Source organism: Centroberyx gerrardi, chromosome 21 (assembly GCF_048128805.1).
Source record: "Centroberyx gerrardi isolate f3 chromosome 21, fCenGer3.hap1.cur.20231027, whole genome shotgun sequence".
Taxonomy (NCBI): domain Eukaryota; kingdom Metazoa; phylum Chordata; class Actinopteri; order Beryciformes; family Berycidae; genus Centroberyx; species Centroberyx gerrardi.
The window spans coordinates 17,954,796-18,098,974 of NC_136017.1; the positions used below are offsets into that span (position 1 = coordinate 17,954,796).

At 41.1% G+C, this 144,179-nt stretch overlaps 3 protein-coding genes across 5 annotated transcripts in view; 2 read left to right on the plus strand and 1 right to left on the minus strand.

The window, feature by feature from the left end:
* The window catches only part of atg13 (ATG13 autophagy related 13 homolog (S. cerevisiae)), a 12,479-nt gene extending 12,239 nt beyond the window's left edge, over positions 1 to 240 (plus strand). For all 3 annotated transcript variants that reach the window (XM_078291164.1, XM_078291163.1, XM_071916751.2), the window contains one exon: positions 1 to 240. This exon is cut by the window's left edge and continues 1,318 nt beyond it. The gene's annotated coding sequence lies outside the window, so the exon portion shown is untranslated.
* Positions 241 to 5,441: 5,201 nt separating this feature from the next.
* Positions 5,442 to 31,315, minus strand: kpnb3 (karyopherin (importin) beta 3). The gene is made up of 26 exons (XM_071916734.2): positions 31,182 to 31,315; positions 28,977 to 29,057; positions 26,919 to 27,111; positions 26,259 to 26,361; positions 23,657 to 23,753; positions 23,465 to 23,569; positions 23,204 to 23,326; positions 22,846 to 22,966; positions 22,554 to 22,641; positions 19,687 to 19,793; positions 19,093 to 19,217; positions 17,260 to 17,349; positions 16,663 to 16,836; positions 15,735 to 15,953; positions 15,284 to 15,367; positions 14,913 to 15,045; positions 14,241 to 14,362; positions 13,396 to 13,492; positions 12,856 to 13,028; positions 10,818 to 10,929; positions 10,295 to 10,350; positions 9,683 to 9,805; positions 8,460 to 8,679; positions 7,596 to 7,824; positions 7,021 to 7,162; positions 5,442 to 6,613 (listed from the first exon to the last, which is right to left on the minus strand). The coding sequence occupies exons 1-26, from the start codon at positions 31,257 to 31,259 to the stop codon at positions 6,527 to 6,529; spliced, it is 3,282 nt and encodes a 1,093-aa protein (XP_071772835.2). The 5' UTR covers positions 31,260 to 31,315; the 3' UTR covers positions 5,442 to 6,526.
* Positions 31,316 to 36,719: 5,404 nt separating this feature from the next.
* LOC139925399 (semaphorin-5B-like) lies at positions 36,720 to 116,211 on the plus strand. The gene is made up of 22 exons (XM_071916750.2): positions 36,720 to 36,776; positions 68,068 to 68,256; positions 74,725 to 74,824; positions 75,944 to 75,989; positions 80,096 to 80,158; positions 80,619 to 80,717; positions 81,808 to 82,021; positions 82,771 to 83,056; positions 88,117 to 88,252; positions 88,440 to 88,647; positions 89,305 to 89,512; positions 96,707 to 96,824; positions 97,729 to 97,913; positions 100,543 to 100,686; positions 101,917 to 102,064; positions 103,426 to 103,651; positions 106,445 to 106,666; positions 107,568 to 107,738; positions 109,369 to 109,518; positions 110,753 to 110,788; positions 111,215 to 111,426; positions 116,031 to 116,211. Exons 2-22 carry the CDS (start codon positions 68,112 to 68,114, stop codon positions 116,190 to 116,192), a joined length of 3,279 nt encoding a protein of 1,092 aa, XP_071772851.1. The 5' UTR covers positions 36,720 to 36,776; positions 68,068 to 68,111; the 3' UTR covers positions 116,193 to 116,211.
* The last annotated feature ends 27,968 nt before the right edge of the window (positions 116,212 to 144,179 follow it).

Consider the following 144,179-nt stretch of genomic DNA (forward strand, 5'->3'; position numbering starts at 1 on the left):
TGTAATGTTGTGGATTCCCTTCACCATACATATGTATATTTTGGGATATTTTGAGTGTGAGATTTGGTAACGGTAGGCTAATGCATACACACCTCTAGTTGTCGACAGAAGGCACCGCATCACCATTTCAGTCTGCGTCTGGATGAAAACTTTAATTTGCACTTTTATCTGCTGTTGGTCTAGGTGTCCTAATAAAGCATGGCTGCCCTGCTCTGTTCAAATAAAACTGGTTTAATTCAACATATGTCTGGTGTCTTGTTGAAGGGAGAAGGACAATGTTTACCATGAGTCAGGAACATGAGGAACTTTTGTTTACTCGCAATGCACAGATTTCATTGCAAAGGTCTGAGTGGTCATATAGCATCTTAAGAGTTTCAGGCAAGCAGCACGAGACAAATCATCAGCATGACTTAATGACTGACAATCACGGTCTTCCTCCTTTACCAACATGTAGGAGGTCTAAGGCAGTAGGGATAAATGAGTCCTTGTGCCTGTTTTTCTTGGCAGTAGCGAGACTGAACCGATTGGCAGAGGGTTGTACCTTAAAGACAGAACATAAGAGATGGACACAGTCTGACATAATGGGATTGGCTAAGGCAGAAACTCATCGAACACAAGAAGATGTCAAGTTTCATCAAACTGAAGTAGGGTAATTATTGTCAGCAAACTACAATGTTTGCCCTCATGCTGGCTACAACAGTTGTCTGTATACGGAATATACAAGGTAAGTGAGAGGACACAAACATGAAGAGAGCCAGTAGGTGAGGTCATGGTACTAAAAAAACAGAAATGAACAAAAGCAGCCTGGTGTGGTTCACTGCCCTCCCAGGGCCTCGTGTATAAAACCTTGCGTGGATTCCACACTAAAAGGCTACGTAAGCAGGGGCCTCATTCATAAAACATTGCGTGCGCACAAAATTGTCCTGAAAAGTATGTGCCACTTTTCTGCGCCACGCAGATTTTCGGATTTATAAAAACAAACTTGGCGTGAAAATGTGCGCACCGCCATGGAAACTTTGACCCATGCGTGCGCACATTTTGGAGACAGTGGGAAATGGCGACTTAGATGACAAAGTAGTGAAATAAAGCAAAACATGGCCTTTACACTCAGTTCATTTCCAGGGTTTTGTCTTGCGTTACGACTTCGCCATTTTCTCATACAAAGAGAATGGAATGACAAGTACAATTAGATGCATATCAATATTCATGGATGGCGTTTCATTAACCATTTATGGCTAATTGTAACCCTAACCCTAACCCTGTTTTATAAATCTGCACACAAGAATCTGTACCTAATGCCCACTCCCACAATTTAGCCATAACTGGATGTCAACACACCCATTTCACTTGGTTTGGACATAAACCCCAATCATCACGATGGGCCAGAAAAATCAGACTCGATAATAATAATAGCCGGTTGCTTTATGATCCGATATGTGCGATATTCTTATATCCACTTGTTGGAGCTTTCACAGCACTCAGGAACAGGAAGGTGAAGTTGTTCCCGACAGGACGATGGATTAGTAAAATGGTCTTTGAACAAATTTTCTATCAGAAATTAAGTTTACTATTATTAATACTGAATCAAGCAGTGCCTCCCTCTTTCTCCCTCTCTGTCTCTCTCTCTCCTTTCCGCTCCTGGTGCTGAAAGATGCACAGCAGCGGCTTCTCAGTCAAAATGGGCTTTTTTGTTATTGTTTTCTTGCTATTTTATTTTCTGTTTTACAAAGGATCTAATTACAAAATCGAAATAAATCAGATTCTCAGTGTGGGTTTACAAAATAAATGGCTTTCAGACCAGGAATTTAACTATCTCTCTGTAAACCACCCTAACGTAGCTACCTGTACTATAATCTCTTGAAGATCCCCCTTGAGACCTATAGTATCGGGCAATGGATCTCTCACTTCAGAGACTTCCATATCTACCCTCTAGTTAAACAGTTACCATCATATTTGAAAGACGCCACAGATTTCTTACTGAACTTACAATCACTCTAACATTAATGAAGAGAACCTTTTAGTCACATTAGATGTTGGCTCTCTATATACATCCATACCTGCTAACATAGGTCTGGAGGCTCTGAAATTCTTCCTTTCCAATCATGAGGGCAGCGTACCCACTGAGTACATCATTAGTCTTACTAAACTAGTGCTTACAAAAAATTACTTTCTCTTTGATAAAGTTTACTTCTTACAAATACACGGTACGGCTATGGGGACTCCATTAGCAACTACACTAATCTATTCATGGGGAAATTTGAACTAGATTATATTTATGAAGATAACCGGTATAGAAGCTCTATCAAATATTGGACAAGAAACATTGATGATTGTTTTATGATATGGAATGATTCAGAGACTAAACTGTGGGAATTGATAAATTCTATCAACTCTAAATTACCATATCTTTTACAGTTGAGAAGAGCCCAAGCTATTCATTTCTTGGATGTCCTAGTCACAAAGAAAGGCAATTTTATGCTCAGCACCACTGTATATAGAAAACCTACTAACAAAAACACTATTCTGCCAGTTAACAGCTACCACCCACTGTCATTAAAGAGGGGGGTTACCTGTTGTTGTAGTGATGCCAAACAAAAAGTCAAAGGTCTTAATAGAAATGATCTGCTAAATAAAACTCATGACTGTTCTAGAAATATTAGATCTATCGTAAATAAGTACTGGTATATTCTGTCTTCTGATACCTCTCTAAATTCAGTCTTCCTGAATCCTCCTCGATTTACCTATGAAAGAGGAATTTGGCTGACATGCTAGTAAGAGATGTAGATGTAGTCAAAGAGAAAAAACAGGCTTTCATAAATGGTTGCTTCCCCTGCAGGAGCTGCACATCTTGTAGCTTTATGGTAATAGGAAATAACTTTGTTTGTCCCCAAACTTCAAGAACTTACGAAATGAGGTCCTGTATAACCTGCAACACAAAAGGTGTAATTTACATACAAGATGTCCCTGCTCTAAGGTGTTAGGGTGTCTGATGTTTTCTATAGTGGCTGCTGTGACCATCCATGGACTTGTTCATCAATTCTTTATCTGTAGGATTTCCATTCTGCATTTATAAAAATTGAAAAACATAAAAGGTCTTGGAAAACTTATTTCTTCTTTGAGTGCGAACCACTTTCTCCACTATTTTACAAAAGAGAAAAGGAAAATCAAGTCCTTAATAAATGTTAATAAGTGCCGTTTCTGACCAGGAAAAATGAAAAATGCCTTCTATTTCCGTGTTTCAGTTGTGGATTTTGAAATGAAAATCAAATAATTCCATTTTTTTTTTCATTTTTTCTGTTTCTGAAAAGAAAATAGAATGACCAAAAAATACACGGGTTGTATTTGTGCCGTTAATGTTACTGCATCATTCACACATGGTCAATACGGAACTTTACTAGTAACGCTACAACTTCTTGAGCAGTGAAATTGGCAGAACTGATTTACTGGCATTTCCACACCGGTTCCTGTTCACCATGCCGGTAAATTTACGTAACAGGCTGAATGCGTGAAAGGGGCTTCTGTCTCTGTCTCTCTCTGTAGTTGTATACTTCCAGGTTGTCATACCAGCCTACAGCTCTTGCGGGAGCTGCTGAGCTTTGTCACCCTGCTGCCAATCCACACCAGGTAACACATAAGAGCCAGCCAATAGGAAGCAGACTCCACTCAATACATTCCAGGAGTTATTTTGTGATGGAGTGTTCTTTCCCTCAGCCTGACTTGTCTACTTCAGTTTGATTTCCTACATTTCCCAGAATGCCTTTCAGCAACCCCTCTGTGCTATATACATGTGGGTGGATAGGTGTTAGGGTCTCTAGGGATGTGTTTATAAATTTCATGACAGAGTTGGAGATATTGTTAAAAACCTTTATGATGTTTTCATATTGGTTTGGAGGACAGTACTTCCAGATGCTTCTAGTTGATCCGCTGTAACTCAGTCCTTTTCGTTCTACCTGTTCAGGTGTTGCATGCTGGGAAGGAGGGCGGTGTTGCGTTGGTTCCTGTCCAACCTCCCCATGGAGCTGACGCTCATCTGACAGCAGACCACGCCCCCAACACACCTGGCAGCAGGTAACCCTTTCCCTCAAATTTTTAAATGTATGACATGGTTGTCATACAGGTCCTGGAAAAGTCTTCAATTAGAAAAATTTGAGGTATTAAAGAAGTCTTCAATACAGTTAAGAGGAAAGTTGGAGCCTTTGTCAATAAACCCAGCACAGTTTAGTTTTAAATCCCATTTTGCTTTTATGGGTTTATATTTTTTACTATCGTCTTACCCTCCATTATTTGTTTTATACAGTGCTGTCCTCTTTATTTTACTTTTGTATTTGTAAATTTAGTGTTATTCTATTATTTTATATTCCCATGGATTCTTGAAGGATTTGACCTGCAGTTTACAAGCTGAAATGGGTCAAGGAAATGGGCCAGGAGCACTTCCTTAACCAGTCTGTAAAATGACTTAATCACTGACCTGGACTCTTCCTAGGTCTGCAGTGTCTAAAGGAGTTCACCTGGACTCTTCCTTACTGCAATGACTATGAATACTTAGTGCAGGGATGAAGACAAATCTTACAGAAAATATTCTTCCAACTAACATAGTAGTTTGGCTCAGAAAATCCAGGCTATTGTTTTCTTGAAATAATCATATATTTCCTAAAGGTACTGTGGCCTTCAACTTAGAACATCATAGAGTTGGTTGAGATCATGGATTTAAACAAAAAAAAAAAGAAAAAAAAAAGAAGTACTGTAAATTGTGGTCTGCACTCATTACTTCTTTGCCTTGATAGGCTCAACCCATTACTTTGCACATCCCAATAATGCTATCATCCCACCTCCGCCCTCCCAATACTTCCCATTCACACATTCTGCTTAACATGTGCTGGAATAGTCAGTTGAATACGGTTACATAACCCCACTTTGCTATATTACTGTGATTGGCAAATGGCCAATCAATCCAAAAAAATCCCACAAGAAACAGTGTAAAAGAGCATTTGTTAGTAGCATGGTTGCTGGTATAATGATTCTTTTGAATGCTGATATGTCGGCTTCTTAGGTTAACTGTCAGCTAGCATGCTACAGTCAACCAAAGCTAACAGATTTCCCACCTGTGACCATAATGACACCAGAATTTAATTTAGGTAAACGGGGTGAATTTACAGCATCTTAATTAGCGGGGACAGGAAGCTCTTCTGTTGCAGCCCCTCTTTGATTTAGGCCTATAAAATGGATTGATTTTTACATAAAAATCTAGTGCAGCTTTAACTTTCAAATATTTGTCTTGCAATTGTCAGAACGTTGTGACACTCCAAGAACAATTCAGCTCATACTATTCAGCTCAAGTCTGCCATTCACAGATGTACACTTTAACAGAATAGCAATAATGGTGCGTGACCTTCCAGAACTCCCATAAAAAAAAAAAAAAATACAAAACTTGTTCTTCAGAATTCTCAACTGGAATTTTATTGTTGGTAATTTCTGGAATTCCATCACATACCTGCAGGACTGCAAAGGGTCAAAACCGAAACGTTAGAGGATGGTAGCGCGCATTTTACAAATACTCTACAATCTGTGTTCCTTCAACTCGTCAAACACATTGCGGCCAAGACCCACTAAAGATTATTGCGCTGCCTACGAGTGCCCCCTTACCAAAACTGCTATCCAAACCGCAAACCGTTCTGAACACATTTCATTATCAGCAGTCTGGAAGGCTATGAAGGAAGCCTTGCTTAGGTCGATGTCAAACTCTCCCAGACGACGACGATGATGTGGATTCCCTAACTATTTCATATTTTCTAGAGTTAGCCACTTACACGCATGCCGTTAGTTTTCGAGACGCACCCTCTGAGCTGTGGCGAACAGAGGCCATTTCCCCCCCCAGATAACACTGGGGATAGAGAACGAGAAAAAAACCAAATAAAAATATAAGAAAACAAAATAAAAATAAATTCACAGGAGACAGGCAGTGATCGCCCCGCGTGCATTTCCGCCATTCGATTCCTCAGTCCGCTCTAACGTCCGGTCCTGTCCCCGTTTGCCGACTCTGGCCCTTCTGAGCCCGACAGTCCAATGACTTTTCCACTGGGCGACATGGAGAATGGAGTTCCTCAGAGCAAAATATTTTTGTTAAAGTCCAGATATAAGACACATAACTAACGAGAAGGGGGGGGGGGGGGGGGGAGATAATGGAGAGATGTGTTACTTTGGTTCCCTTTAGACAGGCGAGAACCGGCGACACTTCTGCTGGGGAAGAGCGTTAAAGTCTTTTTTTTGGTGGGTGGGCCATGTCGCTCCATTGTAATTAATACCCAGCCCGCTCCCTCCAGTCGGTTGAATGTGGGTAGAGGTTGGAGACTGGTAGGGTGGTGGTGGTGGGGTGAAGCCGGCGTCCATACACACTACAGATCAGAGCGGGAGGAAGAGGAGGGATTGTATGGAGCAGATCCGGGAGCTCGATGTTTCTTCGTGGTCTGGTTAAAAGGAGGAGGCGGGGGGGGGAGGGCGGAGGGGAGGTGACGGGGGTTACGGAGGCTCAAGCGGTAGTGAGGAGGTCCTGTATGGCTTTCTGCTGCGGCTCCGTCAGCGTCGTTACACACCGCGTCCATAGTCCTCCAGACCCCTAGGGGACAAACCAGACGGTCAAACCTTCTAATAGCTTAGGACATTATTGAAAACTTAAAGTGAAATTAATTTTAAAATGTGGGAAAAGGGATCCAAGGTAACCTTTATGCCGTTTGTCTAGTCATAATTCTAAGACTACCCGGCCCAACAATATTTAACTTTAGAAGCTAAGAAGCATTCCAACCATCTATCTAGTAGGCTTGGGCCGATATTCAATATTATTGAAACTGCGATATCGAATACTCCTGGGATATTATCACGATATAAAATTTTGAATGTTGCCCAAGCCTACTATCTAGCTTTAATACTTCAACTCAACATCTCACAATGACTAATCAAACCGTTAAAACAGATGGTTTGTGAAACCAAACAGATTTCTTGGTGCATTGAGCAGCGGCGGCTCACCTGTACTTGGCGGATGACGTGTGCCAACCGTTTGCTGCACGCGTCCTCGCTCTTGACCGATTCGTTGACTACTCCCTCTGCGATGATGAGGAATATTTTGGGGAGATTGGAGTTGTCTGGTCCAAGGATAATGGGATTGTTGCTATAGAAGGGGGGGGGGGGGGGGGGGGGGTTTGGAGGAAAGGTTACATCAATCAGCAGGGATATAGGGATATATGGGTTTGCTGATAATCAGGATAACAGTTTTTTATTGAAAATCAGACAGTCGGGGTTGTCCACCTCTTATGATGCAGTTTGTTTGATTAATAGAATTGATCAATACTACACTGGTTGTCTAAGGGAAGCACTTAACCTGAATTGATTGTCAGCAGCTTCAATCCAAAACAATATTGGGGCATCTGCCAACCCATACCGGTCAAGCCCTGGTACTTGTACACAATTACTTCTCAGTTCATTGAAGCACAACTGCCTATTGTTGGTGTTCAAAGTCATGAGTGGGTTAGTGGATGAGAGCACGCCACAGGGAACAGTGATTAGACGTGAACTGTGAGGGTGGTGAACCAATGGCCTCCTACCTTTCAATAAGGTCACACAGGAAGTCGAATGTGTGGACCGCCTCCTCCTTGTCCTCATTGAGTGGCAGCCAGCTAAGCCAGTGGGGGAGGATCTCGTTAACGTTGGCACACTCTGGCCTAAACCTCATCACCTTGCCGACGGCGGAGATGCAGTTCTCTGTGGCGTTGACGTTCTCCTTGGCGCGCGAGTTGGCCGCCTGGATCACGCCCACGAGCATGGGGATGGCCTCTGGATGGACAAGGCAGAGAGAATGGGCACAAAATCATCACCTAATATCAACTACTAGGGATTACCTGTGTGTCCGCAATGGCAACATGATCAATTAGTCACTGGATCCATTCATTTTCTATTGAGCTGCACGACCAGGGAAACTCTGCCAACATGGACAGTGAAGGTTGTCAGCCAAGAAAAGTTGGCCATGGCTGAACTTTTCTCGCTCATCAGCTTTGCGCGCTTCTGCGTTTCCCTACAGATGTTAGTTTCATAAACAGTACTTCAGCCTAACAAGTGCAAATTGGACGAGAAGTTGATTATTGCCAGTCATCCCAGTTCTCTACAACTCATTTGAAAGACTACAGGAATGAACGTCTCAAAAACGATGCTTGGAAGCTTTCCATCAACCCAATGACGGATGCAACCGTTCCCCAAGTAAGACTTTAAGGTTCACTTTCGAGTAATGCTACCCAATTGCTGCTTGCTAGCCAATTATGTTAACTTGTCAAAAAAGCTGCAAATATACAGGACATGCCTGCTCATAACTTTGTGGCTGCAGACTACATGCATGCCTTTGATCAGAGCCTCTTTCACCGCCCACAATCTGACAAGACTTTTTCAAACTGTAAGGGCCAATGGATAGCCTGTACCTGTACAGAATGGCCGGTAGCTCTCTCCTCCATATTGAGCCATGACACCGACACCGTAGGCGGCCGCCTGCCGAACCTCTGGGCTCGAGTCACATAGTGACTGCAGCATCGGTCGCAGGAAATACTCTGCATATTTGAAAGAGGAGGGGCTGCAGTGCTCCACCACGTCGTCAAAGATGCACAAACCCCACTGTCTGTCGGCCCACGGCCTGTTGGGACACTGGAGGGAAAGTAAGAGTTTAAGTCACTACTCAGCAATTCCATGACTTTTCCACAACTTTCAATAACCAAGTTGGAGACCATTCTTTCTTCCTGGTTTATTTAATTCTAAAAAGGGGTGAGCAGTCTGGTTTCTAGTACAGACAGTTGAGCTGAAAACCATCTAATGTAATCAATGTGCTGGAAAATACATTCTGCTATATTCCTGAAAAGTGACCATTTGTAAAAATCCTTGATATTCCAGAAATTCCATGTCTTGAGTGTAAATGTCTACAGAAATAGGTCTGTTGTACAAAATCTAGTGAGTCAAAGGCAAATCTACCTTCTGTTTACATACTACTAATGAATCACACATCTACTGTCAATAGGCCATGTTAAAGTCAGTTTGACACCATAGCCTGACTTCAAAGGTTTTTCAGTCCTAACTTTTTTTTCCTTAGCATGTTTCAGGGAGGATAAAGAAAATAAATTGTGAATAACCAGTGAGGTGGACATGCCATCAACCCAGCATGTGGCAAATATTATTGCAGACAGTGTTCCATGCCGATATATAGGGCTGGGTATCAGTACTCAATACCTTTAAGGTATCGACCGAAATAACCCAGTACGAAGTAGTATCGAAACTTCTCCAGTCAAATGATACCTGCATTCGATACTTTTTGTACACAGATCTAGAAAAAATGACTATTTGTATGGTTTTGCTCACAGCCAATCACCGCAAGCGTTCTTTGATTTAATGCGACGTGTGATTGGCCCACTACCGCAGCAGCTACAACCCATACAGTCTGTGGTGTTGAAGTCGAGCGCGGTGTATGTGACGGAGTTGGCAGTTCAGCGTGCCGAGATGCCACCAAAACGTAAAAAAAAGGTATCGAATGAAGTACTCTATTGGTATCGGTATCACTTTAAGGGTACTGGTATCGTAATTTTTTAAACAATACCCAGCCCTACCGATATATCACCGATTCATTAATTCACTACTGATCCAAACAGACAGTACTTACTATTAGCTGGACGATGAGCTGCAGGAGCTGTTCAAACCAAGGCAGCACCTTCTCCTTGTAGCTACTGAAGACTGAGTGCAAGATGTCTGACACTTTGGTCAGGATGTACACATCATTTTCATCCTGCCAAAAGAAAAAAAAAAAAAAAAACCTCTACATAAGGCCCAGTATAGTCTTTTCTCATTACCAATTTTTACAGGACTGGATCTTGTGTAGCATTTATTTGGTCACAAACCTTCAAAAAAAGCAACTGTATCAATCAATTCTCTAGAGATCTGGTCTGTTTCCATTTAGCCCGTTGTCAACAGAGTGGGAAATTACTATTAACCAGCAGCCAAATGCTGGTGAAGTTCAGCTGTAGCTAGTAAGCTACTTTAACCAGTCACATTGGCAGCTAACCCAACAATCATTTGGAGGTCCTACTGCAAATTTCTAGTTGGCTGGCAGGCAGTCAATTTAGTTATTTACTAGCCACTGACCTGTGACAAATAATTGTCCAGTTTGTCATAATCAAAGACAATGCATTTGGCACGTCCAAATGGGTTTTATCCAACTCCTAGCATAAAAACCTGAGGACAGCCCAGGCTCCTTCACTGACGTGAAAATATTTACCTCATCTTGTAATGTTTCCTCCACTTGCTCATCATAGTCTTCATCCTGTCTTTTGGCTGTGGAAGACAGGACAATGTTATTGTGAGACTCACTTATACTGTGTCTTTTCCTGGATTCACTCAATCTGAACTCAGTCCCATTAAAACCCGCTTGTGTACCCGGTGGCCATTTCTGTTGTGATCCAACACTTTACGAAGCACTGGGTAAAGTAGCAAAGACACTGCAATAATTACAGAAATTAATTTGTCCAAACCAATTTGTCTACCAAATGGGCATGATCTACTGCAAATATATTTTAAAATAGTTTGCAATCATTCAAATTTCTATGTTCAGTACATCCATTGTTCCTGGCATTCCATTCTCCTTAATTTCCTCTCTGACTCAGGTTAAACAAGATCCTACTGGATTTGTACAGCACTTTTCAGAAAGTTGGCAACTAGAAGTAATGGACCAGATGGGGAGGGTTGGAGATGACCCACTACTGACTGAAGTGGGGAACAGAAGTACAGACTGACAGCCTCACCCTGTCTGAGCTCCTGGTTCTTGAAATGCTCGTCCAGCTTCCCTTTCAAAATGCCGCCCAGCTCCTCAAAATGCTCATTGTTCAGGCAGCCGTCTCCCATCAACTCTATGCACTTCAAGAGAAAGAAAAAAAAAGTCCATCGGTCAAGTCTGAATACGTGCTGAGCTCCACAACATTGTATTAGATAAATTCCACAACTTCCTATGACATATATATGACTCATAAAAATATTATATATGAAATTATATATTTCTTTGTCTAAGTCAAGTTTGACATTAAAACACTTCACTGAAAAACAAGACAATTATGAACCATGCCTTCTCCAGGTTTTTCCTATAGCTTTCCATAAGCTTTGCCATTTTTATTTTTTATTTTTGTAAAGCTGCACTAGGCAATTTCACACAGCGGCTCCAAATGACAGCAAGAGGTACCCATTTGAAAACTTTGGACTTCAATACTAAGGGTGCTCCGATCAGGATTTTTGGGGCCGATCACTGGAAGCAGTATCGGCCGATACCGATCACCGATCACAGGATCTATTTGAAGCCTTCTATTCATCGTGTAGCATTATTTATTTATTTAACTATTCTTAACAACATTGTATATTAAGTATTAAAATTAAGAGATGAGAAAGTATCATGAATTGACAGGCAAGGTGCAACATATTCCACTCTCTCTCTTAGAGACACAACTTAAACCCTACGCTTGGTTATTGGGAGCAGCTTAGAGCTTAACAAATATAGCTTTCCTGTGGAATAAAATAAATACAATTTTATAAAATAAAAATTAGAATAAAAGCTAAATGTGCACAACACACCAAGTTAGAACAATAAATTATAGGCCTACTGAGGCAACAAAAATCAATTCCAATAGACGGAAAACACAGGGCCTTTATCAATTTACTCCAACTTTAGAGACTATAAAAACTGCAACATAACAAAATATTTTTCAATATTATCTGGATTGAGGGAGCAAACATTCAGAGTCAGAGTTAAAAAGTAAATATTAACGTTTTCAGTCCACTCAGTGGATACTGACTAGCACCTACAGTAGCCTATATACAGCTAATCTGCTAGTCCCGGAAACCCAGCTGTATTCCCAATAACGTTAATAACCCTTAGTTCTTCTTTTTGGGAATTCAGCCGGTCGTCTTCTTGGCATGGAAAAAAAACAAATATCCCTCACGCCCGCGTGTGCAATGGGAGGCGAACAGACGGGTCCGGCGAGAGAGAGAGTGAGCGAGCGAGACTGAGTGAGTGAGTGCCACACACACACACAGAGTGAGATAGAGAGAGAGAGCGCGAGAGACAGAGAGAGAGAGCGAGAGACAGACCGCACAAAGAGACTACTTCTGTTTGGATCTCTTCCCAACTCGTCTCTCCCTAACATTTTTGCAAATTTATTGTCTTTTTCAGACACCTGGTAGAACTGCCAGACCGGTGAAGCCATTTTAGCGGCGCATAGAGAAATTGTGTCGCGTCTTTTGCGTCATCTGATCGGCGCTTCTGATCGGCCTTTATAGAGACCACTGATCAAACTATTTAGAACGAATATCGTCCGATAATGATCGGTGGCCGATCGATCGGAGCACCCTTATTCAATACCCAGAAATCAGTGAAAGCTCCGCAGGCCGAGGCCGAAACTGTGTGCAAAGGAGGAGAGCAAAGGGACGACAGAGCTAATGAATCTAACTGAGCGTGGCTTTCTCTGTAGGGGAGCACTCGTTCGCCGCAGCCCCACTTTGTGATTTACGCTGATAAGATGGTTGTCTTTTCACATAAATTTTGCTTAATGCAGCTTTAAACGTATATCACAGGTTGGGAAAAGTTCTAGATTTGTCCTTCGATTGCCTAAAATTTCTGGCTGTGCCACTTTGTTTCAATGAGGAATGGCAACAATGATAAGCAATTTTAAAGAAATAGACTAAATGTCAACCTATCCCTTTAAACTTGACATCTTTCGCTGTGCTCAACCATATTTGACTGGGCAAACTTTACCAATACAAAAAGACATTTACTCCAAATTTTAAATGTGTTACCTTGGCAAATGAATGCATGATTTCCGACAGGACGTCTGAGTCGGGCTCTGTGCCGATGGCCTTGATGAGGGCATCGCACATGAAGTGCCACATCTGGGTGAGGTACTCTGGTCCTCGAACCCGCGCACACTCCAGCAGCAGGGGCATGGACTCGGCCGCTGCCACCCGGACACGTAGGACAGTCAAGGGCCACACTAACAACACAATGAAGCCAAAGCCCAACATCCCTCCACATACCCAAAACACATTGATCACATACTGATGTGCTCATTAAGGAGGTGCACAATCACCTTTTCTCATGGTCCCGTGGTCTAAACCAATACTTGAATATTAATGTTAACTGCCATAACAGTTGACGATCCCTGAAGAAATAGTTGGGTTTTATGACCCATCGTTGACAGTCATACCCAATGAAATGAAAGCACACCTGAAACTTGAGGTGTGTGGATGTGTCGTTTTAGAACACTGCTATCTAGTTAGCTCTGACCACCATTTATGGGTCAAAGGTCGGAAGTCAGAACATCTCCAACAGAAGGATATCATCATGGAAGTAGAACTTGAGTAGAGGCACCATCAGCTTCACCACCTGCTCTGTGTATTCCACAAAACCCTCCTTCAGCTCTTTGGCATAGCACACCTGGAAAATAAAAAACACATCTTATTAGTTGGACTGGATATTGTTCAGGACGACACCATAGTTTGATTTATATTTTGCAATACATCATGATGTGTCATTATCAAAAAAGGGAACGGGAAATTGATAAATCAACCTAATATACTGCCTGGTGGCAGTCAGATTGGTCTGTATAATATCCTTGACAGGGAATAGTGGTGCTAGAGTTTGGTGGTTGGAGAGGTGGGGAAAGGTGAGTGAGTCTGTATACTGCTTTCCCAGCCAAAAAAAACCAATTTGCTTCTCAGTAGCCACTAGTCACGCTTTTCTACCAGATTGGATGTGCCAGGAGAATTTATAAAAAACTAAGATGAAAATGCTGCAAGAAATGCATCCTAAAAAGATGAGGGGAAAAAAAGAAACAAGGGCTTCATAGCAGAAGTCCATCACAAGAAAGTGTATTTACACTGCACAGTTCTAAAAGGCCCTTTGCACTGCACTTGAGGTGAAAAGGGAAACACAGAAAATCATCAAAAAGGCAAATACAATAAATCAAAAAAATCATGCGCCTCCTGGAAAAATAAACAAAGTAACATCCTGATACACTTCAGTCTCTAAGTTTGAAAAGAAGACCATGCTGTTCTGCCATTTCCTGCGGTTGACATTTTAGCTTGGGAACAGAATCCAAAACATGATGCCCACTCTACCATCCTGACAACTTGGCAGGAAATTCACGGGTCCCATTGCTCTTCTGTTAGAGTGCCTTGCTCACCAGCATCTGGCAGGCGGTGGCCTTCTCCTCCAGGCCGGCAGTCTTGATGCCGAAGCTCTGCTGGTCTCCTAGGTTGACAAACTCCCAGCCATCATCCTCCGATATGTTCTCCATGTCCTGGGCTGGAAAAGGGAAACAGACATATTTTCACATAACCTTCATTGTACTTTTAGCACTCTTCATTTTATCTTGCATACAGCTCACCCACTGCAATGCATTTAATTTGATAAAGGAAAGCACTTTGTGTTCCGGGCTGGAGGAGTACTATATAAAGACGACTATAACTACAAAGGACTACTGCTATTATGTGGTTTATACAAAGAATAATTAAAACCACATTTCATTGGACAGACTCAGTCGTGTTGCATTAAAAAAAAAAAAAAAGTAATGGTGTCCAAATTTAAAATAAAAACTCAAGAGAATCATTAGATTCCAAGAGTGGCATTAGTCAATCTACTTTCCTCCAACTACAGTAGGGGTAGGGAAACATGGTCCATGGAGGGCTAAGAGTCTGCAGGTTTTCATTCCAGCCAAAAAAGCGAGTTTACCGATTGGCACACCTTGGAACAAATAAGTGAAGTCACATGGTGTAGTGTTTTGCTAGAATGAAAAAACTGCAGAGTGTTGGGGCCTCCGTGGCACATGGTTGAGAAGCACTGTGTTGTTACTTACTGTCGAGGAGGGCCACCTCAGGCTTGATGGAGGCGGTCTTCATCAAGGGGCCCATCACCACAGGCAGGTACTGCTGAAACTCTTTCCCCAGGATTTTACACATCCTCGCCCAGGCTGAGATCATGTATGAGATCTAAGACACAAACACGGTGCCAGATTGGACTAATGCCGCATTCTCATCGTATGAAAACTTGACGGTTTAAAGCAACAAAGGAATTTCAAACCACAAGTTCCAACCCCACATTTACCAGCTGAAAGCTGAGGTGAATAGCAGTATTTCTGAATCGAGAAATAACGAGATGGCTGTGTTGAGAATCTAGACAAGTGACCGAGAATGAGAGCGTGCGGGGTGTTCATGTCCCAATTCCTACCTGAGGATCGTCATCTTCCAGATCATTGAAGTCTGTCTGGGTCTTGAGGAGCAGCTGCATCACGGCGGAGGCATCTGGCATGAACTATTGAACAGAACGGGACGGACAGACGTCAAGACATCGGAAACGTTACATTGTGGATGGACAGATGTACATGTATGTAGTATGGTAATCCTCAGAATGAGTCCCAAAATGAGTTTGTATTTGCAAATAGTCTTTGACCCAGACACAGTTTATGCTTTGTTTTAGTCTAAGGTTGGTATTAGAAGGCTAGGTGTTTGCCACATGGGTGGGGTGGTTCTGGGATGCCTGAATTTACTATTGAGCCTTCTTGACAAGTCTATGACATAACCACTTTCCAGCCAACCGCCTTTCCTCCAACATCCAACCCAGGTGTCCTTGTAGGCACTTAAGGGTGGGGATAGTTGCATCAAATCACGTGCAGACCTACCTTCTCCTTGCCCACAGCCAGGCCGATGAGGCTGATGCACTCGATGGTCTTGCCGCGAAGCAGTCGCAGCTCCTTCTGCACAGCGTTTTCTACGATGTGTTTCAGCGAGGGCATGAACAGGTCGTAGTACGGCACAAACTTCTCCTCGGCCGTGTCGGCCACCGAGGCGATGGACGTCACTACCTGCTCCAGCACGAGTTTGGTGCCCTTCTGGATCAGCTGGGCCAAAACAAGAAAAATGCACATTGAGGGCTTGACATTCAGGCCTTTCAAAAATCACTAGCCCCCAACATTGTAACCAATGCCCAGTGACATATTAGTTAATTCTGACTCAACAAAATGGATAGAAGAATTGATATGCTGACCATGACAGAAGAAAATGATCAGATGTGAGATGGGGGTTTAAAAAAAAATATTCTCTACTCTTCTCTCTCCAACTAGCTAGATAACTCGGACCAATATTGTTCTTATTGCAGGCAGACCATTTCGAAATTCGCACTTTGAAACATTTCTCCAGTCTCAGGAACATAACGTTCAACTACCTATGCACATGCATTCATTCAAAAGGAGCGTTTGTGAAGTGTTATCACATTGTAACAACCGCATTTTATATTTTGAAACAAATGGTTGTATGAATTATTAAAACTTGCAATAACTGTCAATGGTGTTAGCAAGCAAATTTAACCAAACGTCTCCAAATGCATGTTCCATTTTTGAAAATGATGTCATCAATTTCATAGTCTATTACAAGAAATGTCAGACTTGGTAGACCACAGTAGCACTGTTCTGCTTTTTTCCCCCAAACTGCCAGCATCTTTGTTTTACATGAAAATTGACATGAGAGGCTGCAAAGCAGATGGAAACTGGTCGCTTTGGAGTCTTGTCTAATCCCAACTCACGCTCCCTCTCACACACAGTTCCTTGGTACCTCTTGGAGCTTGGCCACCATGATGACGTGTAGATGCTGCACCAGGCTGTCCAGATAGGGGATGAGCAGTGATTTGGGACAGTCCTCGGTGAAGTTGATAAGTGCAGCAGCGGCGTGCGCCTGCACCCGAGGGTTAGTCTGGTCCTCCATGGTCTGAAGCAGGGCCGAGATTACCTGGAGCAGACAAGGATGCGGGATCAACGGGTTTGTTCAACAAGCTCTGTTAACCGAGACCAGTGTTGGGCTTGTGACTCAAAGTGGTACTAAAAAAGTACTTTTGGGTACTTGAGTAATTTATTACCATCTATAAATTACTTTTCTGTTGTACCTCCAAAATTGCCAATTGCACCCCCTTTCCTTAAAAAAAATAAATAAATAGCAACTTTGATAACTAATCTTATTACTGAAGTTGTAGTAATATGTTGCACTATTTATTATTGCTGGGAAAAGAAATGTAATTGCAGCACATTACTGGCATTACCATGCAACAGTGTTGACACTGAACGGAGCTCAGATTCAGACTTCTAACAACCAAATCAGCTAAAGAACATCTAGCCAACAGGCAATAAACCCATTTTCCACAGCTATGTCAGTTACCTTATCGTGGAATTTCTTTTGGAAGGTGGGGGCGAAGTCTGTGGCCATCTGTCCAATAGCGTTACAAGCAGCATAGCGCACTCTAGGGTGCTGAGGAGGGAGAGGAAAGGCAGAGTCAAAACCAACATACAACATTGTAATTGCTGTGGACAGAATTCCTGAAACATTAACAACCACACATGTATCAAATTTAAGAGAAAAAGAAAATGGCCAAAATGATTAAATGTCAATTACCTATCCATCCATCAGCCAATTGCTCTGTTACCATATGTCAACTGACTTGTTACAAATTTCCCAGGCCAATTAAATTTATCAAATAAAAATGTAAGGGTGGATAGTCTACCAACACTACAGGCAGGGCAGAAAACCTGAATATCTACACACATGAAAAGAGATACTCTGAAGGGAAGCTAAACAAGATTCAAGATGTCAGTCACTTGAAGGAAACTGATCTACTAAAAATACAAAACAAAGTTTTTTAAGTATACAAACAAGTATTCCTTAAAAGTATCCATGGCTGATTACATTCCATTATCCAAAATCCATGAACATTTACTACCAACACTAGCACTAGTGTTAAATAAAGACGGTAAACAATGACCTCCGATCAAAAACAACCACCAAGACTAAGATAAATCAATTTCATTTTCAGAACAGGGTTAGTTTGTGCCTTTTCCCTTCAAGAGACCACGTCCTAACATAACTTATTTTAGTTTGATATACTTACTACAATGCACACTATAAATTTATGCAACCCTAAAAAGTGGGCTTAAGGGAATTTACCCTAGCCTACACTAGGGCTGGGCGATTAATCAAATTTTATTTTCGATTACGATTTTGGCTTCCCACGATTATGAAAACAAGAAAATCGAGCTAAAACGATTTTTGTGCCTCATTCCGTTTAGCAATGTTGCTCTCGTTTTGTCTTGTGTTGTAAATCCAGCGCACCCCTTTCCTCCGCAACTGTGCGCTCTGCTCCGCCCCTCCTCCAAAGCCCAAACATGCTGTGGTGCGTGTAGTTTCAGCTCGAGTCGGTAACAGAGAGCCGGCCGGCGCGTTTCTCCGTTTATTTTTAAACCTTCCTTGGTAGAAGATGACAGAAAGAGAGCCGTTGGTCGACAGGAAAGGTAAAAGAAATCATTGGTGTGGAAACACTGTACAGACCCATGGTGCGTGTTCAATTGCACTGAAGCACTGCGACACGGTTAAATTACCTAATTCCACTAACGTTACTTAAATACCACAAGGTAACGTTAAAGTCACCTACCGTTAAAGTCTGTAGGGCAGCGAAGACAAGTTACTGCCTGCAAATCCCCGTTACTGACTGTGGAATGTTAAGTTTCACTTTTGTTTTCACACCGCGAGACCCCAAATTACAGACGTGATGTGATGCGACATCAGTCAGGTGCCTCTGTTACCTGACTGACTAAGTGACTGACTGAAAGAATATAGAGATATAGTTTACCAATATGTTGAATATTTTGCAGTAGGTTGTGACAGTGCACTACAACATAGTCGGTGTTATTTTTTATATATTATTTATTTTAGTTATTTATCTCATTTTTTTACTTTTATTTATTTCTTTGTTTTTCCCAGTTCAATTATATTTAAAGTTCAAAGAAATCCAGTGTTTTTTAAAAAAAAAAGTTCAATAAATGCATGATGTTCCCAAAGTCAATGAGTAATCGTGTTAAATAATCGTGATCTCAATATCAATCAAAATAATCATGATTATGATTTTTGCCATAATCGTGCAGCCCTAGCCTACACCAAATCCCTACATACAACACAAAAAGTTTGAAGAGCCTGACAGTGAATGTGTGCGTTTCTTACAGGGTCGGAGCAGAAGAGGAGGACGAAGCTGACGATCTCGTTGAGGATGGCCTCCATCTGCTGGTGGCAGCCCTCGCCGATGGCCGACAGCGCCATCAGCCCGGCATGGCGGTACTTCCAGTCAGCTGGCAACAAACACACTGGGGTTGATCTCAATGTTCAATGAGCTTTCAATTCCTTGTAGAGATCGAGATGGTTGTCAGACGGATGCTCTGCTAAATTAGATGCGTTGCCTCCCTCAGCAACACACTTTTAAAATCATCTTTTGCAAACGCCCTGCCTCTCTACAAGTTGGAAATGGCAGCGATTGGTCACACTACCATCCCCAACCCTTTCTCTCGTTCTTCGCAAGAATACTGAGTAACGCAGATAGCTCCCTCACTTCGACACAGGCCACTAGTCACAGCCATCACATCAACATTCCCTTGAATCCTTAAAAAAGGCAGTCTTTATTTTCCGACTGATGGCATGCAGAAAGTATCACATTTTGCAAAATGCATTTTTAAAATCTTGGTACCGCGGTACACATAATACGGTATACCCTGCAACCCTATTGTGCAGTAGCAAAACATGCACAGACAGACGTTTACTTACGGTTCTGTAGCATCTGCATGATGTGCTGTTTGATCATTGGCAGTACGATCTTTCCTCCCAGACCACAGGCAATTCTGTCCAGGGCACTCTCCCCAGCCACAGCATTACTGGTAGGTTACAAGGAACAACACTCAGTCTCATAGGAAACAGACAAAGGAACTCTACATGCAAAGGTTTATGAACCTTTGCACATATGGTGCAAGCCATTTGAACATTTAATCACTGAGGCTACTATGAATTAAACATCTGTAATTTAGTTTTGACTAGTTATAATTCCAAAACTTCATATGCATTATGTACTTTTATAATTATGATTAAAGATATCTGCAATTTGCTTCTAACTGGTCATTCGATATCATAACTTTCATAACTCAGGTTTTTTTTTTTAAAAAGTGAAAGTTAATTCCAGATATCTTGATATGTATATATCCGCAATTGTAACTAGTAAAAATGAATTGAATTCTCACTTATCAAAATGTTAATTCTTGATATCAATAATTTGATTGTCAATTGATTGATTCAATCTTGATGTCTATAATTAATTCATAACTAGTTGCAATGTTAATTGTAGAGATCTATTAATTAATTATAACTATAATCATTCCAATTCAAGATATCATTAATGACTCTTACTAAAAGACATCTAAAATGCAATTGTAGATATCTGAAATACAGTTACATGCGAAATCACATTCTGGATGCGTTGACTTATAACTAGTAAGAATGACACCTTTCACTGAATATTTACTTGTTATAAAATGTTTTATATCTGAAAGGAAATTACTCGTGATTCAATGACCAACTAGTTACACTTAATAAAGCTACAATCTAAAATTGCTTTTGTAAGTAGTTGGAATTCAATTTTAGATATCTGGAATGGAATTGCGACTAGTCAGAATGTCATTGTAGATATCTATAGAATACAGCGGTTGATATGTACATATCTATAATTATAGTTTGGACTAGTAAAGTCATTTGTGGATGTCCTTAACTGAATATGGCAATTTGACTCATTTGATGCATTTCCATTCTCATCAATATTTATTTTGGGCCTAATGTTTTCCTATAACACCACACTCTTACTTTTGCCACCCTCTTCAAGAAGGTTTTATAGTCCCCCTCTAAGAAATGTCACCAATAAGTAAAAATGAGTCTTCAAATAATGCAGAAACGCTAGTTTCTACCTTTGACAGGATTTTAATCGTACAAGGCGGGAACTGATGCAGAGTTCCAACAACGACATCCTTGTTTCTACACAAAACCTGTTTTGTTGATCCCAACATCGAATTTCAAGTAACATTAGCTTAAACATTAGCTTGCTACCTAGCTTAATGTTAGTCATGAGCAAGGTAGCTAAAGCTAAACTAAGCCAGCTTGTCAACAGTTGAGAAACCAAACTGACTGCAGTATTAGAGTTTGTGTATGAGTGCGCATTGTAACTGAATCTGAATCACTTTGTTGGCAGAGTATGTTTGCACACACAAGGATTCTGGCCTGGATCTTTGCTCTCAGTACACAATACAACAGACAACGATGGATCATAAAGCTCAGGGAAACCGGAGACAGCAACAATCAGTTTCTCCTCCTTGTCAATATGGAAAAAATATCTGATATGAACTTGATGAGCGAGATGTTACAGTGGGGAGAAAATCAAATTCCTATCGGCAATTGGTTGCTGCTTCAGCGCAGCGCCACTAATTTGCACAAAGTTAACCTCAGCTCAACTTCACCTCGTCTCTGGCATCATGCCGCTCGCTGCTGCCACGGCGACCCCTCATCGCCAGCTCTCATTGAAAATGAATGACTGCCAGTTGCTATTGTTTTAAGTACCATTTTTGATTTTGGGAACTTGAGGGTAGCATGGTCAGGTCAATTCAGGAAGCGAGCTTCTTTGAAATTAAAATACTGATAGACATTTTGGCATGAGCAGCACTAGTGCTCCTGATTTTGAAAAAATAAGCAGCACACAGCAAAACCTGAGAGCACAAACTAGATATGCAATCCCCCCCCCCCCTTATAACAAAGAGGTGTTCCAGACTGCCAATCAGAGAAATTGGGAAGTTTTATTCAGTAAACAAAACAATTTCCATTTGGTTGTCAACGATGTTATCTCAGGTGCTGAAATAAATAATGATAAAGGACTACATATAACTGTCCTGACAGTTATACAGTTAGTTATAGTTACAACTTGTGCCCTGGTCCCAGCAGATCATATAAAGCCTGCATTTCTACTCTTGATATGTTTTAATACTGTAAGACTGTACTGCAACAATGAAGCCAATTACATTAACCATTAGCCTAAAGACATGGGAATGCTGCAGTTTCTACTGTCAAACCAAACAGAGGGACGTAAACAATCTCACACTCCTCATTCGTGATGTCTGTATCCCCGTCAATGAGAACAGAGAGGTATCGTGTCATCAAGGCACAACAGACATTTTCAGTACAAGTTGGATTTATGTCTAAGCCATTGTTCTACATCAAGGTAAGTAGTTGTCTGAACTTTGTGAAGGGGAATTCCTCGGCCGCGATGCCGTATGTGAAAAACTAGCTTATCAACAACAAGAGCGCGTATGAGTATATGGCAAGTTCAAAAGACAATTCTGGTGACATGCGCAGTCATCACTCAAAGTAACCTTTACGTCACGTCTCAAATAGTTGCGTTTGATTTCTTCGTTGGCATGCGCCGGAGCAAGCTTATAGTACCATTTGACTAGATTGTGTTATGAAAAGGCCTACTTTAAGTTCACGCAAGTTTATAGATCAAACACCCAAAGTTAAAGTGCTATTCAGAGGTCAAAGTCTCAGGGTGATGATTGTATTGTGTGTTTAGGTCTTGTCGGGTGATGATATAAAAAAGGTATTACCTGTCAAAGTCGTCGTCCTCCAGCTCATCAGCCATGGCCCACTCCTCGTCCTCCTCCAGGTCCACCATCATAGCCAGCATTTGGGGCACTGCGCATACAACACACAGATAATCTTGTTTTCCTTCACAACAAGTGCAAGATCAAACATAATAAGTTGGGTTCCTCCCCAAAAGTGTAAATTTCAACTACAAGCCGACTACATAATAAAAAAATTAAATCAAACACTTGGCTGTAGTTCGCCAGTAGCCAGATGGCCTAAAACTAGGTAAGTGATGGTGAACCAGATCCTCACCACTCTGAGCCACAATGGCGGTATGTTTCCTCAGCATGGCTGCTGCCGTCTCTGACAGGGTGACGATGACCTCCAAAGCCAACTGCCTCTGCATGTTTGTCAGGTTGGTGTCGGCACACAGCTGGAAAAGACAGGGAAACGGTTGATAATAGAGCTTACACTCATCGAAACGGATTTTCACTCGCCATGAATGATTGTCATCCACATTGTAAAAATAGAACTACTACGCATGTCCAAGAAGCCAATTAAATTTGTGTTTCCCAAAACGCATTCTTTGAGAAGTTTCTGCTTTCTGTTTCTACAGCTACTCACTGGGATGTTTTCCATGAAATTATATTAGGGATGCTGTCTGACTCACCTTCAGACTGAGCTGCAGGGTGGCCTCCAGGTTGGGTCTCAGGTATTTAGGTGCTGTGTCGGCGATTTCCACTAGAGACTTGAGCACCGAGTCGTCTCCCTGGTAGCAGGACTCGTTCACTGCCTGAACCAAAAGGACATATGCTGTGGTCAAGTAAACCATTGGAAAAGCCAATACTGGAACACAGTATTGCACTAGAGATCATGCATGGGATCCTGAACTGAGACAAAGAATAAGATGTGGAGGATTTGGGCGTCTGACCTGCAGGATGCCTGGCAACAGGTCGGAGAAGTGTTTCAGCAGCGCCGTGTTGCTCTCATTGGACAGAACGAAGGAGGCTGCAGCCCGAGCTGCCAGGGTACGAATCTGAAGGATTATAGGAGAGATCAAATGTACCAACACACATAAAATCAGGAAATTAACTGTCCCGCAATTGTCTTAAGAAGATCTTACCTGTGGGTTCTCCTGGTCCTGCATGCATTGGACCAGCATGCGCTTGATAACCTCCATATAATGCTGCTGCTGGTTGCCAAAGATCCCTGGGAAGTTCCTACAAAAACGCCAGGGCACACACAAGTGTCAGTCGCCAATACTATTGCCTGAACATAAGCAATTATATTCAAATTAGTCATGTAATGGATTTCAACATTAAAGAGCTCAAACTGCACTGGTCATAGTAATAGGAAAGAATGGGCCACTAAACCAAATAGGGATTAATGTTGAGTTTTGAAATCATAAAAAAATTTAACAATGTGGTGAGGTATATTGTTAAAGATATGCTACCGATTAGTAGCGTAGACTAAAGAAAGTGACGCAAAAGATGCTTTTTGTCCATAATCTGCTTGAGGCTTTCTAAATTTTAGCATGCACTAAATTTCAACCACACACTTAGTTGACCATGAGAAAATGGACTTGTGCTAGGGGTGTAACGGTTCGGTTCTTTGCTATAAACACCCCAAATAGTGATGCGCGGGTAAACCCGAAACCCGCGGGTCCTGCAAGTGGGGTGGGTTGGGTCGATTGAAGATAATATTGAGAACGAACGGGCGGGTTCGGATGGTGACGTGTCGGATCGGGCGGTCGCGGGTTTAAAAAAAAACAAAAAAAAAACCTGACCCTCACATCACTAACCCCAATGTTTTAGTTATTGCTCTGTGCCCGTCTGAACTCGCACTGAGAGATCGCTACTGCGGGAACAAAAAGATGTTTTGGTCCTACCAGCTCTTCTCCTCCTCTCCTCCTGCTGCGTGTGTCACGCGAGTGACGTCGGGCTCTTCTGCGGCGCACTGCCGCAATCTCGACATGGAAGCCACAAAATCAAAAGTTGGTCAGATTGATCCAAATCGATCTCTAATGCGCCGATGTGCGCATCACGTCATGTTTGTCATTTGGCGATTCACAGACCAGCAGAGCAGCAGAGTCTTAAAGTGAAACTTAAAATTCCACAATTTGCTCCATTGGCTACTCCTGTTTTAGTAGGCTAATCCAGCTGTGATGTCATCTTAGATTGAGATGTAATTCTGAACAAAACTGATTGGACAGATACTCTCCAGGGAGATCAGACTAGGGCTGAAAGGATTCCTCGAGAAACTCGAGTAACTCGATTACTAAAAATCATCGATGCAAATTCTTTGCATCGAAGCTTCGTTTAATCCATATAACTATATACACACTCAGTGTTTCGCACGGATGATTATTACTGTTGCACAACGCGCTGGAGAAAGAGAGAAAATAGCGAGGGGCGAAGAGAAGAGACAGGCCAGAGAAAACGACAGAAAGTGTCCGGAAGTTTCGGCTCCAGTGTTGCCAACTTGGCGACTTTGTCGCTAGACTTAGCGACTTTTCAGACCCCCCTGGCGACTTTATTTCTCAAAAGCGACTAGCGACAAATCTGCCGACTTTTTCTGACCATGGGAAGCAATGTTAAAGTGTTGAATCCCAAAGTATTTGGCAATAAATTGGTTCGGCTGATGCCGGTTTTCTCTACTTGCTTGTCTAATCCAGAGAGGTCTGACGGTCACAGCGTAGCTCCCTCCCTCCGCTGAGAGCAGGGACTGTAGGATAGGGTCCACTTGTAATTGCTACCGGCGTACGCCGAAACTGGCCCGGGTGGGCGGAGTCAGCACTTAATATTAAAACGGGATGAGCTGAAGGCTAGTAAAGAATGCACGTTAATTATGGCTATATGTAATGGCTAGTTAAGAACGTAAATCAATATGGTGGCTAGTTATGATGTCCCTAAGTTAGCTAAGTTTTGCTCAAGAAAATAACCACAGAAAATAAAATGCTGCAGTCAATTTGTGAAAGCCTGAGCTTCATTCATGTTATTATTATGATAGTCACACACACACACACACACACCTACTCCCCTCACAGTGATGCATAAAATACCCCAGAAAGCAAAATATCAGGTGGTGTAAGTAGCAATTGGAGCCTAAAATGCACTAGTCCAATACAGCAGGTATATTCAGTTTAGTTTGATTGCAGTGAGTAGGGTCAGCAGGTGTAGGGCAACCCTTCAACATAGCAAATAAATGTACATTAGCCAGTCTTATGAACTTGTATGATATTTAGGCCTAGTAATAAATATCAATAATAATTATTTCACCTCGTTTTCAGTAAATCACAGTGTCGTATGGACAGCTTCGTGCGGACAGCTTTTCTCTTTTGTATATTTACTATTGCTCTTTAATAAAGCAAAAGTATTTCTTATCCGATTACTCGATTAATCGATGGAATAATCGGTAGAATACTCGATTACTAAAATAATCGATAGCTGCAGCCCTAGATCAGACCCACATGGGGAGTGGGAGGACACAGAACCGAATGAACCGCGGCACGCATGCGCGCATCAAACCGTGGGTGGCAAACCGAACGGTTCAGATTTTTTTCGGTATCCGTTACACCCCTAACTTGTGCACATTCCTATTACAGGCAGATAAGTGGTCCAAATGTCTTTAAAATTCTGTCTTGTTTTGAATGTGATGATGTTTAATATGTGCCTGTCTTGTGGGATAAATCAAGTTGTATTGAATTGAAGTGCATCGGAGCTCACCAGAATATGTGCAGGGCAGCTTCTCGCAGACCTACATTCTGAGAGTTGACTGAATCAAACAGAAACTTGAGCAACTCTGGCCACTGGTTGTTCCCATCATCATCTAGAGCCAAGACATCAAATGCAAACAGCAAAATCAGCGTCATGTCAAAGAAAAAAAAATTGAGGGCGCCAGATTATTAATGTTCATCTTTAAAGTAATGATTCACAACATCTTTCATGCTAGCCTTGCAACAAGTCTAACTGAACTCCATTTCTTATAAGGCATCACACCTCCTTGGCTATAACACTTTCTAAAATATCATTTCTAGCCCAAAGGGTCACGAAAATAGACTTCACTTTACATTTAGGCTTATCACCTGCATATTTCCCAGTATGGCTACTTGCATTGTATGTTGCGCGATCAGATTTTACAACCACAAATCTTTGCAACTTTGCAACAAAAAAAAGAACTCAAACAAATCACAAGAATGACCCATTTCTGACTCAAAACAGCAAATTTCGCCAAAATGCGACATGTTTGTAGTTCTGATACTACTTTAATGTGTCCATTATCTATTTGTTTTCAACCAACACCCATACATGAATTACTGCAAACGTTCACAATTTTTTTTTCTGACCAAAATCAAAACCTTTTTCAAAATCTCAGAGGAGCCTTACCAATGAGATTGCGTGAGAGCTCAGCGGCGATGTCGCAGACTTTCTTGCGGATGTTGGGTGAAGTATCCTGCTGGATGCTGCTGAGCAGCTCTGTCTTGATGGCCGTCTGCATCTCCAGCGTTAGGCCCGGGTAGATCTCTTCGAAGGACGACGACAGCAGCCGCCGCAGCAGCACTGCTGCCATCTGTTTGACCTGGTGGGTGAAGACACAGGTTTCAACATTATGGGGTTTCCCCCGTGGCCCTAATTTAAAACTCCACGACTTTTCCCTAACCAAGTCGCCGCACTTCATTTTCAATTACCAATCGATTGTGACCAAAATCTTGACAGCTGCTTCACCTTAGAGCTACATAGGTCTTGCTTGCCTGGGTGTGGCTCTCACTACAGTCCTATAGAGCCAATGGACGCTACCAAAGTCAACCCCAAAAGCACCCAAGGCATGTCTTTTTCAACACATTGACTGCTCACTTTGTGATTTGACATGTTTGTAACAGATGTAATGAAAATAAGCTAAACCATGCGTCTGCCATCGCTTTAGTGCTTCCTTGTTCCCTTTGCCAGCTGGCTGCAGATGCCCGTCTACATGCTCTACTGTGTAAGGTAGTGCACAATAAATAGGGAAAGTTGTCAGGTCATTCGTAACCTGAAAATTAAATGTATGTCTAACTACAGATTAACTGTCACCATGTTGGAAAAAGACACGCTTTAGGGGCTGATTGTTGGGAGCGTCGATTGGTACCTCTTCAACCATACTGCATGTCATAATATGACATGTACTTTTTGTTGTCAGTGTCCTATGTAGAATGCAAACTATCAAAACGAGCCTACAGGAAATTTGGTAGAATAAAATGTCTGATTTGAATCACAGGTAACTAGAGCAAATAGATGACTGCCTTCTTGAGATGCTGCAACTTTGTTCAAAGCACTAAAGGCAGTTACCTTAATTAATTTTCTCCAATTAGATACCTGTGATTTCAGTTTACACCACCAAATTTCCTGACAATTTATTTTGGCAGTTTGCCTACATTGTCTACATTGACAACAAAAAGTGCCAAATGACATTCAGTATGGATGCTGCTGCCAAAATAAACCTGAAGGCAATCTGGTGGAATTAATTCAAATGTCTGATTCAAATCAAAAGGTAGCTATTTAGAGAAAATAAAGACTGCCCTAACAAAAATTGCAGCATCTCAGAGAGGCAGAGTCACTCTCCCTGGGCCGAGCAGCTCCTCGCCTGCTCCCATTTCAAGACTCTAAAAATATCAGCCTTGAGGTAAAGAAAAGGAGAGGAGGCACGAAGGACCAAGCAGCTGGTGGACGCTGAGTAAACATGACCCGCCAAAATGCCAAAACTATGACTCGCATCAAGCCTTCGCGTCTGGAAGTGGCGATGGGCCAAAACGTGACGACTGGGCAGCTAATAAATTACATGCTTAAAATGCCGTCTGTTGGCTTACCTTTTCAAAAGCAAAGCTACTGTGCTAGTGCAGGTAGTGTTCAGGGTTCCCACTCCGGCCTGATGTAAAATTCCATTACTTTTCCACGACTTTCCAAAACTAAGTCAGAGTGCTTTCAAGACCTTCTTCCTTCCTGATTTGATGATTTTTTAAAGGGGTATAGAGTCTGGTTTTCATTCCAGATGTTTAGATGAAAACCATCTAATGCAATGAATGTGTGAAATGAGTTGGGAAAATACACTCCGCTATATTGCTGGAAAATCACCCATTTGTAAAGTTCCCCAACTTCCACAGAAGTTATTAAATTCCCTGACTTGCCTGGAACACACCACCAAGATTCCATGATAATCCAGAAAATGCCATGACCAGTTGGAACCGTGAGTGTTGCAACACCTTAAGTGTGATGAAATGGTTTCTCACAACACACACTTTCTTCACACTTCCCTCAAACACACCCATAGGCAGGAAACAGGTGCAACAACAAGGATCTCCAACTCCACACAGTTTCTTTAATTCTAGATTTTCTTTTCGATTCAGGTTGTTTGGCTAAACACCACTGTTGTGAGGGGGAAAAAACAGTCATGCTGTTGAGCGTACCAACCTCCTCAGTGGCAGATGCATCTCTGATGGCCTGCAGCAAGAATGTGATCTTGTTCTGGCCAGGGATAGTATCATAGGTCTCCTGCAAAGGCAATCAATAGACAGTGGTAAGGAATACAGCAACTAGGATTCTCATCATACAACATATGCCATTTGGTCCACGCGTATACCTTAAAGTATGGGTGCATACATTTTAGCTGCAGTGAAAATTTGACTCCCTAGCCTGAGCAGCGTGACTGCCATGCTGAATATGCTGAAGTCACAAAGAACAGGCATTTTGATGGCGTCTTGCTTTTGTAGTTTGCTGTATTTCCAGTTCAAATAGGATGCTGGACACAACCGTGGTGTCAAATGAAACAGGGTTTTTGGGGGCAAACGCATAAAAGGGGGGCGGGGCAACGACTAAAAATACTACATTTTCTAGGAAGTAAAAGTAATGGGATTTTGACTAGAAAATTTAATTTGTTTTGGCATGTATTGTTTAATAGGCATATGTTGTGATACGGAGAATTGGCAACAAGGTAAAGGTCAGTTTTCAATTTGCTGCGACTGTAGGACGTGTAGCATGTAGGACACCAAGAAACTCAATTATTGGTCTTCAGGAGCGTGGTCAAAAGAGCCACTGATGTTGTCAGTGCCCTTGGGTGAGTCTTGTGTAACACACATGCTTTACATTCAGCTGGTTCAAAGCTATGCAAGAAATGCGAGAACAGGATGCTTGATGACATGGTGGGGATAGAGAGGAACCTCAGGGTTTTTGCTAGCAGGGGGCAACACTTAATGAATGGACTCAATGCTGCATTCAACCATTACAGTGGCTGGAATCTGAAGGCGCTGCATTGGTTTTTACTTTGATCTCTGTATTGTCCAAGTTACACAACTGATGACTTAAAGTACTGTTGCAAATTTGATGCATATCACAGCTTACTAACCATCACCATATCTTGACCGCAGTAAAGTGACAATCCAAAGTGCTGTCAATATTTGGTTAAAACTTCAACCACAAAAAGGGGTAGTTAACATCTTTGCAGTCAAAAACAAATGTCTGAAGTTGCAGTCCTAAATTGTTAAACCAGGCTGCCAGCATGGCTTTCATGTCCTGTACAGCTGGATCCATTTCTAGTAGCTGTGTGTGTGTTTCTCTAAAGGATGGATTCCAATGAGCTTAGCCATCGAGACAGACAGTCGGTGTGTTTTGTAAAGGAAAGTGCTGACTGCTAGTGAGGGAGGAGGGTGATAAGATTCAACTACCGCATCCAAAAGTGGGGTGCTGAAGAGGAAACTGTGGCAACAATGCTCTGCCGCGGACAAGAGGCTAATCATGGTGGGAAAAAGTGAATAGGCCAGCTATACTCCGGCCATACAAATCCTCTGGGAGTGACTAATCCAGTGAGAGGGGATGACCAGAGACGAGGCTTTGCAATGACGTGTGTGAAATTGAGCTAATTCGCTAGATGGGTTACATTATTAAGAGCGATGAATACAACAGCATCTTGTTTGGCTAGTCGATGATGTTTAACAGACTTAAAATCAAGCAAAGGCCATTGCAGGAGTATAGATAACTTAGCTTGCGCTCCGAATAAACTGGCTCCCAAACTCCTCATCTCCTACTTACGCTAGTCGGTCAACCTTACAAAACGTGACATACAAGTCTGAAATGAATTTATGAACTCATGTCTTATTTACCAGGAAATGCTAGCCTAACAAGTCATATCCTCCACGGTCATTCTGGGAAACATTAGCTTGCTAGCTTGTACAACTAGCTACAGGGCAATAGCTACCTAGCTTTATGCTACTTCCTCTACTCTGCTAGCTAAATGACTAGCTACCCAGTCAGCTGGACAGTTTTGATTAGGCAACGAAGAAGCGGGGCATTTTACTTTGAATCCGAACGACTGAGTGTAACACACACATACACACACACACACACAACTAGCTACTACTGTGGCTCGGTTCGTGACTTTAAGAAGGATGTCGAGCTAACTACGCAACATGGTGAATGTAGTTAGCATTAGCTAGCGGTAGTTAGCTGACTAGTTCTCAGTGTCTGCTTCACCTCGCACGTGGGCTACCGAGCTTGACGTTCAAGCGCACTGCGCGCGCGGCTAGGCTGGATAGCTAGCAAGCTAACTTGGCTAACCGGATCAGACCGCTTCCTACCTTCATACGGCTTGTCATCCATGAAAACAGCTACATTTTAGCCTACCTCTGCTTGTTTCCTGACGGTGTTGTCAGGGCTCATCAGGTTGCTCAGCAAGAGGTAGAACTGCTGCTGTTCCGCCATTGCAGTGAGATACAGAAAAAGACCAGCCCGGTGGAGAAGCGGCGAGATGAGCCCGGCAGACCCCACTCCGGTCACACAATGCTGCTGCGATCCCATTGGCTTCTATTATCAAGTCTACTCGCCATTCACTGGTCCAATGATCTGCAGCGAACCCAAGCCATTGGCTCACACAGTCACTCGGTCTCTATTGGATGGAATCGACACGGGAAAGTGAATACGTTGTTCTTATTAGTTAGTAGTAAATTGCCAAAGCGCGGGAAATGAGCACGTTGATGCTAGAGGAATAGAAACATACAGTGTATTGTTACTGTAGATATACACGGTATATAGGGGTGTATAGACAGTGTTATGGCAGTTACTTTGAAAGTGTAGTTTTACATTGGAATTAGTTGAGCTACAGGAGAAATATAGTTTTGTTAACTAAAGTTACTTAGTAAAAGTAGTTCAGACTACTTTGTAAAAATAAATATCATATGTACATCTGTAATGTCATAAAATCTTTTCTTAATTTTGCTGTTGATGTTCCATGCTTTGGATCTTTTACTTCACATTGGGAAAGTTACCAAAAGGCTTAGATAAGGTTTAATTTTACCATTATTTCATTCACTATGGACAATATGAGAATGTACAAGGAATGGGTATTTTGCTAATTGGTTTCCCTCTCCCTACTGTTGTTATCACTCCACCTACAGTAGACATATAACTCTATATCGAGTCATGCAACAAGAATATCATCTTGTATTAGATTCCTTGGGTTTGTGGTCTAATGTGTGTCTATTTGGCTGACTTTGCATTGAAAAAGTTTGTGAACCTCTGACTGAGATGATAAAAATAAGATGCCTTTATTAGGAATATTGCTTTTGATAGAAATGATTACCGTCTCCTGGCTATAGCCATAGCCTCCGACCTTAAATCAATGGCAAGAAAGGGTTAAAATTGATTACCATATGGAGAGAATAGCAGCAAGACTTCAGTTAAAAACAAATACCTTATTGTAAAATGGATCCCAGTTATACCCCACCTTCCAAGACTCTTTATCTAGAAGGAAAAATATTTTTTTCCCCTCTCAAAAATGTATTGTGTTTGAGTAATCCAATAAGTAATATTGCATGTATTGTATGTGTACTGCATCTGCTTCCTGAACACAACTCATAATAAAATCTACCTCTGCCTATAGTGCAGTGTGAACAATCTGCCAGTAGATGGCAGCCAAGCTCTGATCAATGAGTCTGTTTTCAATGAATTCAACAGTATTGTTATCTCAGCCAAAGAAGTTGTCTGTTTGATATCTCATGCTGCGTTCATGTGCTGGTGGCAAAGTCCGACATCCAGGACCTCCAAGTCCGTTGCTAAACAGCATTGCATTCACGTGCTATTTTGTCAGAAAATGAACAGACAAACGGTAAACAAACATAAACCGTTATGGAGGCTGCAGCTTTGCAAGTTGCAGAATTATTTCTTTGTAGTTCTCTTCTTTGCCTGGATTTCAACTTCAAGACAAAACCTACAGTTACAAAGACACACACACACACCCACACACACACACAAACTCTTTTGCAGTTTCCTGTCTCACCACCGAGCATCCCTCTTCATCCAAGAATGGTAGGCTTACTATAAGAATGCTGTAACACTCATTTTAGGCAGTCAGTCTATATATACACATGCAATAACAGAGCTGCCACATAATGTTCCTGGGCCTTTCTTACAACCATTGCTTCATCTAAAGCAAATAGCCTGAATCTTGAATACTTTCAGCGTTTGTTTTAACTCCCTTGCCAGAGAGGGGTGGGATTCACCAAATCAGCACAATTCAGGAGGTATCAGTTAAGTTAACTTTCAAAACCCCACCCATTTGGTACTGCAGGCTGGTGAAGCTATTGTTTGACCCAGGTTTGAATTCCACAGACGTGAAAAGCTGCGATGAGAGGGGCAATGATATCTTATCAGGCTGGGTGAGCTGAGGAATTCTGGCTCAGCGCCCCGCAAGGTCAATGCCAAGCTCCTGTCAACACGCCAACCCTCCTCCTCCTCTTGGTCCAACTCGCCATTCTACTCTCTCTGTCTTTCCATTCATCCCTTTTGCATGGAAAGTGAACCGGAGAGGAACTGTGGTGTCATTTGTTTAAATGTAAACCCGAGTTTTCTTGAAACGTCTTAGTTCTAGCATCAACTTCCCTTCTCAGCACCTTTAAAATCAGCTTCATTACTTACTATGATGTACATTACGAATTTCATATCATAAAGATTCATGTCAGGCCTAAAATGGTGGTAAACTTTATTCAAATAAGAAGGTGGGTAACGTGAGTTTTGGTGGGTTTACCGTCCGTGAATAATTCTGTCTGTCTTGTGCTTTAGTCTTCCAAGTTATCCTACTGGGTCAAGACTAGAAACACTCTCAGCATCTTAGCTAGCTTGCGTACCCTCTTTCCTTTGAGGAGAAGAATGTTAAAGGATAAGTTTGGTGATTTTGGACCCATATAATTTGTCTCTTCTATACCTGTAGTACTTGGACCCACAGACAATATTGACTCCCAAGTCAGCTGTCGGTTGAAACTATCGAGCGAGCTCCGTTTCCTAATGTTAAACAATGCTTCCAAACGGGGTTTGTCAAAATATATAGCCAGTCTGTGAAAACGATATAGCGACTAACCAATGTATTTATATCCACAGTTCATTTCCACTTGTAACAGTCAGAAATAAACCTACTATGCTTTTGGAACATTGTTTAGTTGCAGTAACAGATTATGTAACTGGGTGACGCTCCCTGTTTTCTTCTGAGACTAAGTTACAGCAACAGTATTGAGTTCTACGCCCAGTCTATCTCCGGACAAGTAGCTTTAAGTCTCTTCAGTAACGACTTGGTAGGTGTTACACTATATTAATCTACACTCGTATGTTTAGAGAATATAGTGCCGTAGAGACCAGGCATTGTATGGTTAACAAGTATAGTTGAATAAAGCGGTACATGTGAGAATCCCAATCATGTCGTCCGGCTCTGTCAAGCTATCCAGGAGCATTTCACTAAAGCTAATATAAGCTAAGACACGACCAAACGCACTACACACTCAGTGGTTAGTCTTCTACCAAAGCAGTCTGTGCTGCAGCAGAGAAAAATAGTTCTGTGATTTCTTTGATTAGTGAAAGTGTGTGTAATGGAGGAACTGTGTCATGTTTCCTCTCAACTCCGCTGTGGAGCCTACAAATGGCTTTTTTGGAGATATTTTGACAAACCACATTTGGACTCATTGTTAGCAGCAAGAGGCAATGGAGCTCGCCATTTCAACCAACAGCTGACTCTGGAGACAATATCCTCTTGCGGGTCCAAGTACTACAGGTATGTTAGAGACAAATTATATATAGGTCCAAAATCACTCAACTTATCCTTTAACATTCTTCTCCTCAATGAAACAGGGTAAGCAAGCTAGCTAAGATGCTAGGATTCTAGTCCTGAACCTAACAGAGACAACAACACTTACCCTGAAAGAGAATATATATCATCCTGACTACTTGTAAGAGTACTCTAGTCCGTGTCAAGATATTATATGATAGACTTCATGTCTGATCAAAGAAAGACTAGCTTAGAATGGACTAGAATGGACTGCCAGGGTCGAACAAAACAAGGCAATTTGAAGCTGTTTTGGAGTCACTATTTTCTGGATATAGTGATATAGTGGAGGGTAAACTTTCATCAACTGCTTTTGCTGGGAAGTTATATGAAGATATGGTCTATTAAGGAAAGAAATGATATTCCAATCATCCAATTATATCTGGAAAATATAATGGATTTTTGTTCATATTCATGGTTGTTCTTACAGTGATCATCGACTGGAAGTCAGTTTATCCTTTATTTACCCCTACGTCACTGGTTTCAACACATAATCGCATATATTATTATGTAAGTAGATTCCTATTGATTGAGCATGATTTGCATATTAAAGCCTAAGAAGGCCAAATCCTGAGCTCCCGGTAATTAAAAAGATTTTCAATTAGCTGGAACAAGTGAGGCGGCCAGTACTGGAGCAGTGTTGACTGTCACCGGGATGAAGTGTTTGGGCCACTGTGCTGAGTCAGCAGAGCGACGATCAGAAAAAAGCTGCATATTCACCAGTAGTGATGCTGTCACTGAGTCATGCACAACTGAGAGCTGGGAACAATCTGGCTGCTCTTCAAAAAGGCTTTACCCAAAAAGTTGATGTTGTCACCTAAAAATTACAATGTACAAATGTAAAAAAAAATACATATTGGATAAATAGAATAAACAGCAACAATACCCACAATACCCCATGTCTTTAACCACATCCTATGCTAATATTGACTATTTTTGCTTTCAGGAGTTCCTCTATTTCGCATTTCTTTATTTGTTAAGGTGGATTCTGATTGGTTTTGTTGCAATGAAAAAAAAAAAGGCTAGCCATACGCCAGCATTTCATGGTTTTGTGACACAGGGATAACACAACAAAAATGGCAAATTTTGTTTTGGGTTAATATTGTTTTTAAAAATTCAGTAATATGTTATGTAATAACTGTGTCATATGTAATTTCTACGCACATTATTTCACCCATTTTAAGAACAGAGCGATTGGCAAACGGGATACAAAAATCCCATTCATTTAGTTTTTGACTCCTTACTTTCTAATTCAATGTAAAATTCAGGGAGATTTTCCATTAATAACTCATTTCTAACCCTGTGAACCATGCATAAAAGGCATGAAAAATCCCTTAATTACTAGTGTCTCCACGAATCAACCCATGAATAAATCCCTTAAAAACCCATGATACTAACCTTACTTTTTTAAAGCTATGTTATCTTTAATGGATAATAAATGTTTATGTAATGCGAAATTAAGGACATTTTAGGGATTAAAGTGTCAAAATATGACGATTTGTGTCAATTACAGGCCACCATAGACGTCAATTGTTGTTGCAATTCCTACTGGTCGCCTGTAGAGGTCAGTAGAGGCCATAGATTACTTAATGCCCCTTTAAATCAATATAGCCTACTAAGAATTTAGCTCATAACGTTTTATGTCAGGGAAAAAGATGCGTAAAAAGGTTTAGGTCTCCATTAAACCCCCAAGTATGTTTGGGTAGGAGCTGCTATTTCTCACATGGACCCCCTATACAGCCACTATTTCATTATACTGGGGGTGCAGGTTGTGTGAGCAGAACAATTATCCATGCACACACACGAGTCTCATGTGAAATCCTGCATGTTTTTGATATTGTGAGTACTTATGTTAAAGAAGGAAGACATGCATTGGGAATTTGAGAGTTTATGCAGGTTCAGTACATTCTTTGGTCAACTTTGGGTTTGTTAGCACCCCTCCCAGCCGGAGTTAAGCCTGCCCAGTAACTTCCTACCCTGCACAGCTGGAGCACTGTCCAGAGCATTGGATAACAGGCTGCTGCATACTGAACTATACTGATTACTGTGCATCTCCCTGCGCGAGCCCCGTCTCTGCAACTTTACAGCTATAACCTGACTAAGCGGGAATCTCAATGAACCGCAAGTGAAAGGTAAGATATATCCATTTGTGTTTGGTGCATTATTTTCTGAACTGAGTGCATAAAGTTTGACCACTTCAATAAAACAGGCTTTTGCAGGATATTACTAGCCGACACCATGCATGCACGACTATATCTCTTTCCTAAATAGTGTAGCCTATTTGTTCCTATTATGTGAAGATATTGAGAGATTTCTGATCTAATCGACGGTCTAACTGCTAAATTTCAAGGGGCGGTCAGCCAACATTTTACAGAAGATATAAGCCAATTTGCACACTGGCAGTAGCCTACTGTAATTCAGTATTTTCTAAATATATATCAGGACGTTGAATGTATTGTTTTTTGTTAAGACAGTAGGCTACCTATAAGTTGCTTTTATGATTTGGACTGGTGGAGATTCAGTGTCGGACAGCACCTCCTTCTCTCCTCTCCCCAGTTCATCTTGTCATTTACGTTCCTATCACTCCTAATATCTTCCCACTGTGCCTTTTCTTTAGAGCTTGTATGATGACATTACACCAAACTCCATTCATAATTCTGATATTTTAATGTTGCCGTGCTCTTCGGCAAGCGTACACGCCTGGTAGAACAGAACTTACGACATGAAGGCATCTATAGCATGCACTCTCCGATGCGGCATACACCAAATACACCAAATTATTTCAATAAGATTTCAACTTTAAGAAGTAGGCTACTTCGCCTGCTATCCCCACAGGCTTCTTCCATCGAATACACGGTGGAGGGCGGCATAGGGAGCAGGACAGCGAGCAGTGTGAACCAATTCTAAAAGTTGAGATTTTATTCAAATAAAATGCTGCTAGGTGGGTCACTTGTATTCCAAATTTTCCAGTGTCTGTTAACGTTTAGTAAATCATGTTGTACGAGGTGTGTGTAGTCTACATTTTCTGCTAAGTAAGGCACCATTAAATTGCCATATTTTTAAAGCCCCGACACGTTTCCAATCCCGTATGCTGAGTGTCGCGCCAAACTTTATTTAAAAATGTGTCAATTTAATGCGTCCTTGCTCACCGTTACCGGTACACCTCATATAAATACATACATAGAAAACATAAAACCTTGAAGTTAGAGCCTTCTGGTAAATTCGACACATATACCTACATATAAGCCACCAAGCAGCACGTAATTTAATTTTCATTAAAATATCAATTTTTACAACCGATTCACACTGCTCGCTAGCCTACCGCCCACCACGGTGTATTTTGGAGGAAGAAGATTGTGGGAATATAGGGCGAACCATTTCCAAAAGTTGATATTTTATTGAAATAAGTGTTGCTTGGTGTATTGGACGCACGCCGAATTGTGGACCGGATCCTAATAAGTTGTTGGCAGTCAAAATCATTTTCTACGATTTGTGTACGTTTGCTGATAAGCCAGTCAACATTAAACTGTCAAATGTTTGAAAGGCTACTGCGAATGGAATGGAAGATATCGAGGGCTTGTGTTGTGTGCGTGCGCATGCACGTGCGGTGCAGGCGTGTAATAACTTTTGATTGATAAGATTATGAACAGTAGGGGTTTAAATTATCCAAGCCACCCAGTTATTATCCAATTATTCACCGAAGAGCATCAAGAGTATAATGTGAGAATAGGAGAGCTGATAACAGTGAAGCTCATGTGGTTATGTGATGTCATGTTTTATGCACATGTAGGCTACACTACAGTATTCACTTCTTAATTCTATGTGTATAGAAGGTACTGAAGGCTTTTCTCAGGTTCTGTCTCTGTCCAGTCTCACTTTATGAGTTGTATTTCCATTACAATGTCATCACTTCTTCTAGGGTTTGACCGATATATTAGGCCAATGTTGTTCTTTTATTAAATATTGGATATCGGCCAGTCAGAATCGTCCATGTCTAATATGATGGAGGTTAAAAGAATTTCGTTAGTCTGGGTTTCAGTGGAGAGTTTTAGTATCCCATGGTCTAAATGCTGTTTCAGAAGCTTTTCCACCTTGAAGAGAATAAATCTCTGGGAGAAACACTGAATACTTGGACTTTTTGGCATGAAAATGATCAAATTTAAACATGTCGAATATCTCCAAAAAATATCAGTGTTGACAGATGACAGATCTGCAAAGATACAAGCTGTGGCTGCATTGCATTCCGGTCTGTTGAGGCTACTGTGGGTGGATAAATTGACTGTTTGCCTCTTCTGTGATGGATGTCTCCCTGTATGATTGATGATCATGGAGAATATACACTATTTATTATTTTAAGACAAAGAAGTTGCATATTGCTGCTTTAATTTGTTGTTTTTTTTTCATTTTCTGACACATTTTAAAAGTTGGAGAGGAAGGAAACAGAGCTACTGACACCCTCTCATTACATACAAGGACTTACTGCAACTATACACCCCTCCACCCACCCCACCCCCCAAAATAGAAGTGGCATTAAATCGTTAAACTGGACACCTGAAGCTGTCACCCACAGACCTCAGCTTCACCTTGCGCCCTCCACAGCTGCATATGAGGTCAGATCGAAGTGGAAAAGAGAGAGTGAGAGATGGATGAAGAGAGAAAGAGAAAGTGTAGTATGTGGAGGGGCTGATGGATGGGTGGCTTACACAGCCCAGCATTTAGAAGACAGACCCTGTGTGTGTGTGTGTGTGTGTGTGTGTGTGTGTGTGTGTGTGTTTAACCTTTATTTATCTAGGGAAAGTCAACTGAGCCCCATGTGTTTTTTTCGAGCAAAACTCTGCTTCACATTCACACAGTTCTACACATTCTCAGTGGGAGTTGCCCAGTACAACCACACTTCTACTCGTGGCCACTGAGCAGCTCGGGCTTCAGTGCCTTGCTCAGCGGCACCTCTGAAAGTAGTTTTTCATATCAAGGACCCCTAATTTAGTCCACATTAGGGCCACGGACCTCCATTTGATGAGATTTTGACTCAAATCTGAGAATATTTTTATTGTTCGATATGATTTTGTCCAGAATTCCATGACTACCTGTATTGTAGTTAGAAAGATAACAGTGAAACTATGATCTAAAGAGTCATTCTTCTCCATTCTCTAATTGTGTTAATTTCTTGTGAATTAAATAATGGTGAAGTTTAATAATTCATCAATTTGCTGGGGACCCCCTGGAACCCCCTCAAGGACCCCTGGTGGTCCCCGGACCCCACGTTGAGAACCACTGCTCTAGGCTACCGCCGCCCCTCTGTGTTTATGAGCACACCCCTCTACCTATGCATGTGTGTGTGTGTGTGTGCGACCCCTGTAAGCATGACTTTATTGCTCCAGTCGAAAGGTAAACCTCTGTGCCTGTGGGGTTTTTCAAAAAGCAACACAGCCAGGCTTGTTTAGAAACGGGGCAAGCTGAAGGTTTGAAGTATTAAAAGTCAATATTTCTGTGTAGCTCCCAGTCCGCTGGCTCACAGTGGAGTGCTATGTGGTGGACAAGGCGTCTATTGATGACGGTGTGGGGCGCGGGGGCGGGTGGTAGTTAACCAGTCCAGAGCCCTGGTCAACTGGTTGTGGATTATGGACGTTCACTGGAGACGAATCCATCATGATCCGCTGGTAGGACGAGGGGCGTGAATCGTTATCTATGAAAATATCTGAAAAGCAATGTAAAAAGCTGATTGTGACATCAAGATGTTCTTTTTCAATAACTACAACTTTTGCCTGGATTTGGTTGTACATTCTTTACAAAAAGGGTTCTATATAGTACCAGAAAATGGTTCTTTAGGTTTGTACCATACAGAACCCTTTATGGTGCTGTAAAGAACCGTAATGACTCAAAGAACCCTTTGATTTGTTAAGACAAAAAACTGGTAAATCAGTATAAAGACCCAGTGTGGTTTTTAAAAATGCCTTTTAATACTGCTGGTTTCTAACATTTCATACAACCTTAAATAGTTATTTACAGCACCATAAAGGGTTCTGTATAGTACAAACCTAAAGAACCATTCTGCTACTATATATACCCCTTTTTGTAAAGAGTGGACACCCAAATCCAGGCAAGAGTTGTAACCATTGATATAATCAAGCCAAAACAAGAGCTCAGTTGATGTTTCCTGGAAAAATAATAGGTCCTGAAGGCACACATGTATCATAGTTAGCTACATGTCAACGTTCAATTAAGGCAGCTAATTACTGGCAGAGGCATGTAGCTACCTGGAATGCATCAGGGGAAACAGGCTTTCATGTCCGGGCCAAGCGCTGACAGGATGAACATAGGTTTGGCATCAGCCTCTGGATTGCTCACTGTATGATCATGCATCGCTCCATTAGTAGAGCATGGTATCGGTAGGGCTGGGGGTTTGATTCCCTCTGGGGCCACCTACAGGCAAAATGTATTTACTCATGGTGCTGTAAGATGGTTTGGATGTCGAAGGGCCCACCGAATTTGTTTCCATCCCAGTCTGATGCTGTGTGTTCATGCCGAAGAGGGCTACACCCAGAAAAAGAAGAGTTCTATTAGGGTTCCTTGGTTAGGGTAGTGGCTCTATATAGAACTATAAGATTCAAGATTCAAGATTACTTTATTTGTCCCTAGGGAAATTTGTCTTGGACATAAAGGCTGCCACATAAAAATACATACAATAGTGCAGTAACAGACACAAAGTGCATAGCACAAAACAAGTGCAGACATAAGTGCATTCAAGTACATGCAACACAGCCCCTCATTTCACACCCTCCTTATGTCCTGAGTTTAGGAGATTCACTGATAGAGGGATGAAAGAATTTTTATATCTATTCAGGTATCTTTTCCTGTATTTAATTGGGACCCTGTAGCGTCTACCTGATGGGAGCAGTTCGTATTCTGAATACAGGACATGGGAGGGGTCAGCGATTATTTTCCTAGCCTGTTTAACTATAGTCTTCTCAAAGAGCATTTAGAGGGAGGGATGCTCCCTCACCCCCATCACTTTCATTGCTGTGTGGACCAGTCTATTTATTTGTGATTTTAACTTAACTGATATGTTACCAAACCAAGCTAAGATTCCGTAGCGTAATATACTCTCTATCACAGCATGATAAAATAACATCAATACCCTCTGTCCAACCCCAAACACCCTGAGTCTTCACAAGAAGTAGAGTCGCTTTTGGATCCTAGTGCATACAGAATTAACATGGACATTGCAAGACAGATTACAGTCAATATGTACACCCAAGTATTTGTAAAAATGAACCTGGGTAATACAAGCGTTATGGACCAGTAGTGGAGAATGATCCCGCAGATGTCCTGGATCAAAAATAATTTCTTCTGTTTTCTTAGTGTTTACAATGAGATGATGGTCATCATACCATTGTACAAACTTTTGAACCTCCAAACTATAGCCAGAAATGTCAGTGTCTGTATCCATGAGTCCCAAGATGGCAGTGTCATCAGAAAACTTGACAATAAAAGTGCTGGGATGAACTCACACATCCTTGAGGAACACCTGTGTTGATGACTTTAGACTCAGATAATGTCTGGTTCACTCGGACCTGCTGGGTCCTGTTGGTCAAAAATGAGTGATACCACCTGATGATATATGGGTTAACAGACATCTGTCTGAGTTTACTGAGAAGGATGTGTGGCTGCAGAGTATTAAAAGCAGAGCTGAAGTCTACAAACAGCAGTCTGGCGTAGGCCTTGGGGCTTTCAAGGTGTTGCAAAATATATGTGTATATATATATAATACACATATATATATGTGTATTATGGTTAGTATTGCATCATCAGTGCCATGATTGTCTTTATAGGCAAACTGATAAGAATCTAACTGTCCATTTATGTTTGACTTAAGCTTCCACACCATCAACTTTTCCAGACACTTCATTACAACAGAGGTTAGGGCTACTGGTCTATAGTCATTATTTTCTTGAGGAACAGGTTTTTTTGGAAGAGGAGTAATGATTGCCGTTTTCCAGAGAGATGGAACTGTATGTGAATCAACAGACCTTTGAAAGACAGAGACCCAGGCTGGTGTAAGTTCCTCTGCACATGTCTTCAAAAGGAAAGCTGAGACACCATCAGGGCCTGTTGCCTTATTGGTGTTTGCTTTTCTAAAAAGTCTTGTGACTTCCCTGGGACTAATGTCTATCCTTGGAACACAATCATCAATTGTTATGGTGCTAATGACACTGTCACATTCTAAAGAGAAATCATGTGAATCAAACCTAATGTAGAAGTTGTTAAAATCATTTGCCATGGTATTGTCATCTGTTGTGTGCAGTGGTTTCCTGGTGGGAGTCATATTTGTAATGGATTTCATAGTGGCCCACAGTTCCTTCGTATTATTTGCACAGAAGTCCTTCTCAATCGATTCCTTGTATTGTCTTTTAGCTGTGTTGAGTTTCTAGTTCAGCTCCCTCTGTGCTGATCTTAGTTGCACTTGGTCCTTATTCCTGAAGGCAAGCCTCTTGCGTTTGATACAATCCTTGACGTCCTTAGTGATGTAGGACTTGTTGTTGGGATACAGTTTTATTGTCTTTTGGGGTATCACAGCATCCACACAGAAGTTAATATAAGCTGTGATGACTTCTGTGGATTTGTTCAAATCAGACTCATAGAAGATGTCCCAGTCTGTGCTCAAGTAACACCCCTTCAGAGTTTCAATACTCTCGGTGGACCAGACTTTAACAGTTTTTACAAGAGGTTTGCTCCTCTTAAGGACTGAACGGTAGATGGGAATGAGCTGAAGAGTGTTGTGATCAGAATTGGACAGCGGTGGTTTGGCTCTAGCTGCGTTCTGGGTATTTCCATAGCATTTGTCAAGAATTTTACTGTTTCTAGTGTCACATTTAATATACTGTTCAAACCCAGGTAAAGACATTTCAAGGTTGCAATGGTTGAAATCCCCCAAAATGAGCATGGGAGCATCTGGTGTACGTTGCAGCTGTCTATGTACACAGTCCGCCACTTGGGCCACAGCTCTCCCTGCATTTCCACTTGGGGGCACATAAACAGCACATATCACAATGTTCCCAAACTCCCTCGGAAGGAAGAACGGCCTGAGACTCAAGCATAATAGCTCAACGTCTGGGTTACAGATAGTCTCTCGTGTGGTGTATTGCCTACACCACTTATCATTGATATAAACACATAGTCCGCCCCCCCTTGTCTTACCCGACTCAAGACTCCTATCAGAACGTACCAGGGAAAAGCCATCCAACTCAATGAGTGAGCTAGAAATATCCGGATGCAGCCAAGTTTCTGTAAAAACCATGACACATGACTCGCGGTACTCGTAGCAGGTTCTGGTGTAAAGTTTGAGTTCGTCCATCTTATTCCTCAAGGAGCGCGCATTACACAGGATCAATGATGGCAAGGGTGGCATCTGTCTTAGTCCCCCTCGTTTGCCCCTCCGCGGTTGTCTCCGCGGCCTTTCCCCGTTCTCGGACTGGTTGTCTCGCCATCGGTACCTCCGTGGTCTTTGTAGTTCCTCGGGCAGGTCAGCCAAAAGCTGTATTCTTGCCCCGCTGGAGGTTCGCAGTGACAGCAGCGCTTCCCTGTCGTAAATGTGCGTTTCCTGGTTGTTTCCGTGAAATGTTGTTGTTTGACAGTGGCCTACTGCGAAAAGCAGCAAAAACAGTCCTGTGTAGAGAAATCTTCAAAAACTCGGCATTTCGCAGTGTTACATAATATTAACACAAAACCGAAACAAAAACAAGGACGTATTAATCGCTCAATCACGATTAAAACACAAATTATGCAGCAGCACAGTTGGCCGGGTCGCCTACAGAGCAGCGCCGCCGGAACTACCAGATATATATATATATAGTTACTCAAAGAAAAATGAAAACTTGTAAATCAGAAAGAAGGACCCAGTGTGGTTCTTGAAATGTTCTGTTAGGGTTAAGGTTAGGGTTCGTTCTTCTTAAATGTTTTCTAACCCTAACCCTCTCGTTTGGAACATTTCATACACTCCTATGGTTCTCCATCCAGTCCCACCAGGATTTCGCGGAGGAGCGATACAATTTGCAAGGTTTTATGTGCTCTTTTTGCGGTAAAATTGCGGGAATTGGGAAAAATTGCAAGCAAAAAAAAAAAAAGTTTTTTCTCTCTCTCTCTCTCTCTCTCTCTCTCTCTCACACACACACGCACGCACGCACACACACACACACACACACACACACAGCCTCCCCCTATTCTCTCCCACTCTCCGTTTAAGCTATTAACTCTTCCAAGAGCTTGAATTTTGCACTCACCTCGATTCTTGCTGCTTCTCTTTTGTTTTGCACGGTCTATGGCAGTAATTTTTGTTGGCAGGTGAGTTTTGTTCATTTTCCACCTGAATGCGCGCTGCGATGACGTAAGTTACCACGACACCGAATGCGACAATTGGTCCAAATCACAAGCGGTCTGTTGATTTGGCCATTTCATGCGGAAAAGTTACGGCAATTTTGCAAAACTGCAAGCTCTCGCAAATATTGCGGAGATTTCTTGAATTTGCGTTAATTATTGCGATCGCAAAATCGCAAGTTCCTGGAGGGACTGTCCATCTCATCTCCATAAAGGGTCAATGTAGAACCATTTGGGCATGGTGCTATAGAGAACCTTTTTAAAAGGATTCTTTACAGCACCATAAGGGGTATTACTATGGTACAAGTCAAGAGAAGCATTTTCTGGTACTAAGACGAACTCTTCTTTGTTAAGACAGTAGGTAGTAGTTCTCTAGTTATCTTATTAGTCATTACGTTTCAAAATGTCCCTCCTGGACCCACTTTAAGTACAAACCAGTGCTGTTAGATTTTCAAAATCATGCAAGAAAAATATTAGTTCTACTCATATTTACTCCTTTCAATTGACAGCTAGTTGCCCTTCTCTCAGCCCCCCAAATCCACTGTCCCTTTCTAGTGTTAAAACATGACTCATTGGTCCCAGTTTGGCTCCGCTGCGCCCATCTCTGCCTGTAATCTTTCAGCCTTAGCAGTGACAGGGTTGAGGGTGGGGAGGAGGGGCAGGGGGGTCATCCTGAAGTTTGCACAGGCAAGGGCCCTCCGTCCTCTCGGGGCTTTGGTACTCCGTTGTGGTGAGAGGCTGAGAAAGATGAATGTCCCGGTCTGTAAAGGTTAGGGACGAGGCAGGGAAGCGTTATTTGTCTCCTACGCTCCGCTGGGCACACAGGGGGCTAAATGATACTCTATTTTTTCACTGGATATGATTTATGGCCACCATTAATTGCCATTATGTGGCGCTGAGCGGGAGGTCACCCCTTTGCCTTCTCCGAATTCCTTTTGGATTGGCAGCCAATTCCACAGCCGTGCCTGACGGGTACGAAGAACGTGCTTCCATCTACAGTGCAAGGACCAATCACATTTAGTGCTTGTTCACATTGTAAGTAACTTGGTTGATGAGTTGCTCTATTCTGACCAATTGTGGGTGGGGCCAGAAGCTTTGATTGGATCTATCTAATGGTATGCAACTACAAAGTTTTGAAAAGGCAAATCATGTATTTTTTGCTGCTCTGGTATAACCTTTCATAACATTTTGATGAGTTAAAATACCTAGCTAAGTATTATGTAGCATTAATTCAAAATAAACAAAATATTCTTTCAAGCTTACCTTACCTTGAGACGTTTATTCCTGTAGTCTTTCAAATAAAAGTTGTGGAGAACTGGGAAGCTTTGAATGGCTGGAGTCAACTTCTCGTGCATCTTGCACTTGACAAGCGGAATTACTGCTGATGAAACAAAATCACATCTGTATGGAAACAAGGAAGCACAGAAATCTGATTTGGTGTTGAGGGCTAATGACTGTTAGAAGTTCAGCAGTTTTCTCGAATGCCAAGCTTGTTGCCCATCCACACATCAGCCGAGTTTACCTGGTCACTCAGCTCTGTAGGAAATGAATGGGCCTCTGGTGACTTGTTGGTGTGAACGCAAAGTTAGTCTTCCATTTGGCAAGGTGATGTAAAATTCCTTGACTTTTTCATGACTTTCTATAACTAAGTCCTTTGTGGTTTGTTAAGTGATATTTTGGGATGAGCAGTCAGTTGGGCAACACTCAGCCAGTCTTCTTACATTACTGATACCATGTATTTTGGAAATGAGGCAGTGGGTCCAAGGGCCCAAGGGTCAACACATAAATGACCATGTAAGCTTCAGGGTTCCCACTGTGGCCTTGATGTAAAATTCCATGACTTTCCGTAACTAAGCCATAGCACTTCCATGAGCTAAAACTGTTCTTCCTTCGTGGCTTGTTCATGTTGTTTTTCAGTCTGGTTTCCACTCCAGTTGGGCCGAAATACATCTAATGTAATGAATGTGTGAAACAAGTTGGAAAACACATTCTGCTATATTCCTGGAAAGTGACCCATTTGTAAAATTCCCTGACTTCCCCAGTGGATTTATCACATTCTCTGATTTTCCCTGGCTGGAATACATCTCAAAATTCCATAAATGCCATGACCACTGGGAACCCTTGTATTTAGGCTTCCTGTCATTGGCCGCTCACATTGTCAGTCAAGCTGTCCAGTGAATGATTTGACCTCATCTGCTGGCCGGGAAGCTAGGAAGTTCTGGAGGCCAGATTGGAGTTGTTTGGATAGGTAAACTAATGTTTGTCAGAGCTAATGGCGTTTGCTATTGACTTTGTCTCCTGATTCATTTGCACGTTAATGATGGTAACTCTGTTCAGCCAACAGGGGATGCCAGGCTCATTTTGTATCCAAATTAATTTGAGGTCCAACTCTGGCCTGACTTTATGCACAGTGATCAAGTTAGCCAAACAGTGCTCAGCGGCACAGCAGTAGTTACAGTATGACTAGTGTTTGATTTATAGGCTGTGTTTTCTGCAGTGTTATGGAAGCTACTTTAAGTCTTTTACAAGCTACCAGCTACTTCACACTGGAAGAAGTTGAACTATAGCAAAGCTTCCCTCAAGAGAAATCTAGTTATGTTAAATGACCTAAAAAAAAGAAGATCAATCAGCTTTGTAAAAATGATCATATCTACATCTGCAATGTTATATAATACAAAATCACATGACTGCAAAAATAACACAGATTAGGATGTTAACCAAAATAGTTTATTTATTAGAAACTAAGTGAAGGAATGTTGAATGTGTTTCTAACTTGCCTGCCAGAGGCTAGAGTCAAACCAAATGACATAAAGTATCTGGCCTCTTCACAATGTAACTTTCTGTTGAAAATAGTGTCCATCACTCCCACACTTACACTCAGCCTGGACCTAAACCCAAACCAAACTACACTATCTGGCTTCAGCACAGAGAAAAGTGGAAGGAATGCTAACTTTCTGTTACTTTTTCCACTTTTTGTTTCTTCCGCTTTTTCTTTTTCTTTGTTCGCAACTGTGTGGTTTTAAAGTGCTTTATAAGTATATTTGATTTGATTTCTGTTGGATGCAAACATACTAAGAGGGTCTTTGTAACATCTGAGAGGTAAAACAATGACAAGTAACGAAGTAGCTAAAACAATCAACTTGCTTTTCTTTCCCTTTTTGTTTTATAGCCAGAAATAGTTGACAAAAAAGTAATAAACTACCAAAACCACTATCCAAATTTGAACTAAGTTGAACTACCAAGCTAGTACAAAATGTAGTAAGTATTGGTTAAGTTTAGTGTACCATTAGTGTATTTCAACTGGCATATGGGTGATCATGAGAGAATTTTCATTTTTAGGTGAACTATTCCTTTAATAACATGTTGTGAAACTGCTTCCCAATGCTGGTTGTCTGCATGGCTAAGGATTGTAAACGCTGGAGTTTGTTTAAATATCTGGCAAGATAAATCAAGCGCACCTCAACCTGTTCAAATATTTGAACCTGTATTCAATCCAGATCTGTAGCCAAGAAGCGAGATAGACACTACTGAATCATTAAACATAGGTGTTGTTGACAACATTATTTGTCCTCATGAGTAAAGTTTGATTTCATGTATTTATACATGCATTGGAAAGCCATTCCAATAGTATGGAAACTGGGAAATGCCTGTCACATCATAAACATCCATACAACATGAGTATTGCCTCAAAAGGCAGTAGGCTCTGACTGTTTTTAACCTTTCAAAGAACAAATATAGTAAGTTTAGGTTTGTTTTCAGATATGTGTATAAATATTTGAATTCATATTTTTAAATCAGTGTGCTGCATCTGAATGTTGGATTTCACAAGATGCTATTAATGACCAAATGGCAATATACATCTATACATCTGTGGAAGTTTAGAAGTTTATTTAGTCTGAGGGCATAACTGAGCAACCAGAACACACACACACATGCAACACACACACTCGCTCTCACTCTCTCTCTCTCTCTCTCACACACACACACACACACACGCACACACACACACACACACACACACACACACACAGCAATCAAGTGTGTGACTACAGATACACCCTAGGTATCCAGGTACTAATTTCACTACATGGAATTAAATGAACTACTTCTTGCAGTATAGTTCAACTAAACATTTTTTTGCTATAAAAGAAAACAAGGGAATTGCATTTTCATCCATTTTTTTTTTTTTTTTTTTTGTCTGCTGCTCGTGTTTTGATTCAACCTCCTTTGACCCCACGCCTCCACTTTTTTCTTTATTTTTTCTTTCATCCTGACCGCTGAAGGCCCAGACCACTGTAGTAAGCTCACACATATTTAATCATCGGTACTGTTCAGATCATAACTTAATGGCCGTTTCAATGGTATTGTATAAAGAAAAACACAATGAAATTATAATTCTCCGAAAACTCTGAACATTTTAAGAAAACTACTATCTATGATAATCAGTATAATGGAAAAACACCAGTGTTCTCAGTTCACCAAATATGTGCTGTGCTTTTTGTAGGAAAATACTATCGCATCTAAACAAGTTGAGTACTGTAATAATTGCCGCCTTGAGCGGAGCGTCCTCCAACTAATTAGAATGAGACATTTACCCCAAGGCGCTCAACTGAGCTGCATTTTCCTCTCATGAAGGGTGGAAATTAAAAGTACTGGCCTCCTCATTAATCACCGCAGATGATCATTTTGATTTTTTCTCAGCATTTTTGCTTTATTTGACAGCTTACAATCAAGAGTCCATAACTGGCCTTGTTTTTCGAAGCCCCTGTGGAAACCTGGTAGAGATAGTTCCTCTACTGCCCTGTACTGGAGTTAGCATGCAGCCTACTATCACACAACATAGCGTATGCTAAAGCGTTAGCATGGAGCCTACTATCACTCAACATAATGTATGCTTAAGTGTTAGCATGGAGCCTAGTATCACTCAACATAGCATATGCTAGAGTGTTAGCATGGAGCATCAAACTCAAGGAGGTCTGGAAAACTTCTCGACAGAAAATGCTGGATAACGAGAACTTGCCGAGCCAGAAGCAACCATTCGATTGGGTTCGAGTTTGAAAACACGCACCCTGGAAATGGCACCTCTGTCTGGGTAGAAACAATTTTCCTTTTTTAAATGTAGCTACACTAACAATAAAAATGGATGGAAACTTCAGAGATATATGAAGAGAGTATGAGTTGATGAAGCCAGGTTCTTAGCTTGAAGACTCTGCTCCAAAACAGGGATGTAATAGCATGTTTACCAACAGGCTATGGTAAAAGTAGATTTATCAAACCTTGTCAACAGCCTGTGATGCATACATGGGAGTAGAGTAGTATAGTTTTAGCAGTCTGTCCTCTCACGCCAATAATGGTGGAATAGATAGTCGTTCTAAAGGCCAAAGGGACTGACACTACATATGAACACGCAAATAAGTGGGGAATGTTCTGTTGTCTTCGGGACTAATTGCTAGTAGGACAACACACCAGCGTTATTGTTACAACCCCGGCTCAAGGGCAATAACATAGAGGAGTCAAACCCATTTAAGTTGTAGAAATGATAATTAAGTTTATTGTAACATATACATAGATAAATGAAACAGGAGAGGATGGTGGAGGCTGGAGACCCTGCTACTGCAGTGTCGGCTGCAAGGACAAAGAGAGAGAGCAACTCATGGTCAGACGGCTTTTTACGCCCAAGGAGTACACCGGGCCCAGGTGCACTCCATTGGCACTGATGACGACCCTGCCCACCAGGCTCCTGCAGGACAGACAAACATGCACAGTACCAACAAGCAGAGCAGGAGGGTCGTCACAGTTATGCTCCACCATAGCGCAATTTTATTGGTTTGAAGCGGTTTGAAGCATGATGACATCCCACAGCTTCTCCGCCCTTTTCGAACCAACTGTTCTGCTTGAATTTCTCCAGACCTCCGTTTGTTTGACACAGAGTTCTGCCTATGCGAGATTAGCATGGAGCCTACTATCACTCAACATAGTGTACGCTAAAAGTGTTAGCATGGCGCACCAGAGCCAATGATCTACCGGGGACACATGGATGATTTTTGTGTCTATGTTCTTGACACAACAAATAACACAACAGGTAAGTTGACCAACTTACCTGGTGCATTCCTTTATATGACTGAACTATTTCAAGCGGCCATAGAGAGAGGAGGTTCACTATGCATGGGAATTGTAGTTGAACCAGACTAATGTTAAATGCTAGTGATCTCACTCAGTCTTCTGCCTTTGTGTGTGATGTGAAGAAACGGAGTACAACAGGAATACAAGAGTCTCCGTTTCCATGAGTTGAAGAGAGAGAGAGAGAGAGAGAGAAAGGTTCCCTCCTACTCTCATTCTCATAGCTCTCTAACTCCTCTCTCTCAGTATACACACACACACACACACACACGCACACACTTTTGTATTACCATCCCCGCAATCCTAACCCTAAACTAAACCTAATCCTAATACTAACCAATTCACCCATCAAAGTAATAACCTGTAACATTTTCATATTAAATAAATGTCATCACTCAGAAGGTCTAAAACTCAAACTGGTTCTCACAAGGATAGAAGTACAAGCACACACACACACACACACACACACACACACACACACACACAGGGCAGGCACTCCCCTCTCCATTCAGAAAGTTAACGGTTTGTTTTTCGCAGACAGGAATGCTTTGCAGCCTGCCACTCCCCCCCCCCCCCCCCCCCCCATCACACAACACACCCCTTTACCCCCCCATTCCCTCCACCACCCCCATTCCCTTCACACACTGGTCGGCATGCCAGTGTGTGCCGGTGTGTAACAAGGTCTCTCTCTCTCTCTTTTCTGTTGCTTCCCTCTTTCTCTTTTACTATGTGAAGTACTAGGGATCGGTGCCGCTCGTTTTGTCTCGGGTATCGCAGTTTGGTGGTGATGGTGAACTAGTAAGTTGGCTTCATGTGGTTTATTGATATGTGTTTGGTCAGTGTTGGCCAGAGGGTGTTTATATGTGTGTGTGTGTGTGTGTGTGTGTGTGTGTGTATCCCATGTGCAGGTTGGCTATCTCAGTGCAATTACTTATTCTTTTGTGTCCCGTCTTTCTGTCTGTTGCGCTTTCTAACTCCCTTACTTTTTTATGTCTGTCTGCCATTGTCTGTCAGTTTGTGTGCCTGCTTCCTCCCTGCATGGTCATTTCTCCTTTAATGAGCCATATAGTAAACCCTCCACCCCTCCCTCCCTCCCCTATTCCCCCCTCTTTCTACTGTCATCCTCAGACTCTATCACTCTATCTCTGACACTATAGACTAGATGTCATATGGATAGATGTCTGTCAGCATGCCAGTTTTTCCATGCAGATGAACATCTTCTTGTGTTTCCCTGGATTGGTTCATTCTATTGTGTGGTGGATATTCCCTTTGTTCTGTCTGTCTAAGGCATGAGTGCTGAAATCGGCACGGGGAGGGGAGAGGAGGGGAAAACAGAGGGGAGATGGGAGAAAATTGGAAAGGAGAAGAGGGCTTCCCAACTCCGGATCTTTAGCCTCAGTCTGGATTGTGAAATGATGTCTTTATGTGTGTCAATTTTTTTGACCCTGGCCATTAAATAGCTGGATAATTGGCCTTTTGGCAAGTGCCACGTGTTGCACTGGTGGCACTTTTTGAGTTGAAGCTGTCGATAGCTGACATTTTGTTTTGTTTTGCTATTCACAATGTTTAAATTTGACAATTTTCATGCCAAAAATGTACAGTTATTCGGTGTTTCACCTGAAATGTGTTCTTGGCGGGGTGAAAATTGCACAACTGAATCTGCGCTTATTGTACTGGCTGGATATGCAAAAACAGTGGTGTGTGGACCCAAGGGCAAGCTCGCTTTCAAGCCAAGAATTTCAAATGCAAAGTTTTTTTATTTTTTATTCTGCATCTGACTAATAAAATGACACACATGACTGCAAACTACCTTTGCTTTCCCACCTGCACCTAGTGTTGATCAGTTCTACGATAAATATACAGTAAATTAAACGGCATCATTTCAGTAGTAGTGTCAAAGTGTTCGCTCGGGCTCCATCTTTGTAACACCACCCGGGCAGCATGTTCGTGACTAACAAGACAAGACTGCTGTCTCTATGAATGGGGAGTCGTCTGTATCTAAAGTTCTGACATACATACAATCATTTGCTCATCATACATTTGTCATTGTATCACCTGTCAACAGTCATGTCATGCATGCAGTCTACAGCAGGGAGCTGAGGGTTATGTATCTGAGATTATTATGTTATTAAATTATTTCAAATGTAGGCTATTAATAACGGTTGCTGGCAGAGACGGTTGATGTTGCCCCCAACCTCCGTTAGTTGTCGTAAAGAACAAAGTTCTGCGGCAGCATGAACCTGAAAGTATTTTCAACGGATTTTCTTTTTGATATGCACACAAAGGTGCGTCGATTGGCCACTTTCACTGATGACATGTTTTACTTTGTCGGAGCCGCCATTTTTAGTGTTACAGATTTTGTAGTAGAGACTAGGGCTAAAGACAGCTGCTTACTAAGACTGTTTGTAAGCAGCAATTTCAATATTCAAATTTCAGTCGAATGTCAAAAAAGTATAATGTATTCCAACCCCAACCTGCCCGTCAAATGTGTCATAAACAGCATTTTCATATATTAACTTACAGCCAGTTGAACTGAACGCATTACTGGCTCCTCATGCCTTGGCTTGACTCCATAGACTGTCATTCTCTGTCATTCTCACGATCTTGCGATCTCTTCTACTAGCTTGCTAGTTCGTTTTTAGCACACTCATGCTTGCTAGCGGCATCATGGCAGTCTGGCGAGGAGATTACTACTCCTCCTAACTAAAGATATTTGGAAAGAATCAACAGAACACCAACTAAAATCATTCATCATCATCATCATTTCATTTCATTTGATTTCATTTCAAATCTTTCAAGAAACTGAATAACGGAAAGACTGCATGCTCGCTGTGAATCAACTCCAGATAGAATCTCTATCTGTTTAGAACGCATTGTCCATTCATTGCACCCTGATTTCATGTGTCATTATTATGTAAATGTTACCATTAATATTAAAATTTCAGTTGAATTTGACTAATTTCAGTCAATTCATAGTCATATTTGATTATTAGGTGAAACTGACAGCCTACAGCTTACAGTTTAGCTGTGTCAGAATAACCTAAATTTGCAAACAAATCTACCTTATCTTATTTACTTGTAGCTATGAGGCCACTATAATTCATTATTGCATGATCTATTTGACTTTTTCTAATGGCTTTACTTTCTTGGATATGTTTTCAGAACTTTAATCCTGAGCTCTTCTTTATGCATCTTTTCCTTATCTCTTTCCATTTGCATTGATTCATGTTGTCTGGGAAGGCATGTGTGGAAAGAATAATAATTATTTTGCTCATGTGTCTGCCTGACAGAGATCTGGTTCAGGGGCAATGTGGGAATAGTCCAGATAGTGATAGAGAGTGATAGGGAGGGCGGTGAGAGAATGCATAGGTATGCATGTGATTATGTTATTATGCCCTAGTTGTGTCCTTTATTCAAGGAAGCAAAAAAGTAAAAGAAAGAGTTCCTGATAAGAGAAAAGAGGGCGATAGAGAGAGAAGGGGAGATAGGAAGAGAGAGCGAGCGGTGCAGCTGTGTGCCTCTTTAAGATTCTTGTTCTCTACCTCCTCTTGCCGGGGCCAAACCGGCATCATTAGCTTTGGCAAATTACCCGAGCGGCCATTGTGGCGTGGCCATGGCACGTTAGTGTGTCTTTTTAACTGTGGCTAAACTCAGTCTATTCACTTGTAAAAGAGAGCAGCCATTGGCAGATAGTTGGCAAGTTGCACAGAGAGGCCATTCACCCCGGTAGGAAGGAGCTGAGAACGCCGCCTCGGAAATGGTCCTCTCTGAATATTTTGATGGAGAGACTTTGGATGCCCTCTCAATGTCCATTTGCTCCCCCATGAACTGACTTAATTGCTAATTAATATAAAAAAAATGTATAGGCGATTGGTTAGTTACAGTCACGTAGAAGCTGCTGTACTGTAACATTCAGCGAGGACGAAGGTCAAAGGTTTTTATTCGGGTATCTGCTCTTTTGGTAGCAAAGCTGTTGTTTTGTGACCCCTTTTTGTTCCAGGAGGAATTTTGGGGTTAGGAATCCCGAGGGGGGCTGGGGGGAGGGGGGGGGTTCACTGTTTCCTTTAATGATAGCTGGATGGGGTCCAAATCCTCTGGAGGAGAGAGTTTAGACAAGAGCGTGATATAGAAGGGTCAGACACTGGACTCCTTTCTATTGTTTTGGATGCCAAGGAGGAACAAATTAGAGGGTTTCTGAATTGAGAAATAATTACATGTAATTAATTTCCCTGTCATATATCATCTCGGTAAAGAGGATTTGTCGGGATTTTAATGGCGTTCACTTAACACGTACGCTCTGTTTCAGCACTGCTCTGTTGGTAATCCTTGTGGAAGTGATATTCAGCATTTTGCATTCTCTATATGGTCTTTGTCCTATTTTGTCATGGTCCTTTCAAATAATTTGAGTGGTAATAATCTATTACCCAAAGTTTGGAGATAGTTCTTAGCTGATATCAACAAACTGTAGTAGGAGTTATGAGAGGTAAGGTCCAGAATGCATACTCTCTATTTTTAGGGTTAAAATAAAAATTACCTAGCAGTAAATACCTATTTAATTAATCAGGTAAAAGTAAAATTACAGGCTTTTTTTTCTTTTTTTTTTAAATACTCGTACTTAAAAGTAGCATTGTTTTACAATTCTACTCAAGTACAGTAAATTGACTTGTGCCCTCCTATCATCATTAGTAGAAGTTTTCTGCAATTGTGATCATGTCACTCTCTCTGCTTTCCCATGATGAGATAAAGGGTAAGAAATGTCCAAAAAGGAAAACAGAAAAATGTTAGTTCAGCCTTATCACTGTACAGGGCTGGTATACCTTTTACTGAAGAAATCAAAACAAATGGAGCAGCATCTGACCGCTAGTCATATATAAGTCAGAGGAAAATGAAGGGGCAGGTAAACACTCCATGTATGGACATAGGTCTTAAACAGTGAAAGCAGTGTTTGGGCAGAAAGTAAGCAGCGGGTTGTTTTTATTGCAGGGGCAGGTTAAGGATTGACCCGGCTTAGTGATGCTCTCACACAGCTCGAGGAGTGATGGTTAACAGGCCACTTTCTGAAACTGGGGAGACAGTACTTAACTTTTAGGGCAATTCTAGCCATGATTTGGTCAACACAACTGATTTTCAAGATCACAGTGGGTTTGTGGATCTTGTAATGTAATCTCTCTCCTGCTGATTCATTTGAGACCATCTCCATCATTTCAAACGTGTTTGATTTGTACCACTTGAATTTGGACAAGTCTTGGCGTCCTCTTGTAGAGTGAACTGGTCAACTGGTCACTCAAATCTGAATGGAGACCGGTGATAGCCAATGACAGTTGAGTGTGACAGAAGGAACAAAAATACAGGAAGGGTGGAAAGAAAACTGGTTGTACATAAATCCAACTGATTGTAAAGTGTGTGTTCCCTAAATCTAACTGGTCGTCTAGTGTCTGTTCGCTAAATCCAACTGGACGTCTAGTGTGTGTTCCCTAAATCTAGCTGATCGTCTAGTGTGTGTTCGCTAAATCCAACTGGTCGTCTGGTGTGTGTTCCCTAAATCTAGCTGGTCGTCTAGTGTGTGTTCCCTAAATCTAGCTGGTCGTCTAGTGTGTGTTCCCTAAATCTAGCTGGTCGTCTAGTGTGTGTTCCCTAAATCTAGCTGGTCGTCTGGTGTGTGTTCCCTAAATCTAGCTGGTCGTCTAGTGTGTGTTCCCTAAATCTAACTGGTCGTCTAGTGTGTGTTCCCTAAATCTAACTGGTCGTCTAGTGTGTGTTCCCTAAATCTAACTGGTCGTCTAGTGTGTGTTCCCTAAATCTAACTGGTCGTCTAGTGTGTGTTCCCTAAATCCAACTGGCCGTCTAGTGTGTGTTCCCTAAATCTAACTGGCCGTCTAGTGTGTGTTCCCTAAATCTAACTGGCCGTCTACTGTGTGTTCCCTAAATCTAACTGGCCGTCTACTGTGTGTTCCCTAAATCTAACTGGCCGTCTAGTGTGTGTTTCCTAAATCTAACTGGCCGTCTACTGTGTGTTCGCTAAATCTAACTGGTCGTCTAGTGTGTGTTCCCTAAATTTAACTGGTCGTCTACTGTGTGTTCGCTAAATCCAACTGGTCGTCTAGTGTGTGTTCCCTAAATCTAACTGGTCGTCTAGTGTGTGTTCCCTAAATCTAACTGGTCGTCTACTGTGTGTTCCCTAAATCTTAACTGGTCATCTAGTGTGTGTTCCCTAAATCTAACTGGTCGTCTACTGTGTGTTCCCTAAATCCAACTGGCTGTCTAGTGTGTGTTCCCTAAATCTTAACTGGTCATCTAGTGTGTGTTCGCTAAATCCAACTGGATGTCTAGTGTGTGTTCCCTAAATCTTAACTGGTCATCTAGTGTGTGTTCCCTAAATCTAACTGGCCGTCTACTGTGTGTTCCCTAAATCTAACTGGCCGTCTACTGTGTGTTCCCTAAATCTAACTGGCCGTCTAGTGTGTGTTTCCTAAATCTAACTGGCCGTCTACTGTGTGTTCGCTAAATCTAACTGGTCGTCTAGTGTGTGTTCCCTAAATTTAACTGGTCGTCTACTGTGTGTTCGCTAAATCCAACTGGTCGTCTAGTGTGTGTTCCCTAAATCCAACTGGTCGTCTAGCGTGTGTTCCCTAAATCCAACTGGTCGTCTAGCGTGTGTTCCCTAAATCCAACTGGTCGTCTAGCGTGTGTTCCCTAAATCCAGCTGGTCGTCTAGCGTGTGTTCCCTAAATCCAACTGGTCGTCTAGTGTGTGTTCCCTAAATCTAACTGGCCGTCTAGTGTGTGTTCCCTAAATCCAACTGGTCGTCTAGTGTGTGTTCCCTAAATCTTAACTGGTCATCTAGTGTGTGTTCCCTAAATCTAACTGGTCGTCTAGTGTGTGTTCCCTAAATCTTAACTGGTCATCTAGTGTGTGTTCCCTAAATCTAACTGGTCGTCTAGTGTGTGTTCCCTAAATCTTAACTGGTCATCTAGTGTGTGTTCCCTAAATCTAACTGGTCGTCTACTGTGTGTTCCCTAAATCTTAACTGGTCATCTAGTGTGTGTTCCCTAAATCTAACTGGTCGTCTACTGTGTGTTCCCTAAATCCAACTGGCTGTCTAGTGTGTGTTCCCTAAATCTTAACTGGTCATCTAGTGTGTGTTCGCTAAATCCAACTGGATGTCTAGTGTGTGTTCCCTAAATCTTAACTGGTCATCTAGTGTGTGTTCCCTAAATCCAACTGATCGTCTAGTGTGTGTTCTCTAAATCTAACTGGTTGTCTAGTGTATGCGCCTCTATAGCGCAAGATGAAAAAATCTGCAAATGCCAGTCATTAAGTGTATAATTTCCAATCTCTTCACAATCAGTTAAGTCTTGTAGTGTTATCCCAGCACAAGCAGCTGCATGGTAAGAAGCGGGTAGAGAAATTGAATGAATGAACTTTTCTCAGACACCCTCATGACTCCAGTAAAAACATTGCTAGACTTGAATGTATGTAGCCTTTACTTGCTCCTCTAGTGTTTTGTGAGTCTTACAATGCTAATTTCCTTAAAAATCAAAAATCTGCAATTAAAACAAAAAATGTCTCTTTCTCTACAGTTAATGGGGCTGCTGTAGTAAATAGGGGCCAATATTCTTAACTCAATATACACAAGTATGTTATTCCAAACACAACACAGAAACAGTTAATAATAATGATTTCCCCTTTTCCCCTCCAATGGTAGATTAGTTGTCTTCACATAATGGGCTTAGCTGATTGTCAGAGTTGTGAAGGATCACAAGTTTGGCAGTTCACCAGTTTGCTGCAGACTTGTTAAGCCCTCGTAGGAACATGGAACCTGTTCACTGTGGGAAACCCAGAGCTATCTCCCTGGACTCTCAGCTTCTCCCACAATCCCATGCTCAGACAGTCTTAATGGTTCACCCATGATAGGTCAATGCTGTCAATCCTCTACTCAACTACAGAGCAGCAGGAGTATTACATCAATGTGCCCAGGGATGGTTGGCTGCTAACGGCCCCTGCTGGACTCGAATCCCACCAGAACCTTCTCTCCTGTCTCTTAAGCTATGTTCAGACAAGCAGCTCAAATCCAATTTTTTCGCAGATCCAATACGAGTGATATTTTTTCTAAAGTCTGAACACTAAAAAACCTTTTCAGATCAGATTTAAACCACATTCATTGGTGGTTTGAAATGCAATTCGAATTCGATCTCTGAAAATGAAACTCAGACACTTGGATTTCATATGTTTTTGTCATCACTCTCCACATCAGATGTATTGGACATCCTTGCGACAAGAAGAGCATATATCCCCTCTCCTCTGTCATTTGCATTCTTTTGTTCTGCACCGCCACTAGCAAATGCATCATTAAAACAGTCAGAATAAGCAATGCCCAAACTTCCATGATACTAGCTTGTTGCAGCACCCAGTTGTTAGACTGTTCTTAGCCACCGTGCACATGCCTGTGTCGTTACTACGACAACCAGTGTCACAGTGACAGCAAATGATTATACTGTCTAAACACACAAATCTGATCTGGTCACTTGTGAATTAAAATGTGGACAGTCAGCCTTAAAGATCAGATTTGAAAAGCAAATTGGATTGCTGTCTGAACATAGTGTTTGTACTGTCGAAATAAAGAAAAATACCAAGGGAAGTTTCCACTTTCCACTCTCTAAAAAGATTCTGCATCAGTACAACGTTACTATCAGAAGTGTCACTAAAGAAACAAGAGCAGCTGACTGACATCTCTCGCTGTTCTCCCTCATTCTACTGAATGGGCAAACCCCAGAACATTATGCCTCTCCCCGGCCAGCCTTTGCACAGTGAGAGGTGCATGGTCACATAACAAAAGCAAGGCCAGCGGTGGAGGCTCTGTGCCTATCGCTTCATTAAGCAGCAATGTCGGGCCCAGCAGGTTTGAAGGGCCTCTACCTCCACACACACACACACACACACACACACACACATACACACACTCATTCTTCAGACAGACATTCACTGCCTCCATTTTCTCAGCTCCCCTTGCAGCTGTGAGGAAACCGATTTTAGGGTTAAAATAGAAAAACGTGAAATTAGAATGGTAGAAGTTGCTTTGAAAGAGCTATGATGCCGCTAAGCTATGAAGTTGCAGTAGCTTAGCAGAAGCTAAGTTCAACTATGAGAATTTTGTCAATAAATGTGAAATTTGCATGGGAATTAGTGTGCGGAATCCTTCTTTATTTTGAACTAGTTAAACCTTTGCCTCCAGCACTTTTCTAAGAAATCAAAAGTGTGTGCTTGTTCAACTTATCTATCTCTAGGACTATAAGTTTTAAAAATGTTAAATTTATTTTAATGTGGTAATTTGTAAAATCCAAGTTTTTTTTAAAACTTTGTTGTTCAGTGCTCATTGCTGTGGTGATTTTTTATTTTGTGTCCAACTTTGTTGTTCAGTGCGCATTGCTGTGGTGATTTTTTATTTTGTGTCCAACTTTGTTGTTCAGTGCTCATTGCTGTGGTGATTTTTTATTTTGTGTCCATCTTTATTGTTCAGTGCTCATCGCTGTGGTGATTTTTTATTTTGTCTCCATCTTTGGTGCTAAGCGCTCATTGCTTATTGCACAGAGAGAGAGCGAGAGCAAGAGAGAGAGCAACTTTCCTCCCTCTAACTAAAACAGATAAGTAAAAAAACAATATTTAACACTACTGCATAAATAATGCAAAACCAGCAGTGCAATCAAACTATTCCTCCTCTCCTCTCTAATCGATTCTCAGATGCATCACAATTTATTCTTGAACGATTCTGCATCAGTGCAGAAAACTCAACAATTTTAAAAACTTATTTCACAACATTATGACTGCCCCTTTCATTTTTTAAGACTGGGTTGTATGAACTGACGCCTAAACCAATTGGATGATGCTACGTGAACGGATGTAAAACACACGTGTACGTCTTGTTTACATTCAGGTGAAGCTATGAAGCAGAGGGAAATTTGCAAACAAACCGGTAAATGTAAGTATTTTTCACATAAACCGGGGCATGTGCAGATAAACCGTGGATATGCAGGAATTTTTGGCGAGCTATTTGTACATTTACCACATCGCTGGTAAATGTACAAACTGACGAGTCCATGTATACATCTACAACACTGTAAGTAAATGTACAAATTGACTGGTACATGTGCGCATTGACCGTTTTTCCACATAAACGAATCAACAAATGTTGTGTGTAATTTTTGGCATATTCAAATATTGTATGTTTCTGAAGAGTTTTACTTGTCAATTGGCAAATGAATACAGTTGTATGTTACTCCTCTGTGTGCAAACATTACAAATTTAAATTAACCGTTTGCTGTATCGAAATACATGTAAAACTCCTGTTGGCTGTCACAGCCTTTGTACAAAAATATTACATTACAGAGTTAAGTTAAAGTTCAAGTTAAAATATCTTCAATCCAGTAAATCAATAGGTAAACAAAACCAGAGGTAGGGCTCATGTGTTTCAACAGAGGATAGGTTTGAAGGGGTATTCTAATAGAAACTTAAGGCTGGGTACACACTACATAACTTTTGAGGCTGATTGCGCTTCAGTGTTTGATTTTTAACAGATTTTTAGGTCCAGAGCAGGTCGGCGAGATGATCTTGTAGTGGGTGAGGGTTCAGAACTTAAATCTCTTGCCTTGTCTCCTGATCGAGTCTTCGTGTCTTCCTTTAGTGTGAGCTGGTCAGCCACTCAAATCTGAAAGGAGACCTAGAGAAGGAAAAAAATACAGCAGTAGTTCCACCTCTGTGTTTGTTTTGGTTACGTGTTGCAGGGCTTTGTGTTTTCGTGGCATGTGGGGATTTCTTGGCGTTAGACCTCGGATACTATGTGTTTTCCTCATCTTTACCTCATTAAGTGTGTGATCCATAGATCCAACTGGTTGTCAGTTCAGTCAGACACACATATCAAAATATAAAGTTAAAAGATTATTTTTTTGGCATCAAGGCTCTGTATCTTATCACTCCCTGTAAAGCATATTGAGCAGCAGCAAGAGAGCACAGGGAGCGATCAATGCAAATCCCCCCACAGGGATCATGGAGAACAGAGCAGCAGTGTTGGCAGCAATAGGCAGCAGCAGCAGCAGCAGAATGAGCAGGTAAACACAGGGGTATACTGTATAAGCTGGACTATTAGGAAGGAGCTCTCATGAGCGGGAAAGAAGATCACCAGTTGGCTGCCTGAATTCGCTCGCAGGCTTCGCTTCATTTGTGTTTGCCTGTATAACGCAAGATGAAAAAGTCAGACAAGCCAGTTGTTAAGCGTGACGTCTAATCTTTTCAGTTTGTTCACTCATGTAATGTTTTCCCACCTTTAAGTGATGTCCAACTTTGGTTGTACCTTGGGTTGTGTAGCTTCCTGGCCATAATATAAGCCCCAAAATCGGCTATTATCTGTTATCGGTTGCTCCTGTGCTCCGTGAGGGACGATTGGAGAATACCTTTTTTTTCCTCTCTCCATTCACTGCCATTGTATGGCGAAACAGGTCTCAGAATTAGCAAATAAACAAATGCGAACAAAGCAGATTCTGACAAAATATGAAAAAATGAATTTATTTATGTTATTATTTAATTTATGTTTATTAAACCTTTCAGTTTGAACAAGTGTAACACCGAAATCCGGTCGGAGGAAACTTATGCCAATGGAATGAAGAAAATGGTATGTTTACATATTGGCAGAATCTGCTTTGTCAAAGTCCTGTCTCCCACTTTTTTTGGGGGGTGTTGGGGTTATATCATAGCCAAGAAACTACACAACTCAAGTTAGTACCAAAGTTCAACATCACTTTAAGTGTCCCATGTAGATAAAGAATCAGTTTCTTAGCTCTTCAATGCAATCACAACAGAAAATTTCACCCTTGCCTTTCACAAAGAAATGTGGAAAATAAGATTAACAATTTGACAGGAATACCACACGTCTCCACTGATGACATGGTTTCTCTAAAATGGGTTTAGAAATGTACAAGGGACATATTGACTTGTTACACATAGTTGTGGTAGTTGTGGCAATGGCCCATAATGATAACTTGCGAGACACATCTTAGCTCATAGCAGAGGGAAATGACCTAAAACAGGTCAGGACGGGAAATCAATAAAGACTTACTATAGTCCTTATACACATACACACAGCTGTGATTCCCCAGGAACACTGGTTTGGTAGCTGGTTTGCAGGCAGGTTAGGAAGATCACTTAGTAATCAATACAACACAACAGGGAATGGCTGGCAATATGTCACTGGGGTTGTATCTGTCCTAAAATAAACCAAGAGTATATAGCAATCTAAGTAGAAGGCAATGCAGATTCCCCTATTAAGTCCTAGTATATTGGAAGGGGAAACTCTATCAAGGCTAACGTGTCTGTAGAAATATACCGTTTAAATCAGCCAAAGTTTTGAGGGAATAATTAGCCTAAAAGATATTGCGAGGATTGACATAAGCTTTTCTTGACCATAAGTCTTTAGGCAAGGAATTTCCAAAGAATTGTAGCTTCCCCCGAGGTAAAATCTTACCATGATAACACATTCCACTGTTCTCTTGCCTTTCTCAATTATAGTTTGATGGGCAGTGCAGGGAATCTCCTGCATTGATCAGGCTGATATGTTTCAGGTCAAGTCCCTTGTTCTCTAATTAGGAAAATTCCAGTCAGTACAGCCCATCACACCAGGATCACACAAATGAGGCATTTCCTCAGAGACACTGAAAAAGGAACGATTGATTGTGGTGGAGGGTCGACCTCTCGACTCCCAACCACCTTGAGAGACAGGGTCAGCTCTCGGCCAATAACAGAGTCGACACTTGGTATCTGTCAATTCCGCTTCTTAGACCAATTAAAAAATATATATCTTTTTACATTAATTATTATTCAGATTTCTTAATTTGCATGAATTAGCTTTAGGCTATTCCCTAATGAAACAGTTATGTCATAACCTTTTAGGTAGCGCATACACAGCGGTCTCAACTGTCGCTTCTTCTGGTTTAATCTATAGGAGTTGAGGAGTTGATTCCAGTGACTCCAGAAATTTAGCAGTCCTGCACCACTAATGACTGATCGCAAATGGATTTACAACGCTTGTAATAGCCTGAAAGATTACACACGTTCTTGACAATTGGTTTCCATGGACAGAGTTGAGATTCTGAGATGTTTGTGCAGCACATGTTGGGGACTGTCCAGTGTGTAAACCATTCTGTGGAATTTACAAAGGAGTGATGGTACCGTAGCTCAGATGGTCGAGCAAGGCACTAACACTGACAGGGCTGTGGGCTTTAACTGCAGCCAATCATACTAAAAACGAATGCACTCATGCACAAATCTTATATGTCACGCTGTAAAAAATATAGTTGGCATGGTTATTCATTTGACCTGGATTTTCTTATGTTAGCAGGCACATGGTGGTGAGATAAGAGCTAAATCTGTCAGGTCTAGTCTACCTGTTGGCCTCTTTTTTGGCATCACTGAGGGAACTTGTCAAAATTGTTTTTTCAGCACATCACTGCTGGTTCTCCCATGCACTGGCCAAATGTTGGATAAATGGGAATAGCAGTCTACCTTCCCCTTCCTTCCAGGGGAATTTTTACCCTTTTACTATGACCCCTGTGCCCAGTTGCCCTAATAGACAATCTTCTATAGATGAGCAGATTTTATATGTACATAAAGGGATTTTGGTGTCGACACAAAGAGCCTTTATCTGGCTCAAAGTTCAGACACTTTGTTGTCATCTTTACTCCTCCACCCCCCCACCGTCTTTGGCTGAGGCTTTTCTCTGGATGGGTCTCTCCAGTCATAAAGGGCTCTGTCGATGCACTCCTGTTTCGAGAGTCGGCATTAGAGAGATTTGGCGGCTCTGGCCCATTGAGTTGGATTAGCCATGACCGAGTCCTGCTGACATGGGGGGGCTGGACACTCAGAGCAGATAGAAAGAGCCCACGGTGGGAGCACTGGGCCGGGAGAATGGCAAAACTATTTAAAGAGAGAGACAGATGGATGGACAGACAGACAGACAGAGAGAGAGGGAGGGTGTGTAAGTGTAGGCTGGCGTTCGACACATGGGTTTTTTGAAGGCCAATTCCAATATTTTTGGATTGAAGCTGCCAATAGGTGATATTTTGTGTCAATATTCATTATTTTTTTATTTGACCATTGTCATGCCAAAAAAGGATTCAGTGTTTGAATATTCAGACACTAAAATTCAGAACCCCAGGATAATAAAATAAATTGAAATTGAAATTTGACCATATTCACACCAAAATATACAGGTATTCAGGTGTTTTCCCCACAACAACAGCAGTAATACGAATAAGAATAATAAACAAAATGATTCATACTTGTGTGGAATCTGATCAAATTGTTACATTAGAATCAATTCAGGTTAAGGGCTTCCCATAGACAACACAATTGATGTATGCTAGTTCTGTTGGCTCTGCCGGAAATCATCCAAGTCAATGGAGGAGCTCCGTAACGGAGTAGAAACGCAACGCCACCTTGTGGACAGTGGATCCGTTCACAACAAAGTGACGGATACTTTGAAAAATTTCAAACTACGCGTTGGCAGCGGGCCGTCAGAATCGGAAATGATGGTTAGCATAACAACTAGGAAACAATATATGTTCTCAATAAGTTAATCTTTTTTAATAGCCTACATATTTTATTACTTTACTTTTTATTAAAGACGTTTGTAGTGACGATCTATAACATAAATAAAACATTGTGATTATTATTTTCAATTAAACTATGTTCTCACTCTAGAGCTAGAGCTGCTGTTGGCTTGGTACTTCGCTACTTTAGCTCTACGTAGCTAGTGCTAGCTTGTTTCGAGTTAGTACTCCTCCTCACGCAGGAATTTTTCTTATGTAAAATTTAAGTAACAATACTTCTACTTGAGTAGAATGTTTTTGTACCCCGCTAGTCTGTTTTTTCTTCTTTGTATATATCTTTTTCCCTACATACAGACGGGCCTATGAGGTGCAGAATAGCAGTCTGCCTCTGTTGAGATTTATGCCCATGGTGCATTGGGCATGCAGATGTTGGCATGGAGGATCTGTGCAGAGGCTTGAGGCCAACGGCATAGAGCCAGCTTTCTCTTTACTTGTCTACCTCGCTCTATATCTGTCTACCTGTCATTCTCTCTGTCTCTCTGCCTCTGTCTTTTGTCTCTTTCCTCTCTCTCTTTTTCTCTCAGTCTAACAGTCTTGATTTGTTCATTCTGTCATTGTACATCTGTCTTACATGCAGGCGTTAAAGCTGAAACTAATGTTATTGTTTTTTTGTTTTTTTTCTTATTCAGCTCTCTGTCTTTCTCTTTTCTTTCTTTCTTTTTATGTTTGTGCTGTTGCTATGGTTTTGTTCATTTTATTCTGACCGAATCCCAACATATAATGGGTGTTGAGGGCTTTAGGTTTGGTATTAGGGCTCAGTAATTGGCTCTCTGTTGCCTAGGCTTTGGAATTAGAGGTGGTGGTTGTTTATGCTGCATAACCTTTTGACCCCATGAGCCTTTGTAAGGTCACTGCACTATCATTCAACCCCGACTTTGAGTTGTGCAGCCACCCACTCTTCAGTCGGGGTAGGCCATCATAACAGATTTACTGTATACAACAGGAAAAAAAAAAAAAAAACACTAATGGCAATAACACCACCACCCTCTTTTTCCACCAACCAATGCCACAGACTTTCAGACGACAACATGAGTATGCAGTGCTCAATGTACAAACATGTTCTAGTGTGAAGATTTAAATAGAACAAAGGCTGCTTTATGTTAAGCATAGTGTTGTATTTAAATCTTAACATTTGTAAATTGAACATGTGACGATATGCTTATCTCCTCATACGATTTGCGATATGGGGATCACGATTCGATACAACCATGATATGATGTAATAAATAAAAGTTCAATGATGACAGAATTATGTTTATGGGCAGGATTATGTTTATTTCTGAGCCACAAATCTTTCTAGCAATGGCATTGGCTTGTTAGAATGTAAACAACAATTTAAAAATGTCTTTACAAAGTGCAAATAATATAATTTGGATGGTGAATTTGTGATGGGCAAGCATCTCATTTGTGATTACTACAGCAGAATAAAATGGAGCTAATATTGCGATTCATTTTTCTGCCCCACGATACGTATCGTCACATTTTTGCATTGCGATATATTGAATTTCAATATATTGTCCCATCCCTAATCAATTTACAAATATGTTAAGATTTAAATAGAACTGTAAATGATTTCTGTTTGGTAAGAAGGGCTTTTGCAATGCAAAACATTAAGCAAAGTGATTTTACACTATAACACTACTTATAACAAATTTCAATTTTTCAGCTGATTTTGATAAATACTGTTTACTAGAATACTTTTGGGCAAGATAATTGTACCATGAAAATTTGATAGTGGTGACTAATGTTTAATGGTCAGCAATTTTATATGTCTTAGATATAGCACTGACACATTTCTGCAATTTGTGCCGCCAAATAGAAGATATTGGAGCCCACAAAAAAAAACATCCCACATGCCTTATAATTACCACAAGGAGGCTGACGTTAATGTTTTTTTCCAGTCGGTAGTTTTTATTTGTAAATCCAGTAAATCTGCGGTTACGTGTACATAGCATGGGGCTACAACATTGTTCAGCCAATCACAACTCACCAGCCTCCTCCCAAGCCAAGCTACTGTTAGCCCGCTTAGCACGCTAGCTTTAAACAAACTCTTTGTTAGCCAGCAAGCTAACCCTATTCAGTCCCACTACAAAGGCAATTCTGCATGTAGTTTTAGCATATCTGAGAATGCGTGCAATGCAAGAGTTTTCCTTTATCACTGAATCTGAATCAGTGTTGTAGCTGTCACTTCAGGTGATGATTGACATTGTGTCAGTGGTGATCGATTCTCACTGGCCATGCGCTTTCATTGACAGCTATCTCTTCTGCTCCCACAGGTGTGTCCCGAGGACCTGAGAGAGGACTGGATGTGGTTGTAACTATGGTTACGTCTGGGTGGGGGGCGTGGCCCCTCCCCCCCTCTGGCCTTGTGCTTGTCGTCTGTCTGTCCGTCTGTCTGTCCCAGCAGCCTGATACAAAACCTACAGACTGCAACAGAAAGGAACATCCCGCTGTCTCCTACCAAGGTGAGTACATGAATCAAAGTGTGTTTTGTCTTACGTTACAGAAGGATTTCCTGTCTCCATCCATCCACCCATCCATCCATCCATCTGTCCATCCATCTATCCATCCATCCACCCCAAGGGTCCAAAACTGGCCTTGCCTTTTGAAGCCAATATAGAAATCCTGGAGAGACCCTCTATTCCCTTCTACCTGCTGGCTGCAGAGCAGGTTCAAGCTCCACCCACTTCAATATAAGTTAATGGAACCAAGGCCCATCTTCTATGTAGAAATCGCATTGTGGTTGTATCGAATCGTGAACCCCATATCATGTATCGAATCGTATTGTGAGATAAGCATATCATCCCATCCCTAATAGTCTATGATCCATTTTCCCCAGCAACTTCCTCCAGGTCCTCCTACCAGGCATGCTGGGAGATGTATTCCCCCAAGTGCCTCCTCCCAGACATGGTGGGAGATATTTTGAAAAGTCTGTTTCGATGTGCTACCTGCTGCCTGTTTGCTTCCTGGTTGGATCTGCGCACTAAAAACATGTTGTTGCCATATATGAAATGGAGCTGCATTGCATTTACACTTGAATTTTATGTGTTTTTGCTCTATCCAAACACAATCCAATTACCCAGGATGCATGTTATCGCCAGCTGTAAAGGGGATAGTAAGAGGATAAGTAACAAATTCCAGAGGTCAAGTCATATGACTTGGACTCAAGTCAGACTCGAGTCACAATTTTAATTGCTTGAGATTTGACTTGATGCAGCAAGAGAAAACTTGATACTTGACTTGGGTTCTGTTGACTTGGGACTTGACTTTGACTCTGATGACTTGAAAAGGTTTCTTAAGTCTTAACAAAAGATCTTGTGTTTGTGTAAATGACTTAGAGTGAAAGTGATGAGATTTGTTTTCTGAATTTGTATGGAATGATTGAATTTACTGAAGTTGAAACTGATTATAGAAATCAAACTCATGATGCTCTTACCAAGTTTTTATCCTATTAAAACCATATTGCATTGAAAAGTCCTAGATATTTAGTTTTCTTTAAGATATTAAATTGATACTGGACTCTTGATTTGTTCTGACTTGATTTGGTGTTCTACATTTAGACTTGAGACTTGACATTAATGACATGGACTGGACTTGGACTTGACTTGATGTTCTACATTTAGACTTGGGACTTAACTTGATATGTGCACCTCAAGACTTGAGACTTGGGACTTGAGCAAAGTTAACTTGGTCACACCTCTGACAAATTCCTATTTACCCTATGTGTAGTTTTGAGATTGAGTGCTTGAAATTTATGTTTCAACCAAATTTTGTATGCTGAATGGCTGTTTTTTGTGTCTTTTTGAAAGTGCGCCATAGACTGGCAAACCTCTCACTCTATACTCCTCTTCCTCTGCTTCACAGGACAGAAGTGCTCCACTCACATCTTTTTATTCATCAGGGATGTGATTTTTTTTCTCGGGGTTTCTTTTTTGGGGAATTTAAGTTATTTTGGACACTCAACTCCCATGAATGTTTTGAATGTCACAGTTTTCTTGCTTTTATCACATCCCTAATTCATAATCACCTTCCCTCTCTCTCTCCCTCAGTGGCCCCACTGTCAAAAGTCTGATAGAGAGGCACTTTGAAACTACTGCCATTCAAACAGCATACATTGACAGAAAATAAGAGGGAGCATTATCACCCACTGAGCCTGCTTCAACTTCAACAATAACTACTTACAGGGATAGAAAGAGATAGCTTTCTTTTCCTTGTATCCTTTATGTCTTTTGCTGCAATCCAGAGATGTCAGAAAGTTGGAAATTCTGCCTTCCTACTAACAAAAAAGTAGGAAAAATGCAAATTGACAGCCCTTCAAGTTGGACTCTTGTCAACTCTTGTCATGTCTCATGTTGATGTTTACCTTAAAGCATAAGTCTGGCGATTTTGGACCTATATATAATTTGTCTCTTACATACCTGTAGTACTATTAAATTTTTTGACATGCCACATTTGGTCTCATTGTTAGCAGCAAGAGGCTAGTAACAGGAGCTTGCCATTTCAACCAACAGCTGATTCAGAGGTCAATATTCTCTGTGGGTCCAAATACTACAGGTATGTAAGAAACAGATTATTTATAGGTCCAAAATCACCAAATTTATCCTTTAAAACAACAACTAGCCTGAGGCTAAGCTAACCGGCATCCATAAAGCCTCCACAGGCGCTGAAGAACCAGCTGGCAAATCCAGCCAATCTGCAGTCTGTTTAGCTTTGCTGTTCTTTCTTTTCCTACTGCTTTCCTCCATTGTTGCTGTTGCTATGACTTCACTGCTCTGTGTCGTATTGTTCTCTGCTGTGTATTGCAGCTTTAAGCTTGATTTTCAGCATTGGATAACCTTAAATACATCAAAAGACCAGTGTGGTAAATGGTTAAATATAGAAATTTGAAATGTAAATGTTGCTAACATTCTAGTTACTAGTTAGCTAATGTTGCCAGATATCATTGACATTATGCTAGCTCTTGCACTGGGGAAAGAAACCAGCCACACTTTCCCATACTTCCCACTCTCTGTTTTTTTCCAAGCTGGACCACTGGAACGCACTCTGTAATTACAACCTACCAGCTGGGAATTTCCAACTTCTGACTTAAAATGGAAAGCAACATCTCTCTGCTGAGTCTCCCTCCATCTGCTGTACTGTTTGACAGGATTTGTTTGTCTAATGACAGCCTCGGTTTCTGATTCCCTGAGGAGGTCAAAGGGCAAGGAATTAGGAAATAATTGCCACTGTCACTTTGCTATAACACTTGTTGTTAGAAAGCTGTCAGTCGTCTTTCACCAGGTTATCTCTGCTACTGCGCATTAAGATTAGTGTTTGTGTGGGTGTGTGAATATGAGTGTGTGTATGGTTGTCAGTTTTGACTGCCATTCCACAGGCCACAGTGTAGAAGTGCTCAAAAGCAATTTGGACTCTATACCTTCCTCTGGAACACCACTGTTCGAATGATGGTTTGTATTCATGTTCTGTTTACTGCCCTCATTCTTTTCTTTTTTCTTTTTTTTTTAATCTCAACTCAAAGTGGCACAGGCATCCAAAGCCATTCAAAGTGGGAGTGAGGTGAGATGAGAATAATGGTTCAATATGATTTCAAATGCCACAACCATCTTGGAGAAGTTTTAGAGTGGTCATAACCTTCTAAAGTATAATTTCACATTTCAGAGGAGATTAATGAGGCATAATTACTGCAATGCAAGAGGTGGTATTTGGTTTGTTATATGGATAATAAAGGTCTGGCAGTGTAAAAAGCTCTTATAAATGAGCATTAATGGGGCTTATTAACAACTCACAAGTGTTGATCTTGTTCACCAAGGCTTTCAATAGGATACATTAGAAGGTGCCACTATCAATTGAATGAATATAATCCTCAGTGGGCTGTCTAAGTGTGTTCATTTTTTAGAACTGTCCTTGCCAATTCTTCAAGACATTTAATGGGCTGAGATATAAGAGGAAAGGCAGTATTGCAAAAGCAAAGCCATAAAAATAAGGTTGTTGAGCTTGAGCGTGAATTGGAAATTGTTCTACAATATATGAAATGGATATATGTTTTGAATGCTGTGTCTATGGCCTCACTCAGTGTCCCTCTTTAGCAGTCTAAAAACTGCGCAAGGGCATTTGATGGTGTTGTTTTGACTGGATGTCAACTTGTAGTGTTTGCCTGGTAAACCATGCTATTATTTCTCTGGGTACATTCATCCCACAGGCTGTCCATCTAATGAACTTGGCTAGCATTAGTTTACCTTAAAGCAATATTCCACTTAGTTTTAACATGGGGGTTATTTAGCACTTGACCACCATGAAAACCAGAATATAAACTAATCACCAAGATTGGCTGCAGCTGGATGAGTTTGTAGCATTCAGATTTTTACTTCCCATTCATTTGAATGAGGCCACGAAAATAGCCTTAAAACTTACATTTAACACATTTGTGAACATATTCAACAACCTATCTCGCTGCTATGATTTTTGACTGTGGGTCCAATGTTTTCGAACATAATTTTGCCAAATATCATTTTTATTGATAGTAAAGAACATAGCGGAGGGATACCATTTAGGAGAGAGAGCTCCTGTTTGGGAGACCGGAACTACATTTATTTTTCAATACTATTTTTAGTGTAAACTAAGAATAAAAATGCAAAATGATGAAGGGCCCAAGCTTGCTTAATTGTCTTAAAAGCAGGATCTGTTGTCCAAGTCCAGTTGCATCTGATCTTGATGAGTAGTTTATATTCTGGTTTTCATGGTCAAGTGCCAAGTCACCCCCATGTTAAAACTGAGTGGAATATTACTTTAAGCCCCTTTCACACATAGAACACGTAAAATTGCCGTGTTAACATTTCCGGCAGCGCCACCCCAGAGTCTCTTGTTCTACGTGAAAGTGTCTTACGTAAGACTGTCGTAACCTTTTGCGCGCTTGACCCTGAAGTCTTACGGCTTTTGTTCACACTAGTGTTGCAAAGGAAGATTCCCAGGAATTTCACTAGGCCTTTTTTGGGGGGGGGGGGGGGTTGTCGGATTAGCGGAATATCGGTTCCTGTTCACACATGACCCCGACACAGAAATATCCGGAAGATTTCTCGGGGAAGTTGCTGATGTGTGAACGGGGCTTTTGACTGCGATCACACTTACAGTTGGTCTAAGTTCGTTTCGGTTCTCACTGCCCGATTCCAAGTGAATTGTACACATTGAACACATGAAGAAATAGCTGAATATGAGCATCAGTCCAGACCTCTGTTATGCTAGGCTTCTCAAGCATGAGGAACTGCTGTCTATCAGATGTTGGGGTTGTTTCTTGTAGTTGGTTTGGATTACGTTCTCACTCCTGACAAACTGCACTTATTCTCTTGTTAGAGGACCAAGACTCGCTTTTTCAGACGTTCCAATGTAGTTATTTGGTGCCACCTGAGTTTGAATGGCATTGTTCTCACCTGGCCAAGCGAACCGAACTGAAGGAATGAAGAGTTTGAATAAACAGCTTAGAACATGCCAGGTGAGAAAACGCACTTAGTTTAGCCTCTGGGACAGCATTGGGCTTTGGCAGACTGGCACAGGCTCAGACTGGCTTCATTAGCATGTTGAGAGTGTTTTGTTACCAACAGCGTCAGCACAGTTTTTACCTTTATCAATGTGATACAGATGTGAGGTGAAGTCATTTGTTTTAGCAATCTGACAGCTCGGGTGACAAATGAGACTAAAAGAAGGAGAAAGAGCACTTAGAGGCATTTCTAAAGCATCTAAAAGAGGGAGCACAGCAAAAATCTTAGTTTTGCATCTCACCTCATAGTGAAAGTGTAGATTTGAACTCTGCAATACTCAACAAGGCAACATTTAACATGTTGTCCCCCCCACGGATGATGCAGTCACACTTTGGGCCAGTCAGTATATTGCTGTTGTGGTGTGAAAACCAATTTTGGTGATGTTCTTTTTTCACTTCAATTGAAGGATTACATGGTCCTCTATGGGTTGATGAAATTCTCCGACCTCTTGGTCTTATAAAACCTTTTCAAAACACATCAGACAAACTCAAAACTGCATGGAGGTCAAGCTAAAAGCAAGGCTGTTTTTCTCAGTTCTTGAGAAGTTGATGTTTTGGAGATACAAGGTTGTCTGTTGCCTGTCAGTGACAATATACAAAAGGTCAAAGTTTCAAGTCTGTTATGGAACAATGTAAATACATTTCAGGTACATCTTAGAGGCAAATTTGCATAGCAATGAGAGCTGGATATATGTGCGAGCTTGCGGTGTGGGGGATATGACTTTTAAATTTTGACTTGTAATTGTAGCGCCCCGTTGGTCCAGACAATGTAATTATAAAAATGCTGAAACACAGTGGTAAGATGCATCATTCCCCCAAGTGATGTCAGTGACAGATGGATGGATGGGCGAAAGAAAATAAATAAATTGAATGAACGAATGGAGGCCAGCATGAGTTTTGATGCCTTTGGATTGAGCCTGCAATCTGGTCTCAGGCCCAAAGCATCATGGGTGATAGTGGAGCTGTCAGGTTGCCAGATCAGGTGATTCATTGAGTCAGTGGAGAGAAATGTGACACATCAGTGAAAACACTGGCTGGAGCTGTGAGCCAGGTACCATTTGGTAGGGAATGATTCCCACACAAACACTGGATGACGGCATTGTTTTTGTCTCCTCCTTCCCCCCTCCTGCTCTTCCTTCTATTTCTTCTCCTCATCCTCTTGCTCTTCCCCTTCCTTTCTCTCCCCTTGCTCCTCTTCTTTCTCCTCCTCTTCTTCCTCGTTCATCTTTCATGACACATCTGCTTTCTACCTCCTCTCCTCCGTCCTGTCTTTTCCCTCCTCTCTCCTCCCACACACCTCACCTCCTCTTCCTGTTCATCCTCTTCTTCTTTCCCTCTCCTCCATCCATCCGTCCTTCCCTCCCTCTCCCTCACCTTCTCCTCCTCTTCCTCCTCCCTCCAGCGTTGAGGCCGTGGGTGTCGGAGTTTTCCCGTCCGGGGGTGAAGGACTTCTCCCAGCTGGCCTTGGACCTGGCCAGAAACCAGCTTGTCGTAGGAGCAAGGTGACGCTCATGGGAATCACTACACTTAAAGCTGCTCTACACCGCAAAATTGCCACTAATAAAATCAACACTTTTTAGATAGTTTTGACCAGCTGCCCCAGAGCCATATCAGCTCCATGAGTGGACAAACAACTCTCCAATCAACACTTGTCAACTAATGATTGACATAGCAATCCACCAATCCGGCGGATTGTAGCATCTATGGTCCCTCTTCGAAGTATGTTGGACATAGCAACAGTAACTAAGGGGGGCAGAAATTTTGCAAACGGTTAATTGTCACTGATTACACTTTCCATTTGCGATCAGTATGGTATTGGTGTCTATAAAGTGAATATATTTGATAAGGTGTATAGTTTTGTACAACACTAGCACATTACCACACTTAATGTACATGTGTATGGCCGTCTGTAGACTCCTCAATGTGAATATGATGCACATTTAAATTCACGTCTGCTCCTCAGTTTTGTACATTGTTATATTTATATTCGGTAGAGAATGGGGGTTTGGGGGGATATTTTAATTTCTTTCTTTCAAATTACATCAAATTTCTAGGCTGTTAATAATAATAATAATAACTATTATTATCAAATTTCTAGGCTGTTAATAATAACTATTAGAAATTTGATCTTTCAAGCATTGGAGGAAACAATAGCCATTTGGTTTAATTTGCTCATTCCTGCTATTTCCAGAAAAAACAGGCTGATTGTGGAAAAGGGAACCCGCTTGAATTAAAAAGACAAATTTTTCACTTCAAGTATGATTACTGTTGTTTTTTTACTATATCATATGCCATATCGAGATCGTGGGAAATATCGCAATATTCATGAAATATCGCAATATCAGCCCAAGCCTAGTTGACACGTGTTGATTGGAGAGTTGTTTGTCCACTCATAGAGCTGACGCAGCTAATATGGACTGATTCATCTTCTTCTTCTCCTGCTCGCTAATCATAAGTCGCTCTGGATGAGTGCTAAATGACTAAAATGTAAATGTCAAAAGCATTCTCTAGGCTTATTTTTGGTGAACATGGCTTCAGAAGGTTTGTTTTTGAATATGAGATGAGAAATAAGTTCTAAGCATTTTAAAATTATGATTATGTCTCCTCTTTGTTTTTTCCAGAAACTACCTTTTCAGACTGAATTTGAGCAATGCCTCCCTCATACAGGTAAGGACAGCCAAGCCAAGTATTCTTTGTCCTTTTGTTAAAACTGTGATCTGGTCTAGTCAGTGTGGTCCAACTCTGATATGACAGATATGATCCAGTTTGATTGATTACATATTTATTGTAGAATAGGTCAGTGCTACACTGGTTGTCGATGGGAAGACCTTAACCTGAATTGATTCTGTTGAGACATTTTGATCAGATTCCACACAAGTATGCATGAATATGTATTCTTATTCTTACTCTCCTGGGGTTCAGTGAAGAGTTTTAGTGTCTGAATACCTAAATACTGAATATTGTAATTTTTTGGAATTGGTTGAATTGTTGCAAGTAGCATCACACTAATGTAAGCTATTTGAGGATAGGGTTTTTTAAGGGAAAAAAGGCATTTTCTGACAATATATTTGATCTTTTTTTCCATATTGGTGGTTGTTTGCCTCATGATGAATACCGATTGGTGGTCATAGTTTACCCGCCTTTTTATTTAACACTACACCACTGAGTTTGAGCCAGTTGAGAAAACAGCGGAAATGAAAGGGGGAAGGGAGGAAGGGAGTAACGAAGGAGTGACAAAAGATGGAGGGGTGAGGAGGATGGAGGTGAGGAATGTCAACAAGCTGCAGAATTTACTAACTTCACACAGGAAAGTGATCTGGCTGCCTCAACTCTTCTCTTCTTCCCTTCTTCCCTGTCTTTATTGGATATGCAGTATTGCAAGATATTATTATTTGGTCAATGTGACAAATTATTAGACGTAGGTCACCAAACTATCAGCTTAAGGAAACACAGGTCCTGATGCTCCCAGATGGTATTTATTTTTAGATTTGGCTTCCAAATACATTCTGAGTATTTTTACTCAACCATGGCTCTGTATTATAAAGATCTACAAGATCAAATTTGGACTAACTTAGACTTAAGCTATGAGAGTGCCACTCCTTGTCATTCCCAGCTGACGCCCATGTCTGGATATTTTAAAATAATAAAAAATAATATCATTTCAGAGGGACGTTTAAGTCTCCCATATGGTGAAGAAAAAAGAAAAATTTGATTGCTTCTGGAGTTGTGAAAAGCATTAGTTGTAGTATTTCTCAAGCAAGTCTAAAGCCTCTCTTCCCCATATCCCAAGCCTCCAGAAAATACAACACAAAAGGCAAAACCTTCTATTGAATGGGACACAGAACCCGGTCCTTGTCCAGTCCAGCAGTGATGAAAAGACCTCAGAATGGAGGCTGGGGGAGGGAAAAGGTTTAGCCGAGACGGGAAGTGTATCCTCCAACTCTGACCTTTGGTAAGATCATTAGGAGTAGACATTGTGCATCTGTTAAGCTAAGGCACAAATTAGAATTCAGATTCAGAGGACTTCTGACTAAATCGGATAATATTGATCTATTTTATCAGCTATTCAGGCTCACAACACTCATCCATCAGTGCTATGATGAATGGAGATCTTTGGCAGGGGGTGGGACACTTGTCACTATTTTTTTCAATGGACTGAGAGCTATATCTGAAAGCCGAGCCCCCTTTTAATCAACCGCTGCATTAGTGCACAATGCCATTATGCCATTTTGGGTACAAGAGTTCGCATTTTCTCGGCTCATTCAAAGTGCAACCCGGGTTTTACAAATGGATTGTCTGCTTTGGCCCTTTGATGCCAGGGACAAGCAGGAAAAGCATCTCATAGTCTCAGGAGTAGTAGACACTTTTTATTAATTTTCACGGATAAAACACTCTTGGTTGTGCTAGGCAGAAACTGGGAAAAGCATCCGTCAGTGATGAAAAGTCTCAGAAATGTAACAGGAGACCTGTGGGTAAATTTCAGAGGTGTCTCCCTATGTTTTTGTAGTAAATAATGTATTGGTGCCCATGGCAATAAATACCATACTGAGCAATAGGCTCAGTTCAGAATACTTGAGGTGCACTTGTTTAATTTTTTTATTTTTATTTTAACCTTTATTTATCCCGGCAATGTCAACTGAGCATGCTGCTTCATATTCACACAAGCACTTCATAATATTATATTCATAATATTTCATAATATTATATACGGTCCAATCACTAATCATAGCACAGTAATGTAAGTAGTAATGGGCAGTCCCACCCCACTGCTCACAAAAAGAAGGGAAGTGAAGGGAAAAATGAGTGCAAAAATAAATATGAAATTTCGCTCTCAAACGTACTCCATATTTTCTCAAACTGCTGCCTTCTCTCATTGGAAATAGCAGTCTTTTTTTTTTTTTTACATCTTTGCTACACTTATAATCAACTGCAGCCATTCACTGATTTGAAGAGGGCATTATTTTTTCCCAGTGCCTCAGTATAAGCCTTTTACCATTAAATGAAATATTCTTAACAGAGACTCATTTTCAATATCTGAAGGTAAATGACTCCCCAGTATTATAAATGCAGGGTTCTTGAATATTAAAATAACTGTTCTTACACCAAAGTATCCAAAAGCATTTTTCCAAAACAGTTCTAACTTTTGACTAAAGTTGAACTTTTGACTAAAACTAAATATCATATGCAGCAGGCCTGCATTATCTTTTTATCATCTTTAGGTAAGCCTGCTTTGTATAGCTTTGAGGGTGTCCAGTATGTCTGTATCACTTCTCAAATCCATGGCCCACTTTTCTCTAACACTGTCTTGTAGCGGTACTTTATTATTCAGAAAGGAATAAAACCTGGAAGCCAAGTGATTGCGAGAATATACCTCCCTCACAAATCTCCCCCGTTCATTAGGTTCAAAGACAACTTGATTTAAGTGGTCAGACAGACACATGGCTAGTCTCAGAATTGAACACATCAGATAGATATGACAAGTACAAACACATAAAATAGTTGTACGATTTTGTCCGGGTTTGCTCAACATCACCACAAACTCAGTCAAATAGCTCTACTGGGTATCTTCCAATGGTGAAGCTGAAGACAAATTGTAATTCATTGTCAGGATTTTACGGTTCGAGTAAAGCTTATCCTGCATTTTCGTTGTTGTTCTATCCCAAGGTGGCAATTTTTCCCTCCAAGTTGAAGTGCTTGCGTGTTTAAAATCGCTGATTCAGATTCCTGCCTTGCAATGAAATGGCGGCCTGTTTATGATCCAGGTCGACAAAATCTTATCGTGTCTCGTACTCATCATTTATGTCTCCCACAATGGAAATAAACCTCTGTGGCAATTGAGATTAAACCTAAGGATACATACAGGAATGTGTATAAAGAAGAATACTGAGGATGGTTATCAAGCTAAGTCTCCTGCTGCTACTCCCCCATACTCCTCACCTAGACATGTTTTGTAACGCTTATCATGCGATTATGAGGTCCTGTCGGACCAATACAACAAAGTTAAATTTTTTTAATCTATTATCTATTATTTATTTTACCCTTTTATATAACTTTTATATAATTTTGTGCTTTTATGGATCGTTTTTTGTCTCAGATGCACTGCTGAACTGTTTTTGTACTCTTGCTACATTCATCTGTTTCATTCAGGCTCTTTTGTAATCAATCTGTGGAACACAGAATTCTTTGTACAACAAATGAGTGACTGATTTATTGAACGGCACAAAGGCCATTGAACCCACAGTAGCACTTTAAAAAAGTTTCACAGCACACAGACTGCTACTGCTCCTACTACTTTAGCATACACTATGTTCAGTGATAGTAGCTCCATGCTAACACTTAAGAATACACTGCTGAGTGGTAGTAGGCTCCATGCTAACACTTTAGCACACTATGTTGAGTGATAGTAGGCTCCATGCTAACACTTTAGCATACACTATGTTGAGTGATAGTAGGCTCCATGCTAACACTTTAGCATGCTAGAGTGTTAGCATAGAGTGTACTATCACTCAATTGTGTGCTAAAGTGTTAGCATGGATCACCGGAGCTAACAATCTACCATGGATGATTTTGTGTCTATGTTCTCATCATTTAATGGCAAAGACGACCAAGGGGCTAATATCCCCAAAATGTGGCATATTAATTTAACTTTATGCTGTTAACAGTTGTAACTGGTGTAATGTTATGTTATACCTACGTTGCTGTGTCTATATGTGGTGTTTTCAATGTTCACAAAATGAAATTCCCAAAACCAAACTGATACATCTCTTTCCAAGGCGACAGTATGGGGACCCGATGACGACACCAGGCGCTCATGTCAGAGCAAGGGGAAAACTGAGGTACTGCACTGTATCCTATCAAGGATTGGGGTCAAATTCAGTCTCAGTTCACTCCATTCAAAATGCAAATTGAAACTGCAATACACTTTATAATGAAAAAACATTAATTTTCAATATTTTATGGATATGGTAACTTTTTGTACAAAGTGGAATTCTAGTTTTTGAATTTTGAAGAAAAGTGACTCCCTGAATTGACTGGATTGAACTGAAAGTGAATTGAGCCTGAGTCTAGAAGTCATGGTGGGAAGACGTGTGAAAATTATTTTAATGAAATCGATTCTTTCCAATAGTGAATTGATTCAGGACCAGTTTATATGATTAATCTTTGTAAAAATGACAGTTTTATAGCCCACAGCACTTTGGGCTACCCCCAGTCCGAACGAAAGAGTAGTAAAAGCATGAATAATTCCAAATCATGAAACAACAACATTGAGCGATGGTGTATTTGTCCGGTCCACAGGAGGAGTGTCAGAACTACATCCGGGTTTTGTTGATTAGTGGGAGGAAGCTCTTCACCTGTGGAACCAACGCCTTCACCCCCGTCTGCACCACCAGACAGGTTGGTACAACAGCTTGTAATTAGATGTGGTGAAGCAAGCTACCAGCTAGATAGATATATATAGATAGAAATATATATTCTATTTTTGCATTGCACTTCCCAGAGATCACCTGTCAATCAAACAGTGTGTCCAGTACTGTGACGTCTTCTTCCTTGGATTTTCTGTTGATGCAGTTTGAGTTTCTGTAGGTGGCGCTCTTTTCTTTGTCTGTTCAGCCATGGTGGCTATCGCTGCTCATGATAACTACCCAGTTCTTCTTCTATTTTTTCCAAACAAACCGGAAACAGTCAGGAAGTGATGAAAAAGTCCATCACTTCCTGTGCGCCAGAGGATTTTTCCCAGAAAAGATCTACCAGACACCAGGTGTTTAGAACAGCAGATGTAAAAGCTTTCTTGAACTGGATATAGGTTGAATCATTTTTGTGTTACATCCATCAGTGATAGTAACAAAATATACATTTATCTATGTGAAAATGGCATAGATTATTACTTCAAATATAATTTTCTGTCTGACATGTATGCTCCTCCTATTTAAAAGGTAGGTTCATACTTTCCAGCAAACTCATTGGTGGGAAGAAAGAAGTGTTCGTCCATTCATACTTTTTTCCTTGTGAGCTGAATTTGATACAAGGATCCAATCACAAAACAAAACTGTCGCTACCTCACCTTACAACCAAGGTGCATGAACCAGAAAAAGATAGAAAGGCAGAACAAAATCAGCTACTTTTGGAGGCTGGAGTACAGTATGTTCTAAGAATACATTTGTGCACTCAAGAATACAATCATCCTTCCACCCAGATAGCGGAATTGGGAGGTTGGAAGTGGCCGATCATTAAAGCAGCGTGATTTGTGTTTGCGTGGAGTGATATGAGCAAATTGCAAAAGATATCATACTTGAAACCAAGCCACAGTGAAAACCAAATGCACAAACAGAAGTAGACAGAATGTTCTTTTCCCTCTAAAGAACCACTTGTTTTTGAAGCATGAATTCCCCCACTACCTCTTTCTTTCTTTCTTTCTCTCTCTCTCTCTCTCTCTCTCTCTCTCTCTCTCTCTCTCTCTCTCTCTCTCTCTCTCTCTCTCCCCCAGATTGGTAACATCAGCCGGGTCGTGGACACAGTGAACGGTGTCGCCCGATGCCCCTACGACCCGCGCCACAACTCTACCGCCATGGTAATAGAGACGGGCGAGCTGTATGCCGCCACAGTCATCGACTTCTCGGGTCGCGACCCGGTCATCTACCGGAGCCTGGGGAACATGCCGCCCCTACGCACCGCCCAGTACAACTCCAAATGGCTCAATGGTAAAGACTACAAAGTACCACACTGATTTCTTCTTAGGCTGAATTGCAAGTCATAGTCACACCACTACACCAGGTGATTTCACTGATTAGGACAGCTTCAACCAGAGAGGAGGAACTAATCAGTGACATCACCTGCTGAAGTGTTTGGTTGGAATGAAAACCTGCATACTCTGGGCCCTCCATGGCACATGATTGAATATTCCTGTTCTAATGCAACATTTTGATTGGATTCCGCACAAGTACGAATGATTATTCTTAGAGTTTTTGTGTCCCATGATGGTCTAAATGCTGTTTCAGAGGCTTCTCCACCCTGACAAGAATAAAAGTATGTGGGAAACTGAATACTAGAGTTGTCGTAATTTTTTGGGGCATGGAAATGGTCAAATTTAAAGATATTGAATATTGGCACAAAATATCGACTATCCGGTACCTTCAATCCAAAAGCATCGGTATTGGCCTTCAAAAACCCCTATTGATTGAACCCTAATTATGAGTCTAATGCTGTTCAGGGCCCTTGGCCATTACTGCCACCAGCAGCTTCATTGACAAAGGCTTAGTTGAACATGCCTGATATAGCTTAATAGCTTAATAGCTTAACAGCTTAATAATATGAGTTTAAGTAACCAAAGTCTTTGATCCCTAATGTTCTGCTGGAAGTTATTTTATGGCAATAGAGTTTATCCACTTTTTGGAAAGAGCTCTTCACGTCTACAGCATCTCATCTTTTCTCTCCTCGTTTTGTTTTCTAGAGCCTCATTTCGTGTCGGTTTATGAGGTCGGTCTGTTCGCCTACTTCTTCCTGAGGGAAAACGCTGTCGAGCACGACTGCGGGAAGATGGTGTTCTCGCGCGTGGCCCGAGTCTGTAAGAACGACATAGGCGGACGCTTCCTGTTGGAGGACACCTGGACCACCTTCATGAAGGCCCGACTCAACTGCTCGCGCTCTGGAGAAATCCCCTTTTACTACAACGAGCTGCAGAGCACCTTCTACCTGCCGGAGCAGGACCTGATCTATGGCATCTTCACTACCAATGTGTGAGTGGTGTTAAGTTACTTCTCTTTCAGTTCCCTTCTCTGTGTCACAACACACACACACACACGCTAGGGTTTCACCAATATAGGTGTTTGAAGGTTAGCTGGTATTTTTTTGCAGATATTCAATATCTTTCAATCTGACCAAAAATTCCCCCAAAATATTAGTTGTTTCCCCCAGAATTCTATTCTTGTTAGGGTGGAAAAGCCTCTGAAAGAGCATGTAGACCATCATGGGAGGCTAAAACTCTCTAAACCCAGTATGATAATAATAATATATTCACATATAAGTGTGTGAAATCTGATCAAAATGTCTCATTGGAATCAATTCAGGTTAAGGCAGACAACCAGGGTAGTACTGATCAACTCTACAATAAATATGTGATCAATCAAACAGCATTATAGTAACGGTGTAACCCTAACACACATACACACACACACACACATACACACACAAACACATATCCATGATATTGCACTGATGCAGCAGGGTCAAATGCAGCGTTTACTGGGTTGCAACCTGAAGTTTAGCTGTGGGAATATCAGAATGGTTACCAAAAAGAATCTGGTGCAAGTTGCTCACAGGGAAAATGAAAAAAGTGCTTCCTCAGAGAAAAAGTTTGAGCACCAGACTTCTTGTCAGGCACCTGGCATTGGTAAGCAGCCTACAAGGCAATCTATTATTACTTGGCTGCCTGGTAGGCCATAGGCATATCTGGCTGCCTGACAGAGTGCCTCCGTATTGCTTTGCTCCCTGTCAGGCACCTGGCATTGTCTAACATTCTTTGGGCTGCCTGGTGGCTACCTGCTCTTGCTTGGCTCCCTTGGAGGCTTAAGGTTCCTAAGAGACTGCTTGTGCTGTTTAGCAGCCTGTAGCTAGTATAACTTTGTACCTGCTGCTTTTAAGAAATCACTTGTGAAATGCAGGCCAGTGCTACTTTTCAGAAGTCTTCCCCGGTTGTTACCAGTTTTCATTTCTGACGCTTTCACTGTCCTTTTATTTGTGTTCTTTTACAACTGTGCTTTGGCCTCGCCCTCTTACATTTTATTGTTTGATTTCACCTACAGTATGTATTGTTGCTTACACAGATGTTGCTTTGCACTGTGCTGTAGCACCTATTCACTGTTACTGTATTGTAATACCTTGTGTTTTGTCTGTTCTTTTTAATGTGTGAAGCACTTTGTAACCTCTGGTTTGAAAAGTGCTACATAAATCAAGTTTTTTTTTAAGAAAATCACCGAAATGCATGTATAATCATTGTAGCTGGGGATACGACAATGACTATTTTTAAGCAGAAATCATGTAAATTATCAGCACTTTAGCCACTAGGTTATCGAGTGAGCCAGCTCACATGCCTTCAAATCAGTCAGGTTTAGCTGCATTTATCAAGTGATAGGAGGTTTGTAACACAATGCATTTATTAAAATAAAAAGGCAAGATTTGTGGATCTGAAAGTATGTAAAGTTACAAACCTTTGGAGAAGTTTGCAAGTTTGGAGAAGTTTTTGGAGTTTGTTAGATTTCATAAGAATGCAGCTTTGTCATTGGCGGAGGAGAGAGGAGATGGGCTCCTGCCGTGACCAAGCCATTGAGAATAACTGAAAAAAAGGCACAGGCACGTTCAAAAAAGTGTCCTTATATGATCACGGTCCAAAGCAGCAAAGTTACTGCATGCACAAGTGATCATTTACCACTATTACCTATAAACGGAGGCCCACATTCAGCTCCGCCACCTACTCACATTCCTTAGATTCTATCACTTTTCATTTGTACATTGCATGTTTTAACCCATTTACTACACTGCAGGCATACTTTACATTACTACCGACCATTTTTCAAAGCACACAATATGAGAAATATAGTATGAGAAATATGAGAATATGAGAAAAATATGAGAAATAGAAAAGTATGGTCCTTCAAATATCATTTTGTTGGTGCTTTTATGTTAGTGGTCATTTTGGTCTTTTTGGAGCACTGTGATGGTCAAGTGATTGAGAGATACTGGTCAGTGATTGTCTGATTGAGCAAAGTAAGATGCTACACTGCATTTACTTTTTGCATTGTCTAGTTGGCATTGGTCATTCTTCACCTTAAAGAAGCTCCTTTAGCGAGAGTCAGCGAGGTATAAAGACAAAAAACACTTGGCTGTGGAAGCATGGGTGGAGTGGTGAGTGCTCTGACCTTTCTCTAAATGCCTCAGCCTCTCAGGCTTTTTACTAGCTTAGAGAAAATAGCATCTGTACAGAACAATCAACTATTATCCAAATATCTACAACCTCTTCAGAGCTGCTGTCGAAGATTTCTTTCTGTCTTTCTTTCTTTCTTTCTTTCTTTCTTTCTTTCTTTCTTTCTTTCTTTCTTTCTTTCTTTCTTTCTTTCAAGCCTGTGAACCTATGCAAGGATACTGTTTGTAGACCTTAGCTCTGCATTTAACACCTTCACACCAGAGCTCCTACAGGCCAAGTGTTCCCAGCTGAGCGTGCCTGACCCCAACTGTCAATGGATCACTGACTTCCTGACAGACAGGAAACAGCATGTGAGAGTGTGATATGGGCGAGCACACATCACACACACTGACTCTGAGCACTGGTGCACCACAGGACTGTGTGCTCTCTGCTCTCTACACTATTGACTGCACCTCCAAGGTTCCTCTGTAAAGCAAGTTTGCTGATGACACAACACTGATCTGCAATCTCCCAGGACCTGGTGATGGTCCAGTTCTACACAGCCATCATTGATTCCATCCTCACCTCCTTCATAACTGCTTAGGACGAGGACCAGACTACAATACATCATCCGGTCAGCAGAGAAGATCATCAACTACAATCCTCCAGGACCTCTACATTTCCAGGACCTCTATGACTCCACGACCTTTACGTCTCCAGTACCTCTACATTTCCAGGACCTCTATGTCTCCAGGACCTCTACAACTTGGGGACCTCTACGTCTCCAGGACCTCTATGACTCCAGGACCTCTACGACTCTGGAACTCTATGACTCCATGACCTTTACGTCTCCAGTACCTCTACGACTCCAGGACCTCTACATTTCTAGGACCTCTACGTCTCCAGGACTTCTACATCTCCATGACCTCTATGACTCCAGGACCTCTACGACTCCGGGACCTCTATGACTCCAGGACCTCTACGACTCCAGGACCTCTACCACTCCAGGACCTCTACGATTCTGGCACATCTATGACTTCAGGGCCTCTACGTCTCCAGAACCTCTATGACTTCAGGACCTCTACAACTCCAGGACCTCTACATATCCAGGACTTGTACGACTCCAGGACCTCTACATCTCCAGGACCTCTACGACTCGGGGACCTCTACGACTCAGGGACCTCTACATATCCAGGACCTGTACGACTCCAGGACCTGTACGACTCCAGGACCTCTACATCTCCGGGACCTCTACGACTCGGGGACCTCTACGACTCAGAGACCTCTACAACTCCGGGACCTCTTCGACTCCGGGACCTCTACGACTCCGGGACCTCTACGTCTCCGGGACCTCTACGACTCCAGAACCTCTACGACTCCGGGACCTCTACGTCTCCGGGACCTCTACGACTCCAGAACCTCTACGACTCTGGGACCTCTACGTCTCCGGGACCTCTACGACTCCAGAACCTCTACGACTCCGGGACCTCTATGTCTCCGGGACCTCTACGACTCCGGGGCCTCTACGTCTCCGGGACCTTTACGTCTCCGGGACCTCTACAACTCCGGGACCTCTACGTCTCCGGGACCTCTACGACTCCGGGACCACTACGTCTCCGGGATCTCTACGACTCCGGGACCTCTACGACTCCGGGACCTCTATGTCTCCGGGACCTCTACGACTCCGGGACCTCTTTGACTCCAGGACCTCTACCACTCCAGGGCCTCTACGATTCTGGCACATCTATGACTTCAGGGCCTCTACGTCTCCAGAACCTCTACGACTCCAGGACCTCTACAACTCCAGGACCTCTACATATCCAGGACCTGTACGACTCCAGGACCTCTACATCTCCAGGACCTCTATGATTCAGGGACCTCTACGACTCAGGGACCTCTACAACTCCAGGACCTCTTCGACTCCGGGACCTCTACGACTCCGGGACCTCTACGTCTCCAGAACCTCTATGACTCTGGGACCTCTACGTCTCCAGGACCTCTACGACTCCGGGACCTCTACGTCTCCAGGACCTCTACGTCTCCGGGATCTCTACGACTCCGGGACCTCTATGTCTCCGGGACCTCTACGACTCCGGGACCTCTACCACTCCAGGACCTCTACGATTCTGGCACATCTATGACTTCAGGGCCTCTACGTCTCCAGAACCTCTACGACTCCAGGACCTCTACAACTCCAGGACCTCTACATATCCAGGACCTGTACGACTCCAGGACCTCTACACCTCCAGGACCTCTACGATTCAGGGACCTCTACGACTCAGGGACCTCTACAACTCCAGACCTCTTCGACTCCGGGACCTCTACGACTCCGGGACCTCTACGACTCCGGGACCACTACGTCTCCGGGACCTCTACATCTCCATGATCTCTGCATCTCCCGGACCTCTACATCTCCAGGACCTCTACGTCTCCAGAACCTCTACAACTCCAGAACTTGTACGTCTCCAGGACCTCTACGACCCCAGGTCCAGAGAGCATGCAGGCAAGATCATGGCCCCTCCCACCCTGGTCATATCAATCCAAGCTCTCCCATCAGGAAAGCAATTCTGGACAATCAGAACTAAAACAACCAGACATAAGAACAGCTTCTTCCCATGATCGATGGCCCCCATCAACAACTGAACGACCACAACCACACTTTTGTGTTGTTTCATGTTTAATGTGACCTACAGGAGCAAACCACCAAGTCAGCCACTTGGCCAATAAAACTTATTCTGATTCTGAATTACTGAAAAGACCTACAGTAGGTGTTAAGTGAGATGTTTTGGTAAAAAGGACATTAAAAGTCAGTCTCTTTCTTTCTTTCTTTCTTTCTTTCTTTCTTTCACATTGAATTACTGAGAAGGCCTGACTGATTCTGTTACTCCCTCCCCTCAGGAACAGTATATCGGCTTCTGCTGTATGTGCCTTCAACCTGAGCGCCATCACCCAAGCGTTCAACGGACCTTTCCGCTACCAGGAGAATCCCCGGACTGCCTGGCTCTCCACCCCCAACCCCATACCCAACTTCCAGGTTTAACCAGTTTCAAGTGCATAGTATTGAAATTTGCTATATTCACATGGGGGCTATATTCAGGGTGAAATCAGCTGCTGTAGTGTTTGGTTGAAATGAAAACCTGTAGACTCTTTGGCCTCGATGGCACATGGTTGAAAACTGCTGTTCTACTCCCTTCCTACCTGACGCTAACCCTTCCCTCCAGTGTGGCACCCTGGAGGAGAGTGGCCCTGGGGAGAACCTGACGGAGCGCAGCCTCCAGGACGCCCAGCGACTCTTCCTCATGAACGACGTGGTCCAGCCGGTTACCGTCGACCCCCTGCTCACCCAGGACAACCTGCGCCTCTCCAAGATGGTAGTGGACATCGTGCAAGGCCGGGACACCCTCTACCACGTCATGTACATTGGCACTGGTGAGCAAGTGACTGACTTTGGTCGGATTGCTATTTGAAACCCCACCTAAACCCACCTAAACCCACCTGTACCCACCTTTTTTAACTCACTTTTTTTGTCTGGCATACATCATTTGTGACATAAATTCATACTATACATCATAGGAAGTAGCATCATACTGATGGAAGTTATATAAGGATAGGGTCTTTTAGGGAGGAAAAAAACATAAATTAATACTTTTCTGATATTGGTGGTTGGTTGCCTTTTCATCATCCCCGACAGGAGTTTATCCACTTTTTACCACTCATTTAAGAGTCACTGCTTTATGAGTGACTTAAATAATTTGTAATGTTTGCTGACTGGTTATAAACAACATACTCACACAACTAGTATTTTTGTGTCAGATGAGGCATGTCACAATTGATAATGTAATAACTAACAGATAATATACAATTACTTCTTGGAATGTAATCTCTTTAAATTTGTCAAAAATGTAATAAACCTGATGACTCATGTAGAGGCATAAGTTGTTAAATTACTACATAATTTGACTACAAGGCAGTAGAGTTTGAAAGAATTTGGTACAACCTTCCATTGGTGAGCAGATGAATGTAAAATAAAGTATACAAATTCTGGATTATCCCAAAAGTTTTCTTCTTGTTTGTTTGTCCAATCAGAATACGGCACCATCCTGAAGGCTCTCTCGACAACCAATAAAAGCCTTCGAGGCTGCTACCTGGAGGAGATGAGGCTCCTCCCTGAAGGGGAGAGCGGACCAATCAAGAGCCTACAAATCCTCCACAGTGATAGGTCGTTGTTTGTGGGACTTGATGACAGACTGCTGAAGATCCCGTTAGAGCGCTGCTCCAGCTATCCAACAGAACGGTAGGATCCTCATTATTCATTTCTTGCCAAGAAGGGGCACCACGAGAAATTCTGGGCCCCCTGACAATATGTGGCACCAGCCCCCCCTACCCATCTAATTTAGTATACACATCCTCACATCTAATCATATCACTCCATAGGCAAGACGTCCGGTCCATTTTGTTGATTTTTAATCAAATTAACTGGTGACATCTTGTGCCAAAAAAAAATGACTCCTTAGTTACTGCTGACCATTGTGCTGGACTAGTTTTTTACTAGCTTGTAAATTACTTTAGCTTGTAATAAAATCAATTTAAATCAATATCTCTTGTCAAATGATGAATGCCTTTAGTAAGTAGCTGTGTAATAAGCTTGATAATGTCATTGTTGCAAAATAAGCCCTAACAGGATAAATCAAGACTCAAACACAAAGCAGATATATGCTTCTGTCAGCGATTCTGATAATGACCTTCTTACTGTGTTATCCCTTATCTAACTCTTATTCAGAACATTTTGCAGTGATTAAGAGTGTCCGATTTTTGAAGTTCTGAAAAACTCAACACTATGCAATCCTATCATCATCTGCAAAAGGTAATTGATAGTGCATAATTATCATTATAGGCTTAAAAAGATTGATGCAGTCCTTCAGAGTGAAGCAAAATGCATTGCAAACATTTGTGCAAGATGCTGTAGTTAAATAAAGTTTGATTGATTGATTATGAACAAATTCATTAAGGAAATATAATGTGGATCCACGATATGCAAACTCAGCAATTAATATTTATGATTTCCCTACTTTATTAGTGCTTTCTAGTCAGCCATGTTAACTCATCAAAGCAATGTAACATTATGAAAGGTAATACCAAAGCAGTGAAAAATACATGAATTGCCTGTTCAAAAGTAGTTGCAGATGACTACATAGATGCAATCAGAGACTCTGGCCCCGCCCACTATCTGTCAGAATAGAGCAACACATCAACCAAGTGTGAACACATGGTCACATCTTGACCAAGCAACTTCTCTCCCTCATGAATAATTCACACCATCGTTCATAGTGTCAGCGGCCCTCGCTGCATGTCAGCCATCCAGCCAAGTGTCTCCCCTAATTACATGTGACCTCTGGGTTTCATATGGCTTAGGATAATGAATTGCGCGCGCGCGTGTGTGTTGCTGTCAGAATCAGATTTGCTGGAACATTGTGATGCCGATGGAGGTTTACTCTGCGATGCATCACCTTCACCAGTCAGTTGCTGTCGGACAACCTGCAGAGACAGACAGTGTTAGGGGAGAGCTGCTGTCGTGGCAGCTTATCCAGCCTGTCAGGAGAAACACCCTTAAACAGCGTCAGCGTCAGTGATCTTTTCCATGACTCATTCAGGGTGTGCGCAGGTCCTTAAAAAGTCTGAAAAAGTCATAAATTATCAAAAATCAAGGACTGAGTATTAAAATGTCATAGATTAGATTAGATTGACATAGAACAGGATTAGTTGTTTAATATGCGTCCTATCTGCTTTACTAAACAAAATTGGACTTCATGTCCCTTAACAATTAACTTTGTGTTGTCCTTTTAATTATTCTACCCATTTGTAGTTTCAGAACTTTCAGTTTAACTTTCATTAGCTATGTTCAGTCAGAAACAGGCTGGTTTTGCTAGCTTTGTTTCTTTATTTTGTTTTTGAAATTGGTCTTAAATGTATTCCAGGTAGCTTTGAAAAAGTCTTAAAAGTCTTAAATTGACATTTCTGAGACCTGCAGATAACCTGTTGTGATTCAAATGTACTGCGCTTGCACTGGCCTGCTAGCTCTAACATTGTACTGAGGCATTGTTTTCAGGACCTGAAATCATTCTAACTAAAGGAAATCATAATTGGATTACACCGTGTCAAAGGAACGGCGTGTACCATTTTCACTTAATATATCACAAATGAATGAACTGCAATAGCACTTCGTTCCAAAGCCCCTTTGTAGCAGCGGAGTTCATTAGCATCCCTCTATGCTGGCTTTGAAGTGTCACTTACCAGTCCACAGGGAAGGAATTTAAGAAATTTCTTTGGTAAATTGGATCTGAAAACCCCCAATTTGTCCTAAATAAAAGCACAAAGCAGGCCATTGGGGCTACTGGTTGTAATATCACAAGGTAGTTTTTGTTGTGGCTTGAATCTGAATGCATAATCACTTCTTTTGTTTGTTAAAAACAATATTAAAACAATTGCTTTATGCATGGAGTGTCCAGACTTTACTATCCAGTCCTGCAATAATGTTTTTTTCTGGCCAGATGAAGCCACTTCTCACTAAAATCAACATTTTTTAATCAAATACACGTTCCAATTCCTCAGCAAGTACTTGTGTAATCATTTTGTAGGCTTTAATTTTTTATTTATTTATTTGTTTTTAATAACACAGTCCTTATGATGCATGAAAGGAAGCACTGGACAGCGCCACAGATGTCATGACAGGCTTACAAACTTCAGCACTGAATATATTGGCCCCTAAATAAAAATCATAACCAATATCTTCATCTCTCTGCTTCTGGTTCTGTTGTGTCAGGTCAAAGTAGTGCCATATGTGACAGTTTCTGCTTTATGACGAACATTACCTCTTGGACTATGATCAGAAGCTGTTATTGCCTTGTTAACGTGTTACCATGGTGATTTATTTAGTTATTTATTTTTGAAAAGACGTAAGAGCAACAGGAACAGGATATCTTTTGACATAGTAATAGCCAATAGCTTAATAGCAATTACCTACAAGATATAGGGACACACAGATTATGGGCTGGCTATCCAAAAAATTGCATATTATGTTGATGAATTAAGCCTATGTCAGCCTAACCCTATTAGCTCCATTTTATTCTGCTGTAGTAATCACAAATGTGGCGGCTTGACCATCACAGTTTCACAAGCTCTCCATCCAAATTATATTATTTGCACTTTGTAATGACATTTTTAAATTGTTGGTTACATTCTAGCAAGCCAATTCCATCGCTAGAAAGATTTGTGGCTCGGAAAAAAACATAATTCTGCACAGTCAGACTTTGTTGTCATTGAGCTTTTATTTATTACATCGTACCGTGGTTTTATCGAATCGTGAACCCCATATCACGTATTGAATCATATTGTAAGATAAGCATATCATCACATCCGTACAAAGAATGTCTGAGGAAAGGCAGATCAGTATCCTGGACCTCAATCCTATAGAAAATCTATGGACTGAGTTCCATAGGAGTTCCCCTTGCAATCTGACTAAACTTGAACTGTTCTGCAAAGAAGAATGGGCTAAAATTAATGAAGGGTGTGAACGCAACACACAAGAGTCTTTTAGTTTTCCATTTTTAATACAGTGTCAGAAATGAGTAACCTTTTGTTTTTTACCATAATTATTCTGGTTACTATCTCCAAATGAGAGCGGGGAAAAAAAAAGTCTGATTTAATGGGCTTTCATTGCCGGCCGCAAGGCAATAAAAACTAGAAAAATGGAACGGCTGCGCACACTTTTAATATCTACTGTAGATAAGTACATTTATACAAATAATCTGCTGTAACAAAGACTCGCAGCACTGGCTCCATTAAGGCTTACTCTGCAGAACAGAAATAGTACAAGTAAGTAATATTTGGCTTGAAAGTCAGTCATGGAATTGAAGTCAAAAGGACAACTGATACTGCTGCAGCATAATGACAGCAGTGCCATGTTGTCAGTCATATAAGGACAGTGTTATGGTGAATAGTGTCAATCTCGTCCCTCTAATGGTCCATCAACTTGTGGAATACTTTAGCGAAAATGTATCTTTATGGGAAATTTAGATATTAAGTCAACCAGGCATGCTGTATCAAGGTCAAGAGAGTTCTAGGAATGCTGTAGGAACTCAAGTGCAAACCTCAAATCATCAAAAGTCAAGTGCCCAACAAAGAAAAGCAAAAAGAGGGAACATGAGAATTTTTGTGCCACATTAGAGCACCAACTTGCTCAGAAAACAGGACTTTAAAGAATACATTTGGTGTTTTTGGACCTATATATAATTTGTCTCTTACATAATGTACCTGAAGTTATCTTTTAAAGGTATATTCAATGATTCTCCCACAAGGAAAGTTGGGCGTTTGGCATATTTGGAGCATGCGGCAACAACAAGACACCATGAGGCATCATTAATATTATTTGTATTGGTTTACTTGGACATGGTTTTCTGGCGTGGCAGAGAGATTATTTGTAGGTTTATTACACACAGTTCCTGCAGAATATCATGGGTGGTCTGATCATGATTTGCCCTATGTAGTTGTTTCAAAATACGATTTAACATATAATAACAGCTAATATTTGAAAGGTGTTGTATTTGTGGTGCGGTATAGGTTATTTGTGAATTGATAATGTGTGTGTGGTAATTGTGTGAATGTTTGGGTGCTGCTTCAGAGAGAGGAGGTGGTGTGTGTGTGTGTGTGTGTGTGTGTGTGTGTGTGTGTGTGTGTGTGTGTGTGTGTGTGTGTGTGTGTGTGTGTGGATGGGGGTGGGGGTTGGGGGGGTTCGTAGGAGCTAGTTTCCACAAAGCTATAAAAGCCATTTACCTACAAGCCTGTAAAATGTTCTAGTGTCTGCTTCCAGGTCAGCTTTCCCCTAATTGCGGTGCATGTGTGTGTGTGTGTGTGTGTGTGTATGTGTGTCTCCAGGCCTCAGAGTTATGAGCTGCGGATATTTGCTTAAAAGTTGGGAGGAAAAAACCCCCCAACCTTCCCCACCCACACACACCCCCCAAAAGGATGAATAATCACGGTAATGAACTTGGCAGCCAAACCACGAGGCTGATGCTTGACTTGGACTCACACCCCATAATACATCCATAATGACGGAGAGAGCGAGAGAGAGAGAGAGAGAGAGAGAGAGAGAGGAGGGCTAACCCACCAAAACTCAATTTACTCACCACAGAATAGAGTTTATCACCTTTTTAGAATGACATAAATCTGCATGATGTGAATTGATAGTATACACCATCATATTAAATTATATGAGGATGGGGCCTTTAAAGGCTACAAAAAACTTTGATTAATGTTTTTTTTTTCTTTTTCTTTAAATAAAATAAATAAATGTGTCAGAGACTTGTGCAGGAGACAAGTTTGATCAATTTTGTTGCAATTCCTATAGAGGTCATAGATTACTTAATACCCCCTCAAATATCACCATTTTTAAAAACAGCATTTAGACCATCATGGGAAACTAAAACTCTCCATTGAAAGCCGGACTAATGAAATTCTTTTGGGTGAGGCAGGTTTCATTGCAGGTTTAGTACAGACTGCCACACCTAAAGAGTTTTATATCAGTCCCATATATCAGTCTAACCCTAATATCTATTCAAGGGGTAACCCATGGAGAACGAGGGAAAATTATCGACCCCCAAGCCCCAAAATGTGAGTGTTTATTGGGTTTCCTTCCCCTCCAGATCCTCTCCTCCACCAGATCCCAGGCTTTCCTGCTATGGAGTCCCTGCTGCCTTAACCTCTACTAGGCCTGCTTGTCAGGAGCTAATTGAGGGAGTGTTTAGTATGTGTGTCTATGTACGTGTGCGTCTCCACATGTGCTTGTACTGGGTCTACACTCAATGCAGAATACCAAGAAGCTGATGCGTTGGTATTCAGGCAATGCACGCTCCTAAACTTCCCTGTGAGTTGATGAAAGCATGAAGAAAAGGAAGGAAGGAAGGAAGGAATGTTTCATTTTTGAACAATCTATCAAATCTTACATCAAATAATCTATAATCAAGAACACACTTTTTTTTGGATCATTTCAAATTTAGGAAACCCCTCCAGTCCCATGTGTCGCCAAGCTGGCCTTGTGACAAATGATTGAGAATATGCGCAGAAACCAATGTGACACACCCATACACACTTACACACACACAAACAGCAAGAGAGCAGCCCTTTCATTGGTCCATAAGTTCCACCTCCATCACAACTTTCCCGGGTTTACTTCTCTGAGTTTGTTGGATTTACCGACCCTTCAATTAGCCCGTGTTTGTCCTGAGCTTGCGCGACATGTGTACCAAGTCTGGGGTCAGTTTACCTTCTCTTCACTCCGTTCAGAGCAGCAGCGGAAAAAGCACTTAACATTGACGGAGCTTTCATTTCCCGTAATTTCATATTGACTGGATTTGAGCAAAAGACTTACAGGTGTTACATTTTGAGGAAAATCCATTTCCTGAATTGCCTGAATTGAATGTGAATACTGAGGAGGGCTGCATAATTGTACAAAAGTTCTCTCAATACAAAGTTGAAAGAAGATTATGTTTTCACCCCTGTCTGTTAGCAACATATCTCCAAAAGCTATGAACAGATCTGGCTGAAATTTGGTGGATTTCACCCCTTGGTCCAAGGATCAGTTGATTAGATTTTGGTGGTGATCCAGATCGGGGGATCCTTAGCAATCCTATTATAGAATGAGGAAACCTCTGTCTGTCTGTCTGTCCGTCCGTCCGTCCATCTGTCCGCATCCATTTTGCTCCTCAACGGGTTGGCCAATCAATCTCAAACTGCACATGGGCATTGAGCATTGGCATAGGCAGGGACTGCCAAGTCTGCGTGGAGATGTGGCGCGCGCATCCCCGGAAGTCTGCACATAGTTGTGGCACGCGCATCCCCGGTTATCTGCACTGACTTGTGGCACGCGCATCCCCGGAAGTCTGCACGTAGTTGTGGCGCGCGCATCCCCGGGTACGGACTAGTAACTATTATGCTGCATTCATGTGCTGGTGGGAAGGTCCGACACCCGAGACTTCCAAGTCAGCTGCATTTGTTGCATTCACAAGCTATTTTGTTAGAAAATCAAACCCGGAAGACAGACGATAGCTGCAGCTATCGTTTGTACTTCTAGTTGCCAATATGTTCAGTTCTTAGCTTCTTTACTGTATGATTTAGCAGAGCCTGATGTGTATTGATCATGTATTTTGATGTCTTTCTTACGTCCAATTAATGGTGATTTCATGTGTATCATAACTTTGGCTGGAGAGGCAATGGGTGCAGGAGATCGAAGGTCTAATGGTCAGGAGATCAAAAATGGTACCTACATGGATTGCCATGCATTTCCCATGCCAAATATATTGGCCTTAATAAGTTTTAACTCACTTTGTATCCTCCGTGTTTAATGTTTATCAATGGCAGATCGCCGTACCTGTCTATATCTACTAATGTTGTACAATCCATCAATCAATCAGTGTGTTATGTTGTGGTTGGTTAGGCATTGCCTGGGAGCTCGGGACCCCTACTGTGGCTGGGATCGCAAACAGAAGCGCTGCACCACCATCGAAGAAAGCTCCAACATGAACCAGTGGACCCAGAACATCACAGAGTGCCCGGTAAGACACACACACACACACACACACACACACAAACATAAGATTATTCATTATTCATTGCTCCTGTCTATCAGCCTCAAACACACTTTCCTCTTAATAGAGAGATGATTAGAAGTTCCTCTGTGAAGAGTGTCCAAAATGCTGCATAATCTATCCTTTACCTGAGGTTATTGCTCAGTATTTCAAAAACTTTCATGCCATAAAACATTTTTTTAAGAGTAGCTGTCACAGTTTTGAAATGATGGACATTTCATTATAGATGGAAACTCATTCTGTACTTTGATCCATGGTTTTGGTCCAGGTGAAATAAAGCAGAAATTGGCCAAATCATTCAGACTTCCATAAAAGTATCAAAATTGTTGAAAAATTGTTGTCTGAAAATTTTCAGAATTGATGTCATCACAAAAATGTTTTTTCTTTCCTCCATTACCAGCAAAACCAGCATGTTTTCCATTATCAGTTATCTGCTGAACTGACCATGGTAGGACTGAAAAATGGCCTGATGGCCAAAGAATACAAAAGTGCTAAGGAAAACATTATATTTCTTTACATCATGTAAAGAAATATGCCTAGTTATCATAGATTGTAAAATTGCAATTTCATTTTCATTTCACTTCATTACGTTCATTACGTGATGAACTGGACAATTTATGATTTGGCCATCAAAATATAGGTGTAGATCTATTTTTTCAACCCTATCACAGTCAGTTCAGCAGATATGGAGGAAAACCTGTTGGCTGGTAATGGAGGAAAGAAAATAGCTGCCATGACTGATCGGTATGATTTTTGCAATTGCTCTAATTCTGGGCGTCAAACTGAACATTTAGACCAATTTTGGTGCTTTTAGGCAAGTCTGAATGATTCATCCGGCCTGGACTTAAGTCCTCTCAAACCCTCTCTGCAGGTGAGGAACCTGACACAGGATGGCGGTTTTGGCTCTTGGGCGCCGTGGCAACCCTGTAACCATGACGACGGCGAGGGCTCCATCAGCAGCTGTGTGTGTCGGTCTCGGTCGTGCGACGGCCCGGTGGCCCGGTGTGGCGGTGCCGAATGTAAGGGTCCAACTATCCAGGTGGCAAACTGCTCCAGGTACAGCCTCCAGTATTCAGTGTTTTCCCTAGAATTGTATTCTTGTCAGGGAGGAAAAGCCTCTGAAACAGCATTTAGACAGATCATGGGACATTAAAACTCTCCACTGAAACCCAGACTAATGAAATTCTTTTAGGGTTGGTAGCTCTTTAAGGGAGAGACCCACCATACCTATTCAATGGTAGGGGAACTATGGGATACATTACTGCCTTTAAATTAAGAATTAATTCAAAAAACAACTTAATGAATAAATAAAATGTGCAAAGAAAATAAAATTCCATTGCAGGTTTTACAGAATGTTGAATAAAATCCTCCCACGCCACACTGGAATGATTTTTCTGACCAGACATCTGATATAAAAATAACAATAATAAAAACATATTGACTAGCTGTGGTCAGAGAGGAACCTCCATCAGAGGTGGATGACACTAACTTGCTGATATTTGGTATTTAATAAAAGGCCAGTATTGGCCTGATACATGTGAAAACTGGTATATCTGTATAACCCTACTCCTATATACACCTGACGTCTCCAGGTAATTACACATTACACTAGAAAAATCTCCAACTGAAGAGTTAATTGAAAATAAAAATATCCAAATTGCTTGCACAGTATTGGCTACTTGGTTACTAACCCTAACCCATTTATAGGGATACTCAGTTTGCGTGTCAATTTTTTTGTCAACCAAGAACATAATTTACCTGCTATTCTTCCAAAAGTGTAATAATTTTGTGCTGATCAGTCATTTGGTAAGAGTAGTTAGCAATTCCTCGTATTCTCAAGAAGTCTCAATCATTTTCTATCTGTAGTGGAAATTATATTATAACATATGCATCTATGCATGAAGCACTGTCTTATTTCTATGTTGTCCGCTCTCAGTACATTTCCACTGGCTTGAGACAATGGCTACTGTGTGAAGATGACCCTGGGAACTCTAGCCCGTTTATCTTTGTTTTGCACAGATGTACCCAAATCATAGAATGTTTCAAGTATAAGAATGTGCCAGACTTCTCATGACTCAGCTGTTTCTACTACATGATTATAAGAAGGGTGGACAAAGCTCATTGCTTCGCTCTTTGTCTCACACACTCGCTGGGTGAGCATTGTGCCTTGCCTGCAGGCAATAAAGATATCAGAAGGACAACTTCTCATCTCCAAGTCTCTTTATTACAGAAAACTCCCACCACACTATCAATTTGGCATATTTGCTATGCCAGTTCTCTGATTACTGGCACTTAAAATTTGACAATATATACCTGCCGTGTGCCTACCAAGATGCCTGAATAGCAATGTACTGGAATACTTGGGATGCAGGACAGGTAGGACATTTGCATTCCACTTTCACCTTTACTTTATTATCAACAATTCCCTGACACACCTAAATTAGCAGAGCTAGCGATACCATGGCACGCTGCGAAAATAGCAATAAGGAAAAAGTGAATGGCCAATGCAGAATTCTCATTCTCATGCCATTTGAGCTCCCATCTGACCAAAGGGATGACTGGATAGAGACCACACCCGGTAAACATGGCACAATGATCTACCACCTTTTATGCTGCATATTACCTTATGTTATAAGAGCATTTAATATAGCAATAATACCAGAGAGGTTGTTCTTTACCCAAAGTTTCAGCTGTGGCATCACTAAAGTACCTCACCAAGGCAGAGAATGAGTGAGAGAGTGAGAGAAAGAGAAAGACAGAAAGATGGGAATCTGCAAATGTGGAATTAGTGTTTTCACATAAAGTCACAAGGAAACAACATTTTAATGGGCAGTGAAGCCCGTTGCATAGTCTGTGTAGTTGATGAAATAATCCACTGTAAAATGCTTGGATCATTAAAAAATCTGTGATGTATTATTGGTTGGACTTTTTAATGTATGCCTGCTAGTAAGCCATGAAGTGACCACTAGAAATATGCAAGTTTCTGGTAAAAGTAATGGGATTGTGATATTAAAATACAAAAAAAAAAAAAATCTTTTTTTTTAAATTAATTAATTTATTTATTTTTTACATTTTTTGGCATTTATTGTTCAATAGGTTAATGTTATGATATGGAGAATTTGCTAACGAGGTGAAAAAGTCATTTTTCATTTCATTCTGTCTTTAACCATGCATCTCCTCACTCTGCATATGGTTAGGGAGATTGGATGGATCCACTTGTGGCTCCATTCCATCTTAATCCCCCTCCCATCAAAGGGGGGTGAGAGGTTGTGGTGAAGGAAGCAAAATTGAATTGTGCCTTTACAGGAAGCGTCTATTGAATTAGAGGACGAGACCCCATCAGACAAGAGGCACTCAGACAAATTGAGGAATGTTTTATGCCATGGTTTTAGCTTGGATTGCTTCCCGGCTCTATTTATGCAGCGGGACATTTGGATCTTGATTATTCAAAGATGGCGCCACAGAAAGGTTCATAGGGAGGGATGGACCGATATATTGGGCCGATATTGTCCTTTTATTAAAAATGGGATCTGGTCCAGTCAGTGTCGTCCACCTCCGATCAAAAGTATTGGTATTGGTATCAGCCTTCAAAAGCCCATATCGGTCGAACAGCAATGTTATGAAGGAGTCATTTTGAGGTAGTGTAGCAGTATTTACATTTCTCATGTCACTTTCCGTCCCTCAGGAATGGAGGCTGGACTCCCTGGTCTTCGTGGGGCCAGTGCAGCACCAGTTGTGGCATCGGCTTCGAGGTTAGGCAGCGGTCCTGCAACAACCCCTCGCCTCGCCACGGTGGTCGAATCTGTGTTGGCCAGGGTCGAGAGGAGAGGTGAGAAGAAATGGGCTTCAATCTGGAGGGATCTTGAGACTCAAAAAGAGCTGTCCATGCTTTGTTTAGTCAAACGGGTAAAGTGGTAATCCACGATTTTTCAGGTTTTTCTTAACCGGTGGCGAGCGCCCTCTAGGGATAGATCCAGAGGGAGAGGTGACAAGGCGAGGGGAGGTGGGTGGGATGCATGTTAATACAAGGTGTAAATGTACACAGTACGTATTGCGATGAGAATGTTTTGGGATCAGCCAGGGTCTGCTAGGTGGAAATGCCTACTGTATGTTCGCATTACTGAGACAGTATTCCACCCACGGGTAGAAACGTCATCACCACGGGTAGAAACGTCATCACCACGGGTAGAAACATAATTACCGCAGGTAGAATCGTCATCCCCACGGGTAGAAACATCATCACCACGGGTAGAAACATCACCACCACGGGTAGAAACTTCATCAGCACAGGTAGAAACATCATCAGCACAGGTAGAAACGTCATCACCAAGGGTAGAAACTTCATCACTACGAGTAGAAACTTCATCAGCACAGGTAGAAACGTCATCACTACGAGTAGAAACTTCATCAGCACAGGTAGAAACGTCATCACCACGGGTAGAAACGTCATCGCTACGAGTAGAAACTTCATCAGCACAGGTAGAAACGTCATCACCACAGGTAGAAACGTCATCACCAAGGGTAGAAACTTCATCAGCACAGGTAGAAACGTCATCACCACGGGTAGAAACATCATCACCAAGGGTAGAAACTTCATCACCACGGGTAGAAACGTCATCACTACAAGTAGAAACTTCATCAGCACAGGTAGAAACGTCATCACTACGAGTAGAAACTTCATCAGCACAGGTAGAAACGTCATCACCACGGGTAGAAACGTCATCACCACAGGTAGAAACGTCATCACCACGGGTAGAAACGTCATCACTACGAGTAGAAATGTCATCACCACGGGTAGAAACGTCATCACTACGAGTAGAAACGTCATCACCACAGGTAGAAACTTCATCACTACGAGTAGAAACGTCATCACCACAGGTAGAAACTTCATCACCAAAGGTAGAAATGTCATCACCACGGGTGCAGAAAACCAGAGCGCATATAAATACCAGGTGGAAATGTAAGAGCCGGATTACTCATCATAGCATATCCAGTTGCAGATCGCATTTTAATACCAAGTGCGAATGAGGTCTCTATGTGTCTCTCTCTCTGTTCCCAGGCTGTGCAATGAGAAGAGCCCATGCCCCCAGCCAGTGTTGTGGACAGCGTGGGGCCCCTGGGCTCGCTGCAGCGCTGACTGTGGAGGCGGGGTCCACTCCAGGACCAGAACCTGTGAGAACGGCAACAGCTGTCCTGGATGTGCTATGGTACTCTACCACATGACCAAAAATTCCAAGGACTCAATGTTTTCCCCAGAATTGTATTGCTGTGATGGTGACATCACAACAATCACAACAACATTTAGATCATTTGACGTTAAAACTCTCCATTAAAACGCATGCTGTTGAAATTCTTAGGTTGGCTAGCAGCTCCTTAAAGCAGGGTGAGGTAGGTTTCATTGCAGGTTTTACAGACTGACACCACTGAAGCTGTTGACTATGACTGGCCAATATATGATTTTTATTGAATGGCCAATATCATCTCGATATATCGCCAAACCAATATATCAGTCAAACCCTATCAGGCATAAAGAGAGGCTGGTAGTATCGCTAACGAATTAGCTGTATTTTGCAAGTACCTTGATGACCTGTGTGTATTTATACATTATCTACATATGGAACATATTCTGTTTTGGCCATGGCCATTCAACCACTACCACATGCACCACTTATCACACAACATGTAAAATATAACAATATACAATGGTGTTTAAAGACAATCTACCTTTTGGATATATGTCTTTAAGAATTTCACTTTAAAATACATTACAATACATACTTGTAGTGTTTTCAAACTTATGAAACCAAGCCTTCTGCAATCTCAAAATACATGGAAAACTCATGTTTAGCTATCACATACTACACTTTGTCTTTATATAATAAGCTCAGTCAGTCAATTCCAGTGTGAAAATAAATGTCTTCAGTCCGATAAATTTCACCCACCTTCTCCATTCTCTCTTTCACAATTTACTGCCTCTCGTAAATTATATACGCTCATGCATGAATCCACTCAGATTTATTGCTGCAATGTCCCAGCCAACCAAATTAGCTGAGAGAGGAACAAAACTATCCAAATTGAAAATGAAGACAAAACACTGTTTTTTTCTGCCATGTGGCTGGTTCAGAAATGCATTCATTATCATATTGTTTGCAAATCCATTTGCCCAAACTCAGGACTGGCAGGACCACCCGCCAAAATAGGTTTGTCTCCCATCTTGAATTTTTTGGATTAGAGACAGTTGATTTTCAGATGTACTGCACAGATAAAAAAAAAAACGTGAACCATTTTCCCTCTTTTTTGTAACTATTTTATTTAGATTTTAGATTCAAGGGAAAGTCAACAGAGCTCCATGCTCTTTCCCAGCAACATCTTGCTTCACATTCATGCAGTCCCACATGCCTGGATTTTCCCAAACACTCCAGTGTTTTAAACTGGGATTCGAAGTGGCAACCTTTTGGTCATAAACTCACTTGTGTATGCAGTATGAAGTAGGTGGAACCATTATAAAGTATCATTATAAGGATCAATAAACAATATATATTCAGGCTTCCTCTGTCCTGTGTTCCAGGAGTATAAGGCCTGTAACCTGGAGGCCTGTCCCGAGGTGCGCCGCAACACCCCCTGGACCCCCTGGATGCCGGTCAACGTCAGCCAGGACGGGTCGCGGCAGGAGCAGAGGTCCCGCTACACCTGCCGGGCACTGCTGCCCGACCCGCAGCAGCTCCAGCTGGGCAAGAAGAAGGTGGAGACCCGGACGTGCCCCAACGACGGGTCTGGAGCCTGCCAAACGGACCGTGAGTACTGGGAGAATGTTTTTATTTCAGTTTTATGAAATACTTGATATTTATGTATTAAATGTTATTTTGTCCACCCTTGTGCTTGTTTGTGTACACACACACACACACACACACACACACACACAATACTTCATAAATCAGACACAAATCATTCTAGCAATGGCACTGGCAGAGACACACCATCTCATTTGTTATTACTACAGCAGAATAAAATGGAGCTAATATCGCGATTCATTTTTTTGCCCCACGATACATATTGTCACAGTTTTGCATTGCAATATATTGAATTCTGATATCATCCCATCCCTACACTTGTTTTTTTTTTTTTTTTGTAAATTCTTGTTTATTAATTATTTTTTTTTACAGTTTAAGATAATTCAGCCCTCAATACCTGTATGGCAAGCAGCACAGGCAGGGAGGCCTGAAGTGAATTGAAATACATTCATATTCAGAAAAAGGTACAGAATAGACAGTAGTGCAGAAAAGGAGACTTTAAATCATTTCCCTACCACCTCCCCCCCACATAAAAAGGACAAAATATCCAAAATTATTAATTAATTAAAAATGGAAAAGCAGATTATAATAAAAATGAGAAATCTTCATACACATTCACCACTTTTTCACACCACTAAAATGTGTCTTTAGACTGAGCCATACATATTCACTCATATAAAAGCACACACTCACACACACAGTAGCATCTAATAATACTATTTGCATATGCAACCATGTATCTGTCTAAACTGTGATGTGCACGCATTCACAGATTTTAACATATTGCTTTACACCCTCTATTACCTCTATTGCCAACACACACCTCTTCCCAACACACACACACACACACACAAACACACACACACACGCACACACACAACTTCAGACAGTTTAATTTAAAGTGTCCTGAAATTCACTCCCCCTGTGGTTTGCAGTCTAAACAAGTGCCAAATGTTGCTAAGGATCAAAAGCTCCCTGCTGAGCCTGGAGTGTTTGGCATGGGAGATAACCAGGATGGGACTTCAACACCAGCCAACAGCTAAATAACAGACTTTTAAAAACAGAATTATAAAGTGCTTTACAAAAATAAAAGCATAAATAATATCCATTAAGATAACAAGATAATCAGTAAAACATAAAAATAATCACAAAAAATGCCAGACGTGTTAAAAACATGGTTATAGAAGCAGGCAAATATGAGAATAAAATAAATAAAAACAAAGTATATTGAAAGCTTGTGTTGCATTTTCAATTGAATGTACTTAAAATGTTATTTAAAGGGGAAATAAGTAAGTTGTTTATTTCCCCATATCACAAACAGACCATAACAGATTACCCGCCACTTTGCCAGGTAGTCAAGCTGGTAATATTAACAGTGAACATGGCTGACTGTGTCTTTATCCCTCCTTGCACCTGCAATTACTGACCCAGGCTGTAAAGGTAGCTGAAAATACAAATATAAATAAGGAATAAAAAATTATCTATGAGCCAATGAACAAAAAAATCTGTCCTGCCCTAGAAAGAACCATCCACTTTGTTTGTGTATAAATCAAGATAGCCTCTAAGAATTATGGCCTAGATGTTACACCATCCTTCAAGATAGCCTCTAAGAATTTTGATAGAAAAAGTTTAGAATTTTTGTATGTTACGATATGGAGTATTAGCTAACAAGGTGAAAAAGTCATTTTCCATTTCATTGTTTTGCTGGATAAGACCTCTTGTCTACCAGTCATACGGCCCTTCAAGTGAAAAAAATAAAATATGTATGAAACTTTTCTGCTGACCTCATTTGAAGCCACAGGGACTACACTTGATTTATATGTAAATAATTTGTGATTGTGAGCGTTTGTGTCTATGCGCGAATGCGAGGGAAAAAAGTTTAGAAACTAGTTCATTTTTCAACGTGACCCACATTGCACCTCACAAATGAATGTTTCATAACAGGCTGTCTGCTGAGCTTGGCAATAAAAAGATAATATTCTGTGGTACTTGTTTGAACTCGAGTCATGTTTTCAAGTTTAGATTTTAGGAGAAATTCGCTCATTCAGCAGTATGGGTTTGTCAGAGGATGTTGAGATCGATCCACGTCTTTTCATGGAGTGAATGTGTCAGTCTTCTTTCATAACTTCACCTGTGCATTGCTTAGAAGGTAAAAACAATGAAAAATGGCATCCATTACCATTTTAAACATGTCAGCTGTACATTACTGTACCATCCCTAAAATATAATAAAATATGCTGTTTTGTATTTGATTTTGATATTTTAAGGTTAGTTTGGAATCTGTAACTTTCAAATACAATAACATAAAAAACAGTTGAGGTAATATAATGTCCTTTTATTACCTCCATCTAAGGAAGTTATGCTTTCATCCCTGTCTGTCTGTCTGTTTATTAACAAGATATCTCAAAAAGTAACAAACGAATTTGGCTGGAATTTGGACAGATAACCCTTGGCCCAGAAATCTGTTTTTAGGTTTTGGTCATGATCCAGATCTGGGATCTCTGCCATTAGATGATTTTCGTTTTTCAGCCATAACTATTATGCTGCGTTCATATGCTGGTGGGAAGGTCAACATCCAGGACTTCCAAGTCAGCTACTAATGTATTGCATTCATGTGATATTTTGTCAGGAAATCAACCCTGACGCTAAGCAGGCAGGCAGTGTGTGTGTGAGTGTGTGTATGAAACCTAAACCCTGTTGAATCTCTGTAATATTGGAATTTTACATGAATTGCCCCTTACTTGTTTTTGGATTATAACCAAGCAAAAAAACAATACGTGTATCTGTGTTTTCCAGCTCTGGCTGAAGACTTGGCGAAGACGGGTGGCCGACCTCCGACCCGACCCCAAGGCGCACGCTGGGGATCCTGGGAAACGTGGTCCGGCTGCTCCCAGCAGTGTTCCAGAGGCTTCCGAACCCGAAAACGTAGCTGCTCCACAGCGGAGGGCAGGACCAACCCCAACGCCTGCCTGGGATCCCCGGTGGAGTATCAGGACTGCAACGCTCAGCCCTGCCCAGGTAACATCAAACACGTTATCTATCGGACCTGAAATGAACTTATAAAAAAATGTAAAAATACACTACAAAACCAAACCCCTTAATTTTATCCCTGAAATGTCCTTAATTTCCCATTACATAAACATGAATTATCCACTAAAAAATAACATAGCTTTAAAAAACTACGGTTAGTATCATGGGTTTATAAAGGATTTATTCATGGGTTGATTAGTGGAGACACTAGTAATTAAGGGATTTTGCCTTTTGTGCATGGTTTACAGGGTTATTAAGTGGAAATTAATGGAAAAGTTCCTGTCTCCCTGAATTTTACATTAAATTAGAAAGTAAGGAGTGAAGATCAAGGGGTGTTTAAGGTGGTTTTGATGGGATCTCCTCCATTAATAACTCCCTTAATTAATTTTAAGGGGATTTTGCATGAAAGGGGCGAATTCATGTAAATTTATGAAAATGTAAGTTTATTTTAAGGGATTACTGGTTCGTAGAAATAATTAATATACATTTTTTTCATTGAAATATGGCACCATACTAGTTTTCAATGTTGTTTTGTGTATAGAATCAGAATCATAAACATTTAATAAAGAGACAAGAGCAGATTTAATGTGAAACTCGCTCACTCAGTTCTACAATGGATCAAAGGGCGTCCCATTGACCACCAGTGTAGTATTAATCAATTCCACAATAAATATGTTATCAATCAAACTGCATTATATCCATCATATCAGAGGTGGACCACACTCATTGGACCAGATCCCATTTTTAATAAAAGGACATATATTAGTCTAATTCTAGTTACAATACCAGTATATGTGTATCTGTGGAATTATGGTTTGTAATGATATACTGAGAAGGCATATACTAATCTCCTGCTGTGTGTCTGCATGTGTGTGTGTGTGTGTTCCAGTGAGCGGGGCCTGGTCTTGCTGGTCGTCCTGGTCCCAGTGCTCGGCCAGCTGCGGGAGCGGACACTACCAGCGAACCCGGACATGCAGCAGCCCTCCCCCTGCCAACGGAGGAGACATCTGTATCGGCCTGCACACTGAGGAGGCCCTCTGCAACACACACACCTGTGAAGGTATGCCAAGGCGCACACACACTCACACTCACAGCATTTATACAAAATAAACAGAAAAAATGACTTACCATCGACCGCAATGATGGATGCAACCGTTCTCCAAGCATCATTTTTGAAACGTGGTAGTCTTTCAAAAAGTTGTAGAGAACTGTGTAATCAACTTCTCATCCATTTTGCACTTGCCAGGCAGAACTATTTTCCATTAAAGAAAATGACATCCGTGGGGAAACAAGGAAGCACGGAAATCTGATTGGCTGTTGACGGCCAATGACCACGAAAAGTTCAGCTGTGGCCAACTTTTCTCGTTAGACAAGCTTGTTGAGCATCCACACATCGTCCAAGTTTCCCTGGTCGGTCAGTTCTATAGGAAATGGATGGACTTGTGGTGACTTGTTGATTGTGTTGCTCACAGTGTGAATGCATGGTCAGAAGAAGACATGTAGTTTCCTGATGTCACCTGACAGGATTTCTGGAAATTGAAGTCCCCAATATTCAAACAGTTACCTCTTGCTGCCATCTGGGGCCACCAACATACAAAGCTGCCTAGTACAGCTTTAAACAGTTCAACCCAAAATGGACCAACAAACACACACCAAGTTGGCTACCACAGTTCCAACAACAACAACTGAAGTGAATGGGGTCTGGTTGCATAATCCAAGGGTTTAGTAGCCAAACGATTGTACTGCGAGTCCAAAAGGCCTAGATTTACCTCACTATGTAGTGTTATTCTAGGTAGAGGCAATGGTAACTTCTTCTAGTGTAGTGTGACAACCAAAACAAAGAGTAAAGACAAGAGAGGGCTAATCCTGTTTACAACTGGCCAGCCAATAGAGGAGGTCGGTGGTGTACTAGCACAGAGAGCTCTCTATTGGCTTTGGCTTCTTTTGTTGTGATAAACAACTTTCTGAACAACTGAATTCTGCTGCTGTGGTAAACCCCACCAATCTGCTAGTACCAGTAGCGATCTTATCATACACACATCAGTTTTCTCCATCCTCACCTCTTCCTGAATTACTATTCTTCCTTTTCAATAGCTGTGTTTCCACCCAACTTAACTAAAATGTAAATGAGGGTTTGTCTCCGTCGGTTCAGTTGGGATAAAGTGAATAAAACAGCGTCCTGGACACAGAACAGAGCTACATCAGAAAACACATCCACCAGAAATAGAACAGTATTGATTTAATATTGATTAGTATTGGGCAAGTTTCAGCTAATGTTGACCACATTTCATGCTGTCTGAAGACAGAAACAAAGAAGAGCACTTGGCAGTATTATAACGTACCAACTAATGGTCATACAACAACAATGGAGACTTGTACATGTTTGAAACAACATATATGGCATTTCTGTAAGGTTGGCAGATATTTTACTATGTCATTATTGATTTGATAAATACATTTCCACTGCTATTTATCACATTATTTCTTTATCAAGTATTTTTTTTGCCTCAATCGAGTTTAAAAACTTTTTTTCTCCAGGCTGAGGAATTTTTTTTATCAAAATGCATCATTTCCATTCAATTTTTTCCCAGATTCCCAGCTAGTGTCTTTCTCTCCTCTTACCCTTTCAGTCTCTCTTATCCAACCCCACTCTTTTATTCTCTCTCTCCCCTCTTCTCTCCCATCCTCAGGTTGGGGTGGATGGACAGAATGGGGGGATTGCGATGAGGAGGGTCTGCAGCACCGGAGTCGCCTGTGTGGTGAGGACCGGGAGGCCGATGCCAGCCTCTGCCAGGGCAACATCACCCAGTCCAGGCCATGCCAGCCTCATGAGGTGCCAGGTAAGCCCGTCCACTTACTACTAAATTACTGCAATGAATAGAGAGAAGGTAACAGAATCATTTGAACTAACTCCTAATTTGAAATTTAAAGGCGCTATGTGTGTCATTTTAGCATCAATAAATCATGACTGCATTCATTTTGAGACATTAGTAGAATTACCATAAACAAATAAGACCATCAGCGAGAAGATTGGCAGCCTCTAGCGGCCCCTATTCTGCATTTTCCATTGTGAGCCACCGGGACAGATTTGGCGGGAAATCTGCTGGATTGCTTTACGGCACAAAACAGGAAGAGGACGCTGTATTTCCAGCACAAATGGAGCTAAAGCTTTCAGAGTTTCTGGCAATGGCAGATGGTGGAAGGAGTGAAAGGCCGATGGAAAAATCACTTTCAACATGCCAGGGAGGGGGAGGGAGGACAGGAAGCAACGGGCTTATGGGAAATGTGGTATTAACACTAGCACTAACAATACCACTGGTGTGAGATAGAGGCGACCAAACGTCTCCGCCATGCTCTCATTTGTTTACAGTAATTATACCAAGATATCATAATTAATTTGACAACGATTTAATGATATTCAAAAATGATACATATAGCACCTTTAAGTAGCATGTCACATAAAGTCATATTCATTGGTTTTGCCTGCTGTCTTGCACAAGGATTTTGCCTTTGTGTTATACTCAGGGACATAAACCTTTTTATTGGCAGAATAGGCTGACATTAATCTTTAGGGTGTAAATTCATTGTATATACTGTAGTAAGTGGTATCAATCTGAAGTAAGTTATGTGAGGATAGGGTCTTTTAAGGAAAAAAATTATCACTGACCTTTTTATTTACCACTATATAATTGGTTACAGTCTCTGGAGTTGCTTCACCAATTGCTCCTCTAAAGAGATTTATGGAGTACTGCTGGGGAAAAGCTGGAAACATCCAGTTACATTCACACAAAAGGTCCATTGTACACAACGGAATGCTGACTTGTTAAATCTGCATCTGTGGAAATTAAAAAGATGTATTAATGAAGATGTCAGCACTCAAGAACGGTGAAGCCTTTGAGAGAAATTAACTGGTCTTGTCAGTTTTGTTGTTTGATCTTTTGTAACTGTAGCGATTTCACTCACCATTGATGGTGTTTCTCTTTCTGCCTCTGTCATTTATGTTTCACTCTCCCTCTCTCTCTGTCTGTCTGCCTGTCTCTCTCTCTGCCACTCTCTCTCTCGCTCTCTATCCAGTCATTTTACCTGGACAAGAGGACCAGCACTGTGGAAGTAAGTGAAAAGAAGGGATCATTCTCTCTCCTCCATCATCCCTATTTTCTCCACGCTCTCTCTCTCTCTCACACACACACGCACGCACACACGTCCTCTGAGCCCCCCCACAGATAATCTGCTTTTGAGGGTGTGCTGGGTTTCACGCCCTGCCACTCCCGTTGCGTCCAAAGCGAATCTACGCCACCCCGATTTATCACGGCCTCTGAACCCGTCGCCCTGCCGAGGGTCAGGCCGACTTACATGAACCCGTCTCACCCCTGACAAGAGCATTCATTATCTGATTAGGAAAAAGGAGTCGGAGTCATGCGGCAGTTCACGCCAGTTCCTAAAGAAATCAAAGTTATTAGCTCACTTCGACCTTCTTTCCTGTCTCACCATCTCTCTCCGTCTTCCTCCCCCTCCTTCCCATCCCTCTCTCTCCAGCCTTCACCCTATTCCAGTTGGTGGCGGTGGGGTCGGCCAGTTTCTTTGCGGCGGTGCTGCTGTCGGCGCTGGCCTACGCCTACTGCCAGCGTCTGAACCGGCCGTCAGCAGAGTCGGCGGTCATCCACCCCAGCACGCCCAACCACCTCACCTACAACAAGCAGGGCAACGCCACGCCAAAGAACGAGAAGTACACCCCCATGGAGTTCAAGGTGAGCTGGCTCAACCCAACGGAGCGTTCTATTTGTGGGATGATCGATCACATCTTACAGTGGGTGCGCTTGTTTAAGGGCTCCCAGTCGATCGCTGACGTACCGGCTGGGCGGAGTCTGCACTCGATTTCAAACAGTTGAGGTTTACATGATGAGCGGTTGATTGCATGAAATGCTTGAATGAATGGTGAAAATTATACTGGGGTGCACTGTAGTCCAACTATGAAATTATCTCTCGAAGAACTGCTCCTCTTTTCAGTTTGCATGTGTGGAGCGCAGAGGTGTGACCAAGTCAACTTTGCTCAAGTCCCAAGTCAGTCTCAAGTCTTGAGGCATGAATCCCAAGTCAAGTCCATGTCATTAATGTCAAAGTAGCAATTAATATCTTAGAGAAAACTTTTCATTGCAATGTAATTTTAATAGGATAAAAACTTGGTAAGAGCATCATGAGTTTGATTTCTATAATCAGTTTCAACTTCAATAAATTCAATCATTCCATACAAATTCAGAAAACAGAATTTAAATTCAGTCGTCTGCTGGAACAAATCTCATCACAAGTCATTTACACAAACACAAGATCTTTAGAAACCTTTTCAAGTCATCAAAGTACAAGTCAAAGTCATGTCCCAAGTCACCAGAACCCAAGTCAAGTCAAGTCTTAAGTCTTCTCTTCATGCATCAAGGCAAGCTGATTGAGTTGAGTCAACTCAAGCAATTAAAACTGTGACTCGAGACTGACTCGAGTCCAAGTCATGTGACTCGAGTCCACATCTCTGGTGGAGTGTGTATGTTTTGTCCACTGCCCAAGTTGGTGTGAGAGAAGGTGTGGAAATGCTTAAGCTAGCTGTTTGGATGATGTAAACCGAAGGGGTGCTACCTTTAAACTGATTGGATAATAAGTAGCAAATGAAAGGATAGAAGAATAAATTGAATGAAGTAGAACCAAAGAACCTGAACTGATTAGGTGGGAAGTAGTGAAAGGGTAGAGGGGATGGAATTGTGAATGAAGTAGTCTTCTTCATACTAAGCTTCATTTAAATAAGAGGAATTTTACGTTCTTGGGTGCTACAGTTCGAAATTAGGGCCTCCAGAACAATAACAATCGACTACTTATAAAACGTACTTCCCAAGACTCACAATATAAATAAATATACATATATACAAATATGTAACTGCCTATACAAGGCAGTTACATATCTCACAGAAAACATTAAAAGAAAGCTCCTCATGGGGATATAACGTTTTTAGATAATAAATTCTTCTCTAAATTATATATTGTCAATACCCCACCCCCTCTCTCCTGGCCTGCTTGATTTGTTTAATGACCAGAAAGGAAAGGTCTTAAGTAGTGTGCCCATACACTGTGAAATGTCTCACAATGGATGACTTCCCATCCTTCCAGTTTATTGCACTCTGATGCTCAATAATGCGCGTTTTGACTGCCCTACTCGTTTTGCCCACATATTGGAGACCACAGCTGAGAGAGAGATTGATTTTTCAGCCTCATCCTGAATTCTGGCTGTTTTTCTAACATCCGGAGCCAAGGGTTTATTACCCCAATATACAAAAGTGGTGACAAATTGGATCCTAATAATTTCAGAGGCATTTGTGTGAGCAGTAATCTGTGTTATTTAGTAGCATTTTAAACAATCGAATCCTAACTTTCCTTAACACAATGTCCTGAGCAAAGGTCAAATTGGATTTCTCCCAAATCACCGTACTACGGACCATATTTACATCCTCCACACCCTAATCAATATACATGTAAACCACACCAAAAATGGAAAAACATATTACAAACTTTTACAACATGGTTTAGGGGGTAAAGTATATGTAATCGAAAAACAAATGTGGGATAAAATTCGGTAAAAAACATACAGAGTTCTTCACCCAAAGAAGAGGGGTTCAGCAGGGCTGCAGCATGAGTCCAACTTAACATTTACATGAATGATTTAGCGATGCAGTTGGAACAATCTGCAGCCCCTGGACTCAGTCTACAAGATGAGGGAATAAAAGTCCTACTCTATGCAGACGACCTGGTGCTGCTGCCACCCACTGCACAGGGCCTACAGCAGCACCTGGACCTGCCAGAACTGGTCATCATGATCTTTCAAAAGAAGCCCAGAGCACACCACACAGTATACTTACCTTGGTCTAATCTTTACTGCATTGGCAGTGAATGCAACATGGCAGTGAATGCATTAAAGGACAAAGCTTGCAGAACTCTATATGCAATACAAAAGAACTTTTGCAACTGTAATTCAGCCCGTTGCGCTGTATGGAAGTGAGGTATGGGGTCCACTCAGTCACCATAGCTACACAAGATGGGACAAGCATCCAACAGAAACCTTACATGCTGAATTCTGTCGATTGATTCTGAAAATTCAAAGGGAAACACCAACCAATGCATGTAGGGCAGAATTAGGTAGATATCCACTATAATTGTCCAAAAAAGATCCCTAAAATTCTGGATACATTTAAAATGAAGTCCTGAAGAATCATTAATTTCAAAGCTCTCAAAACCCAAGAACTGAACTCTGAAAAGAGTCCACTACTGAGACTAACACATTAACAAACACTAACACAAACTGTTCTCAGACCAGCATTGCTTTCAAAAATACAAAAGTCAATCAAATAATCAAAAATTGCAAGAATAATTATTTGAAACATTGGGGCACTGAAACTAAAACTCAAAGTAACTCAAAGTAAATTAGAATGCTATTGGACCCTAAAAAGTGAGTATGAATTGGAGTATTTTTTATGTGTTGGCTTGTTATTTTCAGTGTTCGTTCCAAGTTGTTCTCATCCTGACATGTACCTGACTGCATAACCAATTTCCCTTTGGGACAATAAAGATGTTGAACTTGACTGTCAGAGATAAAACTCAGTGACAGATCCTGACCAAGTACAGTCTCCATGTCCACACACAAAAACCTGGAAGACACAAAAAACCTGGCTCCCAAAAGATGAAAGAACATGTGGTCACTGCATGACAGGTGTGGTAGAGACAAAGCTGAACTTTCTCTTTCACTGTAACAAATATGAAAATATTATATAGAGTTGCCATAGCCTGAGGGACAGCGCTTAACACTCCAGATCAAACCTACCCTGTCCTATTAAAACCTACCCTGTCCATATGGTTCTATTGCTGTTCATCTGTTATTCCATATTATAATGGAATTCTATAGTCTCTGTTTGTGAGACAAATGTACTGTTTGCCTCTCTTTCGTTTTTCTTGATGAGCACTGTCAGTGCACATTTGCTTTGGCAATATTATTACAGAACAGTCATGCCAATAAAGCGTGTTGAATTGAATTGAATTGAATTGAATTGAGAGAGAAATAATAAGAAAGAGGGAGAGAAATAGATTGTGAGAATGAAAGAAAACACGAGAGAAAGAAGAAAGAAAGAAAGGCTGCAAAAGGACCAAAGAAAAGAGTAAATCTCTTCTTTTATTGATGATCTAAAGGCAGAGGGCACTCATAAAAGAACCAGTATAACCCCCAAGGCTTTAAATGGTGTTGGAGGTCAACAGTGTAAGCTGCATAGGAAATGAAGTGAGGCCAAATCAGAGAGTCAGAGAGTACACAGTTGGTCTAGCTATATCTTCACTGCAGTTAAAAAAAATAATAATTTAACTCTTACAACGGTTTTGCACATTCGGTTTTTTAAACATTCCTGAAAACCTCTGATCTCAAAAAATGTATGATTATCTCCACCAGTCACAATCCCAGTTAAAATGAGGTTGAGGTGGGCAGGGGAATTAGGGAGGAGAAGCAGAGCTTTCCTTTGGCAGGAATCAGTTTTCACTCCTACTCTTCCTTTTAATCCAATGATTTGCTTGCAAAGCTTATTGTGAGTGTTTTTTAAGATGGCTGCGAGGCCACTTGCGGGGGTCTTAAACACCAGAAGCTGCTTACTAAACCAGGTAACTCTCCTCATCCAAGGTGCAGCACTGTGAAACTGATTGGTAAAACGTCAACATGTGAACAATCTTCTTAACTGTAACCTTAAGTAACTTGGATACTAACTAGACCTAGGTCAAAAAGTAGTTGGACATAACTTTTACCTGCATGTCAATGTTATTAAGTGTCACAGAATAGTACACAACATGGACTTTCACAGACTTTCTAGTCAATACTTTATACCACTCATTGTGCTGTCCTACGTAGCAAATCCCACGCAGTTGACACCTAAGTAGGGTAAAACAACTGCTGTTTGACCCAGGTCTGATGCTAACTGCTTATAGCACCTTAAGCTCTGAGTTTTGTGATGTTATTGACCCCAAACCTTCTGTTGCCAGAGGAGTAAACTGGGATGAACAGGATTTTAACACTGTAAATGGTACAGTCTACATGTAGTCAACCCGATCCATGTTTTTGAAGTGCACTATATATTTGATGCTGGATTATCCTATTTGAGATCCTGGCACACAATAGCCCCCACAGTTACTGAAGCAAAATTTCAGCAAAACAACAATAGTCTACTTCTATTCAATAGGACATTAGTAGTCTCGGCACCAGTGATTGCAGCACACTGACTCCCCCTGTTCTCCTCTCTCTCTCTCTTTCTCGCCCTCTGCCCCTTCCTGCCACCCACTACAGACGCTGAACAAGAATAATCTCCACGTGAACGACGAGACGTGCAACTACTTCACCTCCCCGCTGCCCTCCAGCAACGTCTACACGACCACCTACTACCCCCCCAGCCTGAGCAAGTACGACTTCCACCCCGACTCCCCCTGCAGGAACTACATGCACAGCTGAGAGGCAGCCAGGAGCTCAAAACAAACCCACCCTCTCTACAGGACATGGCCCCAACCACCACCACGTTGAACTGTTTCTTCTTTCAAAGAATATACCACATTTTTGGGAGATTGTCTCATTGGTCAACTTCAGCATGCTCTATGTTGAGTGACAGTATAAGAGCTCCATGCTCACACTTTAGCATATACAATGTTGAGTAATAGTAGATGACTAGCATTATCCAAGTCAGTGGTTTTTATTATATGGCCTGTAGATTCATACATTTTCATTAAAAATTATCATAAAAAACTAGATGGCACTCAGTAGAGCATTAAAGCATTTTAGCCGATTATCACAACACCATATGGTGACTGAGCACTTTATCTGTTCAGTGGCCATTAGTGCTGCCCTTCTACCACTGTACCAAATTTTGGAAAAATTAGCAGGGTGGTTATGTTTAAACTGGAAATGAGTTCTCCATGTGTTGTTTCATTGGGCCAATATTGGAGATTTTGCCTCTTCTTCTGTCTGCTGATAGTCCACAAAGTTTGATGATGTTGCGTGAATCCGTTTGAAAGTTATATGCCTTTTTATGAGAAGCCATGCCCAATGCCACACCCCCCTTAGGCTAATCGGTGTGAAAAGTTAATCAGTTGTTCCTTGCCCGAAGACCAAACTTTCCACAAAGTTTCATGGTGTTGCGTGAATCCATTCAGAAGTTATGTGCCTTTTTATGAGAAGCCACACCCACTGCCACGCCCCCCTTTGGCCAATTGGTGCAAAAAGTTAATCAGTAATTCTTTGCCCCATGACCAAACTTTCCACAAAGTTTCATGCAAATTTGTTCAGAACTTTTGGAGTTATCTTGCTAACAAACAGACAGACGGAACAGGGTGAAAACATAACCCCCGACCAACTCTGTTGGCGGAGGTAAAAAGAAATATCATTACCTAATATAGCTGATGTAGCAGGTTTATTTTTGTAACTATCGGCTGTGCAGTAATTTTTAGCTGTACACAGTCTCCCGCCAACTACCACGTTAATTCCCTATGGAAACAGGAAAAGTAGTCCCTGCTAGTTCAAAACGCACCTTATTTTTATGATATTTTGTGTAAATTTCACCAATCTCCGACACAAAACTGGCAGATTTGGCCACATGTCAGTTAAAATTACTTACCATTTGCCTTTAGAGTTGCTAAGTTCTCATTTTCTCACTTTTGAGATAATGCTAGTGGCCATCTCAACAGTGTAGGCCTAAGCTAAAGTGTTAGCATGGAGCCTACTTTCACTCAACATAGTGTACGCTAAAGTGTTAGCATGGAGCCTACTTTCACTCAACATAGTGTACGCTAAAGTGTTAGTATGGAGCCTACTATCACTCAACATAGTGTATGCTAACGAGTTAGCATGGAGCACTGGAGCCAATCATCTACTGGGGACATTTGGATGATTTTGGTGTCTGTGTTCTAATCACTTAACGACTAAGTTGACCAATGGGCCAAATTAATCTCCCAAAAACTTGGTGTATCCCTTTAAAACATATTTTTATGGCGTTTCGGCTTTATCAGACAGTATACAGTGGAGAGGGACATGAGGGATGGGAGGGCATGCGTAGCAACTCATAATGTAACATAGCACATAGTGTTGCATGGTAGAATTTTAAAAAATGTAATAAAAGCTCATAATGTAATAAAGTGCTCAGAATGTAGTGAAGTGATGGACACATAATGTAATAGCTTAACATTTAATAAGAGACCAAATCATCAATTTAATGGCTACCTGTCAAATTTATTTTGAGTGCTATATTTGATGGACATTTTTTTTTTTTTATCAACCATTGAGATTGACATTGAAATTGACACCTATGAACAGTTGGGCAAACGTTTTCCATCAAGACAGATACCAATTAAAAAGGTGATTTTGCAATCTTACTACAAATTGAGGTTATTACATTTTTCACCAAAAAACTTATTTCTCAATGTTATAACGAGCATAAAACATAAAAACAATACATTATCTGTCAGCAGGCTATTAGCACGTATCAGTCATTTTCCTACAGTATGAGCACTTGATTACATTATGAGTTTTTATTATGTTTTTTTTTATTATATTAATCGTTAAAATGTGGTTGCTACATTATGACTTGCTACTGCATGCAACAAAGATCATGAGCTGGTTTTTTTTTTTTTTGATTGAAGTGTTAGCCCCTGGGACGCACCCAGGTTTTAAATGTTGATGTCTAAAGGGAACCAGCACCTATAGGTGGTCCCCTCCTCTGGCTTCAAAGTGGGGTAAGACCCAGACTTCGGGGTCTCTGGCTGAACTCAACACTTAAGGCAAAATTCCCCTGCACCTGCTTTTCCCCTGGAGTGAGAAGAGACACTCGTCTATTGGTTATGACTGTTGTTTTTTGCTATTGACAATACTGAGATGTGATTTTCTACTTAAACGAACCCACTATTTTTGGCAGACGAGTTCAGACGACTGAATAATACTGTATACTATCGGCAGCTTGAACACTTGTCAAGCGTGGGTTCCCGTTCAGAATGGAAGAATACACTGATGAATGTTTTCTGAATAAAAACTCAAACACTATCCATTGGGGAAAAAACTGAGAAATAATGTCGTGAGAAAAATCCCCAAACGTCACTCTTGATTGAGGGTGAATGGAGCGAAGAAATCAACAGAGACCCGCAGATTTGCTGTGGAAGCCCGTTTTCTCCCGTTTGCTTTCATTTTTCATGCTTGGCAGAGTAGACTATGGAAAACAACGGTGAAGAGGACATTTCTGACAGGCCTCACTATGCATGTTGGTGGAGATGCTAGCTTGCTCACCTCTCTTGTCAGCAGGTTGCATTATCTCATGACGGTATGGGCTATGCTGTCACTTTCCCCCAGTTTATCTGAATCTCCTTTGAAACCCTGCATAGGATTTGCCCAGTGTTGAGTTACTGACAGTGACTCCATGTTGGTCTCAGCTGAGCAGATCCTTGAACTGACTGAACAGTGATGAAAATCCAATTATGTGGCTGCACCAGCATATGAGAATAGGGGCGATGGCTGAGGAGAAAACTATGCGTCATCGCCCGCACCTTTCAACTGGATCTGTTCCATCGGAATGTGTCCAAATGGTTCCCAAACTTCTCACAACATGCATGACGACTATGATTAGTGTGCAAGGGACACTTTTTTCATTGTCAAAGGGAAATGTTGTTGTCGTGTGATATGATGCTGCATTCATGTCCTATGGGAAAGACAAGTACATGCAAGCTTCCTACAAGAAAACACAGTTCACCTCAGCTTTCAGATGGTAAATAGAAAATACTGTTCACCTCAGCTTTCAGATGGTTAATACGACTTTGGGTTTGGCAACGGACCCCGATTTCACCCAATCCTGCCCAAAAAGGAAATACCTGTAGTCAAGTGTAGGGAATGATATATTCATTTCAAATAAAATGGACATGAGTCATTTTGTGATCATAGCTCTTAAACAGCCATGGCAGGACAGAACTACTCGCTGGATTTTTGGTTTGTGGTTGACATTGCAATGTTTGGTTTGCTGTAAAACATGAACTCAAATGCATCATCACTAAGCAACCAAAGTCTACAGAAAACTACAATCATGATATCTTGACGGCTTCAATTAGGACACACGAACACTTTTTTGGGGGGTTTGAGCCGTCAATCGCATTGACGTTTTTTTTTTTTATTTCCATAGGAGGTATGAATGCAGCATGAATTCAGTGCTCAGAGTGCATGCAGCCATCAGCCTCCTGGATGGAGTGTGATAACGGAGGATAATGTTACCGGCGCCTACATAAACATCAGGCTCACTTTCAGCACCTTTTGCACCACTCGATCATTTTTCACATTTCTGCCACGGCTAGAAGTACCGTTATTATGAGAACAGCTTGTTTCAACACATTGTGGATTGGTACAGTATGTGTGTGTGTGCGTGCGTGTGTATGTGTGTGTGTTACATGATCACCCCCGATTTACATAACAAATTCAGTTGGTGTACAAGCCAAAAGCAGTAGAATAACAAATTGCATTAAATGATGTTGGACCTTTAAACACGTAAAACGAAAATATTTGCTCTCCAGTTTGCCTGTACACTCTGTGCATTGACATTCCACGACAACAATATCAGTATTATCTAAGTTACTGTGTGCTGTAAAATGTATTTTTTTTCTTTTTAAAGCTTACAGTTGTAATTTGTACTTTGTAAATACCAAGACCAAGCAATGAGTGCAGCCATTTTTTCGGCATTCGCAATGTGATGTAGCATGAAACACCGAGCCCTGATAACGTCAACGTAACTGCACAGTCAAACGGCAACAGTAAATGGCAGTTTCTGATCTGAATGGCAATGTGTGTGTGTGTGTGTGTGTGTGTGTGTGTGTGTGTGTGTGTGTTGCCAGGACGAGTTGGTTTTTGCATGTAAACGACTTCACAGCCTTCTATGCAGTGGAATCTGGTACAGTAGTGCCGTCACACCTGCGGTATAGCCTCCCCACAAGTTGTCGATGGATTAGTAAATGGATTTGCTTGCCCCCCCCAAAACACATCTGTTGAATATGATTATGTGAATTTGACTAAACACTGCCTTTTGGACACTGTGAACCTTTGGTACTCTATATTTTTGTATATTGTACACTGTAAAAAAGATGAATAAATCTGAACTTTGGTGCCAAACATCTAGCATAGACTCTGCCAATGCAAAAAGGTAACATTTGGTTTTCTCTAAATACCGTAGTGAATCTTCACAGTAAAATCAGATAATAGCACATCAAGGTCTGTAAGCTTGATGCATAAGCTGTTTATATGCATTTTCATATCCCAATCATACACATACATATGGTACATACATGAATAAGTAGGCTGCTGTAGAATATTCTGAATATTACAGTGGGAACACAGATTGCGAGGTAAAATGTAACATCACAGAACTTGAATGGATAGAACGGTCATTCCCATTCAAATCAACATTACAGGATGCTGGAGCGGCGGCCAATTTTATGTGAACCATTGGGCTAGCTTCTGTATAAACCAACCGACAGCAAGTCGAGGAGAGGAGAGGTTTTACAGCAGGAAACAAAGGAGCTTCTCTGTCTCCTTGCTGCCATGGATTGCTAACATGCTAATGTTGACTAGAAGAGCTAGAGAGAGAAGCACAATCTTTGATAATGCTTCGTTAACCTTGTTGCTAATGTTAGCTTTCAGTTGAGGTTTGACAGTTTGCTGAGCACTTGTGCAGCAGACACATCTGCACAGTTCTCAAGCAAGTGTGACACGCTTTATGGCCTTAATGCCCAGACTTGTGTTGTTACCATAGCAACTAACCCTTAAATTTCCATAATTGCCATGTTGTACTAGCCAAATTACCATAGCAAACAATGGAACTGTGGTTATCCATGGCCTGTGTGTGTGGCCTGTGTATTGGTCTGAGGGCCACACAGCATAAAATTGCACCCCTCCCACACACGCACGACCCCGTCACACTACTACCAGTAATATATCACAAGATTGTAAGTTATTAAAAAATTATACATGTTAAATGTTCACTTACTTTTTGCGACTTCTGCTGTTCTCCATCAACCTCCTGAGGTTTGGTATGTGAGTACAGTTCAGCATTTCAGTTCAGCACTGAGATTTCCATCAGTCAGTCTGCTGCTCTTCTTGTTTTGAGCTGAAAATGGACAGCAGCTTTGCGTTGGCACTTCTTGCAACTGTTTGTGGAGAAGGAAAATTCTTGTGCAATTTTAAGGCCGTCTCGCGCAAATTCACAATGTGATTTTCTTGATCAATTAGCACAGTAAGTATCCCAAAACAGTACAAAAGCTTAATATTTCATAATTTGACCAGTATGATACAAGAAAGTCATAAATAAAGGCTTAATTAAAATGATTTTTAATTTTTTTTTACATTTTTCATTTTGAATACATTTTCATTTTCTCGTGGCCTGCAGGTTGGCCACCACTGGCTCCAGCTGTTAAACAGAATACTTGAACATCCCACATAATAGCCTAATATTAATGTGCATATAAATGTAGTCATAATCAAATGAGCTCACAAATCTAGCAACCACAGCTGGCAACATCATGGAGGTCCATTATAGAACTGGCTAAATATAAAAGAATCAGGCTAGAAACAGAGAGCTAGCTGAAAAAGCTTGTTGTGGTGTGGCTGTAGAACCATTCAGTAACGTTCTAAATAAAAGCAAATAGTCTGATAAGGTTGATTTGTTTATAGGTTACTGTGACACAGTAACCTGTCTTGTCTTCAGCCCTAGTGTTTTTTTTTCATGGGTTTAATGTTAATGTATGCTCTGACTGATTTTTCAGTTGCTCAATATACGTGCCCTTAAGCAAAAAATCATAACTAATCACAGATTTAGGAGTGAGGACTCTAATCATATGCTCTCTGAACAAGAGAGCTGTTCATTTCAACAACACTTTATTCAGGTGTCACTCTCCTGGCAAGGGCACCACTACGTGACTGAGAGGAGGATGAAGAGAGGAGGAAGAGGAGGGCAAGAGATTGGTAGGTGTGACAATACATGCCTGGTTTCACTGGACGTCAACAAGTCATTGAACATTTATTTTCGAAGCCATTCGAATTTCTCCTGTTTTGTTTCCTTTTTCATGGTTTTTCACAGACTTTCTCAGACTTTTTTTAAAAATACTATATTTTTAATTCTTTGCTCCCCTCTCCCAGCACACCACTCCATTTTATACAGAGATCATTAATGGGAAAAAATTAGGCCTGATAAAGAAATAGAATATTGAAGATGAAAACAAATTAGATAATATTAAATTATATAAAAACATAGTTAATAAATATTAAAAATATGAGTTAAATGATAAGGATGGACGTTACTAATTACATTTACTCATGTTACTGTAATTGAGTAGCTTTTTGTATTTGTATTGTGCTTGTATTTTAAGAGTATGGGTTTTGAGTCAGTAATTTTACTTTAACTTAAGTACATATTTTCTGTACAGACGTAAGTATTGTACTTAGCTACATTTTAAATCACTTCCGTTATGCATTTTGTGGCTCTCCATAAGCAACAATAACGGGACCATCGTAAATTGACAAATTGTAGACTCAGCTCTATGAGTGCGCAAACAACTCTCTAATCAACACTTGTCAACTCCAAGTAATTGTCACTAAAAAAATCAACACTTATTAACACTGGAAAATTTGCAAAGTGAACTGATCCATTGTATGTTCATTTCAATTCATTTTCAATGAGAGCTGTCCGTTGTCCAGACATGGCTGATAATGCATCAAGTTTTTTTGGACTGATGGATTTGTCACCATCCGTTTAACCAATTAGAGCCGTTCCTGTACAACTCGTCGTCAAAGGATTACAAAAACAAACATAAAACGGAGAAAGCCTATTATAACACTGGGGTGACTGTAGGTTCTCCAGGTCAGTTTTCTACTTCTAGTTTGATACTGTATAGTCTGTTTCTTCTTTTTCCTTGGCCTGTTTAACGCCTTACTCTTCTTCTGCCACGCCCACCATGTTGACGTTCCAAAACAGCCCAACAGACAGAAATGTATCCGTCAAAAATTTCTGAAGGATCAGTGTGTCTGCCCCCACAGTGCAACAAAATTCACACTAATTCCCCTTTATCTGTGATTGTCCTATACTTTAGCCATTGCTTTCAATGTTTAGCCAGTTCATTTAAATGGTAGCTACCATTTATCTCCAAGGGAACCCGTCAGTAATGGCAAGAAGAAGCTTTCTTCTTCTTCATGCCTAGGAACAAATAACAAATGCACACTGTGCATGTAGAAGACAACTAGCAGAGGAGAATGTAAAATGACCCTACTGTGCAGGTAATTAACCTGACATATGTATAGAATCATTTTCTGAAGTTAACCTATATCATTTCATTCCAGGCACAGTGCTGTGATACTGTGCAATATACCCTTATCTGAACAAACCAGTGCAGAATGCGTCTCAGGTGTAGGTGTTCAAACTCATCATTTAGCTTACTAACTGGTATTAAATGCATATAAACATGAGGAAGTGATTACTGACATTTGCAAATTGATTTAAGAGAACACTGGCAACAACAGACCTCAGTGAGTTACTAATGTGTATTATCATTACTACTGTGCAATAGAACTGCCTTATGTGAGAAATGTGGCACTATCACCATATTTGAATATTGCTGAAGTTTCAGCAGAGCCCACTGGTGTAAATATCAACGGTGCAATGCACCAGGGCCCAGAAGCTGTCACAGGCTCATGTAGAAAGGCGATTTTTTGCTGCTTTACTGCCCTCCCACACATTGACCATTTCACGCAGTCTTCAAAGTAACCATTCAAGGATATCACTACTCATTATTGTGATAGCTAACGTTATATATACCACCTTCCCACCTTGTGTGTAACACTTACGGTTTTGAGTCATAGCCTATTTTTATGTATTTTTATTTGTCCTTATTGAAATGTTCCAAAACTGCATGTTTTATTAAAAATAAATATTATTTCTACCCACCACTTATTTAATTTGGTTGTTTTCTTCTCAAAAGTTATGAAGGAAGAAGGCTTGCTGGGAAATGCTAATTTGTTTGTCCAATGACCTTGCTCCCTGTCATTTGTGATAACTTGCGTGGACGTCGTGACGTCAATTTTTTCTCAATGAAAACAAAAAAGCGGCGCTCAAAAGAGGAAGGAAAAAATAGAACAGGATTAGCGTACTGCTAAACTGACGAAATTAGATAGGTTTTTCCATGCTCCATCGAATGCTAACGTTAGCAATGTTGACCTGCAGCCAGAGGCTAACGTTAGCTCATCATTGCCATCTAGCTCCACAAATGAAGCTGCTGGGGGGGGGGGGGGGGGGGGAATATTTGCACCGGGGCCAATCACAATTATCTTACGCCACTGGCAGAGCCTATCACTATACTGTATGCTTAGTGTTAGCATGGAGCCTACTGTCACTCAACATAGTGTATGCTAAAGTGTTAGCATGGAGCACTAGAGCCAATGATCTACCGGGGACATATGGATGACTGTAGTGTCTATTCTCATCACTAAACAGTGAAGTTGAACACTACCAAAAACATTGTGTACTCCTTTAAATATTAAGGGAGGTGTCAATTTGAAGAGACACCGTGTAGGGATAGTGTGTTCAGAAGGGCTGGAGAGAAAGACATTAACAGTGTCAACTCTGTCAAACTCTATATTGAACTTGTTGACAGGCTAAGCATAAAGCTCTTGTGCGGACCGAAAAAGGTTTAGCCAAGTTGAAGTGAAATTAAAGTTAAACATAATAGGGAAATATTCCTGCAGGCTTTGAATGATGGGAAGGTCAGAAAACTGATGGATTAGAAAAACACACACTCTGTCTAAGAGCACAATTAAAATGCTCTGCCATTCTCCCTGATGTGATGAGACAGCAAAATCTGCCCATAGTTGATTATTAAAAACACAGGGACTGAACACTAGACCCAGTAAAGAATACAGTATATGCAGTACAGCTGTTTTGGAAATGTTTTGATACCAACACCAGTTTTAATAACATAAATTTAGATAGACAGAGAGATAGATAGATTGGATGATTGGATTAGATTAGATGTTTAGCTGAAACTTGAATCACCCCCATGGGGGAATTAGCTTGTCACAGCAGCAAATAATAGGATGTAGCAGCACTTCTTCAGTGTTTCAAAATGTGCAACATACTGAGTTGAAGTCCATGCAAAAAGCAATGAGTCTGATGCGAACATTAAGTGAAAAACAAACGGTTATAGACTAACAAGATTCATCAATTGGCAAATAATTTTTCTTGGTCACAAAACTGTGTTGCTCCATGGACTTTCACATTCCGATTGAGTCAAATGACAGGGACGTCAAAGGTAAACGTAAAGCGTTTCTACTACATGAATGTATTATACATGAGAAACTATAGGAAAATCTAATGTTCTATAATAATCTACAAATATGACTAGTACAAATTAACTATTCAATATCACTAGTATTTTAATTAACACTATTTTCATTATTTCAAATATACAACATGATGTCATGCTGTCTGCAGTTAAAAAATACACCGAACAACATGGACCATGGACCCAGGGCTGCAATAGTTGTTTTTAACAGTGTTCACGTGTTTAGGGTGTTTTTTTTTTCCTTTTAAGTGGACTGACCTATGAATGAGCAGGAAGTCAGGGGTCACAAGATGCTCTACTTTTAGTGACTTCACTCTCCCATCATCCCTTGTGTCTTTAATAATTTACATCCCCGGAGAGGAGGCAGGTATGGAGGTAAGTCAGCGGGACTTTGATGTCCACCATTCTGCCCCTTTGCATGATGGCTGAATGTTTCTATATAGGCAGGTAAGGGGATATTGTCTTATGAATAATGGAAGCAATGGTACCCACCTGGCTAAAGGCAGATACTATGCTTGATGATGCTTATTTGCTGAATGTTCCTTAAATAAGATATTAAATAAGGCTATTAAGGGTATTAAAGGTAAATGGAAGTTTAGTCACATATGCTGTCCAGAGAATGTTTTACCTGTGTGTCAGTGAACACATGCATAGCTTATGTATATGCAATAGGTCACGGATGACAAGCTTTATTCTATAGTTTTAGATAAGAAAAGGTGAAACTTCATTAATAATTAGGAATTAAGAATTAGAGAAACAGAAAAATTGAAGCAAAAAGCAAAGCAAAAAAAAGCAAAAGCAAAAAAACAAAAACATACAACAAAAATAATAGGATAGAATGTAAACAATTGTGGGGTTATATAAACACAGGAAAGTACTGGAAAGAGTATGGATTACTGACATGCATGGATTTACTTGCAGTTGTTACTTACAGACGTTACTAACAGTCTTGAATGCTTACTTAAAAATGGATGACTACACATATATAAACATAACATTCTAAAAATATAAAAATAGCAATATATATACAGTGTGAAACAGTGGAACATTATGTAAAGTAAAAGAATAATATGTGGGAAGCATGATATAGGAAAACTGGAGGCAACAGTGGTGAATTTACAGCTTATATACATGATAGCAAATGTGTGTTGTATTCACATTCTCAGGTCTACAGTAGGCCATACAAATGTACAGAAAGTGGCATGCAGACCAGCATTATAAAAAACTTCTGTTCTTGTGGTGGCATGGAGAGACTCTAGATTAGTTCAAATGGAATTTCAGTGCCTTGATCAAGTCCATCGCCTGTCCGCTGTAAACTTAGCAAAGCCTTTCACTGCCGGTGGGATTAATGCTCCCGTGGGATAAAAGGCACGGCCAGGCCCAGTTCTTGGAAATCCTGCTTTCCATGGTCAAGGCTGTAATCCTGTGTTTGTGTTTCCCATTGACGCGGGGCAGGTGGCTTAGCAGCGCAGCCTGGGCCAGACAGTAACAGCCATTCAGCGGCAGACAAGCCTCACTTCACTGTGTCAGAGGGTACGTTTAAAGGAACACCAAGGTTTTTGGTAGATTGTGCCGTTGGTCAATTATCCGTTATGAGGACAGACACCAAAATCGTCCACGTGTCCCGGGTAGATTGTTGGCTCTGTTGCTCCATGCTAACACTTTAGCATACACTATGTTGAGTGACAGTAGGCTCCATGCTAACACTTTAGCATGCACTATGTTGAGTGACAGTAGGCTCCATGCTAACACTTTAGCATGCACTATGTTGAGTGACAGTAGGCTCCATGCTAACACTTTAGCATGCACTATGTTGAGTGACAGTAGGCTCCATGCTAACACTTTAGCATGCACTATGTTGAGTGACAGTAGGCTCCATGCTAACACTTTAGCATGCACTATGTTGAGTGACAGTAGGCTCCATGCTAACACATAATGCTAGCATTAGCATGTTAGCATTTTGGTATTTATGTTCTCATCACTTAACAGGGAAGCTGACCAATGGGACAACATCCCTAAAACTTGGTCCATTCCTTTCACATTTTGGTTTGCGTCGTTTGCTTTGGTTTCCTGTTAGTTGGTAAATTTGGGCAACATAGAGTAGGCCTATATGGGTTTTATATATGGGATTATATATAGTATATGGGATTTAGGTGACACTTACACAGAGCGACTTATAAAGAGGTGAACAATAAAATAACCTTCAATTTGTAGATCACCAACATTACAAGCAACCAAAAATAGGAAGTGCAAAGCAGGGCCTTGGTGCCCATACAATATTCTTGTGACAATAGAGCTATCATGTAGAGCATTGCTAGCAACACAAGAAGAGCTAAGGAGAGACACAGAAGAGATTTTGGGGGGAAGTGTCCCTACCTTCAGGGAATACATACATACTTTTAAATTTTTTCATATTTTCATATTATTATATAATTTATGGTAACTAGTAAAACAAGTTGTGGCCCGCAAATGATGCAAGCACCCCTTGGGCCAAGTAGTAACAAGATGAATAATTTCTCATCATCAAAATCGGACTGGTGGTGCACCAGGTACGGCCTTCCAAAGTCTTAAATTTGGAATGTTAATTAAAGTTTTGTCAAATTCAGACCAGTCGTGTCTGAGATAAAACTTGAGATATCACGTTTGACAGACGGACGGACACGGCCCGATTCCATCGCATGGGGGGGCAACAAACCATCTGGAATCATTGTTTCTGCCTCGCAGCATCTCACATCTTGGCACACCACCCTCCAGATACTGGCCAAATGCACTGTGCCTTTACTCATCTATTTGGCAATGTGCACCAGAACTGACCTGGAATGCAATCGTCTCAAAATGAATTCCCTTCCCAACCCTCAGCTATCGTTGGCCCAACTCAGGTCGTGTGAGGAAAGTTGTAAATCACAGAAAAGCATGCAAACGTGACTTTCACATACTTTTCTCTGACTGTCTAAACTTCCTGGCAGCCGTTGCGCTGTCATATGTGACAAATCCCGCCTATCTGGTACTCCAAGCAGGTTACAGCAAATGTTCAGAATTATTTGCAAAAACTATTTCTTCCAGGTCTGCCAATTTCTGTCTGTACCATCTCAAATTGGAGGAAAGACTCCAATCCAAAACACCCAAACGTGGTCCAAATCACTGTTGCAAGAGTTTTTTTTTTTTTTTTTTTAGCAAGCTAGATGCAAGTAGGCTGTTCCAAATATAGTTTGACACAAATATCATGTTTGTTCCATTGTAAGTAAAAGAAATACAAAAGGATATTAGTGCTAGGATGCAACTGGGAAAATAGGGGCCAGACTCTTTTGTAAGCTTATAAACCAAGCTCAAGGAAATATGAATTTGAGTCAGACGGTTAGAGGTACACTGTCTATTTGATCAGTCCACCCTTGGTACTGTATATAAATGATGGTCTGGCTCGTTGGTGAGTAGCCTATTAGGGGCTTAATAGGTTTTCTATTCACAGCGCTCTTCTAATTAGCCTTTATAATTACTGCTGTGAGGGATGTAGAGAGGGATGACTCCTAAAGGAGCATTCTGCTTAACTTGAACTTTTGGTTGTTATTCCTCAAAAGATATTTACATATTTTTTCCTGTAATTCTCAATACTTAGATGCAGGAACAATTGTCCATTGGCCATTTCAGGCAATGCAATTTATGAGGCCTTAGGACCTTTCCTTGACCTCGAAAATTCAAAACTGAGAACTCATAAAATGACAAATTCTGCTTTTGCAGGATACCAACTATAAAATCCATTTTGGTGAAATTCCCCTTCATTGACACAGAGAGGAATGGCCTCTGCTGGGTCTTTTTGGATCTGTTGTGCCAGCTCTGATCAATCAAACCAAAATTAAACTCAGTCTCAACTTGACCATTTTCATGCCAAACAATTCCAACTATTCAGTGTTTCCCCCAGACTTTCATTCTTGCCAGATGGAAAAGCCTCTGAAACAGCATTTAGACCATCATAGGACACTAAAACTCTCCACTGGTTAATAATAATAATAATAATAATAATAATATACCATACATACTTAAGTAGAATCTGATCAAAATGTCTCAGGTTAAGGGCTACCCATAGACAACCAGTGCAGCATTGATCAATTCTACAATAAATATGTAATCACTCAAACTGCATCATGTCCATCATATGAGAGGTGGACCACGCTCACTGGACCATATCCCATTTTTAATAAAAGGACAGCCCCATATATCAGTCTAACCCTTGTTTCTATCGCCAGGTGTTTTAAAGTCTTCAAATCATTGCTACTGTTTTGAACCACATAAACAGGCTACACACTAATGTACATCCTGCATAGTCCAGTGAGCAGCGCTGCTGTGCTGTGTAGGACCAGCATCACAAGGTCCCAAAAATAGAGAAGCCCCATATACTGGTACTCTATATTTATTTATGTACTCATTGGTCTTTATTTCTCTTTCTCTTTTCATTCTATTCAGCACTGGAAAAAACTGGAGCAGGAATCCATAAATATTAAACATAACCTGGAGGATGCACTCACTCACTAGAGTGGTTTCATTCACTCTTTCTGCCAATTTTTTCTGCTGCACACTTCCGATTCACATCTACACAGATTTTGGACCACATATAAGCACTACTGCCAACTACACTGCAAAAAAACATTAAAGCACTTCTGTTGACTGAAACTGTAGTGAATATTTAGGTCAAAGTATATCACTGTAGTGAAACTATTAGCTGATTCACACTTTACTTCAGCATTTGTGGTGTTCAAGGCACTAACACTGCCAGGGCTTGGGGGGTTCAATTCCCTAAAGCAAGGCACTAACACTGCCAGAGTTAGGGGTTCCCTTCCCTAGAGCAAGGCATTAACACTGCCAGGGTTAGGGGTTCAATATCCTAGAGCAAGGCGCTAACACTGCCAGAGTTAGGGGTTCCATTCCCTAGAGCAAGGTACTAACACTGCCAGAGTTAGGGGTTCAATTCCCTAGAGCAAGGCATTAACACTGCCAGGGTTAGGGGTTCAATATCCTAGAGCAAGGCGCTAACACTGCCAGAGTTAGGGGTTCCATTCTCTAGAGCAAGGTACTAACACTGCCAGAGTTAGGGGTTCAATTCCCTAGAGCAAGGCACTAACACTGCCAGGGCTTGGGGGGTTCAATATTCTAGAGCAAGGCACTAACACTGCCAGAGTTAGGGGTTCCATTCCCTAGAGCAAGGCACTAACACTGCCAGGGCTTGGGGGGTTCAATATTCTAGAGCAAGGCACTAACACTGCCAGAGTTAGGGGTTCCATTCCCTAGAGCAAGGCACTAACACTTCCAGAGTTAGGGGTTCAATATCCTAGAGCAAGCCACTAACACTGTCAAGGTTGGGGGTTTGTCTCCTACCCACTGTAAAGCGTTCTGGTTAAAAGTGTCCACCAAATAATATTTCCATACTGCAGACAATGTCATTTCACAGTTACTGATGATGTACTGTACAAGGTTATTTTCTGTCTGTTCAAACAGTTAGGATTTTCCTGTTTTCTCAATCTATTTATCAACTGACATCATTTTGGGTGGCATGCTGGTTATACAGACCATTCTGGAAGGTAATATAAATAAATTCCTAATTACACTGCATGGCAAGTGGCAAGTGAAGTGTTTCAAACTCCTAACAGAAAAAGCCTTTAAGTTGTAACGTGAGCTTTTTCTTAGCTGAAAGAAACATGAGCTTTTCCCATCAATTGAAACCAATTTAGAGCAGAAGTAGATGCAATAATGCTGCCAACTTTTTCCCCCCAATGCCAACACAGCTCCTGCCACGCTGCATAAACAACAATATGGATTTGTGGATAACCTAATACATGATATCAAACCATTACAGCAGAGTGCTTAGAGGAGAGAGAGGGAGAGGATTATTTAGTAAGAGGAATGCTCTACCGTAATTGAACTTTTTTTAACCTTTATTTATCCGTAGAACGTGATTTGAACTGGCAACCCTCTGGTCACAAGCCTGCTTCCCTAACCCCTAGGCTGCCACCATCCCTCTCTTGATTTACCCATCCACCTATCTATCCATCAACCTTTTTCTTTCTTTCTTTCTTTCTTTCTTTCTTTCTTTCTTTCTTTCTTTCTCCTTCACTCCCTCATTTGCTGCAGTGTATCAGTATCGTGAATGATTACCACTGAGGGTGTTGCCAATATCACGGTTCAGTGCCCTTTATTAAATCACTTCTCATTCACAGTTGGGCCGTGGAGGTCATTCTGCCATCATTTCTTCTATACTGAAACTCAAACCACTTACCATGAGGCTCATTTTGTACCCTGATCCTACTGTGGCATCATGCTAGAGGATCTCTGATCTCTTAAAGGATAATTCCAGTTATTTTCAACCTGGGCCTTATTTTCCTAGTATTTGCCATGTCGATTGACTGTGACTCAACTGACTCAAAATTTTATCACTTATATCAGTGGTTCTCAACGTGGGGTCCGGGGACCACCAGGGGTTCTTGAGGGGGTTCCAGGGGGTCCCCAGCAAAATTACGAATTGTTAAACTTCACCATTATTTAATTTACAAGAAGTTAATACAATTAGAGATTGTAGAAGAAATGTAGACTATTTTGGTCATAGGTATCGCTCTACCTACAATGCAGTTAGTCAAAATCGTACATACAAAATCGTATCTAACAATAAAAATATTCTCAAATTTGGGTCAAATGGGGGTCCGTGGGCTTAATTTGTACTACATTAGGGGCCCTTGATATGAAAAAGGTTGAGAATCACTAACTTATATCACTGTAGAGCCACGTGCATTTCAGTTTGCATTGAACTCTGCCTTCCAATACAATCCACAGGGGCCAAGTGAAACATCAAACCCAAAAATCAATTAAAATACTCGCACTGTAGTTACACTTATATTTATATAGCTAACTGAACAACATTTCAGTTATAATAGTCCATTTTATACATTTGACACATTTCCTTCTTTACTGGCTGGCTGACAGTTTTCTGCTGCATTCACATCATATTGTAATTCAACCATAAACAAACTACAGTTGATTTTATTTGTGTGAATATAATTCTTAGATTTAATAACTTTGACTGCCACACCAGTGGATTCCCTGCTAGGTTTACCACTTGTGTTGACGCACTTCCACAATTCGTGACGGCAGGTGGGAGATAACGGAACCACAAAAAAATCCCTCATATCCTACCTGTTGGATGAAAGAGCCAAAAGATCTAACGTTGGTGAGTCCAGCTTTTTTTCTGGACAGAGCACTCTCTCACTACTAGATTTCCCACCAGTAACCATACCAACATCAGAATTTCATTTGGGCAAATAGGGACAATCTACAGCGTCTCAATTAGTGGGGATGGTAAGGCTTGTAAGATGGCTGGATTTTTACTTAAAATTTTGCTTTACGTGCAGCTGATAAAATGTGTTGCAGTGAGATCTGGGTCAAATAATATTTGCAAATTCTTAGCAGTTGCTACATTTTTTTGTTTTTGTTTTTACTTTTTGTACTGAAAATAAAGATGCTGAATATCAGCTCAAAATATCAGCTATTGGCAGCTTTAATACAACATTATCTGTGTTGGTATTGGCCTTCAAAAACCCGTATCTGTTGACGTCTTGAAACCTGCTTGGAGTACCAGGTTTCTGAGGTTTAATGTATCATAATTTAGATCAACCAGAAAAATGTATACAAAAAAACCCCAACTTCTGTATTGTGTAATATGTCTGCCCCTACTTTGTGTTGTCTCCATTAATGCAATTATATTTTTCTTATATGGTAAACCCCACAAAGAAAATAAAATAATTATTTGGAAATAGCATTTTACCCAGGTTTGGTGGCAGTAAATGCATTCCATAAGCAAGCCAGATTTCCTTTCTGTCTATTACCAGACTATCCATTTCTACAGCAGACAGATACTCTGGCTTATGCATGGTTAACATGTTGGCATACTGACCAATTACTCCACTTGGATCAAAAAGAGAGCAAAACAACTTAATCCTCCTTTAAACTCAGCTAATCCACCACACTCAGCATCCACTTGTTAGAGGATTTCTCTGATCAAACTTTCTCTTAACATATGAAGACATAAGTCCCAGAAACAAAGTGGGTATTATAGAAAAAATGTCCTTTTTATTTGTTCTTTGGACAATTGTAGCTGTATCAAAAGTAATGTTCAAGCAGTTTGGTCTCCCCTAATCAAATATTCCATGAATTATAGTCTGAAATCAGCATTCAACACCTGAAAACAATGCATTGAATTCATGACTGTAGTTAGGGAGTGACAATCAGTGATGTAGTGGTAAATAAAGGGGTAAACTATGACATATGACAATACAAATAAAAATCTGTTAATTTTTTTTTTTTTTCTCTTTCCTCATATAGCTACTACCTATATACTAGCTATATACACCTACTATGATGAATGCCTATGAATGTATGTTGTAAAGACTTATATCAGAGAAAAGTTTGTTATTAAAGGATTGCGGGCAAGGGAAGAAGGGGAAAAACAAACTCAAGTTCTTCACAGTTCTTGTATTCGTGGCCTGGCAGGGGGCAGGCAAATAATTCAGAAAGAGAGAAGAGTGAAAGAGAAGAAGAAGGTTATAAGAATGGTCGGGGGGGCTGTCACATTCGTCAAGTGACTATGTCAGTATATCCACAATTACCCATGTATGTGATTAAAAAAAAATAAAAATTGGGGGGCTTTAAAGCAGTAACCAAAAACCCATGCAATCTCACAAGCATACAGAGCATTAAGTTATCCTTTTAGGCTGTGATCACATATGATGTTTTTTTTAATGCACCTGTGCCTTTTTGCAATGTTTTTTATAGGTTTTGGATGTGATGCATTTTGGGGTGCTGCCCTGGACTACAAGTTCAACATGCAGCACATGATGCCAATGTGAAAATAGCTCTTAAAATGGCCTCCATTTACGTAGAGCTCTTGGATGAGATGATAAAACTGTGGGTGGTCTGTTCTCCTGGAGGACGTCATCCTCTTCTTCAAGAGCAAGCAGAGTATTCCCTTGTCCCTTGTATTCCTTTATTTCCCTTGTCCATTTTTTATTTTCAACAATATTATCCCCTTTGCTACTTCAGGCTAGCTAGCTGCCGCTAATTAGCCTGCATAGCTTGCAAGTTGATGTCAAACTTTGCAACCAGAATGATTTAACACTCCTTTAACACCTCTTGCTCTCTTTGTTACTTACAACGCTCACAGCTAAGCTTTGCGTTTCAGCAACAGAAAAAAAGACTCCAATCTGATCACAGCCTCAAAGGGATACATATAATTCACTGACACAGATTTGAGCTGGGGACTTCTAATCAGCATCTGACTGCCTTTTCCAAGATTTCTTCAAATCTAACAACCCATGTGAGGAAAAAGTACTAACTCTCCTGCGCCCTCTTACCTTTCTTAGTGTGAAGACAATGTATGGCTGACCAGGGCAGCCTGCATTGCCTCCACACCTTCATAATCCAACTTTGACAGGCTGCTAATGAAAGCTATAGGAGGAGGCAGGATGCTGGTTCCAGAGAGTGACAGTGCAATATTTTACTGAAGCTTGCTACAGAATCAATTACCAGGGTAAACCACAGGCAAAAAAGAGAAGGAACAGAGATAACAGGCAGCCTGTAACAACCAGTAAGACCTTACTGGTGTGAATTTGATATAAAAGAAGCCACCTTATGTCTTAGAAACACAGTGATGACAGGTTGAAGGTTCTCATCAAGGTTTTCATGGTGTTTTCATGTTTTGCAACCTTGCAGCTCTTCCAAGGTGCATGGATCAAGAAAAACCAAAATAATTAAATAAATCAGAAAGAGCTATGATACCTAAAGGAATACAGTGCTGTGATTTACAGTCGAAAGTGGATTGTATTAATCATTAACTAGGGAAATCCATGTCTTGGGTCCATAACCAATTATAGTAACGTCTAGATGTCACTTTCAAACTCAAACTTCAAAGCCAATTGGAGAATAAATTGCTTTTCCTGTCAAGATATAGATCAAGATATTATGGTTTATTAGTCACCTTCAGCATACTTCAATCTTTGTTATCCATCTGTGACTTCCTGTCACACTTGTATTTAATAAATCCTCACCAGCCATCTGGGTCCTGACTCGCTAGTGATGCTAGTCAAGTCAAATCCAGTCAGGTGTATTAGGCTACTAGAGCACATCTCATACATTGATGCAATTCAAAGTGCTTTAAAAACAATCAAAAAAGAGACATAAAAACAATTACCCGTCTACCTGTCTCTCTTAATGCATGTTAGCATTGTAATTCTTACCATAATACAGTTAACTGACAGGGAATCTAAACATTTTTGTGTACTAGTTTGAGTATTTTTTGAAGTTCTCTGATGACTCCATTGTCGGCTGCATCACGGAGGACAATGAGGAGGAATACAGAGAGCTGGTAGATAGCTTTGTAGGTTGGTGTGACAACAACCACCTCCAGCTCGACATCAGGAAGACCAAGGAGCTGGTGGTGGACTTCAGAAGCAGTAGGAAGCCCTCAAACCCTGTCACCATTCAGGGGGATGAGGTGGAGATGGTGAACTCCTATCGGTTCCTAGGAGTACAGCTCAACAACAAACTGGACTGGTCGGACAACACTGAGGCCCTCTACAGGAAAGGACAGAGCAGGCTGTACTTTCTGAGGAGGCTTAGGTCCTTCAATGTGTGCAACAGGCTGCTGCAGATGTTCTGCCAGTCTGTAATAGCCAGTGTGCTCTTCTTTGCTGTGGTGTGCTGGGGAGGCAGCATCAAAGCAGGGGAAACAAACTGTCTGAATAAACTGGTGAGGAAGGCTGGCTCTGTAGTGGACAGTCTGGAGTAGTGGCAGAGAGGAGGATGAGGGGAAAGAGCAATGCCATCCTGGAGAACCCCTCTCACCCTCTGTACGATGTGCTGAGGCTCATGAGGAGCAGCTTCAGCCACAGGCTCCTCCTCCCACGCTGCAGGACGGAGCGCCTCAGGCGTTCCTTTGTGCTGGCGGCCATTGGACTGTTCAACAGCATCAGCGACCCCTGTGACAGCCAGCCATGACCACCACCACTCCTCAATTTTTTTGTGATATCCCTGAAGGAGAAATTTGTCTTTACACTTCTCCCTTTTCACAGAGAAGTCAGCTACAGATCAGCACCCCTGGAGCTGGTAGGGCTTCAGTGTCTTGCTCAAGGACACTTCAGCAGAGTGGATGCTTGCCAACAAAGGGATTGAACCAGGGCCTATTGAAGGACGGAAGGATGAATAGAATTCTTCATTCAATCACTGCAAATCAGTTTAAATCAACAAGAAAAACCTGACCTAAAAACCTCATGATGATGGTTTTGCCCATCTTCTGATGTTCAAACACTTTTGCTGTGATTGACTTAACTTTCTGGCAACCATTGCAGTGTCCCATATGGCAAATCCCACCCATCTGGTAGTCCATGCAGATTAAGAGGAATGCTAAGAACTGGTTTTGGTTCAACAAGTGCTACTACTGTATAAGTCATAAATAGAGTTTCTGCTTACTTTTCTGCCTCGTGACAAAAAAGGAATCCATGCCAGTGGACCATGATGTTTTTAGCTTATCCCTGAGGATGTCTAAAGGGATTCACGCAACGTTAGGGAACTAATCGAGGGCTTTTTCCCAAGCTTTACAGGGAAAAAGACCAATCCTCCACATGCACAGGTTCAACAGACTCCGTAAAAGAAGAGATGCTATTTACAGTATACTAAGTGATTTGGAGACCGTCCATTTAACTGCTCTATCGGCCAGGTGAGTGCAGAACCACTAACATGCAACATGCTGACCAGAAACTTGGACCACTTGGAGTCTCAGAGGTTAAGTAGTGGAAATGGATTGAGGAGTACTTAGATGTTTTCGTCCAGTTGTAGGGTAGGAAAAGAAAAGCCTTGGCTACAAATTTTTAGCACTCCAGCTTCTCAAGAGGAATGTGAAAATGTAGTGATGCTCTATTTGTATTTCTGTGGAGCTCTTAACTACTTGAAGTGAAAGGATTTTTGTTTTTTTGGTAAAAATGCTTCACAACAAATAAGAACAACTAATGGTTTTAGAAATATCTAAAATAGTTTTGTTCCTGATAATGTGACCAAGGTCAATGGCTTACAAGATACTCCACTCATGTCCTTTACAATTAGACCCTTCAATATGAATATTTCTGAGCATTTACCACACCTAATGCAGAAATCATCTAGCTCAGCGGGTAGGCATGCCACTTTTCAGTCTCTGGGAGTCGATCCATGTTCAGCTGCATTGCCTCTTAGATTAATGGCTGTCTTTGTGAGTATACACATTCATTCCCCATTATTTTTTATATGAGACCCTGACATCCCCTCTTACCCTGATGAATTCTGCAAAGCGCTGAGAGTGGCAGGCCTCAGAGGAAAACAGAGTTTCTATGAGTTCTACATCTTGGTCTTGTCCTGGATTTTTTCCTGCCTATCTAAACATTTTTAAAGATACATTTTTTTCTCCACCTCGTCCAACTTCATTTATTTTCTCCCCAGCACTACAAACAATTTAAGGGTGTATACCTGTCTATAGTAAGTAATGGTCCTCAAACTTGTATGCATTGATTAGCTGGATGTGGAAAGGTTTTGTCCAGAGCTCCTGCATCTCTCTTGGTCAGCATTATTTTTACATTTGGACAGATGTGCACTGTTTATTGTCTATTTTGGTCTTGAATAGGACTTGATTTGTTCTTGGCTTGGTCTTCACCCCTTTGGACCCGGTCTTGATTTGAACTCCACTAGACCTGGTTTTGGAATTGACTTGGACTTGAGTCAGATGGCCTTTACTACAGGCCTGCTCACATGTATCAAGGAGTCAGACATAAAAAGAGGTCATGTCAAAAACAGTGTTGCTACATTTATCATGCTTGTAACTCTCAACAGAGAAATTGGACTTTAAAGAGTAACTAAACCCCAAACCCAAATCTGTGTAAAGCCTGGCATCTAAGATTGCACTTTATTGATCCCCTAAAGGGAAATTCAGGAACTAAATGTAAAAAGCATGCTACTGAAATTGCCATCTGCTATTGGCTGATCTTTGGTGCCAGGTGATGTCACCACCTGTTGCACTCTATAGAAGGTGACATCACCTGGCACCAAAGATCAGCCAATAGCAGATGGCAATTTCAACCTTTATCAGTTCGTATGTTTTTACTTGTGACATGCTTCTACAGTGGCTGTTTGGGCTGGTATGCTGTTTATGTTTGCAATGTGTGTTACTGTACTGCTATGTGTATTGTTGCATCATATATTGCTGTATTGTTGCTGGTTGCAATGTGTACTGTAGTACTGATGTATGCCATGTGTATTGTAGCATTCTGCCTTATTGCATTGCTGCTCTGTCTGTTACGTCTGGTGGGGTTGAGAGTTGGGGTGGGGGGTTGTGAGCAAGCGTGTGTGTGTGGGTGTGTGTGTGAGCGAGTGTTGGCGCGTGCAGGCGTGTGTGTGTGTGTGTGTGTGTGAATCATGGTGTGAATGTACTTTGGGGGTGTGAGGGTTTATGGGGATGGGTGTTTTTATTTTATTATTACACTGTGGCTGCCTCCTGGTGTCTTTTTAGGCAAGATGTTTCATTAAAGAACATCAAAAGTGAAAGTCTCTTCTCTCCTCTTCTTTTTAAACTTTTTATTTGATTTTATTAATTTAAAGAGGGTGGAGAAAACTACTGCTGATTTAGGTCAGACACAATTTCAGTTATCATTCAGCTAAGCCTGAGGCACCTGGCATGCAATAAGCAACCAATGAGTTCAGAAATCGGTCATTCATTTGATGGATAGGACACCATGGTAAACATCATTGTCTGCTAGAGTTAAGGGTTATACAGAAACAGCACAAATTATGCCACTTGCTAGTCTTGACAGAACATCTTGCCTAGCCTGGGGGTTATGTGGTTGGAAAAACCTGGGCACAGGAAGTGAATAAGTTGACCCATCCCTTCTCTTACCAACTGTGGAGGTTGAAAAATATTCCACAATGGGAAATGTCATTTGAGCAAAAGCATGAACTACAGAAGGTATCTGTGGGACCATATCACCCTCTAGGCTTAAAGCATTGAAAACACACCACTCTATGTACATGCAATCCTCCTTGGGTATAAAAAGGATCCTGTGTTGCTTTAGCTTTGGTAATACTGCCATCTTCTGGGCAAATGGAAAGATCTTTTTTTTTTTTTTTTTTTTGTCATTTTCACTGCTTAAAACCATATCTGTGTCAAAACAACCTGTTTGAACTGCCAGGAAGATACCTGACAATATCTGAATTGTCCTGATGTGGAAAACACCACCCATCTGGTGGTTCCCAGAGGATAAAACAAACACCAAGTCTTGCCTTCACACACTCATACAAACACCACAGACTATGACAAAATAGTATGTTATAAACACATTTTACATACACATTCAATATGATTGCTTTCACGTAAGCATCATTTTGATGGTGCTTAAGTGAAAGCTCTTAAATTATATGTTTTTTCCAACAATTTGTCAAATGCAAATCCATATATGAAAGTATGAAATATTCATGACCAAATTCATACAAAACAAAGCAGAAACAACAACGAGAACAATAGTGAGAATACAATATAATAGAGTATAATAAGATAGGCGCAGGGAAAATATCAAGAGATACTAAAAGTGGCAATGGCTAGACAAGTGTTTAAAGCTTTGGGGTGATTACCTTTTTTAATATTATCTATATAACAGTTCAGGGTTGTTTGAATGTTTCAATTCAAGGTTAATTGGAATATTGATATCACTTAAGTTGTTTGTTATTCCCTATTAAATGTTTGGCTGTAAGAGCAATCCCAAAAGAGGTGACGCAATGTTTCATCTTCTGTGTTACAAAAAGTCAGTTTTATATTTAATTAAATTCATTTTTACTGGACAGCATCTATGAATAATTTTAAAAGAAATTTTAACTTATTTACCTTATTTGTTAACAGATATTTTTTTGGTACGAGCCAAGTCCATTTCCAATTAACATCTTTGAACATGTTATTCCAAAAAAAGACTGCGGGAGGAGATGAAATACTATCCCATTGAATAATGTTCCTAATGAATGCATTAGTAGCTTTTTCACTTAACAGTGGACATCTGCTGACAATATATAAACTTTCAGGATCCAAAGAGGGAATAACACAGGTATTATATATCTATAGTATATATTACATATTCAGAGAGAAATTCTTCATAGGTGAATAAGCCACATTCATTGTTAAACAATTGACTAACAAGCAAAATGTTCTTATCAAACTAACTCTTATAAAATATGATCTTGTTTTTAAATTGCATGTCCTTATTATTACATATAAATATTTATATGGGGAATATTTGTGCTTGTATAATGACCAGCATTGTCTGTGGTAGTGAGATAATTTAAGTGGGATTTGTGTGACATCGTAGTTGCATCTGAGCAAAAAATTTAAACCACCAATGGAGTCAAAACTACGGGCAGGAATGAAATTCCAAATAGATGTGGGATTCTTCAAGAATTTTCTGATCCACTTTAAAAGTAACATTCAAGGAGGCAAAATCTAAAGCAGCTAGACCACCTGAACAGACCTTATTCATCAGTACATTTTTCCAAATGAAATGTCATTTATTTTTCCAAATAAAGTTAAATATAAGCTTGTCTATCTATCTTGTCTATTGCAAATATATTTAGGTACATCTAATGCTAAAGCTGTGTAAATTACTCTAGACAGACCTTCTACTTTAGTAATTAAACACCTTCCAAATTATACCTCTGGCCTGATGTAATCAAGGGATTGAAGTTTTCTTCCACTCTAGTTTTATGATCTGTCACAATGGCTATATAGATATTTAAAGATCCCACATTCTCCACTTCCCAGTGTTTTATTTTATGTCTTGAGGTCCATTAAATGCTGTTTGTGAAGTGTCATGTACCAAAAACACTCTCAATCCATTTTTACACATTCATTTTCCAGCATCTCACTGAGCCTTACCAAGAACAGGCTGTTTTTGTTGCTGTGTCTTTAAGGCTCATTAATATTAATGACCCTCTGTTCTGATTGGCTAACCGTTTCAAGAGTGCAACGTGAGACACCGCGGCCCGGCAGCTACAGGTAAGGAAAACTCTCCGGTAAATTAACAATGGCAACTGCTTCAACCACTTTGAAAAAAACATTTTGTAAAGCTATTATTTCTTACAAAAATGATGATGAGTGAACCTTTGTGACGCCACAGAGTTACAGAAGTCCAAATGGCTCGTTTAGAGGCTCGCTTTTCTAATATGGATTGTGTGGATTTAGTTGGCCACCATGCGTTTTGATACTTTCATGATGTTTAGATAGCACATCCAACTCCTTTATAATCAAAGAGACACAATATGGGACCTTTAAAGTCGAGATGAAACGGCATTTCGAGAGTATCTAACTTCCGTATCGTGACGTATTTCCGAGTGAAACAGGAAAGACAGGCGGGACATAACGTTGGGAGGAATTTGATTTGAACGTTGAAAAGTGGGCGTGTCATAACACCCAAAGACACACCGAAGTACCATGCTGTTGCTAGCTAGCTAACTAATGAATCTTAGCCTCTTAGCTCTGTGCGCTAAAAGTTGAAGATTGATTGATGGGTGGATGTCATGATATTATTGGTTGAAATTAGTTACGGGCATGCTTACGTAAGCACACGGCATATTTTGTTTTACAGGAAGAAAACATGATTGAATTTTGATATAAGAATACAATGAAATTGATTTTTGGTATTTTTTTTGGCATATATTGTTAAATAGGTGCACAGTATGACCGGGGATGTGATCTAAAAGGGTTAAAAAGGCATTTTTCATTTCATCTCGTCTTTAACCTTACTTTTAACAGGAATATCAAAAATCATTGTAATTTTTAATTGGAAGCAACAGGCATGTGCTTGAGGAGGGTGGAGGAGGGGCCAAGCCTTGATTTGTTGTTGTAATGATATCGCTGAACAATAGAGATCAGCATTGAACCAGAAACTACACAAAGACCCTTTAAAATATGCATGAAAAACATGGACATTCATGGAATCAGTATCATTCTGCATTTATGAATACAAACAAATAAACCCAGTGGCTAATACATACTGTAGGCCAAGTCCAAATGAACAACTGGTGTAGCCTATGAAATGTAGGCTACTGCATTGCAGTGGGAAATTGACCACAGCCCAAAAGTAAATTTAAATTGAACAGATTAGTAAAATGCCACAATGCTTATTAATGATATCCAGAAGATCATGCAGTAGCTTACAATATTATGCAACCCTTCAAAAATTCATTGAATTCATTTGACTTTTTTCATTCAAAGCTTTTTTGTTTTCAACTGCATATGTGAAAATGTTTGTCAGATAGATGTGTAATTTATATGCCGGGCGCACCCAACTTTACAATGTCACAATGAAACCGCATTTTGAGAGAATCTTGCTTCCTTAATGTGATGCAGTTCTTGATGAAACAGGATATTGCTGTGAATGTGGCACCTAAAATGTTTTTTGGCACATGCTAAGTAAAGAGAAGGGGACTGTTGAATCCGGTACTAGCAATGGGAACCATGGTTTTTCTAATTTTGTGGAATAAGTCCTCACTGCCTTGAAGTTGCAATAATAAAGCGCCATCTGGCATTAAGTTAGAATCCTTGCGTCATTCATCATTTACTCTTGGGGCTAACTAAAACAACAGAGAACCTGCAATGCTTCACTGGTGTCAGAAGGCGGATAGAAAACCCACACTTTGTTCTCTGGGTATACAAGTTAGCTAGCAGAGTATGGATGTAAAGAAAAAGGCCACCAGCAATCAGGACGAGATAAGTCTTCCTACCCCACCATACACACCTGTGGTAGCATGTAGGGGCAGTACTTTAGACTTGCCTGCAGGAAGTGAGGTAACTGGGGGTTCTAAATACAATTTGTCCCAATGTAAAACTCAAACTGGAGAGGAGTAGTGAAACGAAACTAATGAAATTAATGAGGGCTCTCAATGAAGAGGATGCAGAAAGGCTGTACCCTCTTTCACAAGGGGGCAGATGAATGGAGTGTTGTGGACTGGTTGGATGGATTACATATCAGGTGGGTTTGCCATGTTTGGGACACAAGCACAGGCG

What these genes read in the sequence shown, in the direction of transcription:
- LOC139925399 (XM_071916750.2), top strand. Translation starts at nt 68,112, where the DNA reads ATGGTTACGTCTGGGTGGGGGGCGTGGCCCCTCCCCCCCTCTGGCCTT. An exon ending in GCAATGCCTCCCTCATACAG is followed by an intron (nt 75,990 to 80,095) that starts GTAAGGACAGCC and finishes TCTCTTTCCAAG; the next exon opens with GCGACAGTATGGGGACCCGA. An exon ending in GGCATCTTCACTACCAATGT is followed by an intron (nt 83,057 to 88,116) that starts GTGAGTGGTGTT and finishes CCCTCCCCTCAG; the next exon opens with GAACAGTATATCGGCTTCTG.
- kpnb3 (XM_071916734.2), bottom strand. Translation starts at nt 31,259, where the DNA reads ATGGCGGAACAGCAGCAGTTCTACCTCTTGCTGAGCAACCTGATGAGC. An exon ending in CCGTCAGGAAACAAGCAGAG is followed by an intron (nt 29,058 to 31,181) that starts GTAGGCTAAAAT and finishes TTGCCTTTGCAG; the next exon opens with GAGACCTATGATACTATCCC. An exon ending in CAAGTTCTACTTCCATGATG is followed by an intron (nt 13,029 to 13,395) that starts ATATCCTTCTGT and finishes TGACTGTCCTAC; the next exon opens with GTGTCCGGGTGGCAGCGGCC.